General features: G+C 43.8%; 1 protein-coding gene across 1 annotated transcript; it reads left to right on the forward strand.

The window, feature by feature from the left end:
- The first annotated feature begins 43,624 nt into the window (after positions 1-43,624).
- Positions 43,625-103,931, forward strand: BPIFB2 (BPI fold containing family B member 2). Its single transcript, XM_085619258.1, has 16 exons — positions 43,625-43,720; positions 43,838-43,967; positions 45,226-45,391; positions 48,699-48,803; positions 57,826-57,975; positions 61,809-61,869; positions 62,718-62,778; positions 64,330-64,421; positions 69,482-69,670; positions 73,304-73,363; positions 80,364-80,534; positions 81,080-81,147; positions 84,472-84,517; positions 93,059-93,122; positions 97,386-97,462; positions 103,576-103,931. The coding sequence occupies exons 2-16, from the start codon at positions 43,853-43,855 to the stop codon at positions 103,615-103,617; spliced, it is 1,467 nt and encodes a 488-aa protein (XP_085475384.1). The 5' UTR covers positions 43,625-43,720; positions 43,838-43,852; the 3' UTR covers positions 103,618-103,931.
- Positions 103,932-144,179: the final 40,248 nt, after the last annotated feature.

Raw genomic sequence — 144,179 nt, forward strand, 5'->3', positions numbered from 1 at the left:
TCGTGCTGGGGGTGGTGTTTCAGGGTTTAGGGCAGTGCAGTGGTGTTTGGGCAGTGTAGGGGTCATGCTAGGGCATGTGTTTCAGGGTTTAGGGAAGTGCAGTGGTGTTCAGGCAGTGTGGGGGGTCATGCTGGCTGGAGTTTCAGAGTTTAGGTCAGTGCAGTGGTGTTCGGGCAGTGTAAGGCGTTGTGCTGGGGGTGGTGTTTCAGGGTTTAGGGCAGCGGTGTTCGGGCAGTGTAGGGGTTCTTGCTGGGGGTGGTGTTTCAGGGGTTAGGGCACTGGTGTTCAGGCAGTGTAGGTGGTCGTTCTGGGGCTGGTGTTTCAGGGTTTAGGGCAGTGTGGTGGTGTTCGGGCAGTGTAGGGGTCATGCTGGGGCTGGTGTTTCATGGTTTAGGGCAGTGCAGTGGTGTTCGGGCAGTGCAGGGGGTCGTGCTGGCTGGTGTTTCAGGGATTAGGGTAGTACAGTAGTGTTCGGGCAGTGTAGGAGGTCATGCTGGGTCTGGTGTTTCAGGGTTTAGGGCAGTGCAGTGTTGTTCAGGCAGTGTAGGGGGTCTTGCTGGGGGTAGGGTTTCAGGGTTTAGGGAAGGGCAGTGATGTTCAGACAGTGTAGGGCGTCATGTTGGGTGTGGTGTTTCAGGGTTTAGGGCAGTGCAGTGGTGTTCAGGCAGTGTAGAGGGTCATGCAGGGAGTGGTGTTTCAGGGTTTAGGACAGTGCAGTGGTGTTTGAAGTATGTAGGGGGTCTTAAAGGGGGTGCTGTTTCAGGGGTTAGGGCAGTTGTGTTCGGGCAGTGTAGGGGGTCACAATGGGGTGGTGTTTCAGGCTTTAGGGCAGTGCAGTAGTGTTCATATAGTGTAGGGGGTCTTGCTGGGGGTAGTGTTTCAGGGTTTAGGGAAGTGCAGTGGTGTTCAGGCAGTATAGAGGGTCGTGAAGGGGGTGGTGTTTCAGGGTTTAGGGCAGTGCAGTGGTGTTCGGGCAGTGTAGGGGATCTTAAAGGGGGTGGTGTTTCGGGGTTTAGGGCAGTGGTGTTCAGGCAGTATACGGGGTCTTGCTGGTGTTGGTGTTTCAGGGTTTAGGGCAGTTATGTTCGGGCAGTGTAGGGGGTCATGCTGGGGGTGGTGTTTCAGGGTTTAGGGCAGTGCAGTGGTGTTCGCACAGTGTAGGGGGTCGTGCTGGGGGTTGTGTTTCAGGGTTTAGGGCAGTGGTGTTCAGGCAGTGTAGGGGTTCTTGCTGGGGGTGGTGTTTCAAGATTTAGGGCACTGGCGTTCAGGCAGTGTAGGGGTCGTTCTGGGGCTGGTGTTTCAGGGTTTAAGGCAGTGCAGTGGTGTTCGGGCAGTATAGGGGGTCGTGCTGGCTGGTGTTTCAGAGTTTAGGTCAGTGCAGTGGTGTTCGGGCAGTGTAGGGGGTCGTGCTGGGGTTGGAGTTTCAGGGTTTAGGGCAGTACAGTGGTGTTCGGGCAGCATAGAGGGTCATGCTGGGGCTTGTGTTTCAGGGTTTAGGGAAGTGCAGTGGTGTTCAGGCAGTCTAGGGCGTCATGTTGGGTGTGGTGTTTCAGGGTTTAGGGCAGTGCAGTGGTGTTCAGGCAGTGTAGAGGGCCGTGCAGGGGGTGATGTTTCAGGGTTTAGGGCAGTGCAGTGGTGTTCGGGCAGTTTAGGGGGTCATGCTGGCTGGTTTTTCAAGGTTTAGGGCAGTGCATTGGTGTTCGGGCAGTGTAGGGGGTCATGCTGGGGCTGGTGTTTCAGGGTTTAGTGCAGTGCAGTGGTGTTGGTTTTTGGGCAGTGTAGGAGGTCATGATGGACTTGGTGTTTCAGGGTTTTGGACAGAGCAGTGGTGTTCCGGCAGTGTAGGGGGTCATGCTGGGGGTGGTGTTTCAGGGTTTAGGGTTGTGCAGTGGTGTTCGGGCAGTGTAGGGTTCATGCTGGGGCTAGTGTTTCAGGGTTTAAGGCAGTGCAGTGGTGTTCGGGCAGTGTAGGGGGTCGTGCTGGCTGGTGTTTCAGAGTTTAGGTCAGTGCAGTGGTGTTTGGGCAGTGTAGGGGGTTGTGCTGGGGTTGGTGTTTCAGGGTTTAGGGCAGTACAGTGGTGTTCGGGCAGTGTAGGGGGTCATGCTGGGGCTGGTGTTTCAGGGTTTAGGGCAGTGCAGTGGTGTTCAGGCAGTTTAGGGGTCATGCCGGCTGGTTTTTCAAGGTTTAGGGCACTGCAGTGGTTTTCGGGCAGTGTAGGGGGTCATGCAGGGGCTGGTGTTTCAGGGTTTAGTGCAGTGCAGTGGTGTTGGTTTTTGGGCAGTGCAGGAGGTCATGCTGGACTTGGTGTTTCAGGGTTTTGGGCAGAGCAGTGGTGTACCGGCAGTGTAGGGGGTCGTGCTGGGTGTGGTGTTTCAGGGTTTAGGACAGCACAGTGGTGTTCAGGCAGTGTAGGGGGTCTTGCTGGGGTGGTGTTTCAGGGTTTAGGGCAGTGGTGTTCGGGCAGTGTAGGATGTCTTGCTGGAGGTGATGTTTTAGGGTTTAGGGAAGTGCAGTGGTGTTCAGACAGTGTAGGGTGCCGTGCTGGGGGTGGTGTTTCAGGGTTTAGGGCAGTGCAGTGGTGTTCAGGCAGTGTAGAGGGTCGTGCAGGGGGTGGTGTTTCAGGGTTTAGGGCAGAGCAGTGGTGTTCGATCAGTGTAAGGGGTCTTAAAGGGTGTGGTGTTTCAGGGTTTAGGGCAGTGGTGTTCGGGCAGTATAGGGGGACTTGCAGGTGGTGGTGTTTCAGGGTTTAGGACAGTGGTGTTCGGGCAGTGTAGGGGGTCTTGCTGGTGGTGGTGTTTCAGGGGTTAGGGCAGTTGTGTTCGGGCAGTGTAGGGTGTTGTGCTGGGGGTGGTGTTTCAGGGTTTAGGGCAGTGCAGTGGTGTTCAGGCAGTGTAGGGGTTGGTGCTGGGGCTGGAGTTTCAGGGTTTAGGGCAGTGCAGTGGTGTTCGGGCAGTGTAGGGGTTCATGCGGGGGCTGGTGTTTCAGGGTTTAAGCAGTGTAGTTGTGTTTGGGCATTGTAGGGGGTTGTGCTGGGGCTGATGTTTTTGGGTTTTGGGCAGTGCACTGGTGTTCGGGCAGTGTAAGGGGACGTACTGTTGTGGTGGTTTAGGGCAGAGCAGTGTTGTTCGGGCAGAGTAGGGGGTTGTGCTGGGGGGTGTTTTAGGGTTTAGGGCAGTGCAGTGGTGTTCGGGCAGTGTAGGGGGTCGTGCTGGGGGTGGTGTTTCAGGATTGAGGGCAGTGGTGTTCAGACAGTGTAGGGGGTTGTGCTTGGGCTGGTATTTCAGGGTTTAGGGCAGTGCAGTGGTGTTTGGGCAGTGTAGGGGTCATTCTGGGGCTGGTGTTTCAGGGTTTAGGGCCGTGCAGTGGTGTTCAGGCAGGGTAGGGATTTATGCTGGCTGGTGTTTCAGAGTTTAGGTCAGTGCAGTGGTGTTCGGGCAGTGTAGGGGGTCGTGCTGGGGGTGGTGTTTCAGGGTTTAGGGCAGTGGTGTTCGGGCAGTGAAGGGGTTCTTGCTGGGGGTTGTGTTTCAGGGTTTAGGGCACTGGTGTTCAGGCAGTGTAGGGGGTCGTTCTGGGGCTGGTATTTCAGGGTTTAGGGTAGTGCAGTGGTGTTCAGGCAGTGTAGGGGTCATGCTGGGGCTGGTGTTTCAGGGTTTAGGGCAGTGCAGTGGTGTTCGGGCAGTGTAGGGGGTAGTGCTGGCTGGTGTTTTAGGGTTTAGGGCAGTAAAGTAGTGTTCGGGCAGTGTAGGGGGTCATGCTGGGGCTGGTGTTTCAGGGTTTAGGGCAGTGCAGTGTTGTTCAGGCAGTGTAGGTGGTCTTGCTGGGGGTAGTGTTTCAGGGTCTAGGGAAGTGCAGTGGTGTTCAGGCAGTGTAGGGCGTCATGTTGGGTGTGGTGTTTCAGGGTTTAGGGCAGTGCTGTGGTGTTCAGGCAGTGTAGATGGTCGTGCAGGGGGGTGGTGTTTCAGGGTTTAGGGCAGTGCAGTGGTGTTCGAGGTATGTAGGGGGTCTTAAAGTGGGTGGTGTTTCAGGGTTTAGGACAGTGGTGTTCGGGCAGTATAGGGGTCTTAAAGGGGGTGTTGTTTCAGGGTTTAGGGCAGTGGTGTTCGGGCAGTGTAGGTGGTCTTGCTGGGGGTGGTGTTTCAGGGGTTAGGGCATTTGTGTTCGGGCAGTGTAGGGGGTCATGATGGGGTGGTGTTTCAGGCTTTAGGGCAGTGCAGTAGTGCTTGTGCAGTGTAGGTGGTCTTGCTGGGGGTAGTGTTTCAGGGTTTAGGGAAGTGCAGTGGTGTTCAGGCAGTGTAGAGGGTCATGAAGGGGGTGGTGTTTCAGGGTTTAGGGCGGTGCAGTGGTGTTCGGGCAGTGTATGGGGTCTTAAAGGTTGTGGTGTTTCAGGGTTTAGCGCATTGGTGTTCAGGCAGTATAGGGGATCTTGCTGGGGGTGGAGTTTCAGGGGTTAGGGCAGTTATGTTCGGGCAGTTTAGGGGTCATGCTGGGGGTGGTGTTTCAGGGTTTAGGGCAGTGCAGTGGTGTTCGCGCAGTGTAGGGGGTTGTGCTGGGGGTTGTGTTTCAGGGTTTAGGGCAGTGGTGTTCAGGCAGTGTAGGGGGTCGTTCAGGGGCTGGTGTTTCAGGGTTTAGGGTAGTGCAGTGGTGTTCGGGCAGTGTAGGGGTCATGCTCGGGCTGGTGTTTCAGGGTTTAATGCAGTGCAGTGGTGTTCGGGCAGTGTAGGGGGTCGTACTGACTGGTGTTTCAGAGTTTAGGTCAGTGCAGTGGTGTTCGGGCAGTGTAGGGGGTCATGCTGGGGTTGGTGTTTCAGGGTTTAGGGCAGTACAGTGGTGTTCGGGCAGTGTATGGGGTCATGCTGGGGCCGGTGTTTTAGGATTTAGGGCAGTGCAGTGGTGTTCGGGCAGTGTAGGGGGTCTTGCTGGGGGTAGTGTTTCAGGGTTTAGGGAAGTGCAATGGTGTTCAGGATGTGTAGAGCGTCATGTTGGGTGTGTTGTTTCAGGGTTTAGGGCAGTGCAGTGGTGTTCAGGCAGTGTAGAGGGTTGTGCAGTGGGTGGTGTTTCAGGGTATAGGGCAGTGCAGTGGTGTTCGAGCAGTGTAGGGGGGTCTTAAAGGTGGTGGTGTTTCAGGGTTTTGGGCTGTGGTGTACAGGTAGTATAGGGGGTCTTGCAGGGGGTGGTGTTTCAGGGTTTAGGGCAGTGGTGTTCGGGCAGTGTAGGGGGTCTTGCTGGGGGTGGTGTTTCAGGGGTTAGGGCAGTTGTGTCACTGTTCGGGCAGTGTAGGGGGTCATGATGGGGTGGTGTTTCAGGCTTTAGGGCAGTGCAGTAGTGTTCGGGCAGTGTAGGGGGTCTTGCTGGGAGTAGTGTTTCAGGGTTTAGAGAAGTGCAGTGATGTTCAGGCAGTGTAGGGCGTCGTGCTGGGGGTGGTGTTTCAGGGTTTAAGGCAGTGCAGTGGTGTTCAGGCAGTGTAGAGGGTCGTGAAGGGGGTGGTGTTTCAGGGTTTAGGGCAGCGCAGTGGTGTTCAGGCAGTGTAGGGGGTCTTAAAGGGGGTGGTGTTTCAGGGTTTAGGGCAGTACAGTGGTGTTCAGGCAGTGTAGAGGGTCGTGAAGGGGGTGGTGTTTCAGGGTTTAGGGCAGTGCAGTGGTGTTCGGGCAGTGTAGGGGGTCGTGCTGGCTGGTGTTTTAGGGTTTAGGGCAGTACAGTAGTGTTCGGGCAGTGTAGGGGGTCATGCTGGGGCTGGTGTTTCAGGGTTTAGGGCAGTGCAGTGTTGTTCAGGCAGTGTAGGTGGTCATGTTGGGTGTGGTGTTTCAGGGTTTAGGGCAGTGCTGTGGTGTTCAGGCAGTGTAGATGGTCGTGCAGGGGGGTGGTGTTTCAGGGTTTAGGGCAGTGCAGTGGTGTTCGAGGTATGTAGGGGGTCTTAAAGTGGGTGGTGTTTCAGGGTTTAGGGCAGTGGTGTTCGGGCAGTGTAGGGGGTCATGATGGGGTGGTGTTTCAGGCTTTAGGGCAGTGCAGTAGTGCTTGTGCAGTGTAGGTGGTCTTGCTGGGGGTAGTGTTTCAGGGTTTAGGGAAGTGCAGTGGTGTTCAGGCACTGTAGGGCGTCGTGCTGGGGCTGGTGTTTCAGGGTTTAGGGCAGTACAGTGGTGTTCAGGCAGTGTAGAGGGTCATGAAGGGGGTGGTGTTTCAGGGTTTAGGGCAGTGCAGTGGTGTTCGGGCAGTGTAGGGGGTCTTAAAGGTTGTGGTGTTTCAGGGTTTAGCGCATTGGTGTTCAGGCAGTATAGGGGATCTTGCTGGGGGTGGAGTTTCAGGGGTTAGGGCAGTTATGTTCGGGCAGTTTAGGGGGTCATGCTGGGGGTGGTGTTTCAGGGTTTAGGGCAGTGCAGTGGTGTTCGCGCATTGTAGGGGGTTGTGCTGGGGGTTGTGTTTCAGGGTTTAGGGCAGTGGTGTTCAGGCAGTGTAGGGGGTCGTTCAGGGGCTGGTGTTTCAGGGTTTAGGGTAGTGCAGTGGTGTTCGGGCAGTGTAGGGGTCATGCTCGGGCTGGTGTTTCAGGGTTTAATGCAGTGCAGTGGTGTTCGGGCAGTGTAGGGGGTCGTACTGACTGGTGTTTCAGAGTTTAGGTCAGTGCAGTGGTGTTCGGGCAAAGTAGGGGGTCGTGCTGGGGTTGGTGTTTCAGGGTTTAGGGCAGTACAGTGGTGTTTGGGCAGTGTATGGGGTCATGCTGGGGCCGGTGTTTTAGGATTTAGGGCAGTGCAGTGGTGTTCGGGCAGTGTAGGGGGTCTTGCTGGGGGTAGTGTTTCAGGGTTTAGGGAAGTGCAATGGTGTTCAGGATGTGTAGAGCGTCATGTTGGGTGTGTTGTTTCAGGGTTTAGGGCAGTGCAGTGGTGTTCAGGCAGTGTAGAGGGTCGTGCAGTGGGTGGTGTTTCAGGGTATAGGGCAGTGCAGTGGTGTTCGAGCAGTGTAGGGGGGTCTTAAAGGTGGTGGTGTTTCAGGGTTTTGGGCTGTGGTGTACAGGTAGTATAGGGGGTCTTGCAGGGGGTGGTGTTTCAGGGTTTAGGGCAGTGGTGTTCGGGCAGTGTAGGGGGTCTTGCTGGGGGTGGTGTTTCAGGGGTTAGGGCAGTTGTGTCACTGTTCGGGCAGTGTAGGGGGTCATGATGGGGTGGTGTTTCAGGCTTTAGGGCAGTGCAGTAGTGTTCGGGCAGTGTAGGGGGTCTTGCTGGGAGTAGTGTTTCAGGGTTTAGAGAAGTGCAGTGATGTTCAGGCAGTGTAGGGCGTCGTGCTGGGGGTGGTGTTTCAGGGTTTAAGGCAGTGCAGTGGTGTTCAGGCAGTGTAGAGGGTCGTGAAGGGGGTGGTGTTTCAGGGTTTAGGGCAGCGCAGTGGTGTTCAGGCAGTGTAGGGGGTCTTAAAGGGGGTGGTGTTTCAGGGTTTAGGGCAGTACAGTGGTGTTCAGGCAGTGTAGAGGGTCGTGAAGGGGGTGGTGTTTCAGGGTTTAGGGCAGTGCAGTGCAGTGGTGTTCGGGCAGTGTAGGGGGTCTTGCTGGGGGTGGTGTTTCAGGGGTTAGGGCAGTTATGTTCGGGCAGTGTAGGGGGTCTTGCTGGGGTGGTGTTTCAGGGTTTAGGGCAGTGCAGTGGTGTTCGCACAGTGCAGGGGGTCATGCTGGGGGTTGAGTTTCAGGGTTTAGGGCATTGCAGTGGTGTTCGGGCAGTGTAGAGGATCATGCTGGGGCTGGTGTTTCAGGGTTTAGGGCAGTGCAGTGGTGTTCTGGCAGTGTAGGGGGTCGTTCTGGGGCTGGTGTTTCAGGGTTTAGGGTAGTGCAGTGGTGTTTGGGCAGTGTAAGGGGATGTGCTGGGGTGGTGGTTTAGGGCAGAGCAGTGTTGTGCAGGCAGTGTAGGGGGTTGTGCTCGGGGTGGTGTTTCAGGGTTTAGGGCAGTGCAGTGGTCTTCAGGCAGTGTAGGCGTTCTTGCTGGAGGTGATGTTTCAGGGATTAGGCCAGTGCAGTAGTGTTCGGGCAGTGTAGGGCATCTTGCTGGGGGTAGTGTTTCAGGGTTTTGGGCAGTGCAGTACTGTTTGGGCTGTGTAGGGGGTCATGCTGTGGGTGGTGTTTCATGGTTTAGGGCAGTGCAGTGTTTGATGGGCAATGTAGGGGGTCGTCCTGGGGCTGGTGTTTCAGGATTTAGGACAGTGCAGTGGTGTTCGGTCAGTGTAGGGGGTCATGATGGGGCTGGTGTTTCAGAGTTCTGGGCAGAGCAGTGGTGTTTGGGCAGTATAGGGGGTCATGCTGAGGGTGGTGTTTCAAGCTTGTGTGGTCATTGCATAAGTCATATCATATAGATAACAGTGATTGTGCTCATTTGTACTGTAGCTTAAATTCTTTCCTGTCAGGTCACACATCTAACTCTTATTGTGGAGACACCAAGGTAATAGACATAGCTATGGTGAAAGTTACGTGGCCCACAGTCTTGTGTCATGTTTGTACAGTGTTAGGATGATGAATCAGAATGTTGTGCACATTGGAAACATCTCACCAGTTTCACATGTGAACAATGCTCAACACACTGCCAAGTCCAATGACTGCATCTTCACAATGATTCATATGGATCACTATGCCACTGGGGCGTCTGGGTGCATCATCTGTATAGACTATTAGTATTGAACATCTTTTCTTTAAACGTTTAGTCAAAACTATGTACCATTCTGTCCTGACTGCAAAAGTGCACATTTGTAGAGGCCAAGTCTGAATGTCCCTCACTTTTCTCGCCATTATGCACACTTTCTACAGCTTAAATTGCTCTTGTTTACCATCTCATTTTGGTTTAATCACTTCCAAATGATGCACATGTGACATCTCTGAATCTAACAGTGAAGTATCGAACACATTATTTAAGAACGCATCATGCACATGTGACATCTCTGAATCTAACAGTGAAATATCGAACACATTATTTAAGAACGCATCAAGTATGAATAGTCAAGAGCATTTACACACATGGGAACCATTGTGAATGTGTATCTAAGTTCATACTTTACAATTCCAGCACTGTTTCCACCAGTGACCACCTTTATTTGCCACAGAATGGCATGTGTCGTCACCATTAAAGAGTCAGACACATGGACTCATTCTTTGGAATAGAGAGAATGGAATCTTACATCCAATCATGTGAAAGGCCAGTGTGGCAGGTGACCTGAGTTAGCAAACCTGTAATTAGCCAGTGGGATACATTGGAATACACTGAGCACCATGGCTGGGACCTAATATTTGCACACTGACCAATCAAAACTCACCAAGGCATCAATATAAACATCACGTGCTACCGGGATGTATCACATGGGCTTTTTACACTTAAGTGCTCCATCAACAACATACTTCACAGATTTAGTGTGAACACACAGAGAAAAGTTTAGACATTGGTCAATGTGCTGCCACATGTTGAGCAATCGCAGTATTCCTCAATGTTATCTCCATGCACATTTTGTTGTAATGCGTTCAGATCACATGAGCCTGGCACTACTGTCACTATCCCTTAACATATTTTCTTCACATGTTCCAGATGAAAGGGGCATAACCAGGCAGCTACTCATCCTAGTGGACACGCATCTTTTAACACAGAACAGTGGTTTTGTGTGTTTTACAACATGTACAAAGGCCAGCAGGCTAAGATACTTCAACATGCATAGTTAAAGATGTTGTGCTAAAAAGCACATACTGACCACCTCCTTGCGGTTGTATGACTTTCAACTTCGCATCCAGGCCAGGGAAGACCACCGCTAGGATGCAGAGCATGTGGAGGGGTCAGTATTCGGCAAGTGTGCCTCTTGCCTGGAGGTGAGAGGCCCAGCTGGACCTCTGCAATCTTCTTCGTCCAGCCTCTTAGATCCTGCCACTATTTGCCACTAATGGGTGCGCCAATTGGCGACCCCCAACACGTACATCTTCCAGGCGATGGTCCTCTACAGCTTGTCCTTCTGATGGGAGTTGACCTGTAAGAATAAAATGGTGACAGACCCTTAGTTCACATGCAACATGTTTCTGAGTCAAAAACTGATAACATAGGTCATGGTCAGATTGACAACAATGTCCAAGGGGTAGGAAATTGGCATTATGTTCAGTTTTCCTGTGTTCAATGATGACTCCATCCCAAGAGAACAGTGATAAGATGTTTACACCGGTATATACACTTCTACCCCAGTGTACTTGCCCAGAACAGTTATCTAGGCACTTTGAAACTTTCTAATAAACTATTTCCATGTTTGTCTGTGAGATTCCTAATGCCAGTAGTGCATCGTTATTGTACATGTCAAATGACAATGCAGTGTGAGCATCACTCATCTGCTACTCTGGTTTGCCATTCAGCTGCCTGTACAGAGTCAGGAGGGTGTCCAGCAGCATTTGGTTTTCCACATGGCTGAAGGCTGTGGCCCTTCCCTCTGTACTTGCCATAGTAGCTCCCAGAGGATGTGGACAGCAGCAGTGAGATTGGAAGTTGCAGGAAAAATACAGGTAGTGCAGGCAAGTGAAGTCTCTAGGGAACAGACAAACCACAGAGGTGGTCTTAAGTCCATGCAGCCAAAGCAATAGGTTTGTTTAGGTCACAATTTCCCGCATCGGTCATGTGCATTGCATTGCTTGCAGATGACATGCCTACCACGTGGTTCAAAACAATATAATTGAACCGCGAGTGCCTTTGATACATTATCAATAGGAGTTAACCATGTCGGTTTCCATGCGATGCGGACACAAACCAAAACCTGCATCTGTCACCATAACAACTAACAGCCTATGGCTGTATCCTAATCAGTAATGATGTGCCTACTGCGTCCTTTGAATAATCGGTTGGCAGGGCAGGCACTTGTGTAAATGTTATAATTTTGTAAAACTCCCTGGCTGGATGCAGCTTTTTCCTGGTGAAAAGGACATGTAACTGAAACGCTCACACTCCCATGATGACCTAACCTTGAGGAGCACATGAGACACTGTTTGGGAGACTAATACCAACTGGAAAACAAACATCTCCATTTATCCTCTTAGGCTTGGTCACAGTCATAATGCATTTTTTGGGCAATACAACTACAGTCTTTACCTAGTCACTGCTGTATGGGACAGTGCGATCCAGTGTGCAATCTGTGTGATGTGAGACTGGAAAGACGGTGTGCTTTTCAAATCCTGGATGATGCATTTAAAAGGAATGACTAAACCGTGACATTAAGCAGCCACATACGCTTTGGTTTGATATGTGATTTTCTGGTGTATCTTTGTGTCACACACTTAACTGGACAACCACATAATATGGGACTCCTACATAGGTAATGGTTTGTGTATGTGATTGTATGTATAATGCAGACATGACAAAATACAAGATTACCATTGTGAGACGCTGTGGGTGTGTGGTGTACCACATATCAGGCATTACATGATCCTATTATGGGTACATTTGAACCATGTGACTGTTCTCACAAACCTGTATCTAGGCTTATTTGGGTGTGAGTTGTGGAGTATGTCATGTTAGCTCTACATGAACAGTGACAGACACTAGTGAAGTTTACACTACTGCAATGTAATTGCTTGGTCACCATACCTTGGATATATGTCCAGCAAGGGTCAGTATGCGCTAATATGTATGTGAGGACAATCTCATTCATTGAAATGTTTATTTTCATTGATATGCAGTTTTAGGTGTGGTCCTTTTGATTTGCTAATTGTCAATGTGCATGTTGCCTGGGACATTGTGAACTAACACCAACTGTGTTTACACTCAACACATAGGTATCGCAGACAGGCTCCAGTGTACAGGCCCTTTCCAGACCTACAAACAATAGAAGAACGGGACATAACCAAGAAATATCGTTTCACAGGGGTACCAATTGATGAGTTGTGCCAACAGTTGTCACCTAATTTGCAGGCTGGTCGCACTTATCCTACAGAAGTGACCTCCAAGGTGAAGGTGAGGGTAGCATTGCATTTCTTTGCCACAGGAACATTCCAGTACACAGTGGCAACATCAAGTGCCCATGTGTTGTAGGCATTGCTCTGTTACCTGGACCACTGCATCAAGTTTCCTAAACCTGGAGAGTTGTCTGACATCAAGGGTGACTTCTATGCTTGGATAAGTTTGGTTTTCCGACACAATCGATACATATGTAAAAAGAATTATATAGTCAGGCGGAAGCCAAACTTATCATCAATGAAACAGAGGCAGGGAGGGTAAATATTGAACGTGGTACGCGACAGGGTTGCCCGTTATCCCCTCTTTTGTTTTCACTGTTTATCGAACCCTTAGCAGTTAAGATTCGTAATAATTTAATGATTTTGCCCCCCATGGAGGAAATGGCAAAAATTAAGCTATATGCAGACGATATAATTTTATATATTAAGGCTGGTGGGTCTAATACACAGAATGCATTGGACTAAATTCAGAAATTTACGCAGGTAGGGGGATATAAAGTGAACCAAGCTAAAACGGAAATCCTCACATTTAATTTTGCACCTTCCGACGTCCTGGCTTCCCTACAATTACAATCACCACATCCAGTCAGATACCTAGGTATTTTTGTCACAACCGATTATGGCCAAGTATTTCCATTGAATTACAGCGGCATGCTTGCGAAAGTGAAAAAAGTACTAGATAAGTGGTCTTTGCTCCATCTATCATTGATAGTACGAATATCCATGGTTAAAATGTTGGTGCTCCCATTGTTTTTGTTTCTTTTTAGTAATCTTCCCTTAAAAATCCCTAGTTCTTATTTTAAAGAACTGGATGAAATGATCCGGAAGTTTGTGTGGAATAATAAACACCCCTGGGTTAAGCTAACCACACTACAACTGGGTGTAGCACGGAGGGGTTAGCACTCCCACATTTTCCAACCTATTATCAGGCCCCCTTGATCAACTTGTTATCACAATTAGGAGAGGAAAATTTGGTTTTAGATAACTTCTTTTTAATACATATGCTGAAGGAAAGTGTCATAAAACTTCTTACAATCAGCAAAACTTCCTAATAAAAACAGAGACAAGGTGATATTGGCATTAGCAGCAAGAACTCAGCTTTTTTTATAAATCACGAGATATTCCAGCATATCATGCTTATACCCCCCATTCAAAATTGTGCAGTAGGAGGTTTGACGTTGCCTGGGGGGGTCTACCAAGTATTGCAAGGAATAGGTTTCAAACAGCTTGGGGATTTGTACAACTACGAGACATAAATTACTTGGGAAATGGTTCGATTACAATCTTGTAATTTAAACACTGCTTTTTTTATGGGTTTTCTTCAGCTCGTGAGTTTTCTCAAGAATAACTATACCATGCTGAGTGAGGCTGCACGTCAAATTACCAGGCAGATGGCAAATAAAATTGTGGGGGTCGGACTTTGGTATCCTCTATTGCATCAGATGGCTCATAGTGAAGAGATTATTAGGAAAGAGCTACACAAAATTCATTTAGAAACAGGCTGCACGTTTAATACAAAAGAGTGGCAGCAGCTCAATGAGATATCAAACAAAGCACTTCGAGGCGCTAATTTTAAGAGGATTCATTTTTTATCCAGATGGTTGGCATATTACACCCCTCTGAGACTGCATAAGATGTTTCCAACTAATCCAAACCATTGTTTCAGATGCAACAAACAGGATGATGGGGGCTGGGTACACATATTTAATGAGTGTAGCAGTCTACAGCAATTCTGCAAGGACACTTTTACTCAAATTTCGTCTTTTACAATTGCCCCATCATGTATGTTGGTGCTGTTTTGTTAATCGGGGCAGGTAAAATGTTTAACGAAATACCAGCAGTATTTTATAGTAATTTCTATTGCGGTCGCTAGGTCACTTGTCCTTCAAAATTGGAAGACTAATAAACAACCTAGGATTGAACATTGGGTTAATTAAATATGCAGGACTTACACATTTGAGGAGGCCTATGCAAAACGTCTAGGAGCTACTGTAAGATTAAGAGCTGTTTGGGTAAATTTCTCTATCCATTATATAGCCGAGTAAAGTATATTTTAAGAGCCTTGTGCCTCAGGGAGTTAATCTCTGCACTTTACTAAAATATCTGCTGCTAGCTGCTAGCTGCACATGCACTTTAATAGCTTTACGATATTCGTACGTTAGTTTGATGTAGCCATTGTACAGATTTTAGTTTCCTAACTAAGTTGTAATTAGTCAGTAATGAATACAGGTATTCAGGTTTCTCGGGAATTATCTTGAGCAAAGGCCTGATAGATCAGGGGATTATGTCTTAGTGTGGGCTACTGTGAAATATATTTCATATTCACTTCCCTATTTTTTATTTCTTTCATACTATTGTTTTATAAAGTATCTCTGTAGCTGATGTTAATCCTAATTTATTTTATGTAATTTCATGTAAAATGTTTTTTCGCTGCTAGCTATTTGATATCCGCTATTACCATCCTATTTATTCATTCTGTGATGTCATGTTTTTCTGGTTTTTATTCCTGCTCTAATAAAAATATTTTTTTTTTAAATTAAAAATTGGTGACTTTCATGCCTTAGGACGGATACCCCATGTCAATGGATCTATTGATGGCATACATTTTGAGGTGATCCCACCACAGGCCAATGGACAGGTCTATTGCAACCACAAACATTACCACTCTATCAATGTCCAGGTGGTGTGTTTGGCTGACATGTGCATCTCACACATCTGTACCCATTTCCCTGGCTCGGCACATGACGCATACATCCTGCGAAACAGCGTCATCCCACATTTCATAAGTCAACTGCAACCTGGCTTGTTGGTAGGTGACGTTGTCTGTGTATGTTGCAGTGTTTGTTGGTTATATATCAGGTTGTATATATATCTGTTGTCAAACAACTGAAGTCTTTTCTTTGCTCAGTGTAGGAGACTCTGGATACCCCAACCAGTCATGGTTACTGATACTACTGCGGAACCCAGTCACTCCAGCAGAAGTGCTCTTTAATGAGGTCCATGGCCGGACCAGGCAGATAGTGGAGCGGACTTTTGACCTCCCAAAGACAAGGTTCCACTGTCTGAATAGGACAGGAGGAGCCCTCCAATATGCCGCATTAAAGGTGTGCCAGATCATTGCGGCTTGCTGCATGCTACAAAACGTGGCAATACGTAAGGGCATTCCTCTGATAGTGGATGACAAAGGCCAGCAGGTGCCAACGAAGGAGAATCCAGGACTGGGCCATGATGATAGTGGTGATGATGATGATGGCATAGATTTGAGAAGACAGCTTATCCACAACTTTTTCACATAACTAAGTATGCAATGAGAGAAGGTGACTAATCTCAAGTGTTTGTTATTGTGTTGCTGGTGGACAATGTGTATGTATTCTTGTGAGTGTCTGATAATTGTCCTGAGGTTCTTTCTAAGATGTGTCTTTGAAATGGGCAGATTAACATGTACAGTGTTACCGTGAAAACTAGCCGGTGTTCACACTGACATTTATGTGCTTCAGGTGACATAGTTTTCAAATATGTGCTACCTTATTCCTGATTTGGAGCACAAGGCCTTGATGGAAGTTGGCTTCAATTTCAACACCATGCAGCAGTGTCAGCCACCTTGCTTGACTACTTTCCCTCACTGTGAGGTAGGCATAGGCCCAGAGGAGTTATCAGGACTGGGTAGAATGAGGCGTATTTAGAATGGCTGCAACTCCCATCAGGCCCTTTACTACACACACCTTCCCACCCAGCCCAAACAGCCCAGTATGAACTATGCTTTGCTCACAGTGATAAAAAATGTACTCTTAGGATGTCTGACAGTGGTGCCTGTTGTCTTACATGACTACAACTCCCATCAATGCCTTCTGCTCCAGACACCATGCAGCAGTGTCAACCATCTTGCTGGTACATTTCCACTCACTGTCAGGAAACCAGAGTTCCAGGTAGGCTTGTTGTGCTGTGTGGGAGGAGGAGTGTTTGCTGTCACTACAACTCCTATCAGGCTTGGGCCCACATATACCTTCCCACCACTCCCAACCAGCCTGCCTGGGACTCCACTTTCCTGAGAGTGAGTGGAAATGCGCTGGCAAGATGTCTGACACTGGGGACTGGTGTTTGGGGCACAAAGCCTTGCTGTGAGTTTGGAAGAAGTCTGTACATGGTAATAGTTTTAAACCTTTTCATTCTCATTGCAGGTATGTGGTTTATCAATATGACATACACATCACATGCTCATTGACTATAGTTTTTTTAAAATCTAAAAACGGTCATTTAGTTAACTAGGTCCTTTACAGTGACTTCTGTAAAGGTGTAATTGCTAACTTTAGTGGAATGTGGATTAGCTACCTACCAGACTCTGGTCCTTCTGTGAGTCCATAGATGCTCTCCAGCAGAAGGATGGCACGCACCTTCTCCTCTCAAGAAGTGAAGTGCACAGGTAGACAGGAGGGCCATCACCAGCCCGTTGTGCGTTTGCATGTTCTAGTGCTTACAGTTTGCTGACACTCCTTCTGACTTCATACCACCTTCTCCTGATATCCTCAAGTGAGCGAAGGACAGAGGCTTCAGCATTCACCTTGCTGCCTCTCCTGTCCCACATCCTATTTTTCTGGGTGAGGGGGGTCTGTTGGGCTAGGGTCCCAAATAATTGTGGCTCTACTCTGATTATTTTATCTACAAGCACTATCAACTCATTCTCTGTGAAACAGGGCTCCTTCCTCTGGTGCATGGTGAGGGTGAAGGTGTGGGTGAATATTAAATTGAGGGTGTGTTTTAACCCTTCACGTGCGTGCATCGGCCAACGGCCGTTGCAAGCACTACCTTGGTAGTGCTGCGCACGTCCGTTGGCCGACGTAGCCCGGCCCGCGCAGTAAATCGTCCCCACCGCGGCAGAATTTACCCCGCGGTTAACGGGTTAAAGAGGGCATTTTTACAAAAAAAGAGATCAGTACAAGTTTTGTAGTGGATGAAGTGTGTGAGTGTGTGCAAGGCATAGAGCAGGGAATGAAAACAGACTCCTCTATAGGCTGGCAACGGTAGTGTGTGAGCAGGGGATCATGGTAATTGTTTTGGTCTTTTTATAGGTGGATTGGTGGGCGTGCCTAATATTTGATTTTTTTTTTATTTGGCACTGCCTATGCTTGTTGTTGAGACCGATTTTGTCATTTTTTCACTTGCCATATGAAATACAAACCAACACGGTTCCGATATGCGTCAGATGCATCGTAATCTGTTCGGCGGGTCAACCGAGTCCTGTTTGTAAGTGGAATGCCTATGTGTTTGCATTTCTGATAGACTCGGTCACTTCTGACTTGTTTCCGACCGATGCGGTCAAGCGGAATAGTTTCTGACCAACTCGGTCAGAATTTTACATGCTATGTATCATAACACAGCGGTCAGAGAGATTGAGGTTGAGTCGGTCGGAATGTTTCAGAGGACGAGCTGGTCGGACGGTCTCTCTGGCCAACATCGTAATGAGGCCGTAAGTTGTTGCTCATGTACAGGACCAGTTCTTTGACCCCTGTATACTAGGAGTGGGTTGCAGTGATCTCACCTGTGCGAAGTGAGCTGTAACAATAAGCACCAGTCATGCATCACTGTGGTGTCCCCGTATGCCAGAAGAGGCCACCAGTGAACTCAATTAGGCCAGAGCATGAGAATTTTGTCCGCCAAATTAAGGGTGAGTGCACCGAAGAGCCTGCGCCTGAAAGTGAGCAATGAAGTAACTCTGTATGCCACAAGGGGCTGCGGGTATCACTGTGGCTAAATGTTTGGGTTGTGGCCCGGACAAGAGGATTACTGCTGTGACTAGCCCTCCAACTGCACCTGACTGTTTCCATGGGGATAGCCAGACACAACTGAGGACATCACACCCTCCCTTGAGCTCCAGTTGGGAGCTGGAGCATTCTCACCCCCTTTGTTAGGGGAAAAGCAACTTAACTTTTGTGTCCACTGAGAGGGAGCTGCAGCATCATCAACACTTTTGACTCAAATCCTGAAGAATCAAAAGGTAAATCTTTGCATTCCCTAATACGGCCACCAATGAATGGGGAATATCTCTGGGTTGGGCCCAGCAGTCCCTGCATGCCTCATGGCCCTCTAAAAGAGGTTCTGACATGTGTTCTCTCAGCCTCTTTCAGTTCTTCCTCAAATGGCTGTCTCACCAGAGATCGTTCTCACTGACTGAATACAATGAGATTATCCAGCCCCAAACTACAACCTCCACTGTAAGCTAAACTGGGTGTGTGTGTCTATCTTCATCGTCCCCATTAATTTCTATATAGTTAATAATGCATTTAGTACTCTAAACTCTGTTGCACACACTTTCAGTAGGCGTTTCCACAGCCTTCACTGCCTGTCATGGGTCACAGGATTTATCAGTTCTTGGGTGACTGAGACTGAGGCTTTATCAATTTGAGGAATCATGTCTAGTTCTACATCCCTCATCTGATACCATAAAATAGTATGTTTGTCTTAATATCCCATCCTCAAGAAACATGACACTATATAATGGTGTCATTATAGTTGGTGCTGCAGTACCCCCTGATGTGTGAGTATATGATATACAACTAAATTAAAACCCCACAGCAAGTAGTAGCCACTTTCCCATATTCCAAGCATGGATCTGATATGTGTATTTGCAAAGTGCACTTTCACCTATGAGGGTATACTGGCACTGTGCAGGTGTGAGAACCAATCCCGAGGGCGAATATATGACGTTGCAATGCATTCATTTACAATGCATGCTTTTACAATGCAGTTTTTACATCGCAACTACCATGATTTTACAAAGCATGCCATTACAATGCATTTTTAAAAACTCCCATTCCAACACATTCCATTACAACGCATACCATTCCAACGCTTAATACTTTTAGGGCAATAGTAGGGTAAGTGTTGGATAGTGTAGGGGTACAAATTGCTATTCCCACTCCAGTGAGTGCAACAGTAGGGAAAGTGTTGGATAGTGTAGGGGTAAAAATTACTATTCCCATGGACCCAAAAACCCATACCCACCCTAAAAGTAAAAAATCTGTATTACTTACCTTATAATGCGTTGTAATGTTATGCGTTGTAATGGCATGCGTTGTAGTGACATGCGTTGTAATGGCATGCATTGTAATGGCATGCGATGTAAAGGCAGTTGCGTTGTAACAGCTGCGTTGTAAAAGCAGTACTATGTAATGACTACGTTGTAATGGATGTTTCCCCCGAGGGCAGGAAGCATAATTATTGAAGTAGCTGTGTCTTCAGCTACTTGTAGAACTCAAGAAGAGAGAAGGAGACTCTGATGTGTAGTGGGAGGTCATTCCATGCTTTCAGAACAGTCTAAGAGAAGGCTCGTCTTCTGGTTCTGTATGAATGAGATGTGTGCAAGCAAGAGTGTGACTGAGCAAAGGTTTCTGAATGGTTGATAAAAGGAGATGCAGTTGTATAGGTAGGCGAGGAAGATATTATGTAGTGCTTTGAAAATGTGAGTGAGGAGCTTAACTTGAGCGGGAACCAGTGGAGTTGTCTCCTGTGTTGTGTAATGTGTGTTCTGTATGGAAGGATGAGGCTGGCTGCTGCGTTCTGGATGATTTGCAGTTTTCTGGCGAGATGTTTTGGAGAGTCTGGCAAATGGAGAATTTCCAAAGTCCAGCTTGTCGATGACTTTACTTCTGGTGTTACTAAGGAGACATTACAACATTTGTCTCAGCATCTTGAGGGTCTGGAAGTAGGATGGGGTGACTTTATTGACCTGGGTGGACATATCCAGCTTGTTGCAAATGAAGATCCCAAGCTGGAGTAGGAGTGCGACAGAAGTCGACTGGCCACCAGGTGGAGTTCCACGGAGAGGTATTTTTATGAACATCACTACTTCTGTCTTGTTTTTGCTGATTTGGAGACAGTTGGTCCTCGTCTCTGTAGCTACTTCAGGCATGCGGGTGGAGAGCCTGTTCTTTGTGTTGGGGATTTTGTCCCAGAGTGGGGCAGTATTGGTAGTGTATTGTGACGTGGGCATGGATGATCTTGCACAGTTCATTCTCCACTGTTGTCACTCTTTTCTCTTGTATTTTTCCCTTGATCAGCACGTACCTACTCTCTTTAAATAAAATCTTATGTTTTAATCTGAAAGTGAGCATTCATTGGATTAATAATGTCACTTAACACATTTTAGAGTAAAATATGATACCACTCATGTTATTTAAAAAATACTTTAATTTAGCTTCAGTAGATGGGTCTCCTGCAAAGGCATACACCAATATCTTTTTAAAGACAGGAATGATTGTGGAGTGGGACCAAGATGACGAAAATCCCTGCTGAATAGCCACATTAAAAACGTTGGTTCAGATTTTTGCCCATAGGATCGGGTTTGGTTTGTACAAATCGGCCGGAACACCATCTGGTCCGGGGGCCTTGTTACTGGTTATTTGAATGATTACCTTCCCAACATCTCCTTCATTAAAAATCAACATGGGTTTGCTCAAATCATAATCAAGAGTAGCAGGGGATCCCAGCACAGCCGGGTCCTCGTATATATGGATTTAAAATGGGAGTACCACTGAACCTCTGTAATATTACATTCTAGGGAAGAGTTGTTGGATCCAGTAAAAAAGTGTTTATTAACTAATGCCCAGAATCTGCAGCTATCCTTAAGGACCTCAACCGCTTCTTCTTTATTTAATTTTTACGGGTATTCAAAACCCCCCCAATAGGACTTCCTTAACAGGGCTATATATAAGTATTATCTTGTGGGACCTGTTTTAAGGCGGTGATAAGCTTTTGATGTGCTTCTGAGCAATTACTGTCAAACCATCTCTCACCTATTTCAATGTGTCTTCTACTGGGCAGCGTGAGACCTATCACTACCTGGGCACAGATGCCTTCAAATGCCAAAAGAACCTCTGCCCACAAATTTGTTGGATCCAGACAAATACCGAAGTTATTTTTGGCATTTTGCAGAAGTTCCTGAAGGTAAAGGTCCAGGATTACTTAAGATATGATAAGCAAATAAGCTCCCTTACGACCTATATTTCTTTTAAGTTGAAGATTAAATCTAGTATGATGTCCAGAGCACAGTGTTGTATTTATAAGTGTATATGTTTTTTATATATTGGTTCATATGTAATAATGTATAAAAAGGAAAATCTATCAGAAACAAACATGTATCTTGTTTTTTAAAAAAAAGAGACAATTAACTAATTTTGATGTATTAGTCATGCATAACCAAGATAAATAAATAACAAAGATCAAATTCAACTAGTAATCTGTATGGATGATGTCTTTGTTTACATTTTTATTTAGCCCATACTAGATTTAGTCTTTAACTTAAAAGAAATATAGGCCGTGAGGGAGCTTATTTGCTAATCATATTTATTGTTGTTTCCCCTTTTCTCCCCGACCTCTATTCATTCTCAAAGGGGGCTCCCTTTTTTCACCAGGATTACTGTAGTCCATTTAAGCCTATGACCAAGATCAGAGGTCTTTAAACAAGAGTTAATGGAGGGTTTCCCTTGTTTGTCCTTTAGTCCAGTACCCTCACCTAACTCAATTTGGAGAGGATTGTGATCACTATAATGGGACCACTGTGCAATATAATAGACCACCTTATATGAGAATACAGGAGAGATGAATATATAATCTATTGTAGAATCCCGCCCTCTTGCCTTAAACATAGGGATCCTCACCTCACTAGTGTTTGTACTAGGCTGGTTGAGGTCTACTGCAGCCAAGAGTTCCTCCAGACATTCTCCTTGCTGTGTATGCTCGAAGTGGTAATTAAGAGAATTGGCTGGGCCTAAAAAATCTGCGACATGACAGTTCTTGATACGTACATGAACATTAAAATCACCCAAAATTATAATAGAATAAAAAGTGGTTTGCTTCATCTATAGTCCTTTAAAAAACATTTTAGGTTACATAAATGTTCATTTAAAAATGTACTCTCAAACGAGTTATAAAAATGTACTACTAACAATTTAGTTGTATTGAAAGGGGTGATTTCCACCACTAAACAGTTGCAAGATCCAGAGTCCACAATAAAATGAGTTCCTATCAGCTCGAGTGAAATTAGAGTTAATAGACCCCCCTTCGCTCTTCCTGCTAAAGAGGAACGTGCTGGCTCGCAATAGGATTTATACCCATCCACCCAAAAATTATTTTCCCTGTCCCATGTCTCTTGTAGACCCACAATATCGTGTTCTCTTAAAAAATCAAGCCATCTGGGTTCCTCGCTTTTCCTTCTTAACCCTGCTATATTCCACTTAGGATCTAACAATTTCATTTGTTTCCCTCACTAGACCCGGGGCCCCAAATTCTGACCGTACTCAACAGTGTGGGGGGGGTTTCCAGTCAATCATTTTCACCTAATTGGCTTAATGGAAGAAATCTATTTGAACACACTAAGCTACTCTCCCTTGCCTCCTCACCTGGAGGTTTATATAACAGTGTAGCTGGAGTCGGGGCTCTGAGTGGAGTCATGTTATGGCACTGATCATCCCTATAACTTAATCTTGGCGGTAAGCGCGCCTTCTTATTTGTTGGTATAATATTCCCTCAAAGACTCCTACTAGGTAACTGACTACCCTCTAAGGGTGGATAAAAGAACCCCAGGGGTAGGGCTCTTATAAAACCCCGGTGCCTCATTGAGTCCCTCCTGAAACAGCTTCCCCGCTATTCCTGCCTGCTCACAGTTAATAACGATACAATCTCGCTCTACTTGTTTTGCCTCTGTCCTACCCAGCCAACTCGTCTTGCCATTAAAATACGGGAGGAAGCATGCGCCCCATTTATTGAGTGCTGTTTGCACCAGAACATGGTTTTACATAAATGTTTGTGGGTGGATTCCAGACAACTCTCTTTAAGCAGCGGAACACTTATGAGAATTGCAACTAAGGGAGTGGCCTCTGGTGGCAGGTTAAGTCTGTAGCTATATGTTGTCCTATCATCCTTTCTATTTGTGCAATATTCATTTACCTGCTTTGTAAGGGATATCAGCATGCAAAAGAGAGAGGAATGAAAAGAAAGAGAGCAGATGTAGAGTTAGAAGAAGATCAGAGCAGATATTATGATTATGTGAAGCATCTGGAGGAGTCCAGACAAAACATGCTCAAGACCACTACATTTTGATTGATCTAATCGGATAACGATCTGATTGCAATCTGTAATGGCGTGGGTGCCATCAGAGGAGAGGGGATTGGAGTAGAATTATCTTGGCTCCATCCTTCTAAGTTTGTCTAGGACACAAATATATTTACATTTGGCCTTATGTACTCATGTGATGCAATAATACTAATGTGATATAGTGCACAGAAGGTATGGATGTGAATTTATTGTATATTTTGATATATACATGTGCACATATTACAAAATGTTTCTTTTCAGAGATATCTGTATTTCTGATATTAAATCTCCTGTTGGTTTAGATTGTAAAGTGGAGTGGTAACGTGCATTTAATGCAGTTTTTGTGCCAGGGATTAATGAGAATTAATCACGTGTGTTTAATGCTTTCTTTAAAGTGTATGACCAGTTGTCATTTTTGTTTAAATTTACATGAATGAGTTACTTTGCTACATGTAAGAGTGCCCCATGATATAGCTTGATTCATTATTAAAGCTTTAATTTATTGGATTTGATGAAGCTTGTAGAACTAAGGGCCATATTATCAAGGATGGCGTTAAAATTATCGCCGCGTTAGCGGCACGAAACTGCCGCTAAAGCGGCGATAATGGGCTTCATAATATGCCCTTGTGAATTCCCATAGAAGCCCATGTTCCGGTGTGAACATGGTTTTCTATGGGAATTCACAAGGACATATAATCAAGCCCATTATCACCGCTTTAGCGGCAGCTTCCTGACGCTAAAGAGGTGATAATTTTAACGCCGTCCTTGATAATATGGCCCCAAAAGTTTTACAGAGAAATATTATGTTAGCATGATTGTGGGCCTTAAGCTTGCCGTCGAGACATTTAACCTTAACGAGAACGTTTTTCTTTCTTCATATTTTTCTCTCATATACAGGTGCATACCAAACGCATTCCCTAGTTAGTGAAAAGAACATTGTATTACAGAGATAGAGAAACAAACAAGAGCTGGCAAGCTCAAATGATTTTAATGAAGACGAAAGGGAGTGTTACCAGTTGGTACTATTGGACGAAGGGAAGAACTAAGGATGATTTAGAAGCGGAGACTGGAAGATGGGAGTAGTGTCCAAGGAGCCAAGTTCTTGTCTTGGAACTGGAAAACATATTATGATGTGTATAAGGACATCTTTTCTCCAATGTTCTTTCTGCATTTTAATTAGTGAACCTACCTTGGGTTTAATCAGATTCATTTGAGACTTGGAGAGGTACAGAACTCTCCTGACATCTCTGATTGTGTGGCTTCAGCCTTCATGCTATACATGACTCTTTACTTTACAACTTCTATTGAGGTTCTGATGCTGACTCCTTTCTTACTATCTTGATTCAATAGAGTTTCCCCTTTCCTTAGGCTGTTTGTTTTACTAGATGCTGCAAATCTTTTCTATGTATGAGAGAAAGATCAAAATCATTTGTCTAGCCATCAATTTATTTTACTTATATTTTGCATATCTGCCATGGAGAATCTGAGATGCTCTTTGTTGTTGAGGGCCAATACTGTAAAACGCTTTGGTCTTCAATTGACAATTTTATACTTTTATTGTATGTTCTTGAGATTGATTTATATTAATCTGGCTCTACGTTTGTAATAAACCTTTTAACGTCAAGTTACTGACTGAGTCCTTTATTGTGTGGTCTAAATGGTCACACTGCGTTTTGAGATTTAAACTGATGTTAACTCCTCTTCCTCTCAGGCTACTATAAAGGTCTATTGACCAGAGTTAACTTGGAAGGAATGTCCCAGAGCGTTCTGACAATCAAAGATCAAGAGATGACCCCCAAACCTTCCTCAATCTGTCTTTATGAATTAGATCTGTTAACTGCTGTAGCTGTGGCTCAATCAGCCCAAAAACTCATCAGCTCTCATCATATCATCACCTAACCCCAGAATTGTGTGCAGAAGTGCCACAGGTGATTTTATATGTGGTGTCTTCCCAGAATTAAGCTTTTTGAATGAATAAAACGTGACCCAAATGCTGTTTCAATAAATGTTGACATTCTTCCATGTCAGGAGTGAGGTATTTATTTGGTCCTGTTTTTTTCATCCCCTGGAACTTGTTCTCCTACATTTGTTAAAGGGAAAATGCTACTTGTACTAGGATGTGAAGAAGGAAATGACACTGGATTAAGAAGTGACTCCTGACATTGAACAGTTTTAGGCCTCTTTGATTTCGCCTTCACCCAATCACTTTGCCACTGGATTCAAGGTTGCCTGGCTGATGAGGGTTATGAACCCGAAACCGGTCACAGGATGCCTTTTTCCGGTCCAGGGAAGACATGGCTTGGCAGTTCGGGCTGGACTGTTCCAATGAGGCACAGGGTCAGACTGATTTGCATATGGCCATGTCTGAACTGGGGTGGTGGAGTGAGCTAAAGAATGATGATGGATTAAACCCAGATCAGTTGACTGGAGGTGAGTGTTTGATTTGCTCAAACGCTCCGTTCATCATTCCCTTTGATATTGCTTCACCCAATTACAGCACATCAAGTTGGCCATGTATGTTTAAGCATGCTTGCTCTGGGGGGTATATGACCCAAGGCCACCTGTTGAAGATCCCCAACAATGCTTATTAAAGATTACCCGATATCACTATTCTATGTCACTTGCAAGTCTGCAATCTGCTGCATTTCATCATGTGCTTCCTGGTTCACATCGCCCAGTGCTCCCCTGATGCAAAACACTGTTGCTCCCAACTCCTCTCACATAGTGCTTCATTTGTGCAGGACACACTGTGCTCTCCTGAAGCAATAACATTCAGTGCTGCAGTGATGCAGAATACACCACGATTTCCTGATGAGCAACCCTCATTTCTGCCATCGGACACAGGAGTGGATGTATACCTCTTGTGCTATGCTGATGCACCCTATGCTCTTCTGGAACACCTCATTTCTGCCATCGGACACAGGAGTGGATGTATACCTCTTGTGCTATGCTGATGCACCCTATGCTCTTCTGGAACACCGCAATTGTGAGCCTCCTGAGCACATTACTAGGTGTTCCATTGAAATGCATCATGTGGCATATAACCAGGTACTTCAATGGTACAGATCAATTTGTTGTATTGTTCCTCACACCGACGCGTAAGCTACATGTATATATTTACTCTTACTGCCCTATTCACAATCTGCATTTTGTAGTACATTTAGTAGTACTACGATAGCAGAAATAATGTACTACTAAAGGGCCCATTCCGATGGCCGGTCGGACAGCTGTCCATAGCCTTACCGTGCGACCGGCACGTACCCAGAGCCGGTCCGTCCTGTAGAGGAAGTTCAATGCGCATAACTGCCAAAAACACGACCAACACGTAGGCTGTGAATCAAGCCCCATTCTCCGTCCGAGCCGTAACTCCTAAAGATGAACCGAGTCGCCCGGAAGCAGTATCCATAGCAGTTTCCGGCATGACAAGTACGATGCGTACTTCCTACGCGCCGGATGGGTCATCACGCACGGGACGTCACAGCATCCGGAAAACAAGCATATCAGCCACGATTCGCGCCACAACTCAATACACGGCTACGAGACGGACCAGCTTGCAGCGGGTATGAGACGGAGCAACAAGCAGCATGTACGACACGAACATATCATGAATCCCATCGCGCAGGTCATACCAGTACTCTACATCTATGACCAGATCAGGGACCGACGCCGATGGCGCAGGTGGTAAGTCAGACACCTACAACACAAACAAACGACACGTACCCGCAAACTGGCACACACATACAGGGGATCCACATCCTGGCCACTAACAACAACCCACCATAGGGGTTGCATGGCCAGCACCACAAACACCCCCACCCATAGTGGATCTGGTGCCCATCCCTACTGCCACCCCCACTCACAGGGGACCCGTTGCCCATCACCCCTGCCACCCCACTCACAGGGGACCTATTGCATATCACCCCTGCCACCCCCAGCTATAGGGCTTATGTTGTCCATCACCCCTGCCACCACCAGCCATAGGGCTGATGTTGCCCATCACCCCTGCCACCCCAGCCATAGGGTTCATGTTGCCCATCACCCCTATCACCCCCACTCACAGGGGACCTGTTGCCCATCACCCCTGCCACCCCCACTCACAGGGGACCTATTGCATATCACCCCTGCCACCCCCAGCTATAGGGCTTATGTTGCCCATCACCCCTGCCACCCCCAGCCATAGGGCTCATGTTGCCCATCACCCCTGCCACCCCCACTCACAGGAGACCTGTTGCCTATCACCCCTGCCACCCCCACTCACAGGGGACCGGTTCCCATCACCCCTGCCACTCCCAGCCATAGGGCTTATGTTGCCCATCACCCCTGCCACCCCCAGCCATAGGGCTCATGTTGCCCTTCAAACCTGCCACCCCCACTCACAGGGGACCTGTTGCCCATCACCCCTGCCACCCCCAGCCATAGGGCTTATGTTGCCCATCACCCCTGCCACCCCCAGCCATAGGGCTCATGTTGCCCATCACCCCTGTCACCCCCACTCACAGGGAACCTGTTGCCCATCACCCCTGCCACCCCCACTCACAGGGGACCTGTTGCCCATCACCCCTGCCACCCCCACTCACAGGGCTTACGTTGCCCATCACCCCTGCCACCCCCACTCACAGGGGATCTGTTGCCCATCACCCCTGCCACCCCCAGCCATAGGGCTTATGTTGCTCATCACCCCTGCCACCCCCAGCCATAGGGCTCATGTTGCCCATCACCCCTGCCACCCCCACTCACAGGGGACCTGTTGCCCATCACCCTTGCCACCCCCACTCACAGGGGACCTGTTGCCCATCACCCCTGCCACCCCAGCCATAGGGCTGATGTTGCCCATCACCCCTGCCACCCCCAGACATAGGGCTTATGTTGCCCATCACCCCTGCCACCCCTACTCACAGGGCACCTGTTGCCCATCACCACTGCCATCCCCACTCACAGGGGACCTGTTGCCCATCACCCCTGCCACCCTCACTCACAGGGGACCTGTTGCCCATCACCCCTGCCACCCCCAGCCATAGGGCTGATGTTGCCCATCACCCCTGCCACCCCCAGACATAGGGCTTATGTTGCCCATCACCCCTGCCACCCCCAGCCATAGGGCTGATGTTGCCCATCACCCCTGCCACCCCCAGACATAGGGCTTATGTTGCCCATCACCCCTACCACCCCAGCCATAGGGCTTATGTTGCCCATCACCACTGCCACCCCCACTCACAGGGGACCTGTTGCCCATCACCCCTGCCACCCCCAGCCATAGGGCTGATGTTGCCCATCACCCCTGCCACTCCCAGCCATAGGATGGGTGATGCACAACACATCCAGCATACTCCAACATCAGGTATGTCCGCAAAATTCACCCCCCACAACATCATGACAACAGTGTGTAGTCTGTGACAAATGCCCACAACAGTGATTATGGCTACAAGCATACAATGTAAGTAACAGCAAATGTGTGACCAACACATGAGTGTGACATACACAAGGCAAGCATCACCATAGCACTGTGGCAATGTTAAAAGAACACCCCCTCAATGTGTAGAACAGAAGTTAAGTGGGGCCTCAGAAAATGCAGCATATGTGGAGCATTGTGGTGATGGGGACCAAACCCCCCTCATCACAGTGACCAAAAGGTAAGTGTCATCATGGTCAAAGCTGCAAATAACAAACAGCATGTATGATCCCTGCTCCCAACACATCAAACACTTCTGGGGCAAACTAGTGGTTGTGTCCCATACACACAGAGATGTGATGAGGCTAACAGTGCTGTGAAAACATAACACACTCTCGGCCATGTGCAGACAAGCACCACACATGGGGGCTGACAATGCAAACAGCGTACAATGACACAACAGCAGAAGTGACCATCACCAAGCATGCACACATCTCAAAAATAGACACACCAATCAAAACAACATGTGTAGACTGTAGGGGTTAGCTCACAAACTCACATTCCATGCCAGCAATGGCACCCAACAACCAGGATGAATGTGCACAATGATGTGAAATGACTCACAGGGACAGCATGCAAAATCACAGAAACAGCATCCAGACAAAGGCCCACAACAGCAATACCAATGCACTGGTGCAGATGCACAAACACAAACAGGCAAACTCACACTGTACATCGGACACAACATGTGTGTGTGTGTGTGTCACAGTATCCCCAGGCAACTACACAACACATGAGGGGGGCTGGACCACAGTGACTCAGATGCGGACACAGTGCCATACAAAAGTAAACCATCATTGGGACACCCTCAGTGGGCAATCAGGCATTGGGAGATGAGAGGGAGCACAACAGACACATGTGACACAAGCTGGAATGAGCACGAACTAACACAGCAAGAGACTGAAACACAACACCACTACCCCCCAGGGACCAGGCAGTGGGGTGACACAAGCATGCATGACACCTCCACTGTGATGACAAAGGCAGATGTTGTACAAACTGGGAAACCCAGACATGTGTCCTGTGCCACAAACGTACATAACACATACACAAACACAAATCACTCAGCATGGCCCCTCATCCATGGACAAACGGGAGCTAGGGGACCATCCATGCAAACATTCACATCAGTCCATCCTCAACACCACACACCCTGAACTGCAACAATGTGTATCTGTGAAGCTAACATGGACAGGTGACATTGCACATGCACCCACGACAAACACAGGAATGTTGTAATGAACTTGGGTGCACAGACACATAACACAAGGACAGTTTACAACCCTGGGGAATGACAGACATACTGCACAGTATGCAGAACATGGCCATGACCTCAGAGGTCATGTAATCTTCAGAATACCTGCCACAGTCCCCGGACAATGCAGATGCCAAGGAGAAACACAAGGCACACATACTGACACCTGCCAGCATCGCAGCCGTGAACCCGACAAGTGGGAGCAGTCACACACACATACAAATGTCTTAATCACTGAAAACTACCACCTAGGGACAACTACATGATATTGCGAACAAACAAGTGCCTTGAGGAACCCTGACAGTGGCCCATCTGTGTCTGACAACATCATCACCACTCAGAACTGACAAATCCCAATGATGATACACCAATTAACAGTAGTGTGTCATGCACCCACACATCTGGTAGCCCATTGGAAAAGTAGTGGGAGGAACCCAGTACCACTCAGCAAGCAACAACAACAGGAACATATCAAGGGAACACTGTCTGTGTATGAACAGGTTGTGGACACACACACATGCTCATACAACACACACCATAGGCCCAGGCCATGTCACTGGACAACACACTTACTTGAGGGGATACAACTCCTGTGGGAGCCCAGCTGTGCCAAACATATTCACCGCAAGTCCCACTCATGTCTGCAGAACACTTGGTCAGTCAGCCATCAGTTACCACACAATGAAGGCTCTGGTCACAACAGCCTGGGTACGGGAGTCTCCCCTAAGTCATCTGCACACACCCAAAACATAGGTCTAGCAAGTTGCACAGAGGCCCCAGTTGCTCCTATTACAATGATGCCCACACCTGTAGGTCCAGTGTTGACGAGCACAAAGTATGTGGAAGTGACAAATTGGACAATGGGAAGCACATCATATGTGCAGGGGTGCAAGCCACAGATGTGACCATGCAAATGAAAAGCGCACAGAGAGATGTACACAAATAGTTGATCATGGCACACCCAGGTAGCTGCAAAGGATGACATGGATACCCACCAGAATAGGATACATATCTCATGAACCACAGGGAGTACCTCACATCAACACATCAGTATTCAACATTGTAAACCAAGCATTACAGGTGCAAGGGCATGTAAAACAACATCAACATAATGTACAGCTAAATCAAGTTCACAGGGATAAAGAAAAAAGCTTTATTCAGCATATTAAAAGTGAAACGTCTGTTCTAACAAAAGGCCAATGGCCAGTCCATGTCCAAATGCCAAGGAGTGAACTAGAGTGACAAATTCAGTATATGAAAATCTAAACGTCTGTGCAAACAAAAGGCCAATGGCCAGTCCATGTCCAAATGCCAAGGAGTGAACTAGAGTGACAACTGTCACACCTTGCTTGCCTGCACTGCTAAGGACCGGGGTCACCCCCTCAGAGGGGCATACATGGGGGCAGGCCAGGCACCGCAGGGACAGGATCAGAGCACAGCAGAAGGAGGCAGTGAAGAGGTGGTGGATGCAGGCGAGACACTTGCAACTGCAGTGGAGCTGACTGAAGTGGTGGGAGCTGTCACAACTGTGGGGCACAAGTCATATAGGGTGGGTGCCGGCACAACTCCAGTGGGCAGGTCAGATGTAGTGGATTGGCACACCACAGCAGTGCCCAAGTCAGACGGGGTGGTTGTGGACTCCAAAGCAGTGCCTACATCCATGGGAGTGGAATGGGGGACAGGTGAGGTCGGCAGGGCGAGGGGGACATGGTCCCCACATCAGTGGCACCAACTGTCTGACCAGGTGTGGAGGAGCAAGTGCTAGGGGGATGGCCTTAGCATTTTGGGGATGGTGTATCTGTGTGTGGGGGAACCCGGGGCAGGGAATTGGCGGGGGAAACTCAGGAGTGGTGGCCTGGGGGCTGGAGGACAGAGACATTGCCTTGGAGCTGCGTGGTGGCGGGGGGGTCTTGTTCTTCTGGCGCCGGGGGACTTGCAGGTGGGCGTCTCGGTCTGACTGTGCCTGGGGGAGGGAGTCCGGGTGTGAGGGGCACTCCCTTCTGTGTGTGGGGACTTCCTCTTCCCCTTGTAATCTGGATCTGCAAGGTCTGTGGGGAAGAGGCCAAGGTCACAGAGGAAGAGCTTCTGGGGGGATGGGGTTGCAGGTGAGGCAAGGGAAGGGGGCTGGGAGGGAGAGGTCTCGGAGGACTGTGGAGTGGTTGTGGATGACTGTCTGTGTGTCAGCAAACCAGCCCCTGTGAGTGTGGAATCAGTCCCCTGCGCTTGCTTGTGTGCACGTCTAGACCTTGGTTTTGGGGTTTCTGTGCTTGGGACAGGTAGGGTGCTAGGAATCGTGGGTGGTGCAGGGGTAGGAGGGGGGCTGGACTGTTGGAGGAGGGACACTGCTGCCATCAGGGAGGAGGCCATGGACTGATTGGTCCTCTGTAGGGCAGACATGCCCGAGGAAATGCCCTCCATGTATCACACCAGTTGTGTCAACAGACCTGTGTGTGCATGGAGGACATTCAGCATCGATGTCTGCCCTACATTGATCTGTCGAAGTAAGTCCACAGACTCCTCACTCAGGGCAGCAGGGGACACAGGGGCAGGGTGTGCGGTGCTTGGCACGAAGGAGACATGCTCACAAACAAGGGAGCCCACAGGGACCTCTGGGATCTGAGCCGATGGGAGGGGGGTGGTGGTGGTGGTGGTGGCAGTGGCGGGGGCGGGGACAGCCTCACTAGCTGGTGTTTGGTGGCTGCTGACACCTGCCTCCACAAGGGAGTCATCCTCAGAGCTGCTGTGGCCCTCAGCTGTACACACAGCACATTTCTTGCTACTGACTCAGTACAGGTGTCCGGGTGAAGGGATGGGCAGAGACTCATTCCACATGCTTGTGATGCATGCCAGCAACACACACTATGATGTACACCTGTCCTGATGGTCAATGCCACAATGTGGTGCATGGTGCACACTTGAACACAATGCAGGCTCGCTCATAGCAAGTTAAATGCCATGGCACTGGTATGCCCTGAAAGTCAGTCAACACTGTCTCCTGTCACAGGGGCAGGGCATCCAGACAACAACAATATGCACTGACTCACAATCCTAGCTCTGGGGTAAAGCAAACTCAGCAGATGACCGGTTCACTTGCCCATCCCATGCAAACAACATATCCATGACCCAGAATACCCCACATCATCTTGCAAATCAGACATATGAGTGTCAGCAAATACAAATCCCTGTACATTAACACATCACAGTCTGCCATGCATGTAACCCAGCTGCATGAAGGACACAGTTGCACACACCATTGTGCGCTGTCAGATGATCACACACCTATATGTCACACAGGTCTTGTCTCTCACAGTCACATTGCAGATGTCATGCTGACCCTCTGAATCATGGACTCCCCAGTTGTACGTAGCAACAAGCCACACCCTGATGACACAGAGGCAGACACCTGAGGGCACATGTCACTGAGCACAACCTGCAATTTCATACACAGGAGTGCGATTACAGAGTGTTTGTAAATGCCCTTGAGGGGGCATGACTGGCCAGGACTAAGTGGAACAGTGTTTGGCCCTGGACAGTAGTCAGGTGGCTAAGCAAGTGAGACATACTTGCTATACATACTCCTTAGGCCCCTAAATTGGAGTCTCCTGTTGCATGGGTTTGTTTGGAATACCCCAGCCACATGTTGCGAGTCAGACCAGCAATTGGTACACATCTCAAGGGCACACACAGCTCACATGTCAGATCTCAGGCATTGTGTAAACAATTGACCCACCCATGAAACACACAACAGATTCACGGGAACTGATGCTGACCGGTACCTGAAGCATAGCTGACTGCAGGGACACAGTGCCCTAGTGACACAAGCAACAGATTGGAGGGGCCACACCTGTAGAACAGATGAGGAGGGTGCATCACACAAATGAGGGACCTGAGTTTAGGACTACAAGAGCTACGTAACGTGGAAGTGTGAGCAGGACAAAAGACTGCTATTTGCATGTCAGACATAGTACACAGATAAGACATGGACTCACCCCCTTCCTGCTGCTGTCTGGCCTTCAGCTGCATATCCAGGTCCGGGAAGACCACTGCCAGGATCCGGAGCATGTGGGGAGTCAGGGTCCAGTGTCCACCCCTCCTGCGTGGAGGTGACAGCTTCAGCTAGACTCTAGCTATCCTCCGGGTCCAGCCCCGAAGGTCCTGCCACCTCTTCAGGCAGTTGCGGATCCAGCGCTTGTAGACCCCCACAGAACGAGCAGCCTGGGCGATGGTCAGCCAGATCTCCTGCTTCTGGTGGGCATCAACCCGTGAGGAGGACAAAGTGAAACGTACATTAACACACATGCCCCAGATTGCTGCAGCACACTTTTGGATAGACATATCACCATCACAAAGGGAAATAAATTACACTGGTAGTGCAACCATGGGGATTGAAAAAACACATGCATGGCTGACATGATAACAATGCCTGGATAGTTTGAGCTTGCAATAATGCACTTTAGCAGTAGGAAAACTATTCATTGCATGTACCTACACACTTTGGGGGATGAAAGCAGTCATTGAGACTGCTTGCCACTGGTGTACACACAGCCAGTACTGCTAGTCAGACAACATGCATACTTAGGAAGGCAGTGGACTGCACACTCACCTTCTCCTCTGGTTTCCCATAGAGCTTTCTGTACTCTGGAAGGAGCCCGCCCAGCAGGGCCTGGTTCTCCTCCTCAGTGAAGGCTGGGGCCCTCTCCAGAGTACGTGCCATAGCAGAAGCCAGAGGATGCATAGAGAGCAGCAGTGGTAGCAGGGATGTGGTCCAGTAGATGTATTGCAGGCAAGTTAGCTCCCTGGGGGCTAGCCAGCCTTATATCTGTGCTGCAGAGGCAGACTCTGTGCCATGTGTCCCAAGTGATAGGTCCAACACGGTTGCATTCTATTAATCTGGCCAATCCATTTAAAAGTACGACTCGTACACGCCTTCCGCATTGTTCAAATCTTCACCTTCATGGAACACTTGAAATTGCAACATTGTTGTAGGCATCCAACTGAATTTCCAGTGCACAACTCGTACAACTTTTGAATACGTATCCGTCTCCATGACAGTCCAGAGCCAATGGGTGCGCACGGCTCGTTCAACTGACTGTACAACGCATATTTTGAATGTACACATGCACCCGTCTCCATACACTTCGTTGGCCAAGGCTTACGCCTGTCTTGCACCATGCCTGTCTGACACGTATGCATGATAGTCACCCACGTCGGACCTCATTGCATTCAATGACAAAGCGTACGCACGGCTCGGACATGACCCGTGCAATGCATACACAGTGTCTCCTGCATCGGACCTCATTGCATTCAATGACAAAGCGTACACACAGCTCGGACATGACCCGTGCAATGCGTACGCATTGTCACCGCGTCGGACCTCATTAGTGTGACTATTATACGGATGCAACACACATATACTGGCCATGGACACCTGCGCACACCTGCCACACTAAAGCATTGGCCACACAGTGTCTCATGGCATGTAAGGCTGCATTCCTTGGGTGTTTGGGGGGCCACAGCAGTTTTTTTGGCTGGCACTTTGTGCAGACACTCCCAGGCTGTGCACGTGTACATAGGGGCAGAATCCTTTGTGTGTTGTACACATTACCACTGTGATGTGCAATTATATAGTAATGGGCATGAGTCAAGGCCACTGTGTCAGGTTGGATATGTTTAGGACATGTCACATACACCCTGAGTCTTGGGGATGATGTACGTCACAGTGAGACCTGTAGCCACAATACTGATGTGCACCCACAGTCTGTGTGCATGTTGTGTCTCAGATGTGTCTGATCACATGTTACCAATGGGTGACAGTCTCCACATCCATGTGGTATATGCATCAACCTTGATGGGGTGTGTGTCTAAGAGACATACATGTAGACCCGGCAGGAACAACAGTGGCCACTACCTGTGGGACTTATGCTTGCCTTGTGGTGTGTACATGCTACGCCATGTCCATTGCTGTGTTGATGTGGCAGTACAGGGAGCCTGGGTTTCTGCGTGGCAAAGATCTGTGATGCCTGGGAGACATGAGGCATCAATTGTCACTGAGGTGTGTTTCTTTTAACATTGCAGCAGCACATAGGTTGGGTGACACAGCCAGATGATTGGCCATTGCACTACATGGGACTCATATGGACATGTGGAATTGAGATGTGAGGTGGTGCTCTTGTAGGTGACATATGTGTCCATGCCCAACAGCACACACCCCAGTACATTGTGTAATGTCATGAACTAGCATGCGATAGTGAGCGTGGTCATGCCACATGGGTGGATGTACTGACAATCTTCCTTTGTGCATCTCTGTACTGCAGGGCACCAGCTGTCCATCTTCCGGTCCCAGACCTTGTAGCCATGCAGGAACGCGACTGCATCAGACGGTACCGCTTCACAAGGCCACTGATTGAGGAGTTGGCGGAGCAGTTGGCACCACATCTGCTACCTGGCCGGACATACCCTAGAGCACTGACCCCAGAGGTGAAGGTGATGGCAGCCCTGCACTTCTCTGCTACCTTTACCTTCCAGTACACTGTGGCTACTGCTGGTGGTATGTCGCAAACGATGTTTAGTCGGGTGCTACGCGATGTCTTGGAGGGGATGTTGCAATTCCTCGACCTGTATATCAAGTTCCCGAGCCCATATGAACTCCCTGAAATTAAGGATGCCTTTTATACAATGGGGAGGATGCCGAACGTCATCGGATCTATTGATGGGACACATGTTGCCCTGAAACCACCACAGGCACATGAGCTGGCATACTGGAACTGGAAGCACTACCATTCGATCAATGCTCTGGTGGTCTGGCTTGCTGACATGTCGATCACACGTGTGTGCACGGTTCCCTGGTTCGGCGCACCATGCCTACATTATGAGGAGTAGTCGCATTGCAACGCTGATGTCACAGATGCCAGCTCAGCGTGCCTGGCTTGTCGGTGTGTACTAACTGTTTCTCATTGTGTGTGTTTGTCACTGTTGTATTCCGCACTCCTACAAAACTCAGCTACTTGTTCATTTTTGTGTGTGTAGGTGACTCCAGATACCCCAACATGCCGTGGTTGCTGACACCCCTTAGGAACTCTGTGACACCAGCCGAGCTGTGCTACAATGAGGCACATGGAGTGTGATTGAGCAGACATTCGGCCTCCTGAAAAGCCGCTTTCGCTGCCTGGACAAGACCAGAGGTGCCCTCCCATATGAGCCTGCAAAGGTGTGCAAAATAATCCTTGTCTACTGCATGCTACACAACACGGCGGTGCGGAAAGAGGTGCCTCTCATCCAGGATGACGATGACCAACCTCTGGCACCTGTGGAGGATCCCGGCATGGGCCAAGATGCCAGTGATGATGAAGATGATGGTGACGTCCGCTCCCAGCTCATCAACAACTTCTTCACCTGAATGTGAGTTTCCAGGGTTGTTATGTGAATGTATGGAGGTAGCCTGGAATGTGTTGAGCCAGCTCTGTTGCTGTCTGAGTGTGTCTGCGTGCCACTTGACTGGATGCGTGCTGTGATGTGTCCATTCAGGTGGTGTGTACTCCACAATAGGGTAGTATTGCTAACTAGTGTTTGTGTAGGTATTTTGCAACATGTTTTGTGCATGTGTATTGCATTTCTCTCCTGTTCTTCTGTGCTTTTGGCTGTATCTTGTCTGTCCTTCCCAGGGTCCTTTGCCTGTTGTGTGGTCAACACTGACCCCCAACACCCAGAAGCCAACACCAGTGTGGAAGTTGACAATTCCCATCAACTGATGTACCACGCATCCCTGGACTTCCATTTTCGAACACATTGTGAGCGTGTGTCCACTGTTACGTAGAATTACCGTGCAACTAGTGTGGAATAAGCGTGTTGCTAATGTGTAATGAACCTGTGCTACGCCTTGTTATATGCGTTGTCTGTCTTCCCACATCTGAGTGACATCTGCTTACTTCACCTGTGGACTTGTTACCACTGACTAGGCTTAGTGTTGTGTCTGTGCATGCCAATGTGTTTCAGGTCAACATCATTGTGTGTGATGAGTAACATGGCCATGGTTAGTATGTTTTATGTTGCCATAGTGGTGTGTGTCCCTCACATGTGTCACATCCCCATGACTCACCTTACATTGGTAACATTGTTGCAGTATTTGGCATGTACTGTGTTGTGTAGCAGATCATTATCTCCCTGAACATGACAAGTTTGAATCACAACAGAGGCAAGTATGTTGTACTGGTGAGTTTATTTACAAACATGTGTGAGGGAAATGCACAGGATGGTGGGTGCTGTACAGTGGTTTGGGAATCCAAAGTTCACATTGGAGTTGGAAGTGCTGGTAGATGAAATGTCCAGAGTAAAATCCGCAGTAATCTGATACATTGGCCAAACATGAACCCTCCATGTCATGTGGGCGAGTTGTGTGCGATTGGACAAGGTGAACGGGTTGCGCACAATGAACATTGTCCAGAACAGGTTTGGAGGCCCTGGGGGATGTGCTGTGACATCTGCCTCTCACATGTCCTTCTTCGGATGACCCCTCTTCTTCCGGGGGGATCCTCGTGTGCAGGCTCTGCGGTGCTAGGGACTCTCCGCCAGAGTCCTCCTCCCTCCCTGTGGCGCTGGCAGATGGTGTTGCGACAGATGTTGTGGGCACATAGGGGGGTGTGGACAGGTTGGTGTTGATCTGGCGGAGGCATTGTAGTATGTACGGATGCACCGCAGTGATGTCAGCCCACTTGGCCTCTATGCGGGCATGGTGGGCGACCTGCTCGTGTTGCATGTCCTTGAGGATCCCCACTACCTGGCCAAATCTTCCGGTGGTATCCTGGTAAGCATCTAAGATGCGTGCCAGTTGGGGGTCATCATGCAGTCCAGACCCCTCTGCAAGGTGTGCCCTGTGCCTCCCACCCCTCCCAGCACCCCTCTCCACATGGGCAGGACCAGCGGCGGTAAGCACAGGTGACACTGGGACACCTTGGGTGGTGTTGCTGGTGGTGTTGGCTGTAGCTTCCGGGGGGTCCTGTGTCCCTGTGCTGTGGGTGTTGATTGTCCTTGGTCTGTCCGTGTTGGCGGGGGTGCCCTGTCGGTGTCCAGAGGCTGGAGGTGTGGGTACAGGGGGTGCAGATGTTGATGCTGCTGGTGCTGAATGATGGCTCACACCGGAGGGGCCAGGTTGGTCGTCGTCATCCGAAGAGGACAGTGAGAGAGTCAGACCAGAGAGCTCAGTGTCCACCAGAGTCTGGGACTGGGTATCCTCGTCATTTGGTGCTTGGTGCCCAGCACCACCTGTGTTTGGAAGAGACACACAATGTGATTTATGTTTCTACATGCATCGTTGGTTCACAAACATGACATTTTCTATTTTTCAAACAGATGCCTGCCTGCACACTGCTTGTTCCCAGCTTGTCACAGACAGAGTTTGATATTGTTGTTGGCCATTTCCCAGCATGGCCTTGTGCTTCCCACAACAGAGCCCAGTGTCAGACATCTTGTCAGTCCCTTCCCACTGCCTGTGAGGCGAGTATGGTTCAGTTTGATCTTGCTGGGCCATGTGGGTGGGTGTAGGTTGTCTGTGACTGCGACTCCCATCATACTCTTGGCTACACCCCCCTTCCCAGCATGCCCATGCTTCCTCCCTCTTGACTCTGCTTCCCTGTGAGGGGGTGTGACAGCAATGGTAAGATGGCTGACTGTGTAGTCCTGATGTGTGATGTTGGCCATTTCCCAGCATGGCCTTGTGCTCCCCACGACAGAGCCCAGTGTCAGACATCTTGTCAGTCCCTTCCCACTCCCTGTGAGGTGAGTGTGGCTCAGTTTGCTGTTGCAGGGCCATGTTGGTGGGTGTAGGTTGTCTGTGACTGCGAGTCCCATCATACTCTTGGCTACACCCCCCTTCCCAGCATGCCCATCCTTCCTCCCTCTTGACTCTGCTTCCCTGTGAGGGGGTGTGACAGCAATGGCAAGAGGGCTGACTGTGTAGTCCTGATATATGACCTTGGCCATTTCCCAGCATGGCCTTCTGCTCCCCACGACAGAGCCCAGTGTCAGACATCTTGTCAGTCCCTTCCCACTCCCTGTGAGGCGAGTATGTTTCAGTTTGATTTTGCTGGGCCATGTGGAAGGGTGTAGGTTGTCTGTGACTGCAAGTCCCATCATACTCTTGGCTACACCCCCCTTCCCAGCATGCCCATGCTTCTTCCCTCTTGACTCTGCTTCCCTGTGAGGGGGTGTGACAGCAATGGCAAGATGGCTGACTGTGTAGTCCTGATGTGTGATGTTGGCCATTTCCCAGCATGGCCTTGTGCTTCCCACGAGAGAGCCCAGTGTCAGACATCTTGTCAGTCCCTTCCCACTCCCTGTGAGGCGAGTATGGTTCAATTTGCTCTTGCAGGGCCATGTGGGTGGGTGTAGGTTGTCTGTGACTGTGTGTCCCATCATACTCTTGGCTACACCACCCTTCCCAGCATGCCCATGCTTCCTCCCTCTTGGCTCTGCTTCCCTGTGAGGGGGTGTGACAGCAATGGCAAGATGGCTGACTGTGAAATCCTGGTGTTTGTTTGGCTACAAGTCCCAGCATGACCTTGTGCTCCCCACAACAGAGTCCAGTGTCAGACATCTTGTCAATCCCTTCCCACTCCCTGTGAGGTGAGTATGGTTCAGTTTGCTCTTGCAGGGCCATGTGGGTGGGTGTAGGTTGTCTGTGACTGTGAGTCCTATCACACTCTTGGCTACACCCCCCTTCCCAGCATGCCCATCCTTCCTCCCTCTTGACTCTGCTTCGCTGTGAGGGGGTGTGACAGCAATGGCAAGATGGCTGACTGTGACATCCTGGTGTTTGTTTGGCTACAAGTCCCAGCATGGCCTTGTGCTCCCCACAACAGAGTCCAGTGTCAGACATCTTGTCAGTCCCTTCCCACTCCCTGTGAGGCGAGTATGGTTCAATTTGCTCTTGCAGGGCCATGTGGGTGGGTGTAGGTTGTCTTTGACTGCGCGTTCCATCATACTCTTGGCTACACCCCCCTTCCCAGCATGCCCATGCTTCCTACCTCTTTACTCTGCTTCCCTGTGAGGGGGTGTGACAGCAATGGCAAGACGGCTGACTGTCAAATCCTGGTGTTTGTTTGGCTACAAGTCCCAAGTGAGCTCCTGTGCTTCACACAGCAGCACCCAGTACGGGGTATCTTTTGCTGATATTTCAATGAGGTGTGTGTCAATGCATTGTACCCGGTGAGTTGTGTGGAGTTTGTGTTGAGGGGGGGTGTCTCCCCATGCTGAGTAGTCTGGTCAGGGCTGTCAGTTCTCCTTCCCATCATGAAACGTGCTTCCATTGTAGGGCATGCAAGTTGTCTTTCAGGATGTCAGTCAGTGGTGTCCTGCTTCTGATTTGCACACAAGCCCTAGCAGGGCCTTGTGCTCCCCACAGCAGGACCCAGTGTCAGCCATCTTGTCAGTCATTTTCCACTCCCTGTGATGTGGGCATGTTTCAGAGAGGTCTTGATTGGCCAACCAGGAGGGTGTGCATTATCTGTGACTACAGGCCCCATCATGCTTTTGGCTACACTCACTTCACCTGTATCCCCACTATTCCTTCCTGACAGTCAGCTGCACTGTGAGGTGGTGTGTTTGTGGTGTCAAACTGTCTGACAGGGTCTATTTGGCTTAGTGCCACTGGCTTGCTCTATTTGTTTATAGGTTGATGCATGTCATGACACAGTCCCCAGTCACTCTGAGATGGCAGGTATTGTGTGTGTCTGACTGGCATACACATCATGGTATGATTATCTATTTGTTAGTGTAGCTTTGCTTGGGGTGCAAGGTTTCACTGTCCCCTTGCCACACAATCTTGGGTATGTTGTTTGTGTACTCACCAGGCTCTGGGATGTCTGTTAGGCCATGGACGCTCTCTGGTGGTAGGATGTCCCGCACCTTCTCCTCCTAGGTCCTGAAGTAGACTGGTTTGGCAGGAGGGCCACCGCCTGTCTTCTGTGTTTGGTACGCGTCGTTCGTGGCGGTCTTTATTGCTTGTGTGCCCTGTTTTCTGTGCGTGTCGGTCGTGTGGCTTGGTCTCTGTGCAAGTTGGTCTGGTTTTACACGCATTGCATCGTACTGCGCTAATCGTACATCGCAGGTACGGGTCGGTCGGGTTCATTCCGGGTTCGTGTCGGTTGGTAAAAATTGCGTCGGTTTTCTGGCCGGATCACTATTAAACCCTACGGCTCGGTCGTACGGCTTGTATTCCGTATGTGTCGGTTGTAATTCACACGCTTTGCATCGTACTGCACGGGTCGTACTGCGCTGGTCCGTGTCGGTCAGTATTCGGTCCGGGTCCGTGTCGGTCACTTCGTTTTGTGGCCGGAATCGGAATCGGCCCCAGAATTGTTACACTATACATTTGGGCCCACCCTGGGTTTGCATTGGAAATTTAACGTAACATTAATTTTACCAAAATATAGGTGCATTGTTTTTAACTAATCGTATGCATCACTTTTAATATTTTTTAATACATTAAGATATGTTTTTCACTAGGTGAGATTTTGTTTCTAAAACAAAAAAAAGTGAAAATGTATTTAATACATTCAAAATAATTACATCTCAAATTTAAATTGAGTTAATAGTTCCGTAGCATTTTTTTAAAATGTGTTCTTTATTTGATATAACTACATCAAATGTATTTACATTATTAACAGAAAAACAGTTTTACTATTTTTTTCAAGTTTAATACACTTTTTTCTTTTTACTGTACTCTACCATAGGGAGATCTCAGCCAATGGAAATATTTATTTTAAATGGAGAACAAAATGCAAAAACAATTCTACTAAAACAAATACTTACTTGTGCAGAGACTCCACAGTCAGCGGAGAGGTCTCGGGACATATAAAGACAGGAGAGGTGGAGACATAACCTCCACAGGTGTGTTGGTGAGTAGCATTTTGTAGTACTTTAGTCAGGTCTTTAAGTGGCATGAAAAAACTGAGGGGTCTCTCAAAGGGGCGAGGCCGATATAGTTAAGGGCGTGGCTTAAAACGCCTAAGCTAAAAATCTGCTCTTAGCATAGTGTGCTGCCCGACTGGCATTTTGCTGCTTCTTTAATTGAATCGATATATATAATACAATAAGTAAGATTACTTACAACAAGCCAAGACTATTGGTTGTCAATGGTTGGTAATTTGGTAAGATAAATTAGCAACAGCTATGGCTTTGTTGCATATATTATTGACAAAACGTCTGTTCTGAAATGATGATACTATAAAAGAACTATAAGGAGTCTCTTTGAAGTTACCTCAAAGGCAGTGAAGGGTGGCACTGCTGCAGAGTTAAGATTCTTTTTTCACCCCAAGGGTGAGTGCAAGAATGGAGAGCCCGATAGAGACCTGTTTCAGGACCTGCTTTTTAGAACTGCCGGTGCTGAGCACTGGCAAGACCCGGCCCACTTAAAGCCCTGACTTTAGTAGTGGTGTTGTAGTACTACAAGCCGTATTACAAAAGGCAGTTTGTGATTAGGCCCGAATATTCTATTTAAGTGCACTGGTGCTTGTGTATCTGTTTGCGCGAGCAGACTGGCCATTCAGAAACCTCGGTATTTTCCCACTGTGCTGGAGGCTTGGAAGCTGCTTTCAGAGCTGGTGGACTTCTATAGGCAAACTTTTATAGGGTTCAAAACAGCGATCGCCAGGTTTATAGCCACGTCTGCCCATGCCTCGTGACAAAGGGAGTGTACCGGTTTGACTAGCCGCTCTGCAGAAGGCTGAGTGGAATTTGACTTCAAGTTTCTTGAGAAAATGTCCTGACATGCAGAATGTTACTTTTGCCATTATTTACAAATGAAACACTAAAACCACAGGTGAATTGGTCACCGCCCTGGGGATTATCTCTTCATCCTTTATCGACTGTGTTTGCTCTTCTCATTCCAGGCAAACCCCAGTGAGGAATATATAAAGCGCCCACCTCTGTTATTCGTTGCAGGTGGTTTCAAGGAGTAAGAAGACACTGCCTAGCTAACCCTACCACTCACTCCAAGCAGACCCAGGTACGTACACATGGAATAACTCCCCAAAGGAGTCAAGTGCTAGCAGCGAAGACTGAACATACCCAGTGGAAGATGCGATTAGAACATCTCTAGCCTAAAGAGGTCTTTTCTTTGCAGGGTCCTTCCGCAAAGATGGCAAAGCAGTGGTGCCTGGCCCTTTTCATGGCCCTCTTCGTTGCCACAGAAGCTAAAGCCTCGTGCACGTGCGGGAGCGTGCTGCGCGTCAAGAAGCATGCCATGGAATACGGTAAGTGGAGATCTCACAGAGAGTAGGAGTAAAAGACATCACACCTACCACACTCAAACTTTGCGCGTAACATCATATTTCTCGCGCACCCGGGGGCTGGGATTTGAAAACAGGTGAGTCGAGACCACAGTGCGGTGCGTTGAGGGCTATATAGAGTCATCTTTTCAGGTTATTCATTCAATCGATCAGAATCCAGAGCGTATTAACTCTGAAGTCTGAGAAAGCGTGGCCGCCAGTATCAAGATGTTGGCTACCATAAGACAGAATGATCACTTGAATGAAGAGGTAGAGAAACCCTTCTGTGAAGCATTCTGCAGTATAGCGTCGCCATATTCAGGGTTGAGAACTACTTGGAACCTGTACTCCTGTGGGCAAACTATGGGGCATATCAACAAGCAGGCGATAAAAAATTATCGCCGCTTTTGCGGCCGTTTTCGGCCGAAAAGCGGCGATAATTTTATCGCCTAATCAGCAAGGTCACGCTAGCGCGTGAAACCTTGCTTTATTGTCGGGATTCCTAACGCCCAGCTTTGCATCTCTGATGAGATGCAAAGTGGGTGTTCCTGACCTGGCATGACTGGAGACATTTCTCCTATCAGCAAGCCTAACGCTATGAAGCATAGCATCCGGAAAAGTAGCGATAACCCCTGTTATCGCTACTTTCCTTACGCTTGCTTCAGGACTGACTTAGCCATGATATCCTATGGAAGGTGGATATCATGGTTAAGTTTGTGAGTCCCTATCAACTGGCTAAGGTGAGATTATCGCTGGGTTTCCAGCGATAATCTCACGTTAGCCAGTCAGCGCTAGGATTTTTATCGCTGATGAGATAAGCGTTGCTAATAGCACGCTATCTCAGCGATAAAAATCGGCGCTAGCCGGCGATAATTATCCGAGCGCTAAGTGCGCTCAGCGATAATTATCGCCGGTTGTTGTTGATATGCCCCCTAAGGGGCATATTATCAAGAAACAACGTTAACATTATCGCCGCTTAAGCGGCAGAAAACTGCCGATAAAGCGGCGATAATGTTAACACCGTGCTTGATAATATGCCCCTAATTACTTTCAACCCACTTACGAGGGCAATGTGGTCTGTGATCTTTGGCAGGTCTTGTTGATGTGTATGCAGTAGGGATGCAGTTCCAGGCAGAGGCCTCGAAGCCGGTTTGCTTGAAAGGAGGTAGAGACATGCTTGGGGCTTCTTGCCTCTGCCGTTCAGCAGCCCACAGAGTCTCTGAAATGCCTTGTTTTCTAACAGCTGCCCAGACTCAGAGGCGCCCCCTTCAGGAGTCGCTGCAGCTGCTGACCATCCCAGGCTTCAAGCGAGAAACTCAAGGCGGAGGAGGTTTTCTCTCCGGATTGAACCCTCTGGGAATCATTCGGGGTGTGGAGAACGTTGGGAACACGATCCTGAACATCTTAGGGTAAGTAATTAATATGGCAGGAGGACAAGAGGGAGCATGAAATAAAGTAAATACTTGTTAGTAGCCAGAATCACTGCATCTTAGTACAGGAGTCTCACTATTTAGTTAGTCTACTCTCATCAAATGGACAGACTCAACAGTTTGGGACTAGGAGAACGAGAGAGGAAAAAAAAGAGTGTGAGAGAGAGAGAAAGCATGAAAGAGAAAGAGTGAGGATAAAAAGAGAGAATGAGAGAAATAGAGAGGGGGAGAAAGAGGGAAAACAAGGGAGAGAGTGACACAGAATGAAAGAGAAATAGACAGAAAGCACAGGAGAGCAAGAACAAAGAGTTAGAGAACAGAAAAAGGGAAAAGAGAGAAAGAGAGAAACAGGAAAAGAGAGAGAAAGAAAAAGGGCAAGAGATAGGAAAAGAGAGCGAGAGAAGGCGACTCGCGAGAGAAAGAGAGAGGGAAAGCCGAAAGACAGAGTGAGAGGGAGTAGAGTGAGAAAATGAAGAATTAGCTAGTAACTGATAATTGCGAGAAAAAAAATAGGATAGGTTATTGTTGGAGTGAGACAAACAGGAAATTGCGATAAAGAGGTATAAAAACAGAAACAGAATAAGTAGAAAGAGGAATTGTAAGTCAAAGTTAGGGCCCCAGAGGGAGAATACGAGAAGATGACAGCACACATGGAAGGACAGACACAAGACATATTTAAAAATAAATAAAAAGAGGAAATACGATGTTGCAAAAGTCACAGTTGGAATGGAAGCAAAGTAGAGCAAGAAATAAAAGGAGACATACCACAGAAAGTCAGAAAGGTGTGTATTTGTGCGCAATCATTTCTTAAATCAATGGAGAATAATGGCAAACTCTTGGAATTGCTCCATGGCCTAATTTGAAAACTAGACCTCCATTTGTATGGTGTGTCAAAGACTCTCTAAAAAGCGCACATAGGGCCAGATATACGACCATGACAATTTCCGACTCGCAAATTGCGCTCGATTAAGAGTCGCAATTTGCGAGTCTCAAAATGCCATGTACAACAGTGTCTGAGACACTGTTTGCGATTCCTAATGGGTTCGCAAATTGCATGCCTCATGAATATTTATGAGGCACTCCCAATTTGCAACCTTATTGGGAATGGCTGGCCATCCCAGGGATGGTGGCCTGCTGGGCTCAGCAGACCTTCATGTCTGGGACTGCTTGTAAATAAAGCATTTTTTTTTCTTTTTAAATGCACCCCGTTTTCCATAAAGGAAAACAGGATGCATTTAAAAAAATAAAATAAAACGTTTTTGTTTAATTTTTTAAGGGCAGAGAGTGGTCCATGGGACCATTGCCTGCCCCTAAAAAATATTTCCCCCCGCATTCACAAAGGGTAAGGGGTCCCCTGGGAACCCCTTCACGTTTGCGAATGGGTTGCCACCCTCTTGAAGAGGGTGGTAAATTGCGAGTGTTTTGCCACCACAATTGCGGTCGCAAAACATTCTTACATAGGGTAGCTAGTCGCAGTTAGGAAGGGACGCCCTTGGAACACCCCTTCCTAATAACTTGTCGTAAATCCTATTTAGCGAGTCGCAAAAAAAACGCGACTCGCTAAATAGGGTTTGTGTATGTATTATTGTATTTTGCATGCTCAAACGGGTCGCACACCCGCTTGAGCATGCAAAATAGGGTCGTACCTCTGGCTCCAAAAGTTCTATTTGCACAATGGTGAACAAAAATGTGGTAAAAAGTACCTACTGTAAACATTTTCTCAAAGTAAACATAGCACATAAAACATCAGACCACAAAGTAAATGTTTGAGTGGCAGGAAGCTGTAAGAAGTCTTTTTTCTCGGAAACTTCATGTGTTTCTCGGGAAAGACTATACAAATACAGGAAGGTAGCAGAGTTCCAGACTTGTTTGACTTTTGTACAAAAATCAGCTCTTTTTTGCCGATTTGGTGTGCAGCAGTAACCTTACACACCTTCTCCTCGTAAGTAGTCAATGACTCGCAAGGAGAAGCTGGGCAAGTATACACTTGAGTGCAAATTGCTTTTCAGTTGCCAACACAAATAATACGGTTTCAAAGTGCTCACGTGAAACAGCAGTTTCACGTGAAACATGCAGTTGTGTACATTTGCATTGCAAACTATTGTGGTAGTAAAACGATGCGTAGGCATTGTTGAAAGTCAATTTGGAAATTCCGCAAACTACATGAAATTCTACAATCAGGAACTAGGTGAAAATTAAATTTGCACAATAAGCAATTTACCCATCACGGTTAAAAATTGTTCATCAAATAAAGTTCACCTGTACCCAGAGGCAAATCCTTTGGCTCACTAAATCTCGGGCCTGTTCAACCTGCTGGCAGTTTTAGAAGAAAGGTGGGGGTAGGAGACATTAGTAACTTTGGAGCAAATTCCCCAAAGCGTTCATGAATACGTAAAAGAGTTATACAGGAGTAATCTTATATATATTCTTACATTCCTTTGTGAATCGGTCCCTTTTTCGTCCAATGTTTTATTAGTATAAATGCACAGAGGGCACCATCATTTCTATTTTTATCACTTGTATCTGAATATTCCAATTTTTCTTTATTTTTCAGCAACAATTCACATATGCCCATAAAAGTTAATAAAAGAGCACTAGAGGTGTACTATTTTATGTACTCCAAAATAACTTTGTGAATATGCCCCTATATTTATCTGTGAGCAGGCCCTGGTAATGCACCGTAGATCTGTTTTACACATATTAACCCCATGAAGACATACTATACTCTAAGGGAATTCAGGAGACTGAAGAGAAAGAGTGATGAGCAGCACTTTACATCTGAAAGTATGAGTTAAGGAGCAGCATTGAAGAAATTGACCCTTCAAACTGTAGAGAGTCCCAATGAAAAAACACAACAAATGCAAAAAGGTACGAGATTGGATGAGTTCAAACAGTGCAAAATTCACCAGGGTGAGGGATTACAATGTCAGGATCAAAATATCTACCTACATAAATGGCATCCACAACATTGACTACCACTATATCGTCAAGGTTAGGACATGTGAAGTCATGAATAGTAAATCGAGTATAGTAAATCGTGGATTACTTATATGTGCTAACCATGACTATATAGTGGTAACCGATATTATGGATGTGATATAGTAACACACGACAAGTCGCCAGCAGTTAAAAGGGATGGAGTCCTTCAGTTTCTAATTTCCACTTCTAACTGTGATGACTTATGTGTCTGATGCCAGTAATGGTGAGATGATCTGTATGACTTGAATTGTTCTAAACAGACATATACTTAATAACAAAATGAACTTCCCTTTTCTCATTCATTCAGGATTGACATTAAAAAGGTCCAGCTACCCGAGATGAAAGTCACACTCCGTCCTGGCGTTGGGGTTAAAGTGGATATCAATACCGCTATAGACGTCAAATTGAGAGCGTAAGTAAAGTGAACAGTGCAAATGTATTAACATTTCTTTTTGGGACATAGAACTTTAACATGACCCCCATGACATGATACTACTTCACAATGGCCCCATCCACATAGGATAAAAGGAACACAATTGAATTTAGTAATATTGGGTTGCTCCTTCATTGGAAGTTGCTCTTTTAAGTGTTTTACACATCAAGGATTCCAAGGGCTTGGATTAATGATGTGCTCGTCATTTAAGCATGTAGAATTTGCACCAGTTGAACAGTGGACCAAAATATGCAGTTGCATGTCAGATTTTCTTTCTGCACCGGCAGTATGTTTTTCCTGGGGAGAAATCCCTGTTCCTAGATCCTCAGAGAATATAGAAACAGATAGGCTCACTTTTTTATCCACCCAAGACTGGTATTATCTCCTGCCCTGGTATTCTGTGCTGCATGCACACAAATTTAAATATTTGAAGGTGGGTTCAATGTTTTGCAGTGTCATAATTCCCTAAAAAACATAGGCTCTATAACCCACACTAGATTTGCAAATGTTGGAAATCCAGAATACTGAGAGAGTTTCTAAATTCACACTAGTAATTAGAGGTGTTATAGAATTGTGTCTCTATCCAGTAAATGCCAGTGAGTTGTTTATTATACATAGTCCTGGACTAGGGCCCCACCTTTTATATCAGACCATTGAAGTCGTGTGTTTTGATTTCCACAAAAGGAATAACCTGTGGAAACTATTTGGACCAAACTTATGGAAAAAACACTACGTAATTGGCACACACTTAGGGTCTGATAAATAGGTTGGATATCCCATCCATCTTATTACATAAATGATAAAGCACCACCTGCTGTACGTTACAGAGGAGATCCATAATCAAATTGAAGAACTAGGCTGAAAGTTGAGTTCCTTTATACGGCTATTGAACTCCGAGGTGAATTGCAATTTCCTTATCATAAATGACAGGGAGGTACTTTATCCCATATAATACATGATCACACCATCACCTTTCCAATAAAACACTTAAAACCCTGATGTGTAGCTCTTCCATATGAAAGACAGAGCATGTTTGCAAACATGAACATTGAGAATAAAACCTCTAGTGCAAAATTAAACACATCAAAAATCTGTTAGATATTTGTTGCAAACAGACTTTAGAAACATTGCAATACAAGCCAGTTTTAAAAAAATGCAGCAACTTGGAACATTCAGAAGCATTCTTGGGTTTCTCTAACTAAGGAGTGCTTGTCATTGCAAACTATTAAAATAGATAAAAAGAAGTAAAAGCAACATTTAATTTGTTGCTTTAAAAAGCTGTTTTACTTATGCTCCGTGACCTGACCTGCCTTTTACCTTCACTTTTGGTTCTGACAGCAGGCATTGTGATTTCAGAACTTGACCGCGATATCCTTGTAATAGTCAAGTTCTGACATATTTTCTTTATAATCAGTGACTTGGTGCATCACAAGTCACCGATTATAAAGAATTAAGTGACTGCTGTTTGTACAGGGATTACAGAATGACATATATTGTGAGTACATTATATCATATAGCACTTGAAATAAGATGGACAGGATGTCCAGCATGTTTGCGGCAAAGTTAGTGTCTGTCATACTCTAAATCAAGGCATCAGTTTGAAACTAAGGGCTGATTTACAAATGTTCTATTCACAAAAAGTGAATGCTTATTGCCTATCGACTCTTTGTGTATGGAAAGGAATTTTGCAAACCGACCGATGTACTAATAGGTTGGTTCACAAAATTCAGAACTGTAGTTGGTCGCGTTTAAACATACCTCATTAATAGGCATGAGGCAGGTCTCAAATTGCAATGCACCACGATTGGCCACCAGTTCTGTGATTGCTTTTAAATAAAATAACTTTAATTTTTTTTTTTATTTCAGCCCCGTTTGATGAAAGGAAAACCAGACACATAAAAAATATAAGGATAAGTTTAATAAACTATTTTTAGGGGTACGCAGTGTTCCAATGGATCACTGCGTACTCCTAAAGGTCCTTTTTGTCAGCATTCTCAAAGGGAAAGTAGTCCACTGGCTGCTCATTCCCATTTGGAAATGGCTTGCCACCAATTTGAATTTGATGGTCAAATAATAATGTTTTGCGACCAGATTTCATTTGCAAAACATTATATAAATCTCTTAAGTAATCGGTATGTGGAAGGGAGACCCTGAGAATGAACCTTCCATTTAGCAATTTCTTAATATTTACTTACCTATTTAATGATTCTGAAAACCTTTTCTGAATTATTAAATGAGATTATTAAATTGCAAAAAATGGTTTAGCAGTCACAAACTCTTAGATTTACCAAATCTCAGGGTTTACTATGATTAAACCATTTTGTAAACCAGACCCTTAGATCCTTACTTCCAACATTTTTTACAGTATAAGAAACTATATCCAATATTTGGAAAGACTGTAATATTATCCTTACAGTGAAATAGTGGATTACTTCATTCACTGTATGTCATTTGGAAAGTAAACCTATAGATTCTTTAAATACATTTCAAAATTTGAAAGAATGCTCTTACCCTCTTCCTAACTATTTGTTTAAAGTTGCTCAACATAATGAAGTACAAAAATCTCTTTCAATATACTTGACTTTGCCGAGGTGAAAAGTACTTCTTCATGCGTATTAATAGCTGACTATTCATTATTGTGTTTTCTCTCTACCTCTATAAGTTCAGTGGTAGCCCATTTGCCTCAGTATATATATCTTATGTAATATTTTCCTCATATTTATGATATGAAGTCCTATCTGATTTTAGAAAGAAATTAATCTTGATAATAGGAAATGTATAATTGGCCTATTTTGACCATTCGAAAAAAAAAAAATAGCTTAAAAAGACAGAAAGTATCCTTAACGGGGTATAATTTTTGACTGACTGGTATGTCCAGTAGTATGGATAAAGGTTATGCATTTTTAGACATTATTTCTAGAACATTAAAGTGACCAGGTGGTTTGTCAGTGTTTGTAACTGGGTTATTTGTAATGGTAAATATGCATGTACCCCTGGCAATAAGGCCGTTAACACACTATAGGGCTCAGAATAGGTTCTAGAAAATTATTCCCATGCTCAACCCTTGCTAGCTTGACTGCGAGCAGACAGGCTTAACTTCAAAGCTTAACTTCAAAGACATGTGTAAAACATTTAGAAAAACAATTCAGTGAATAATTAAGACACAATAAAAAGCCAACATCAATTTATAAAAATCGGAAATATTTTTATCTTTACAATGACACCAAAACAAAGAAAATCCAATGTATGGACCGGAGATATGAATTTCTAAATATTTAGCAATATATAGCACATATAAACCTACAGTGCCAATTTGGACCACTGGCCGAGCTAGACTGGGAGAAAGTCAAAGTTTCAGGCCGACTGCGGCTACACCTCACGGTAGATCTCGATCAAAGTTTTTACCTTCTGACTTTTCTGGAGCTTTTCTTTCCAGAGTACCTCAAAGTTCTCAGACAGTCTGGATTAGGTGAAGGTGCGCATGGCTTGCCTTGCGACGAGCTCAACTTGTAGAAGTCAGACCTCCGGAGCTTTCCACCAGGACGAACCAGGGATCCAGGATTGTAGTTGAAGGTAGACGGCTTAACTCCCACTGACGTAGAAACTTTTACATAGCTTTTCTTCAGGGGTCCCTCACTGCTCTTCACCAGCCCGGCTTCAGTGAGGGTTTGCTGGTTTGGGTTCTTAGTGAACTCCCAGTCAAACTCTGGAAGTCGGACCTCCAGAGCTTTTCAGCAGGACAAACCTGGACAGCAGGCTAGCTTACTGTTGAGGGTCGCCGACTTGGCTGGTCAGGCCAAGTCGGTCCACTTATGGAGCTTTTTTTCAAAGTTGCTCCAAAGTTCTGCAAACTTCTGGAACTTCTTCCTGAAGTTCCCTGGAGGGTCCCAAAGCATCCAAAACATACTCAAATGGTCTGGAAGTTCCATGGTGGTCCTTAAAAGTTTGGGACTTCAGTTCCCACAATCCACTTGAACAAAACCCTCACAAATCCATTCTATACTGGGAATTCTTGGTGGTGATGGTCCAGGTGAGCTCTGTTAAGCTGTAGCTTGAAGGGAGTTCACTATTTAGTTCATTTAAAGCAAGTTAGGTCCACAGAGCTGAAGTTCCAGATTGTGCAGCAGGCACAGTCTTCAGAGTGCACAACCTGGTTAGTGCAAATCAAACTTCTCAGCACGGACCCTTCCTCTTCCTCCTGTTTCAAGCAGCAGATCTGAGAGGCTCTGCCCCTCTTAGATACTTATTCTAAGTTCTCTGGGTCAATCAGGAGGGCACTCCTGTCCAATGAGTTGCAGGGCAACACCCCAGAGTATGACAATAGCGACCAAATTGTGCCTCTATAGTCTCCCAGAAAGCATAATTTCTCAAAAATTCAACATGTCTGATTGTCCAGCAGAGAGACACGAGCTGGCTAAGCATGCCCTCACAATGGTTCATCTCCATATTGTCCTCCCCATTACATCTGCTCATTCCTTCCTTAATCCTACCATCTGGCTAGTTTCAAAGAGTAGATTTGTAAATGAAACGAATAGGACAGGTTACAATCCAAACTTTTACAATGCATGCCTTTACAACACAGTTGTTTAATCGCAACGTACATTACAATGCATGATTTTACAATGCATGCCATCACAACGCATTTTTTGAAACTACACTTACAACGCATTCCATTACAGTGCATACCATTACAATGCATAATACTTTTACAGCAACAGTTGTGTAAGTATAGGATAGTGTAGGGTTAAAAATTACTATTCCCACTCAAGTGAGAGCAACAGTAGGGTATGTGTTGGATAGTGTAGGGGTAAAAACTACTGTTTCCCATTACTTACCTTATAATGCGTTGTAATGGCATGCTTTGTAGTGGCATGCATTGTAATGGCGTGCGTTGTAGTGACATGCGTTTTAATGGCTGCGTTGTAATGGCATGTGATGTAAAGGTAGTACGTTGTGATGACTGCGTTGTAATGGTTGTATCCCAAATTAAATTGACCTCTCCTACATGACTCCTTCTTCTATTGAAGATTATTGTTTACAAACCCCTCACCCTACATTCCTATGTAGCAGGACTCTGCGCTCCCAGAGTGACTCTCTAACCCCAATAACTACTTATCACCTCATCAAAGCAGCCTGGGTAATCCACTTAACTCTGACCAATCAAGACAGTTCAGTGGAAGGGAAAATTGTGACTTACAGACAAGAAAGTCTTATCATTTTTTGTCTGTACATTTTATGATAAATTCAACAATAGCATGTTGTTGGATTTCTCAATACCATTCTAGGAAGTCCTTTAATTATATTTGATGACATCCTTGATGTTAGTTATTATTTAATAACTTCTTGCTATGTTAACCTATGTGGCTGGGGATTTGCAACAGGGAAAATTAATCGTAAATTTTTCCAACATCAGGGCATATTAAACATCTTTGATATAACGACCCTGCTTATGTTTACAAGACCCCACAACCCTGGGATACCTAGGGGAGACTTTAGGGGTTGCAGATCCTCAGTCCACAGTACTCCTAGCACAAATGTCGATTTTGGGAAGCAATTTGCTGCAATGTGGGGAGTGAAATGCGCAATTGTACTAACCCTAGGGCATATAAAAACCATTTTATAAGGACCTTCCTTATAAATACCTGCCCCCCCCCCACCCCTGGGTCACCTAGGAGATACCCTGGGGGTACGTAATATGACAAAATACTGTAGTTTTAAAAAAACCTTTAAGTGCCCCAAAACCTAAAGTAGTATTTGGGCACAATTTTCATTTTAAAAGCAACCCTGCAACACAGGGATGCTTTTAAACTGACCTCAGGCTTTAGCAATGCACACATGCAAGTGCAGAAAGGCTGCTGGCCTCTAAACTGCCATGCCCTATTATATACTAATGACTTAAAAGTAGCTTCAATCACCCTGCTCTATTTTGTACCAGGGCTTTATTGGGGAGGTCATTCCAATCATAGGGTTACCCTAACCCATAATGTACCTAGTGTATGTAGGTGATTTCACTGTATTCTAAGGACATATGTACAAGCCCTTATCACCACAGGACAGTCACTTTTTCTGTCATTCCTGTGGTGATAGGGTCTTCACCTTATTTACAAGGTGGTGTCAAGCCGTTTAACGCCACCTTGTAAATAAGGCACCCAATACTTATATACATATACTATTAGTGTGACAGGGGTGGGCAATGGGTGTTGCGGTGGGCGTTCCGCCGCAACACCCATTAATTTTGACGCAGCCCCCTATTTACAAGAGTGGTTTAAATAGGAGGCAGCACGAACATTAGGACCATGTAAAACGTGGTCTTAACATGGCGAAACAAGGAGACATGCTTTATTTCTCCTTGTTTTGCTGTTTCTATGTGTGCTGAATTGTGAAGCACACATAGAAACAGCAAAACGCCATGAATGAGTGTTTATGTGCAGGAAGGTGTCCCTTCCTGAACATAAACAATCATTAAAAAAAATGACAATTTGCAACTTCTATGTGTGCTGCACAATGCAGCACACATAGAAGTTTCATATTGCCATTCTGGATTTTTTTTGTGCAGGAAGGGACACCTTCTTGCATATAAACAATCATTACCTCAACCAAGACATCCTTTTACTATGGTGCAAGGGTACCTGCATTGGTGCTAGGCAGCTAAATTTAACACCAACTCAGGGAGAAACACAGGGGTGCAGCATATTGTTGTAAATGCGGTGCATCCCTGTGTTTCTAAAGTAACGGAGCACAGTGTTAGCTATTTTGAAGGTAACTCATGCTCTGCCACTTCATTGTAAATATGCCCCTAAGTGTCTTTGATTTCAAGTCAGACGGGGTCCATTGACGAAAGCAGGTCTAGGCTATTTTGAAAAGATTGGCTGAGCACAAAAAAACCTTACTACCTCAGGTTATTGCTGACACCAAGATCGCCGCGAAGCAGTCACACATACAATGTGTGCATTTTTACCGTTTAGTTTCAACTGCCCTGATGATGACCTCCTAAAAGACGTTGTACAGACCCCTACACTTCTTGAGGTCGAAACGTGTTGGCATTTGTTCATGGGGATTTGTTGGAAGTACCATCTCAAGTATAAAATTATTGTTTAGGATTCCAACAAGAATCAATCTACTCTAAAAAGCAACATTAATTTTATTTGGACACCTCTGAGTGTGGCACCACAGTACATGCTATACAACACCATACTATACACAAGGGGTAAGGTAATCATTGGAGTGAGTTAATTTGGATTTCTTTGTAACAACTCTAGTTTGTTCAGCAGATAATGTATTTTTGAATCATTTTTATGTTCTAAACTATATTGTGTTGTGATTTATCTTGACTATTGTTGATGTAGTTTGTCTAAATTATTGTTTTGATTGTACCAGATGGATATGATTATCATAAAAATGCCAACTACTTAAAAAAATATTTGAAATTAGATAAATTCTCAAACACACGAGATTGATGTGTGTGTGTTGCTCCTTGAATTAATGATTGATTAATTGCCATGTGGGGGTCTTAGAGAACTTTTGTGTCTTAAGTCTTCTTTTCTGCATAGCCCTGGACCTGGTTAAGCAGAGCCCAGAGACATTCATTTACCACCAGTACCAGTCAGCAAAAGAAAATGGGGGAGCCAGGGCCCAAGGATGACTTTGCAACAGTCAGTTACACAATACTTGTTAGATGGAGTAAGGTAGCCGACACAACTTCACATTATGAATAAGTATTTTCTTTTCATTAGATTAATTTAAACAACATTAGTTGTAGACCAATCGATTTTCTACTTTTTACTGAAAACACATCCTGTGTCAAAATTAGATGCCACTAATGCTGTGTTACTGGTTCTGACTTTAACACTGTTATAATATTCATCTTTCTCATTTTAAAACAATACAATAGGACCTTTTTGATAGCCATATCCTGACGGTATTATTAACAGGTAAAGTTTCCCTCCATTCATAAAAGGTTTGCTTCATGCTTCAAGAAGCACTATCACATAGTCTACAGTGGGACTTGAATATTTAACAAATATTCACTTTGCCACAGTACTGGGGCATTTCCATTTTATTTACATAGGTCAACATAGCACATGGAAACTGCACATTGCTATATTCATAAATAAAGAAGCAAAGCAATTGGTGTTCTATGTCTATTTACGAAAGTAGCTTTATGCATGTCATGTTATGCCTTTTATCATTAAAAGACTGGTGCAAGAGTGTTTGCCTCTTTATACAACTTTATTGAACAACCAAGTGCCAGAAGTCAAAATGCAACTTAATAAAAGCATATTTTAAAACATGAAATAAGTGAATAATTAATGGCAAATCATAAAGAAAGTAATTTTGAATAAATGAATAGTATACAAATACGAGACTTATTTTCTTTATATGCATGTCTTCACCTTCCTATCAGTTTTGCCAAATCCCAATACATTAGTGATTTGACTGTGCCTTTGCATTGGATCTGTAGAGTGTGCCATGACTATTGGGTTTGTTCACGCTATGTAAATACCACACACATGCATACCTTTTAAACTCATCTCTAAAAGTCTTGCCTTTCTGGCGAGACTCAATGTGGCCTCTGAAAGAGGAGTAATCCTAATTTGAATCGGTCTCAATGCTTTACAGTGACCAAATTCCATGAACAAATACAGTTTTTCTTTGACCTCTGATTCTCTCTAAAAGCATATTACCAGGCTTTTAGTCCACATAACATGCAGACCCTGGCCACTTTACATTCTTTTAATACATTTCCAGTTGGCATTTATGAATTGGTGCTGAGTGTGATTTGACTACTCCTAGATCCCCTCTTAATTTCCTGTTTCTATCAATGTTCTTGGATATTGGACTGAGTTCTTGAGAAGTCAGTTGTTTTTGGTTATCATTGACAAAGGATGAACTAGGGGTTGAGTGGCTCATTATGCTCGTTGTGATATTGCATTGTTGTCCTGTTGTAGATGGTCAAAATATTTACAGATCCTCACTGTGTTTATTGATCTATCATTTCTAGCATCTTGCTTGGTGGTGTTGAGATAAGAGTTGGAACTGGCGCATCTGCAGATCTTGTAATAACCAAGACGTCCAAGGGACAGCCTATTCTGACCATCAAAGCCTGCAAATCAGTAGAGGGTGATTTTAATGTGATTGTTGGAAAAACTGAGTAAGTGCCTGAACCATACCTGTTTATATACGTACAATTATTCTTATTTATTGACTTTTAACAGTTGCAAAAATAATATTTGGCTGAAAAAACTCAGGGTGTCCAACGAAGTGTAGGGCAGATGGGAACAAGATAGAAGAGATTAGAAAAATACATTAAAATTGCGATGTCGGTCACAGTTGCCTCCGACCCACACCGTTGCAGATTGGGAACCGACCAACCTCAGGTCCGCGGTTCTGACCGCCTTATTTGGATGCGACAGCACATGATGTGGTCAGAAACATAAATTTTTCAATGGGAGATTGTCGGTTTGGACGGAAACTGCCTACAGTACAAGCTCCCATTGAAAAATGGAAGCTTGTAAGCATCCCTGCACCGTGTGGCAGGCTCTGTAAGATACTTGCCAAATGGTGCAGGAATGTTGAGGGGCGCACCACTGCTGCCCCCCGGCCTAAATGTGGAGGTCGCAGAGGGACAAGGGCCCAGCTAAGGGCCCCCAATGTCACTTTCTGACAGTCTGTCCATATCGGAAAGGCCAACATGAAATAGCTGTCAGAAACCAAAATCAAAACCCTGACGGCGGAAACGCATCGGATTCTCCAGCCACATTAAACATCCTAATACGGCGGTCAGACTTTAAACCTACCATGCCGGTTGAAAATCCTCCGGCCAGCGGTGGGAGGCTAATTGACTGACATTGTAATGAGGCCCCAAGTCAGGTAAGCATTTGGAAAGCATTTTATGCAGTGCTTTGTAAAAAAACGATATGTACTTTGGGGTGTAACTATGTTTTTCAATTTAGGCCTTACACTAATCTAGTGTGTACAAGAGCAAGCTTGATTTTATCCATGTCTTAACTGAGTTCAATATTTCATCAATTGTGTGTACTGGCCTGATCAATCTTCTCGCAAATCCTGACATTTCTAGGCATTTTCTGCCTGTATGTGAATCTCCACTGGGAAACAGTGTTTACCACGCTGTCTCCACAACGCCGTACCATTACAACACGGTCAGTTACAATGACTGCGTTGTGACCACACGTCCCATTACATCGCAAGTTGTTTCTATGACTTGCTGTAGGGGGCGCACTGGTGTTGGATTTAAAATCCAACACCTTTCCTGCTGTTGCATAAACTAGAGTATTAATAGTAAATGATACAATTCCTAAGTCCAGCGAGCTCCCTACAGCAAATCGTTGAAATGACGTGCGATGTAATCGTTCACGTGGTAACAATGTGGTCGCTGTAACGACCACGTTGTAAAGGAAAGTGTAAACAATGCATTCGTTGTAAACAGCTATATTCTCCCCACTCCCACACCTGAACATCCCAGCATATTTACTTGCAGATGTTTGGACACATTTACTTTTGCTTCAGAGAATGGTTCTTGGAACAGCTCCAATATTAAAAGAAATCGGAGGGGCCAAAATGGGTGCTTCCTTTGGCTTGCATTGCTCTTTTTCATGGGTAGGATATAGACCATGTGAATGCTTGTTCTGACATATTAGCCACTTACTGGCCATGGTGTAGGAGAATAAAGCTATCAAGTTTGCCCGATGTTGCTCATAAATGTATTAGCATCAGTTGAGTAAAAACCAACGGATGAACGTGTTGCCAAGGCTTCTAAAAAGTATTTTCTATATGAGAGGCCAACACCCTGACTGTGGGTGCTTCAGAATGCAGGCAGTGTCCAAAAAAGATTACAACGAATATGTTACCAAATCACTTCATTCTTCGTATGGCTAGTGTTTCTCGAGAGAAGGAAGGAAAGGGCAGTGTATGACTAATCTCGCGAATTCTCAGTCTGATATGTTTCTGGCTGGTCAATCATGCTTTGCATTTAATAATCACTAAATGACAAAGGCAATGTTCCACCATACAATATGAAGCCCTGCTTATTCAAGTCAATAGCCATCCATGATACCACAATTCTTGATTCTGTACCATATGGAAACGTCTTGTATTTCCAGGGTTAATATACTCCTTCATCAAGACAAAGATTTTCTCTAAGTAGTCTGACCTTGAAAGGATGCAGGTGATGCAAGGTCATGCCAAAGAAACTCAGGGGGAGATTTACTAAGATTTTGCGCTGTGTTTGCATCACGAAAGTTACGCAAAACAGCGCACAATCTTATTTTCCCATTTTACTTTCCAGCATTAAACTTGTTTAGCGCTGGAAATAACGGAAAAGTAATGCAAAGCTTTGCATTACTTTGCGGCCCATGGGGGCATACCAAGGGTGGTGCTTGGGCATTCCCATGCAACCACCCAAGGTTTCTTCCGATAAACCCAATTTACTAAATAAACTAGATTGGGTTTAGTGTGAGAGAACTGCGCACTTTTCAAGTAGGCGCAAGGAAGGAGAAATGCTTTCATTTCTCCTTCTTTTTCTGACTTTGCATGTGTGCTGCACTTTACAGCACACATACAAAGTGGTAACATGATTAAAGTGAGACTGTGAATAGTATTTTGCACTGGCAGGTTTCCTTCCAGTACAACATCTATGCTAGACTCACGGAGACACCCATGCTCTGTGGTACAAAGGTGCCTTCGTGGCGCACAACAGCTGATTTTAGTGTCGGTGCTAGTGAGAGGGGAGGAGATTGCCTTATTTTAGTAATGAGAGCGCTCTCCTCCTCTCTCCTTTTCACGTAGCACAGCCACGGGGAATTTGTAAAATAAATGGGGCCAGGGCTCTCCTCAGGAGGCAGCGCTTACAGGAGAAATGTGCTGGTGCAAACTGCCTCCTGACTAGAGTCGGCACTTATTATTCTGGAGAGGACTTTGCCTAATAGCTGGAGCTACTAATTTCAGAGCTGGGGTACCGGGTTCGAGTGTCAGCGTGGCTCAACATCCTGTGATGCTGCGGAAAATCACATGCCTTCCATCTGAATGTGTCCTTAACTGGTGCTATAGGCGCTGGTGCTGAGGATTAGGTGCCAGTGCTGAGTACTGGAAAGCACAGGCTCAAATAAAGCACTGAGCTCAGCACAGCATTTGCCGCTGCTGCAGTGCGCTATGTGAAAAATAGTAAACCTGCCTCTAAAAATATTACAGTGTGGTGAGTGGCCAATCCAAAGATAATAATTTGGAAAAATGTACCCAATAAATCCTGTTTATTATTCATGCCTACTGAAACTGAATTCGGATTAGGGTTTTACACAGGGCGTATCATGCAGATTGTTAACAACCTCTGGACATTGCTGTAGAATTACCAGATTCTTGTTTATGCTACTCTTGTGACTTGTCAGTCTGTAACCCATGTCTAATTTTATTTTGCACATTCCATGCACCAAGACAACGTAACATATTTCAACATTTTAAATATGACACTTGAATTTTTGGAGCTGACTTTAACTCCTTTTCAATGAAATATGTGGTGTATAATTTGTACCACTTTGAAACCTTGGATGGCTATCAATAAAAATACTTGATTGTCTTACTGAGACTTTCATTTTAAGAGAGGTGAGAATAAAGCATTTGAATTCTGGCTACTGGAATAACTAATTCTGCGAGTAGCATTAATTCTGGCATGCAAGAATACTGCAGAATTCTGAGTGGGGCACTGAATTGCTTCTTAGAAATGGAACTTTGCATGCTTCAGTACCTCTTTTTGGCTATTGTTGCCCAACAATTGTAATGCCCAGGTGTGAAACACTGGCACAGAGATATTGCTGCATGTCATGTACAAATTAGAACCTTACTGCAATACTACAGATTATTCAACAAATGTTTGAGGCAATGGAATGCTGATTTTTATTATTGCATAAGTAAAATGAGACCATAATGTTAAAATTACACAAATATGACGCTGTCTCTTTTTTCTCTGGTCAGGTTGATTCCTGATGTTTTGAGGCTGATCCGGAACCACATTCATGCGTTTCTTGCTGAAAAGGTGGGTGTTTATTTTTGTGTGTGCTGTCTTAGGGAAAATAAAGAGAGTTGCTTGCCAGGATTCACTGCACCTATCAGTAATCTATGTACAGCAGATGACTATAAACAAACACTGCCTAAGGCCCTCATTACGATGTTGGGTGGAATCATTTCCTGCCGACACCGCATCGGTCATGGGACCGACCGACACCCGGTCGGCGGTCCCGACCGCCTTATTAGCATGTGACCGAACAGTGTTCTGTCGCATTCCTATATTTTAGTATACGAGAATGCATTCCGGCCATAAAGCAGCCGTAAGGCATGCTCCCATAGTAAAATGTGAGGTGCGGTTCATCCCTGAACCTCAAGGTGCCTGCCAAAAGGTGCAGGGATCAACATAGGGGCACCATTGGTGCCTCCTCAGTCTCTAACTGGAGGCTGTGCACCCAATGGGGCCCTGCTGGTCCTCCAAAGACACTTTCTGACACGGTTTCCATGCCAGACAAACCAGAATGGAAACCATGTCGGAAACCTTCATTGTACTCTCAAGGACAGAAAGGCCCTTCCTTGAGATTTCTTGCCACCTTCCGACTGGCAGACGGGCTCAGCCGGATTGACTGGTCAGATTCCTCTCCGACCACCTCCATCAAAATGAGGCGGTCGGAAAGAAATCCGACCGGCCCTTTACGATGAGGCTTGGAAGACTCCGACCGTTGGTCAGAGCCTTCCAAGCCAAATGGTACTCAGCCTCTTAGTTGTGATTGAGAGCAAGTCTGACAATAATTATGTGTTTGTGTATTTCTTTATTTAGCAACCTACTAAGGCTAGGACTATTTCAGCACAATGATGTTTTTTCTTTTTCTGATACAGATGTGCCTGATAGTGTCCAGCACATTCCTTAAGCTAAATGTACGCCTTGAAAGCTTTGGTGGTGAGTAGACTCAATAAATGGCTTTCGATACAGCTACTAATTCCATCTCACACCCAGAGAATAGTGATCGTTGTCTTAGATTGTCCTTCATAGATGTATCAAGGAAGACTTTCTTTAACCTTTCCAGTCACTGTTTTCTTTTTTCTGTTTCATACTGAACTCCATTGATACACACCTGCCCACTTCTTGTATATAGTCCCTGCTTCTCCCTGGTGCTCTCATGTATTCACCCCCGCTGCTCACATTCCTATTTCAAACATGATATCTACTCTCAACACCATGGTATCCATTATCGGTGCCCAAGCCTTTAAGACTTTCAGTACATTTGCCTTCACTATTCATGTTATTATTAAATAGACCCATGACTGTAGTGTAATCATGTTCTTCACTCCTTTCATTACTGTCTTCATTATATTGTCATTCCATCTTTGTCACTATTCGCTCAATTTCTTTTTTTAAACATAAACTTACACTGTGTCGTTATGTTTATAGTATCTATGACTGAATTTTCTTTGGTCCAATCATAATTGCCCCATTTTCTCAGTCCATACATTTGTTGCCACCGCTTTTATAATCGGTATCTCATTACCTCTGTTTACTTTCTTCTTACTTAATTTATTTCTTGACCTTAGATTGCCATGTTAATCTCAACTCTTACATCACAAGGCCCTTTTTCCTTGCTAATTAATTCAAGATTTCATGATCTCTGCTCATACCTTTATTGACTCCATGTCCTCCATCCATTTCCTCGTTCTCAACAACACATGTGATTATATCCATGCTCTCTCCAAAATTATGTGTATTTTCTCCATGTTTTAAACCCACACCCTTTACTGTTTCCATTTTCGATGTTCAAACTGGCATTGCCATTAGCAGTTCCATCAATGTCGGCATTGCATCCATATCTCATCTTAACATTACATCGCCTCACCTACCTCTTCTCCTCCAGGCATTGTTGGCAATAATTTGGGCTTTAGCTTTGCTGCTGCCATTATCACGTTTTATACCGTCTGCCATCTGTCTATGGCAGCATTGCCTTCATAGCTCAAGGCTCACTCGACTGCATGTGTTATATAGCATGACACAAATTACATACATCGCTAATAATTGCTACATCGACCTAAACACTACATGTCATAGTAAGTATAGATAAAGTAAAATTACAAATATTAAACATACGGTTAACATACCAGTGAATTGGTAGACAATGTAGTGGATGTAATATATTTGCAGGTCAAAACTATTGACCTAACGACATAGACATACAACCTCTTCATACTTTCCTTGGTTGTATGGTTGTCTGAAATCAAGGAACAATGGCAGTATTGGCCAAAGAGACACAATATTGATTTTGTTGTCTTCCTTTTTTCTTAACTTCCATGGACAATGTGGGGTGCAAGCTCCTTTTAATGTCCATGAAGCATACCAATGAGCACCCCACCCTTAATCAGCCTTTTATGTTTAGAATGGTTCAGAAGGGTCATCACCCTGCAACCAGAATGGTACTTTAGCTAACTTTTTCTTGATTGTAGGACACTTTTTGTCTTACAGTTTCAGTCCATACAGATGAGCAAGTTGGTCTTCAGTACACAATGCCAAGCCCGCCTGTTGTAACTGAACAGTACATGGACATGAGTATGAATGTAAGTATTCTCAACTTTCACAGATGGAGGTCATTGGGTGTCATATAATGCCATTAAGTTATCAAACCTGAGCAATTACTTTCTATAGTTCTGATCTCTTCTACCTGAAATTCTTAGATAGCCTTTGAGTGTGACTCTTTTTAACTTCACATAGAATATTGCTTTATAATGTGATCTTTGGTTCATTTGTGTGAATAGACTGATAATAAACTTGTAGTCGGTTATATGTTTGGTCCTGTTACTCCGTGGGCTAAAGAGCACTAGACAGACTGTACTTATTTGTTGTATCTAATGAGTTTGAATATGCTATAGTAATAGCCCCTTAGATAGACCGCGCAGGCTGCAAAGTAGTGTTGTGTGAAATTGTTTAATTTTGTAAAAGTTTATAAAAATATGGGGAAATTAAATGCAATTACTTTTTTAGAGCAAAGTGTGTGTTTTTTCAGTGTGTCACATGCCTTGTAAACGTCTTATGCAGGCGAAAAGTAGGCAGAAATGGAAATGGGAAATTTTGAGCAATATCATATATTTCACGTAACCCAAACTTGAGAATTTCATGAATTTCCCCAGTGTAATTTATATTTTGCCTATGTCCATGAAAACGATGGCAATGGAATATGATAATTGTATGGCTGCAGTCCTTGACATGAAGTGTCATGCTAGAAACAGCATATGTAGAGGGCCATGTTCATCTTGTGAAGACTCACTTGAGGGAACCTTGAATTTCTACAGAATTAACACCTCGAATAGTTGAATCGATGTGTGATATAGGGGGAGGCAGCTCGAAGTGTTTTTACCTAAATTGATGACATTGATAGCATTGCATTACTGGCCATATGTATGTGTGAATGTATAATAAATTGATTAGAGGTTGAGAGAGAAAGCTACAGTGGATAGTATTCTTCTAAAATACAGACATGATACTGGTAAGGGACTCAAGATGTCTTCTTGCCTGATAATATTTCCAATTCAATACCATGGAACATATGATGTTACTTAGCATACTGTTACTCCGCAGGTATTTACTTCGATGTTTTTACTTCGCAAATACCTTTACTCCGCATGATTTTAGTGTGCATGCTTTTACTTCGCAAATATATACAAATGCATTAAAAATGATTTTACTTCACAGTTAAATATTACGCATACCGTTACAGCGTGTTATTTGTACATTAAAACAAACAATTAATCATAATAGTAACCTATCCCCTGGCAGGCACCCTGAACCCTAAAAATACCCCCTACACCCCAAAACCTTGTCTCACCCTGACCCTTAAAAATATCCCAGTGCCTCAAAACCTAAATGCACCCTGAACCCTAAAATTACCCCCTACACCCCAAGACCCAAACCCACCCTGACACCTAAAATTACCTCAGCACCCCAAAACCTAAATGCACCATGAACCCCAAAAATACCCCAAAACCTTAAACGCACCCTGAACCCTCAAAATACCCCATGCACCCCAAAACCCTAACCAACCTTGACCCCTAAAATTACCCCAGCACCCCAAAACCTAAACCCACCCTAAACCCCAAAAATACACCATCACCCCAAAAGCCTAAATGCACCTTGAACCCTAAAAATACCAGCTACTCCCCAAAACCCTAACCCACCCTGACCCCTAAAAATACCCCTGTACCCCAAAACTTTAATTTGCACAGTAACTCCATTATGCGCAGTTAGTGCATGCTAAGTAATGGAACATGCGTAGTAAATGCATGCTAAGTAATGGCATCTGCGAACTAAAATAATGGTAATACGAAGTAATGACCGCATAGTAAGGCTAGAAAACCCTATGTTGTGCTGTGCACTCGCAACAAACTTTTGAAATATAGTGCATGATATGGACATTATCTAATGTTTATTTAACTGTTTTTCTAAGGCAGATAAGCATACACACCTGCTTTAATACTCCCCTCTTCAATAAAGTAACACATTAGATACTTATAAGTTCAACCTGGGTATAAGGAAATAGAATGAAGCAACTTGCTGGTATTAAAGCCAGCACCTTCACTCAGAAACTCAAATCAATTACTTCACCAATACTATGAAATGTATGTCAGTAATGGAGGATGTGTATTGACCTGCTAATAGGTGGGACCAAGACAAGTAGTAATGAATCAGGTAGAGAGCAATGGGGTCCATAGTAATCTATGTATAATTCCATTAATTTATTTTCATTGTTCCCTTGTTCCTACACCTGACAATCATTAGCTCCCGCAGAATAAAACTCTTAAGACTTTTAGGGCTTTTGCCAACTAATGTTTTTTTTACACAGAGGTTCTTGGTTCGGGTATTTCCAAGCTCTTCAGTTTCACCCTCTGTTTAATTAAAACGTTTTGGCTTCCAATGAACTGGTCATATCTTGTGGATAGGTTGTATATTTAGCACCAGTGCTAGGACAATTTTGCACTGACATTTCTGGATTACACAGAATGCAGTGGTGGAAAACTACTTTTACAAGTACAGGCCAATGTGAAGACTGGCCAAAACAAATGTAAAGCTTTGGACCCAGTTGAACAGTTAAATATTGGTGCATATGTCAGAGCAAAATGACACCATCACCATTATTTTACAGTGGTGTTAGCTGTTGTGTAGTTATGGTTGATACTGCGTTTCCATTGAAGAGGCACTTTTTGATTTTTCTATAACTTTTGGCCTCACGGATGGATTTATGCAAAACTTGGCAATCTACTTACTCAGCTAACTCTTTCAACATAACAAGTGAACATCCTTCCAGAGCAAAATAATTTAAGGGAGGGGTGTAAAAACAATTAATTTCAAATGTTAGCTCTCACTGGAAATGTTTCGATAGATACAGCAAATGATTAACAGATTTACACCAAATTTGGGAAAAAAGGGAACTTTACTCAGAAAGTCTGTTTTTTTAAAAATTTAAACCTGGTCAATAGTTATTGTGATATTAACACTTAAAGAAGTTGTTGAGTGAAATTTAAGTGGTTAATACTTTTGTATATTTCTGCTCTTTTAACTCCCTAGTCATGACTTGTGAATCCTGCCAATTACTTTTTGATTTATTTGCTCAGTATGATTGCCTGGACTACAACTGAATTTCTTTTATCGCCATCCTTCCTAGTTTTGGGCAGTGTAAAAAAGCAAAGTACAAGTACATGTCAGTTAAAATGAGTGTATGGCTTTGCTTGGAAGCAAGAAGATAGAATGTAACGCCTGTCCAAAGAATAAGCCCGGGATTTAACCCCCACTGAGAATCGCTCTCTCAGGTTGGGCACCAGGCCTGGCAACAAGACAGTCCTTGCTGACCCCCACTTGCCATGAGCAGTGGGATTTGGGAACTCATCACCCACTGTGCATTGCCAACGGTCATGTGCACCGGGGGATGCATCGCCACAGTGTGCTGGGCACAAAGCCTGGGTGGAGAAAGGTTTGGAAATTAAGTACAGAATAAATCAACCAATGAAATTCAATGGAAAAAGCTCTACTACAAACTGTGTTATTGTCCTTGCTCAAATACATAAAACCACAGAAATTAGCCAATAATGATCATCAACAAACACACAAAAAACACATGCCATAACTTACTGTGTTTCCCATGCTCATAATTCAAATTTGCCAGTGGTACAGAAACAATAAAACATGGTTGTTTCCAAATTGGAATTTTAAAATTTGAGACCAATGCCTTCGAAGTTGACCACTGCATCTGCTTTATGCAAAAGATAGGGGTCTGTCAATCACAGTTGTTTTTCAATATTTAAAACCTTGTGTCTCAAAATGCAGCGCGCGCAATGAAATTAGTTTTATTTATTTATTTGTATACTTACCTCCGTTCGACCATAATCCGGAGTTTACTGCCCCATCCTGCCCTTCCCCCGCCCTGCGTCACCGCCCGGCAGTACTCCCTCTAGGAGCCGCTACTGGTGACTGGGCTTAAACACTACCTTTTTTCTGGTTGTAGAGAAATCAGTTGCCGCGGTTGGTCTTTGCATCACTATTTTTATTTAAAATTGTTAAAATTCATATCTACGGTTCCCTTTTTTGGAATTTTGTCATTCTGGTGTTATTTTGTTCATTAAAACGTTTTCTATTGTCATAAATCGAAATGGTATTTGCATTTTTACTTTTTAACTGTTTTGGGTACTTCTAAATACTTTACACAATTCTGAATGTTAAGCCTGTCAGCTATGTGCCATAACTACCAAGGGTTGAGCACAAGGTTCGATTTTAAACCTTTACTGGACCTAACAAGCAACGGCCATTATTATATGTGGTGGACTGCTATCCACCCCAATTTATAATCTACTTAATCTCACACTGGAATCATTCAGAATGTTGTAAGAGCACTTTACAGAATCAGTAAAAATTAGGCCACTTGAGGGGCACAACAATCACAAATGTTGAAGCTAGATCTGGGTGCTATTTTTATTATATCAGCAAAATTGCATACACAAAACATGTCTTCAATACAGTCTTCTTAATTTGTCTCTTGCGGCATTATTTTATGGAAATTCCTTTCCTTTGACATTCATGACATTTTTCAAAATAAAGTGTGCAAACTTGCAATTTCACGCGCACCTACTCGATGAATGTTAATGGATGGAGGGCTAACACTATTTTAGAGTTGGATGTGATCATGCGATTACATGTTGCAACCTTTGCTTTCAAAGCAGTTTGATGTTGACTATGTGTCTGCATCATCACACCAAAAAGCATGAACCATTGACACATTATTGTCCAAGAACTGCAGAAGACACACATATTCTTCCCAAAGAGTGTAGTTACTGAAGACTGTCAATTTTTCATCTTCTGGAGAGAAAAGAGAATCAACATTATTTCCATATTTGTTCACTTTACCTTAAGTAGTTTTTTACTATTTGTAAGTCTATGTGATAATATTTTCCAGTTATCAGTATCAATTTCACAGATGATAAAAGGCAGCTGGTCTGTGAGACTGTCCAAACGTGTGTAGAGGAGGAAAAATATTTTAAGTGCAAGTATTTTTTTGAGAGTTTAATTTACATGTTTTGGACAAAATTGTTGATGCATCCAATTGTACTTTTAAACAATAACCTTTATTTTTCAGGTGGATTATCAAGTGAAAGAGGAGAATTATGACCACTTGACTATGACTTCCCATACGCTTGTATTGCCACCAGATGCAGGCTCCAGTACAGCCATGGTCAACATGGGATTTTCCGTTGATTATTTCAGCAATCTCTTTGCGGCTCTGCATAGCGCTGGGATGTTCAACATGGAAGTTTCGAGTCAAACGGTGAGAGACAGGTTAATAATGGTTAAATGACACGAGGATGTCATTTAATTGTAGGGTATCATGTAATTTATGTTTCCATATTCTGAATGATCTAGACAGGAACTTTGTGAACTAAAAGATGATCAGAGGCATTTGGAACTTGGCATGTGGCTCTCCAGCCTGCTGTCAGGTCAACAGAGACTCTGGCCTCCCCTGTCCTAGTGGAGCTCCTCTCACTGCATGAAGACATAGGTGTCTCTCGGATTTAAATACATATTTTAGCAGAGCTAAATGGCATTATTTGGCAGTTTCAGCCACAACAATCCAGTGGCAGTTGCTCAACCCTTTACAGTGAGTGTCATGTGGCAGACAGATTTCAGCATCAAGGGTTTCTGCTGTCGGGAGAGGATCCACTGGCATGAAAGAGGTTGGCAGGACTGTCATCTATCCATCTATCTATCTATCTATCTATCTATCTATCTATCTATCTATCTATCTATCTATCTATCTATCTATCTATCTATCTATCTATCTATCTATCTATCTATCTATCTATCTATCTATCTATCTATCTATCTATCTATCTATCTATCTATCTATCTATCTATCTATCTATCTATCTATCTATCTAGCCATAGAAAATACATTTTTGATTTGTCTATAGCTATTGTCCCCGGGTGCATATTTGCACGAGGTATGAAAGATCACTATCTTAGTCCACTAAGCTCCAGCATGTGCTCAAAATAATAATACCCTCAGCTCAAGTTGCTTGTAAATATCAGTGGTAAAACTGCCTGGGAGAAGTACCATTACCCTGCCTTGAAGTTTCCCCCTGCAATATACACCTGTCAACTTCGAGTACTGCAAGTCGGTTTAAGGGATAAGCTGCAGTTTCAGTTTAATTGTATGGCCAAAATGCATAGTTTCTCTTTTTTCAGCCGGGAGGGATATGCACAGTGAAATAGTGCATGGAAGATTTATTAAATTTTAGCGCAACCAAGCATGACTATGAAAATGGCTGTGTTGCGCAAGAGGGAGGAAGCATTGTAGATCAGTATTTACTAAAGGTATCCAGCTGCTTCTCTCTTCCCCTGCCTGTCGCCATGCGCGCACCTTTGCTCCATGGAACAATGTTGTGTGTTTATGGCTTGCACAGAATTTGTACAAAAGTATTCCTTTGCAGCAGGGACATCTTAAAGATGTTGGGGGCCCTGGGCCAAACGTATTTTGGGGGTCCCTGTTTGGAACAGCTTTGAGTTTATGATCTAATTTCAGCTTTTTCACGTTGTCTTTGGCTAGGTCACTGACAGTTCACAGGCACACTATTCCAAATTCTATATGTAATTTCCATCTAATATTCAGGGATGGTGATGTGTGTTTTCAATATTCTAATATAGCGGCAGCGCACTAATATAGTTGTAAATAATCATTTCTGTGAGGTCCTGTTTCGAACCTCAAAGAATTTGTTTTATCAATGTGGCATGGTGTTGAAAAACATAAAGACAACATTTCTCTAAATAATGTCTGTAAAAGACTCTCACACATCACCTCTATTAAAATAAACTAAAAGAAGGTGGTATTTAAACAATCTGGGCCTCATTAATGAAAAGTGAAGCATCGCTGTGTGAAAACAGCAGTGCGTCACTTTTCATTGCTCCCTTCTTGTGACATGATGAATGCGTCATGATTACGGTATGGCGCATCATGTCGCAAGGAATGACAGATACGTCAGTTTTACTCACGTATCTGTTGGTGAAAAAATGACGCTTTGCTGGAGTTGTGTCGGAAGCGTGACGCAACCTCAGCAATGCAGAGGGGAGGGCTATGGATATAGCACTGCGTCACCCTTACGGTTTTGACGCATTGCCGTCCTAGAAGTGGCGCAGTGAAATCTCATAGATTTCACTGCATCACTTCTACAAGGCTTACTTGCGTGGAAACGCCTTCTCTGCATACATTATACCTGACGCAGGTATAATGTAGTGCAAGGGTTTACAAAGTGACACATCTGCTTAGAAGCGTCACTTTGTAAATAGAGCGCAATAGGGGGCATGTTTTATGCCGCCGATGCGTCACAAAAAGTGACATAACGGCAGTGCGAAACTGTCGCAAGGCATCATAAATAAGGCCCTCTATGTATGAGAATCATTTAGGGTCATCAGGGCAATACTGTGTGGAGAACAGAGCCAGATCTATCATGGAGCCCACTTAAGAAAATGGGGCCCTGGGTCAGAGCCCACTCTGCCCATGCCTTAAAACGTCTCTGCTTTGCAGCATAAAAGCCTAGGCCTTTTGAAAAATATTTCACACATTGGAAGTGTGTTGTACTGTGCAGCACACAATTAATGTGTAAAATGTTTGGAGGAATAATAACATTGGCCCAACTTTATGTCTGCTTCAGGTGGCGTTATTTTTGACACAATCCCGGTATAACATTTTTGGCAGATTAGTCTGTGTCACAAGCTTGGATGATTGTGCTGTAAAGCCCAAGTACTATCGATGCAACACACCCTTGATGCACAGTGGCAAAAAAAGAGCTACATCCGGTAGGAAAATGACACCTTTCTAACGAAAAATACCCTTTTTGCTCGAAAGTAAGTCCTTTTCACATACTTTGTGAGGCTTTGAACCACTTTCCATGACTGCAAAGATTTAGTAAATCTGCCCTCGCCTGCTAGTGCAAAGTTTCTATCAATTTCGGAATTGAATATTTGACACAAACTATGATCCAGTGTGTAACAATTTTCACCAGGGCCGGCTTTTGGGCGGTGCGACCGGTGCCACCGCACCGGGTGCTGGCTTCCTGGGGGCGCTGTGTTTGAAAGTTTATTAAGCTTTTGAAGCACCTGCTGCAGCGTTTCTTTTCGCCGGCAATTACCAGGCCTCACAGAAATGTCAAGAAAACTCGTGTGATTAATTATCTTCCTGGAGAGAGATCCGTGTTTTGTAAAATTGAGGTTTTGTTGTCTTAGGTGAAGTTAGTGCAGAGGGTTAATGTGCCTGCTGCAAACAACGTGTACTAAATAGATTACAGAGTGCATATGATGTAAACAGATCAGTAGATTATTACTGCTTTCAAAAGAGACATCCTTTTGTTACTTGCAATTTATAACTTAAAAGTCCTAATATAGAATAGTGACCTATTAACTTTCATCCCATAACTGCATACACACTGCAAAGTATACATTATTAGAACATTGATTAATGTTGCAAAAAGGGTTAATTTGGCTAGAAATCGATTCTTATTATTAAAGAAAACTCCCAACTATGAGGTTTCTTTTTCGACTCTTAAGTTTGTGCTTCTCCACACCAAGCACTCTTAAACTATACTGCCTGCCAGTATGGCTGACATGTGACTGCTACACTTTCAGTCCTTTGGCTTATGTAACATTTCCTATACACTGATTTACACATGTATGATTGATTGTCTCTGTGTAATGTGTGTGTGATGCAAAGTGCTCGGACACCCTACACTGGTATGAGTGGCGCTATATAACTAATTCAATGCATCTGAGAGAGTGTGGTTATGGAGACTTGGTCACTGTTAAAGGGGGCTGGGGGGGGGAGCGCCAACAAACATTGTCGCACAGGGCGCCACCAGCACTAAAGCCGGCCCTGATTTTCACACTCTCTATAAATGCTTCTCACACACAGGTTTCTGCTGAAGATGCTCGCCGTCTCTCCACAGACACCTTGGCGTTCATGATTCCTCAGGTAGGTCTGTATGAACACTTGTTCATTGTTTCCCTAGGCATTACAAATGTACCTTGTACTGTGGTTCACAACTAATAAACGTATGAAAATACTCAAGTTGTTACATACAGTAAGTAAATCATTCCTAATCACATAGGGGCAGATTTACATGCCCCATGCGACACTTTTGCGTCAATTTTCCCTTGTTAAAAGTGACGCAAAAGTGGCACAAGGGGCTTGTAAATCTGACCCTTATTGTTTAGCATTGATAAAAGCGCAACTTTTTTGCTTTTGATTTCAAACTTGGAAGCCCAATCAGTGAAATACTAATTTAGCAAATTCATTTTTGCTAAGAAAATGAATGTTTTGTAACAAAAAAGGTCTAACTAAATGAAATCACATCATAACTGAAAGTGGTCTGACAGAAGCTAGAGGTTTTCTTTTTTTACAGAAACAAATCGATTGGTGACAAGAAAGGCGTGCCTCTGTGAATAAAATACACTATGTTAACATAGAAGTTAAGAATCAGGTGGAAGAAAACCTCCCTACTAACAAAGAACACGATTCAGTTTATCTATTTTCCGAATTTACTTTGATGTGGCCCTGGTGAATAGACTGTTTCACTGAAAGTAATCAAAAATGATCCAGGGACCCTGTCTAGTAATATCATAAAAGCAGTTAAAAGCTGTTCGTAAGATCTTTCGTGTATACTTAGTCTCTCTCCAGCTACGAACCACATATAATATAATTATATGTTGAAATAAGCCTGTTTAATGCCGTTCATTTTCTAAAGTAAAAAATAGATTTTCTTAGACAGGTCTGCAATGCGAATATGAGGTGTGGCCTTTAGGAGTGAGAGCCTTGACTCGTCACGTGCCTAACACATGTATGGTGATCTGGTTCTCAGGTAGAATGCTCTATACCCTTGGAACGAGTTCACGCTTTATAAAACTGTAAACAAAAATCTAAATATGGCCATTCTGAATGGTCTAAGTCAAAATGACGCTCCTCCCCTACAGAATGATAGGAAACCTCACCCAGTCTTTCTCACACATATTCATTGGCCTTGTGCTGAATGGGGAGGGTCCCTAGTGGCGTGTCCCTCTCCCCCCCCATTGCACTTCCGGGACCCACGTTATGCCCCTGCTATTATGAAAGAAGTAGGTGAGTAGGCTTGTCGGAGTTGACTTCCAGACTAATCTGAAGTCAGGCATGGCTGCAAGGTAAACAGTCTTCTCGCAAGCCCTTGGTGTATGTCTGTTTATTCTGCAATTTCTCTTAACCAGGATATTTACATAAGCATGTCTTCAAATGGAGATTTGCTGTCTATGCAAAATGATCCACAAATGTGCAATTCATAGTTCGTAATTGTGTAGTATTTATTAGAACTGGCCTCACTTTTTGCATAGGCAGACGACATGTGGGGTTATTTTGACTACTGCGAGTGCCTGTCAGCCTAGCAGGTTGATAAAGTCCCTGGCCTCCGCTAACCAAGTGACACGGCCATCCACTGCATTTAGGGGTCCTTCTTACCTGACAGAGCTATTCATGGCAAATCACATAGATAGATATATTTATGTACCTGGCTATCGTGGAAAAATTTGCAATTGAACATAGTTCTAATGTCATTTTGGGTTGATATTTTTTTTAAATTGTGGCTGGACTGTTCAGAAACCTTTACGTTACCACCAGGTCCTCATCTCATTCATTACTTATACTTATAGAGATCTATCATCTCCCTGACAGAAAAAAGAACACAAGGAATGTTGGTTCCCCCCAACCCCACCCCCTCCCACAGGGAATAAATAAACCGTACTTATCCAGCGTTCGTCCTGTTCTTTTTTCTGTCTGCTGACAGAATTGGACGAGGGTTTGCTCAGCTGCCCCTGCTGGGCGGAAGCAGCGGCCGTTGGCTCCTGGTTGCGACCATCTTCTTTGGGGAATGCATCTCCCAGTCTGCTGGGCTTGCCGGGAGATGAGATGAGGCTCAAGTCCAGCCCTTGGTGGCTGGGGTTTTTCTGGGCCGCGGTCGCTCCGGCAGTGCCTGGTTTCCGAGGAATTCGCAGAGGGAAGAAGGGCAGGGTCCAGGCGTGCCAGCCACGAACGGCATGCCTGGGCTGACCTGGGGGCATGTTACTCATCATTTGTTGGTGGTAGGAGAAGTAGTTATGCCTCCAGTAAGTACCTCACAGGGGTTCTGTGTATTGCTCTGCTATGGTCTGTTTCTTTCTCCTGATACATTTTGTGGATCATGCAGAAGAATACAAGGAAAAGGAAGCATGGATCTGAGTCTTCCCCTTCTTCCAATAGTGCCTCCAGCTCTTCTCCTTCCCCTCCAAATGCCACACGGAGTGTGGGGATGCTAAGTTGAAAAGATTGATATGGGAGACATTGTTGGAGAGGAGGGACTCCTCTAAGCCTAAGGGTATGGGTCTAGTTCTGTCTCCTTCTTCTTCAGGGCCAGAGGAGGAGGGTCAAGGGCCTGAGGATTGGAAGGGGAAATATGTTTCTAAGGATTTGCTGCCGAACTTGAACTTGAAAGCTAATATGGGTTTACCGAATGAGGAAATGCCTTCAACGTCATCTGGGGACTTGCTTCGGTACTTTTGGAGTTCGGCGCCCCTGGATGTGCCAGTTCATCAGTACATTTCTGAGATCCTCAAGAGGGAAAGTAGGGGTCTGGGTAAGATCATGTTGCCCGCTACGTGGCAAAATTGTACCACTTTCCAGATCATGCAGAAGGACCTACCGGATTCCATTTCCATTGATTCATTTGTGGCCAGTCTGGTGGGGTGGACCTCCTTGGTGGAAGATGCGGTCATAAAGGTTGTGGTGGATAAGAAGGTGGATGCCTCCCTTCGTAATGTCTATTCCGGTTCCCATCTCACTCTTCGGGCTGAAATCTATGGTATCTATGTAGCTCAATAATTGCTGACTAATCTCAAAGCGCTGTTCAGATTCTTGGACGATGCCTCTGACTGTGCTGGTCTGCTGGATCAGATTGAAAACAAAGCAGAATATCTTTCAGATAGTTCGATTGATGTGGTCTGGGCTTTGGCCCTTTCGGGCAAGTTTATGTGGCAGGCTGTAGGAATATTGGGGCACATGCATCATTCTAAATACTGGTCACAATTGCGATTCTCTACATGCAATGCATGATGCAATTTTAAATTGCGATTTCACAATTAGGGATCGCAAATTACCATCAATTTAAAGTTGATGGTAATTTGCGAAAACTTTGAAAAATGCACTAAAGTGCATTTTTCAAAGTTCCATGTTACACACACACATGCCCTTGGGGCATATGTGTGCGCAACATGTGGTCACATGGCAATTTCAGGGGTGCATCAGGGAGTCCTCTTGGCACCCTTGCACCCTCGAAATTGCATGCTCAATTTTCGAGTACCTATTTAGTACTCGCAAATTGCACATGGAATTCCCATTCATTCCTATGGGCCTATAGGCCATAGGAATAAATGAGAAACTGTTCCTTAATTGCGATTTGCAATTCGCAATTAAGGAATATGTAGGAATCACAATTTTTTTAGCGATTCCTACATTCATAAGGAATTGCGATTCCTTTATAGCGATTTCTAAAAAATCACTATAAAGGAATCGCAATTCCGTATGTTGATGCATGTGCCCCATTGTTCTTAAGGACTAAAGGACTGATTCTGCCCAGAAGTTGTCCCTGTTGAGGTTGCTTTTTCAGGGGTCTTTGTTGTTTGGAGTAGAATAGGAGGAAAAGCTGCATAAGTTATTCAAGGAGAAGAAACATTCCTCCTCCCTCAAAGGCGCAGCAAGTAAGAGACCGTCATTTAAGCCTAAATCTCCCTTTCTCTCCACTTCCAGGAAGCAGCTCCCCAGGTCTTAAGACCAGTTCACTGCAGGACAGGGTTGGGTTTCAGGAGGTAAAATCCCCCTGCCTAAGTCTTGCTCCTGACTGCATGATGTTGCAGGAATTTGTGTTAGGCTGTCGCCTCTGGTACTTCCTCCAGGCTTGAGAGCAATCCACTTGTGACCCGTGGGTGTTGGACATGTGAGGCACAGATACACGATCAAGTTTTGGGAGGTCCCTTTGGCATCCGGTATCCGTCGGACTTCTTGACCTTCCAGGAAGATTAATCAAGTGGCTCTGGTGTAGGGAAGTCATTCTCTGTTGCAGAAAGGAGCCATTCAGATGGTCCCCCTCTTGGATGTGGGGTAGATTTATTCCATCATCTTTCTGGTGGCAAAGGCTATGGGGGGCCTCCAGCTGGCTATAGAATTGAAGGATCTGAACCAGTTTGTGTTGCATCTCCCTTTCAAGATGAAGACCCTGCAGCGGATTATCCCATTGGTGCTGAAGGACCATCTGGACTTGCAGGATTTTCATATACCCATTTACCCCCTCTTTCAAAAGTTTCTGAGGTTCTGCATTAGGGGGGCATTACCAGTTTCTGGTCCTTCCCATTGGACTGCAATCAGCCCTGGGTGTTTACCAAGGTAGTGGCTCTTCTTGTGGCCTTCATCTCCAGGGCATCCTTTTGTACACTTATCAGGACGATTGGCTCCTCCATGCTCCCTCAGAGGAGCTGATCCTGGGACATCTGGAGATAGTGTGTGCCTCAATCAAGGCGCATGGGTTTCTCCTGAACTGGGAGAAGATTCAACTAGTGCCCTCTCAGGACATGGTGCATTTGGTTTGGGTGCAATTCTGGGGGACAGGTCCTTGCAGGCCTGCTTGTCTCTGAGAAAGGGACAGAGGTCCTTCAATTATAGGGAGCTGATGGCTGTTTCCTGGGCTGTTGGGGGGTTTCAGGACTTGCTGGAGGGGCGCTCCGACAACCAGGTCATTGTGGCCTATTTGAACAATCGGGGGGATTCGGTCCGAGTCAATCAATGCGGAGGCTCAGCCAATATTCCTTTGGGTGGAACAGCACATTCTGTCCCTGCTATCTGTGTATGTTTGGGTGTTGGACAATGGGGTGGCAGATGTCCTCAGCCAGTTCTTCCCTTTCTCTCATGAGCTGTGTCTTACCAGGGAGGTTTTTTAGGAGGTGTGTAGGAGGTTTGGTAAACCCTTACTGGATCTTTTTGCTACCCGGCACAATGCTCAAGTATCTCGGTTTTGGTGGAGGCCTGGATGCTCTGATGGTACTTTAGCCCAACCACCTGTTGCATGCCTTTGCACTGATTGCTATGCTTCTCCAGTTTCTGGAGCGTCTCCAGAGAGAGTCCTGGATGATGATTGTGGTGGTGCTTTTTTGGCCCCATCTGTAATGGTTCCCCAGTCTCAGGCTGACTGCTGTTCAGGGTCCATGGATGGTGCCATGCTTTCTTCTCCTCTGGGGGCTGTCCCATCTCTGGCCCTTTCACTGCTCTGTCTCTCGGTCTGGAAGTTGAGAGGCGGGGGTTGCAGCACCAGTGATTGCCTTGACACCTAGGGCTGGCTATTCAGCAGTCCTGTTGTCCTTCCACTCTGATGTCGTATGAGAGGCACTGTGGGAAGTTTGGCCATTGGTGTGGTTCCCTCTATCTGTCTCCATTGGAGTGTTCCCTAATGGATGTATTACAATTTTTGGTGGAGGGCTTTGAAAAGCGCTTGGTGGTTTCTACCTTTCAAGCCTAGTGGTCTGCCATTAAGGCTTTTCGGGCTCCATGGGGTAATCTGGATGATGTGGATGATCTTGTGATCAGGTTGCTTTGCAACCTCTCACTTGCCCATCCTGTGGTGAAGCCGCTTCTTCCCTTGTGGGATTTGCCGTTGGTTTTGAAGGCTCTGGTATCGGCTCCCTTCGAACTGTTGCTGTTGATTGATATTAAGTTTGTCACCTTCCATGTGATTTTCTTAGTGGTGATCACTTCTACTCGGTGGATTAGGGAACTGGGTGCTCTCATGCCCAGGGAACCCTACTTGTCGTTTTCTGATGATGATGTGGTTTTTAGGTTGGTTGCCTCTTTTGTATCTAAGGTGCTGTCTCAATTCCATAAGTCCCAGGAGCTGCTTCTGCTGTCTTTGGTGTAGGTTTCTGTCTCTTCTGGGGACTTGGATTGGTCTCTGTTGGACGTGAAGCAGGCTTTCTTAATGTATCTGGATTGCACAAAGTCTTTTCGGAAATCAGAGGCCTTGTTTGTTTCTTTCCATTCAGCTTTGAAGGTGGAGAAGGCCACCTCATTATCCATTAGCCGGTAGCTGAAGTAGGTGATTGAGCTGGCTCATTCCCTGGCAGGTGCTCCTCCGCGAAGAGAGTTGCGGCCTTGTGGACTGAAGTGCTTGGGGTGTTCATTCCTTAGATTTGTCAGGTGGCTACGTGGGCTTCCTCCAGTACTTTTATTCACCATCATCGTCTCCAGAATGTTTCAGGAGAGGATGCCAATTTTGGGGTAGGTGTATTGCAAACTGTGTGCGCCTAAATCTCTTTTTCTTTTTTGTACCTTGTTTGAATAAATTCACTTGGGTGCTACTTTAAGTGTGGTGTCCTTGGTGTGTTTTGTTTCGGTACGGTTAACTGGGTGTCTGGTTTTGGTATTCTCCATAAGTAATGAATAGAGCGAGGACCTAGGGACCTGGGGGTAATGTCCTATTAAGTACCACTAATCTTCATTACTCCTGGGCCCATTGACTTTGTCCTATTCATTACGCATCTCCCTCGCTCCCAAACAGCTTGCCTTTCTTCGGAGGATAATCAGACCAAATGCAGCGTAAGTACGGTTTATGTACTCCCAGTAAGAAGGAGTGAGGTAGGGGGAACCAGCGTTCCTTGTGTATTTTCTGCTAGGTAGATGATAGATCTTCATAAGGAATGAATGGGATGAGGACCACAGAACCAGGAGTAACGATTATTACCGGTAAGCAATAGAAACTTAACTCTGCACTGGATGTGGCAGTGACCAACATTTTCCAGATTTTAAGCAGAAAGATTGCTATGGTCTAATGTGTTGTAATTTTATTTTATGTAAAACAAGAGTCTTTTGATACTGTTTATAAGTAATATCTTTTTAGTCACTGAACTACATACATTTTTGCTCCTATACACAGATAAAAAATATGTATCCCAAGAATGAACCAATCAAAATACTCATCACATTAAGCAGGGCTCCAGTGCTCTCACTTGAGCCTGGCAAGATTATTTTGCGTCTCACCCCTTCCATGGAAATCCTCGCTGCAATTCCAGGCACTCAACTGAAGTCACTCCTTGTACTGAATGTGGTAAGTATAGCCGTGCATGATTACATTTTCATGGTATCCAGCATTGATGTACATAACAACACGATGTATGTCACAATGAGGTATATTAATTTGACACCAAATGATTGTGTTGGACCGATCACTGACAGCATTACAATAACCTTTCATTAGTTGTCCTACAAATCAGTGCACTGTGAAGAAAGCAAATAGTATCTATGAGAATGTGGAAGGTGTACATTCATCATACAATGGAATATTGGTGATGTGCTGCCAAATTATGTGTGGTTCCAGAAGATGTGATGCCAACATGTGTTGCTTTGTGGGTTGGGGAGCACAATCCAATAGCCAACTAGCAGCCATGTTTATCTAACTGAATATGTGAGGTGTCCTGTCAGTAAGCATTTACCTACCAGAAGGTCAGAGCTAAAAATGCAACTATCATACAAAAGATGAGGTAGAGGTGTTTTGTTATGTGTGATCCAATGCCACCCATATGTTCTGGACTGTGTGACATGGAATGGCAGGTATTGGTATCATCTCTGACAATGTTGTTACCTCAATTACAGGACCTCCTTCTGGCAGCCTCAATGGATATATCGGGAGGAAAACTGATGCTGTCTCTGGCAATGGAAAAGTAAGCCATTTCTAATAGCACCTGCAGCTTACTACTGGAGTTGCTTTTTTAAATTTATTTTTATATTGATGTGGCAGGGACATTTCATCAAGAAATTCTGTACATAGCAACAGGTCTTGTGATACATACCTTAGACATGAAGAGTTTGATTGATAATGCAAACAACATGGTGTTTTGATTTGGGTAGTGAGCCGCAATGCAGGACCATGCAAGTATTACAGACATTAAAAACATAAATATAACCTATGATATGCATATTATTTATGTTGGGACACGGTTGACATAAGGAAAAACCTTCAAGGACATGCCAAGTGAAAAAAGGTTTAAGAAGGTGTGATGAAGGATTAGTTTATCTATGGTTCTTTTAATCTGTAAGTTTTAAGAACTACCGTAAAAATTGAGAGAGAGAAAATGAAGTGTAGGTCAAGTAATGTACAGAAATGTGATACAAGCAGGTGAAATGATTGAAAATTTGAGATCATAAATGAAGTTCAGGTGAAGCTAGAAGATTTTGACTTGCAGAACAAAAGTTGACTGCAGTCCTGTGGAGGGCTGGCTATGTGACATTTAACAAGGAAGCAGCAAAAGCTTCCAATTAATTGTGCTCAGCAATCCATTGTGCTTCCAACAAGTCCCCCCTTTTCAAAACCACAATGGACTCCTGAAGGAGTAATTTAACATAAACTTCAATAATATGTAGTGGTAGGCATCAAAATAATCCAACCAGTTTAATTAAACAATTTAGGAAAGTGAGAAATGTTACATATAAGATGTATCAAGGTCAACTCCTTAAGAGATTACACTAATTTGGAAAAGCATTTATTCTGAAGAGTTTTTTTTTCAATACTAAATCATTTATCTCATTATTGGGTCACAAAATAAGCACTCAGACTGACAGGTAATGTTATTTTCTTTACCTATACAATCATCAATTCTGTAGTTTCTTGATAGTTTTTATGATGGAACCCTTTTGCCTCCAAATGGACTCCCTAGCACTGTGACGTAAGTGTTAGCGTGAAATACAATGGAAGCCTGGTTTAAAATGTTGAGTTCACAGTTACAAGCAGACAAATAAATACGTGTAGTTCTAAGCTCATTGAATGGTGTAGTCATTGGCGGGTACCCAGGCTGGGGAAGATGCTACAGCTGGTAACGAGACAGGATAAAATAACCCAAAGATCAACAGTGCTCTCCGAGAGAGTTTGCCAATGACCAAGCAAACTGCTCGTGCATGCCATGTGTGTGTTGTTGTCGAAGTACGGAATTGATCCTTAATGCACATGGTGTCAAAGCACAGCTCCAGCTACTGTGAAGCAGTTGAAGACATCAAAGCATTGCAAAGAATTTGCAAGTCTTTGGCAGAGAACCTGCTGGTCAGGTCCTGCATCAAGGCTCAGCGCTGCCACGCAAGATTAAATTATATGTCACACAGAGCATTTATGCTGAAGGCAGATGCGACCAGGTTTACAAAGCTCAACCACTGATAATCATAAACATAACAAAATAATGCTGTAAACAAAAGTGATGCAAGGCAGAAATCAGCCAGGTGTCAGAAAGTGCAAATTGACATTTAGAAAAGAAGAGATAAATGACTTACTGAATCAATTGAAGAGCTGTCCATACCAGAAACAGTTCGCTAACAAAGTTGCTGAGTGAGGCTCAGAACAACTTCATAGGTCTTCAAAGAATAAAGAGCTGAAAGGGACTTTCGCAATAGGGACATTTTTGAGAAAGAAGCCTCAGTTCCAGGTAATGTTAAAGACAACAATGAGGCCAACATGCCAAAAGGCCTCAGAGAAGTTTTGCATAAACATGATCACCAAACAGCATCAGAGAGCACACTACCTTCAATGTCAGTAAATGCCACACTGGTCTACGATGCTGCACATTCCCGAAAATAATACCACCTTTCGATACCGCAAAAAAAATATTATATTTATTTTTTTGCAAGATGCACTTTTGATCTTCAATGTACTTTTTTTTGTAGATTAGTTGACGCCATTGGGTATGCTGATTTGTTCTCAGGAGGAATACATGTATATTTCATAAATCTTTTTCTATTTGCGTGCACTTTATTATTTACTTTCATACGGTTTTTACGGATTGTATTTATTGAAAACACTTAGTGCCTCATTCTGATGGTGGCCAGGCAAGCATCCAGCTGAGATAGTTTGTGGCTCGAGACCAGCCGACAAGGAGTCAGTGGTCCAGACACCACAATTATGATAAGACTGCCGTGCAGGTGGTCGTATACATCCCTTTTTCCAGAAAAGGGCCGCAGCACAAGCAGCAATAGAAAAAGGGGTGTGTTTGAACATCCATGCACCGTGTGCCAGGCACCATGTGGTGCCTGGCACATGGTGCATGGATGTTTGGGGGCGCCACATCGCGGAGGCCTACTGGGGCCCTAGTAGGGGCCCACAAAATGTCTGACAGCCTTTTCATGACGATGGGACCACCATGAAAAGCCTGTTGGAAAGGGGCATCGTAATCCCTATGGCGGTGCCTGCAAAGACTCCTCCGCCATTGTTTGATTACAGTCTGCCCAACGCCCCAACGGACTCTTTGAGCCTGTCGGAGGTGTCAGTTTGTCCCTCCGACCGCTGCGGTCCAACCAACCACATCATAATGCGGGGGTCGGGATGCTATCCTGGCTGTCGGGCAAACCGTCAGTGGCGGTCCCACTCACATCCTAATCAGGCCCTTACTCTCAGTTCAAATCTTAGGTTAAATATTCCTTGTATAGAAATGAAATAAATATATGTAATCTCATTTTTGCAATGAGGAAAGTCTGTTTTGGTATATTAGGACTGCCTTCTTTGATTATTATGATGACTCTGCCCAGTGGATAAATACATTTCTTTAAAAAAAAAAAAAACTTTTTATGATCACATTGACATCATGGTACATATGCTGAATTTTGCAGTGGGAACGCCTTTGAATTTGGCGTTGCAACTTTTGTAACTTCAGGAAGCATATCCATATTTGCAATCGCCACTTAGTTAACAACGTTCAAGTGGTGATACACTCAGTTGGTTTTACTGGTGACAAAACTTCCAAAATCCTAACTCAAAAAACGTTTTGGGAAAAATGTCCTAATATTATTTAACGTTTAAGTGGTGTTTCAGAAGCTTTGCAATTTAAGTTGTGTCACCTACATGTTTCTTGCATCCTCTAGTTTCATTATAGAAGTCATATTAAAATGTTGTACTATATGCGTATTCAAAACTGAAGAGATTACACAGTGATGAAAATAGTTTCTACTGCCTAAATCTGGGTGTCAAAGAATGCATTTTTCTAATTCCTGACAATTTCTTTCTTCAGGGACATCCAACTAATGGTGGCCACTAGCAATGTTGGACCATGTCAGGTATGATCCCTCTTACTGTGTTTTGCAAATGTTCTAATTAGTCAAAAAAGAAAGTAAAGAACTGCACATACTGCTACGTGAAAGTAATCACTCTTAGGTATTAATCGGCATCAGAGATGTACGCATTACATGGGGCAATTATTTCTGTAATCCCAGTAAACAAACAAACTCAGAAAAGAAGGGAGTAGTAGGTCTTTACTTTTCTAGTGGAAAAAGATAGGGGGGGCATATTATCAAGAACGGCGTTAAAATTATTGCCGCTTTAGCGGCAGGAATCTGCCGCTAAAGCGGCGATAATGGGCTTGATAATATGCCCTTGAGAATTCCAATAGAAGCCCAGGTTCACACCAGAACATGGGCTTCTATTGGAATTCTCTTGGGCATATTATGAAGCCCTTTATCGCCGCTTTAGCGGCAGCTCCCTGCCGCTAAAGCGGCAATACTTTTAACACCATTCTTGATAATATGCCCCGTGACTCTTACCAACTGGTTTGAAAATGCTGTGAAATATCACCTGCTTGGTATCTTCCAGTGACTCATCACTGTTTACTACACCAGTCTCTCTGTTCGGAAAAATAGCAGAGCCTCAATCTTTTAGCAGCATTTCCTCGATGAAGCTTAATGTCTCATTTAGACATGCAATGAATACAAATTAAGTAAGCATTGGCAAAGCCAATAGGCCTTGCATATTTTAGGTGAATGTTTTATTTTTGTGATAGCTGGTTGTTGGGTGTGTGGATGCAAAAACACACCACACACAGTGACAGCAGTCGATGCAGTAACTGAGGTAACTCAGATCAGACAGTAGACTATCTCCGTGGCACACAGACCAACAAACTGTCCCTCATGTGAAAATCTAACATGATTGTTGTTTGAGGCCTCACAAAACCAATCAATGTTTAGTTTAAGCAGATCTTGTGCGAGTCAACTGTAACATAGCAGAGTTACTTTACAGGCTTATCAAACATTACAAGGTAAGGTTGCACACACCACAGCCAACCACCAAGCAGGATAGGATACACAGGCTCAACCTCAAGGAAATGGTGATTTTTTGCCTGTCGGTGGCTGACTCATGCTGTGGGAGTCAAAATTATGTGGATCATGGCTGATTGGGTGAATGTGTAGTTTTGCAAGTGCGGAGATTGATGTTTGACATTAGCCTTGAGAGTGGGCAGTATACAAAAGCTGATGGTGAATGAATAGTGTGAGCAGCTAGTTTTATAATCAGTTAGTTATGATGTGGGTATATGGGTGGGTAGCACTGCTGAATAGTGTATATAGCTATGGTACATGTAGCTCATAGTGATAAATCAGTGGTAAATATTGAGTGCATACATATGCAGGATCACTGATGCAACATTGAGGTAAATAACATGCCAAAAATATTGTTTACCAAAATATTGTGTCCCTATACTTATAATGGTAAGTACAAAATATCGGAAAATATCGGAAAAAAACAGTTAACACTAATACCATAAACAAATATACAAAAATGTTGATTTCTTTAAATGCAAATAGAGTTTAAAGTAGTAAATGTTAAATATTTGATATATACATTTAACATAATGTAAATGAAATGTATTCCACTAATAGTTAATACTATCTATAAATATATAATTAAACAAAAACACAAACACATATGTATCCAGATATATGTGTTTGTATTTATATGAATATATATATATTTATCTCTCTCTCTATATAAATGTACTGTAACATATGTATTAAAATGATGTATTTTACATTTTAGATTTATTTTAATATTTATAATTAATTTCTGTGGAAATAAAACACACACACACATATATATATCTATAAATATATATGTAGATATATATATATAAAATGCATACACAATAAAACCATAACAAATAAACAATTCAATAAAAAAGGTATTTTTATTAATGTAGATAGCAAATCTAATATTACAAATTTAAAACTCCAAAAAACCAATCAATCAATCAATCAAGCTTTATTCAACGGTTGAGTCATAAAAGCACATTACAATCATAACATAAAAACAATATAAATTACCTAAAAAAATTTTTAAGACTAGAATTAAATTCCTATACAGCCGTCGGAAAGCTAAAGAATCAGTTTAAAACCAATACATTTATTCCCAGGATAAAACAGCGCAGTTTAGTAGGATTGCTATTTGTGTTTCCAGCCTAAAGTTAGCTATAAATAAAACTAGTGCAATTACAGATGTTTACGCAGAATTACCATCATGTCTCAAGGCTTTTGACCGTAAGCCCCAGGCCCACCCTAGGAACTTAGCCATTGCTATACAAATAAAAGGAGCAGTATCAGTGCTTAGGATACGAAGAGCTGTAACATAGCTCCTGATACCCAAAATTCTGCAAACGGGTTTTATCCAAGTTTTCCTGGGGGCCGCGTACATAGGGCAAAAAAATAACAAGTGTCCTACGGATTCACGTTCCTCTGTGCATCTATAGCATTTGTCACATTTGTTTTGATGACCCCTCCATCCAGAAGTAAATTCAGCAACTGGTAGAGTACCCACCCGTAGCTGAAAATACAACTTACGATCAGAAGACCTCTCGATTATATCCTAGTACCTCTGAAGGGATGAGCTAACTTTTAGATCGAGAAAACGACCTGTTAGAGGAGAGGAAAGACCTTGCGTAGTTTCAACCATGAAAACCCATTCCCAATATATAACTTTCAGCTTATCCTTAGAAGGGAATCTAGCGTTTAGTGGGTCATTCCATTAGTCAATCAATCCTATATTGCCCAAAAGAATCTTAATACTGCGCAACCAGTGTATGTTGTGTGATAGATCAGATTTTAATATATCACTAAAGCCGTTCTTGTAATGTGCAAGTTTGTCTGTGCTCCAAAAAACACATTCACTAAAAATTATATAAAGAGTAGGGAAATCGTTGGACTTCGAAGGAATTACATTTACTATTCTCACTCCCATCTGTGCAACAGTAGGGAAAGTATTTAACTTCAAACACATTACATATTTGAATAAACCTAATCATTCATAAAACAATATACAGCTCTTAATATAAACAATATTAATTTACATAAACATATATAAACATTATACAATTTACATAAATAATAGGCAATCTACAAACCTAGCAACCCACTATAACACTATAAATTGCTATTAGTAATTACATAACTAAATATCACCTAAAATTACAAACTATATTTAAAAACATTAAAAACAATTATACAAACAATAACGCAATAAAATAATATATGCACTAAAATACATTCAAATTATCCCAAAAATATTTTTTAACTAACTATATTATTGACATCGATAGTTAAAACAACAATATTTCTAACAATGATATTACTTACCTAAAATAATGATATTAAATACAACAATATTTCTGCATCACTCTATATTGTAATCACTATATTTTCCCTGTATATTTCTATCTCCCGATATTAAAAACTCAATAATTTGTCCAAATACCCATATGCTACACACACAATTGAAAAGGATACTTTTCGGATTTGTATTTCTGTCTTGGTTCTTGAAAAGATACAGCTGGTATTGCTTGCATCATTTTCCATCCAATTTTCAACCTTTCTGCTCAATTCTCACCCAACCCTTGTTTCGCACCTTAGTAACTGCCACTCTTGGGACATTTCTAAGGCTTAATTTATATCAGATTAACTCTGTTTTAGTAATTTAATGGGCAATTCTCACGTTGATGTAGTCTCACAATCCCCTATGTAAATTGCACACTGAGGACACTGACCATTCACACTATATCATGGACTTAGGAGATGGACCAGCACTGCACTGACTTTATCAAGACAACTTCCACATGAGTATTGTTTGTTAAAGTACTAAAACTGAATCATGCTGGATTATGCCAATTTGAATTTGGGGCAGTATATGGAATGGAATGTTCACTCTTTGACTAAACTTTATGTAACTGGTGCTATATACAGACCTAAAGTGGAAGATAATAGAAATAACAGAGGCATGCCTACCCACATGAAGGCCAGGTTCAGACTGAACCAAAACTTAATTAATGTGAACTTGCTCTTGCAGTGGGCCCATGGGTTGGCAAGTACCCCCTGGTCAGCAAGGTTCTTCTTGCATGGGCCGTCCTGAAGTGGGGTAGGGGGCATGCTGATGGTCAGCTTTCAGAAGATAAGTGGGCCCCCGTGTGGAGGAGATCTTTGCCTAGGAAGCTGATGTGGCTGGAGTGCATGGGCTGTGACAGGGTGAAGTTGGATTGGTGCAGGTTCAGGTAGATGACTAGAAGCTGCAGGAAACTGAAGAACATCTATCTAGCTGAGGGATCTGTTGCTCAGAGGAGATCATCTGTGTCAGCCTTCTCCATAGTTGAAAATCCTCCTGCAAACAACAGCAAAAAAAAAAATATATCCTGCACACTGTTCTCACTGCCTAGAGCTTCTACACAGTAGTCTAACAACTTCAGTTTTCCTTTTGCACAGGGGGTTAAATGGTGTCTCTGGCAGTGAATAGCTGCCCAAATATACCACACATCTAACGAATACTGACTCCTTCCATAGAGAGATAAATCCTGAGAGTACAGGACAGGTGACCCTGAGAGAAAGGAGAGAGGAGTTATTGGGGGTGCTCATCAGAATCGCCCACTGCCCCCAAACACAATGGTAAATCAGTGACTGAGGATGCCCTGGTTGCTATTTTGACATAACGTTGTACACTTGTCAAGCCACCCTGACAGAGCATAGAAGGATACAAGATTGTTACCATTTGCAGTCTTGGGATCTGTCATTGTCCTTCTGATGCTCTATGAAGTCAGGAGGGGTCAGCCTTGTCTCTCACCCTGCATACGGGGAGGGAACAGAGGATCAGCATGCTTAACCCATCCACACATCATACTAAGCAAATGCAGCATCACTCATAGCTACAACCCCACCTATATGTTCTGTGAAACATAATGATTCAGGTCCAAAATAAAAATTGTAAAGTCCATTTTCATTAAAAAAAATATCAAAATGCCATTCCTAGCAGTTCATGGGTGCTTCAATCTCCATACATTGTAAAAGAATCCTTATACGGACTGTTTCTACTGACATGTGGGTTGCTGAACGCAACAGACAGCAACCAATGCAGAGGGGGGTTGATCATTAATCCCTTTTGTGTTTGTCTGTAGATAGATTACCTCTAGGAAAGAGAGAGTGAGATATTTGAAGCTCTCTATAGCTCAGACCAAAATAGGATTTGCAGATATGAAGTGAAAAAGTGAAAACCTATTTTTACCACACCATTTAAAATACAGATAGCCAGACAAATCTTATTTGGAGCGAGTGCACAAATAAACGTTCATTCACTAATTAATATATTCCTAATTATCACAATAGAACGGTCTGTCTAACTTGAGTAATCCCAACTTTGAATGTCATTACACAGATGTAACCTGGTGCCCTCTCTGTATGTACATGCTATGGTAAAACCCCATGGCTTATACCATTAATGCAAAATGTAACATGCTGTGCTAATCATGGGCCCTTCCCACACTCAAAGGTAGTAAATAACATATCACACTTTATGCGTCTGTATATAAACTATATATTGATATTCCTATTTAGTCTGTAATGCAGAAAATCTAATGTCACCAGGCAGTGAAAGAGGGACAGTTGCACTTCTAATCCATCGGTTTCCTAAACTAACAGGAGCACAGGCTACACCTGAAATATAGCAGATTTGCATGGAAGAAGTGCAAAGAAGATACGTTTTAATATTAAATAAGACGCTGGTGTACAACATTTTATATAGTGAACTCCATGATAGAATGCAAGGCAGATGTACTCTAACTAATGACGAGCCTCTTCAGACTACAAAGCCATTTAAGGAGAGCTATAAATGAAGCAGAGATCATAGAGAAAAGTGAAACAGACATGATGTAACTGGGGAGTAAGAGGTTTTGTACCAGGTAAATGAAGTTCACGATCTAGTAATATAGTTCTTTTAGGGCTTTGGCACCTACCTGTGTGACCTCAGTACAGGAACAAGAAGGGCTGACTAATGACTCTACTTGTGTCCATGTCATTTCTGCATGCTTGCAATAAATAAGGCATTTAGGGCCAGATGTACGACCCTATTTTGCATGCGCATATGGGTTTGCGACCTGTTTGCGCAAGCAAAATGTCACAGGGCTATGTACAATTCGTAAATAGCGAGTTACAATTTATTTGCAACTCGCTATTTAGGAATTGCGAGTCACTGTTAGGAAGGGGTGTTCCGTTCCTAATAGTGAGCCCAAAGCTATGTATGATTTTTTTGCGACCGCATTTGCGGTCTCAAAACACTCGCAAATTACCTCCCTCTTCAAGAGGGTGGTAATGCACTCTCAAAAGGGAAGGGGTCCCCAGGGGACCCCTTACCCTTTGCAAATGCAGGGGGAAATATTTTTAAGGGGCAGGCAGTGCACAAAAATGCATCCTGTTTTCCTTTAAGGAAAAGAGGCTGCATTTCTTTTTGTAAAACTACTTTATTGAAAAGCAATCCCAGACATGGTGGTCTGCTGAGCCCAGCAGGCAACCATCCCTGGGAGGTCCATCCATTCCCAATAGGGTCGCAAATTGCAAGTAGCTCATTAATATGCAAGAGCCTCGCATTTTGCGACCCCCAACCTCACCTTATCCATGAAAGACCAGGTGGCGGTCGTTTCAGGCACATGCGTTTTCATGCTGAAGATCCTTCGAAGAATGTTCTATCTTCTCCCTTTATCTGTCCATAAGACCCTACTCAAAGATTTAGTAGACAGTCGTCTGGACTACTGTAATGCACTCTTGAGTGCAGCAAATGAGATGGTGCTAAATAGGTTGCAAGTAGTCCAGAATACAGCAGTCCGGTTGGCTCTGAATCTGCCTTCCAGGGCATCCTCTGTGCTGTTACTGAAAGGTCTTCACTGACTCTCTATCCGTGACAGAATCAAGTTTAAAATCTGCTGTCTGGTCCATAAAACTATCAATGATAGCGGGCCCAGGTATCTGGTGGAAAAACTTGTCCCTTATAAACCTAGCAGATCCCTGTGTTCTGGTGAGAAGTCTCTGTTAGTAGTCCCTCAGGTTAACAAACTACGAACTCGGGGCAAATCTTTTGCCTATGGTGCCCCGCATCTCTGGAACTCTCTCCCCATCGCCTTACGTATGTGCCCTAATTTGCTTAAATTTAGGAAACTGCTGAAACGGAACTCTTCAAAGATTGAGCGCTTTTTCTACCCCCTACCTTCTTAGCCGTGGTCAACGCAGAGATACCCATACCGAGGTGATTCCAGAGCTTTCTAAATTTTGCACTCATTCATTTAATAAGTATCTCTAACACTATAGTACATTATAAATTGCACCTCGCAAGTTGCGACTCGCAATCGGGCGCAAATTGCGAGGCGCAATTTACAAGGGTCGTACAGCTGTCCCTGTATGACTGTTAATCAATTGTGAGTCAATGCAAGTAAAACTGTGATTTTGCGCTCTGGTGCCACCCAATCATCCCTCATCTTTAATTTATCTTCAGAACATGCTGATCCTCCATTGACAGTGCAGTCTGTAAGGAATCTCTGGCTTATATTTATCACTCGTTTTTGACTATAGGGTAGCTACTGCAACCAAAGCAAAGCAGCTCACGACAATCTCTACAATCACCCTGGGGATAAACTGTGGTTCAGTGTCTCATATCTTAATTTATTGATTGAGTTAGTGTTTTTCCTTAAATCACTTTGTTGTTCGGCAAAATATCTGCATGTGCCCTAAAGCAACGTGGACAAGTTACAAGTAAAACAAAATAGAACTGTTCATTCTGTGTTGGTTCTTAAAAAGTTTGTTCTCTTGTTCAAGAGGCCCTTGGTATGGCTCACTTTCAGTCGAGAATCTTATTAAGTTCAACACAATGGTCTGATCCTACCTATCTGAAGGGATGCTTCCCATCCCAGAAACATACTAGAGATATGCACTCTACCAGGAACTTCAAATGTTTTGGGCCCAAAAGGCAGCTATTGCAGTCAATGTTTTGACCTGCAACATCTTCAGTATTGATTATCCCTATATCATGAAGGTAAAGTAGATTTGCAGTTAGGAATAAGAACTATAAACTGCCCTGCATGCTCACCTTGACAATATATTGGTAGCCAATATTGTGGATTCACTTTTGTTGCAGTTTGATATTGCTGACCTTGATATTGTGACATACAGCCTTATCAGATGAAAGTAGGTCACTTAGAGTGACCAAAGATAAGATCTGGAATGTACTGCCCTCATACCATGTCAGTGTTTTTAATTGTCTAAAGTTTAAGCTGAAACAATATGTATGTCTCTCTGAATTATTGCATCTAGTTACATGCTTTACCTGCTTAATCTTCAGTGCCTAACCTGTAATGTTTACAGTTTCTGAGGAGCCGCTCGAAGCTTGATCTGTATTTGCATTGTATACAGTACAGCAACATAAATATGAGTATCTCAGGAGGACCCATGAAGTAGGCATGGTACAATTTCAGTGAAAAAGTGAGGCTTGTGAACTAAAATAAGCTGAATTAACTAATTTCCTTTGTTTTCTAGGCCTCTAACCTCCAGGGATACATTTCCTCATACTTTAATCAGGTGTTCATGGTTAATGTCAATTGTAAGTCTCATTCTTATATTGGTGCCTACAGGGCTGTGGCTGAATATCTAGTTAATTGCAGTATATTTGTTTTAATTGAAGGTTAATTAGACCTTGATTTGGAGTTTGGTGGATGGATTACACCCGCACAAACATGACGGATATCTCGCATTCCTTATTACAAGTGGATTATAATATAATATACTTGTTAAAAGTTGGAAAACTATCCGTCACAGTTGTGATGGATTATCCATTTTCAAAAGTCAAAATAAGACATAATAAAGTGTCCTAAATAGAAGTGGTGATTCTTTTCTGTCCAGAGTATGCCGAAGGGATTCACCAAGTAAGTTCCTCATTTGCGGTACTAGTTATATCACAAGTGGACAGGATCATGACAGGTACTCACAGTGGACCCTTTTTGCTGCAAGATTGGCATTACTCCCATTCAATCTTGGAAAGTCCATGACAGGCTGGACAGGTCACTATAGCTTTATTCTGAATGTGCCAGCACGGTATTAGACCAGTTTAACCAGGGACAGTACTCTGTGGTTAGATTGTATATGCTTGCTGATAAAATCAATTCAGAATAGTCATGGGGAGCTGTGTTGATGTAGGCTGCCAAACATAGGTGGTTTCCCTGTGTTTGAGCATAGAATAACCTGATTTTTCAAGTCTGCCTCTCCGGTGGATATTTGCAGTTTGTCTAATCACAATTTACAAGCTAGTGAATTAAGAAAAAGAGGAAGACTTAACCACATTCACATCCTATTTTAAATGTTTACATGCCCTTATTCTTAATGTGTTCATTTCTGCTATAATTATTCTTCACCGTGGGGTTCTCTCTAACAGTAATATAAGATAGAGGGGCCGATTTTTTAATATTTGATGCAATGGAACGTAGCAGGGAAACTTGTTATCTTTTGTGAAAGGGGGAGAGCAGAAGTGCACTCTATCTTTTAACATGGGCTGTACTTCTACTCACTATAGACAGTAGTGGTCCCAGATATAATACATCAAAGGAGGTGTATAAGCAAATGGAAAAAATATATATACAAAATCAAGAGAAATTGAATAAGTGTTGGAGTGTTATTTAATCACACTCTACACATAATGCAATTTTTTAAGAACAATTTTTACAAAAACATCATAAAAGCCTAGTTGATGTGTCCAACTAAGTGCAAGGGGAGGGGGGTGATTTGATTGAGGTAGTGAAATAAGTGACAAATAAATCTATTTAGTAAAACAATCCAATCGGAGAGGCATATTATTCAATGCCACATATTCTCAAGCACAATCAAAGAGAGGTAAATTACAATCAATTGCATAACCATGTACAAAAGTCACAATGTAACATGCACTGTTGGCAATACTGGTAGCAGTAGTATGTCGATGTTTCGACCCCTGAAGCTAAGTAGGTTTTTCAATCCTTACTGGCGGGGTTTTCCTCAGGACAAAGGTGAAAGTGAAAAGGGCAGGGGCACTTAGGGGTACAATAAGATAAGGACTCATCAGGTCAATGAAATTAAATAGACCAGAAAGTAAGCTAAATAAATACTCAAAATTACCGTGTAAGGAAAAAATGAACAAGCCTAGTAGGCGCACAAGGCCGTCACAGGCGATAGGGCCTCCGAAGGCTCCAAATTGAAAGAGAGAGTGATGAACACCTGAAAAATAAGGTGTCAGTTGAAACCCATTGTGGGAACTATAATTACTGAATAAAAAAGGGAACCCATGAAAGGTTTTGGACGTAAACTTACTCAACAGCTGGCGAAAAGATCCGTAATATTACTTCAGTTCAGTGTAAATACTGCTGGAAACACCATGGTCAAAACCATTGGTCGCGGAGTGATGTTAATCATAATTGCTTATAGCGGGTAAGTTCAAAAATTTCTTCAAATCCCAGGGCGGGAGGGGAAAAAAGGAGAAACACAATCAGTGCCTGAACCTTGAAATCATGAGAAAAGCCATCAGGTAGCAACTAACCAGTATATTGACAGAGAAAACAACTTAAGAAGCAGTGTCCTGTAAGCAAATTAAAAAGCAGTGTTCTGTGATCTATAGTCATGCTAACGATCTCATAATCCAAAGAAAAACGCCTTTTCCATTAAATAAAACGAAGAGCGCGTGACGCACTGATGTGATCTAAAGTGTGCTATCGCTCGTTACCATTACATGTATAAAACTACTCAAAGACAGAGCGCATACCCAGAAGCTGCTTCACGCTCATGTGAGGAGAATGTTTGTTATTTTGTAAATCGTACTGGTAGTGAATTTAAACACGGGGGAATTTAGCCATTCTATCGGGGTTAGACATAACAGTTAGCCATGTAGTGAACGGCTCACAGAACGTGAATAAATCGCACCAGGCCGAATATTAAAAGACACACAGGGTCGCTTTGAGAACATTTTTGACTCATGTTGCGGTTTACTAAAACACATAAGACGCGTCGTCAGGGACAACATGAAGGAAATATAACCCTCTCCAAATGACTCACCCTCCTTAGTTAGGAATGCTTCTTCACTCGCAGAGAGCGCGCCGCTAGTGAATGCACTGACTTTAACGGGAGACGCCGGGCACCGCGTGACTTTCTGTAAGGTGCAGCCGCTAAGTGTCGGTTGTGAATGCGTAAGAAAGGAAAACAGACTATGAATCGTCTATCGTTAGGAAACAATGGATTGATGTACCGGCCAGAATTGATTGTGTGTTAATGCCGTGAATTAAAACAAATTATCATGTTGGAAAAATCTAATATTCCTGCATGGATAAAAATGACTGCTTAGACATACAGCCCATAACATAGATATTACAACAGATGAATATGCTTTCTTCAATCTGAACATTATACAAAATAAACAGCATATATGGAATTTGAAGTGGAGTACATTACCACAGAATTTCTTGAAAGCAGTAGCGACATTTGTTTACTTTGTTGAAAAAAATATATAGCTAAACTCACAAAATATCGATATGATTGAGAAGCTTATACAGCGCACATAAAGCAAATAAATGTGCCATAACATAAATAGTGCATTCAAAAACCGTACAAATATATCATGACAAATTTTGTATCACACCTTAAATGAGATTCTTGGAATGTACATTCAAATCACCCCCCCTCCCCTTGCACTTAGTTGGACACATCAACTAGGCTTTTATGATGTTTTTGTAAAAATTGTTCTTAAAAAATTGCATTATGTGTAGAGTGTGATCAAATAACACTCCAACACTTATTCAATTTCTCTTGATTTTGTATATATATTTTGTCCATTTGCTTATACACCTCGTTTGATGTATTATAACTGGGACCACTACTGTCTATGCTGTTCTACACCCAGGTCCCAGTGATTTTGGGTTTACCCTTCATTATAACGAGTACTTCTACTCACTAGCGCAGGTGCACTGTATGCTGACTAGCACCAATGCAGGCATCCTTGCGCCATGTTCCAAGGGTGCCTGTCTTACAGACAGAATAGATTTTGTGCAGGAAGGGATACCTGTAATTGTACATTGCATAGAGGACACTTGGTTTCCATTTTGGGAAGCCCAGGCCCGCTTGCTGAAGACAGAGTGAACAGAACCTGATCATTTTTACCGATCACAACATGGTATGTTGCCACCACCTCGCTCATGCTGATTCACTCTTGGTGAAGGAAGTAGATTTCCACTACTATGAGGGTAGTGCTTTGGGTGCCTCAACTGGCATAACAAGATTGCAATCCATGAGACAGGCCTATGTCTTGCACGCATGATTGATCCATTTTTGTCTATGGCAACAAAAATCAGTATTGGAGATCCAGACAACAGTACAGTTGGGCACTCAGTGCATGGGTACACATCCTTTACCATAAACAACTATTCTGTCCAACAACATGTCTCCTACATTCCAAATACTAAAAGGCTTACTGAGGGTATAGTGTACACAATGCTATCACTATGCTATCCCATCTGCATTCATCAGTCCTGTTCAAATATTAAATATCAGGGGGTTTGGAGCCAGATGTTCTGTGCTATGTTAAAATGTGGTTGACTGGTAAAAAAAATGAAGTGTACTTTGCCCATGTGGATATGTTTTCTAACTTGGGACCTTATATGTGAAAATATGATACTTAAATAAAAAATGGTGAGATCGTCCATAACAATGTTGTACCTTTTAAAAATGAAACAATAATTCATCTGATAATGTAGTATTATATGTAAGTATCATTTCCATCTAATGCTAACTGCAATAGTCACTTCAGCTACATCAGCTTTACTGATTTAGTGCTGCCTTGCTAACTTTTCAGTGCAACTGAAAAAGGGACTGGATCTGCCTTCTCTTCCCAATGTGGATCTCATCAACCCAGTGGCAGAGATACAGAAGGTAAGAAATGCTGGATATTACACTGTGTTATATTAAACAATGTTTTTTCAATTGACAACATGCTCAGAAAGAGAGTACTGTTCCACATAAGTGCACATACTATCACAGATCGCTTTCAGGCAAAACTGCACTCCATCACTCCAAATCCAAAGTTTTATCTTGCTTTGTATTTCCTTACCAGGTTTGTTCAAATAATTCCCAAGTCATGCACATAGCTTAGGTTTGTAAACATTACCAGAAAAACTTTGGGGCATATGTACAAGCCCCTATCGCCACCACAACATCACTTTTACCGACTTAGTGGTGGCGATAGGGGCTGCGCCTTATGTACAAGGCAGCGTTAAGCGTGAAAGAGGCCTTATTCTCGAAGCAGCGTTAAGCCACTTAACGTGGGTTAAAGCTACGTTAAGTGGGTTAATGCTGCCTTGAGAATAAGGCGCTGACCCTATCGCCACGGGAATGTCAGAAAAAGTGACGTTCATGTGGGGATAGGAGCTTGAGAATATGCCCCTTAGATTTTAATTCTTATTCAGCCAAACGCTTCCAGTGATACTACAATCCAGTCATCTGCAACAACTCAAAACTTCATAAAGTTAGCTTTCCTAGAAATCACTATAAATGAATTTGAAAAGCTCATCTATAATTCAAAATCAGGCTTCTGTCCTTATGTTGCAGTAGGCCCTACAGAACTACATGAGAGTTTGAAGTTAAAGATTATGGGTGAATGTATTAAAGACAAAATTTTGGGAAAGTGTATTCATGCTCTGCATAGAACCAAGGATTGTTTAGTCTTGTCACACGTATAGCTCCTTTTTCAAAATGCCAGGAATTATGTGCGACTCTACAGAAAGCACACATAATAGTGACAGCTCCTCCCAGGGCCGGACTGGCCATAGCGGACACCGGGCATTTCCCTGGTGGGCCGCCAGGTTTGATGGACGGTTTTGGGCCCCTAGGGGCCGATTTTGTTACAGGGCCTTTATTGCATCTTTGCTGCAATATCGGCCGCTGTAACGAAATTGTCCGAAACCGGCCATGGCAAACAGATCAGCCGCACCTCCAACCCTTGGGGAGGGGGGTAGCCGAGCACTTTGCCAGGGCCGGTTTTGGTTCCCAATCCAGCCCTGGCTCCTCCCACCAGAGTATCACCCATTGAATGGGGCAAGAAAAATGCTCTCAAACCTTTGAAAGAGAATGTAATGAGTTCCGTGATCAAGCATAAGGGGCGTGTTGGCCATCTTGCAGAGCTGTATGATCCAATTGGTAAATTAAAGAAAAGCAGCAATAACACAAACACTTTTCAATAATATTTTTGCGCAGATGTACTATATATTTGGGCAAGCATTTCTGCGATACAAGAAGGAGCTTCCCAGCGAAAGCAGCCCGTTGTACCGCAAATAGCAACTGTTGTGCACAACAAACATTTTGTAACAAAAGTTGACATGAGCACAGCACCAAAATTGCTATCACGTAGCACCAAACCCAATGTATTCTATGCAAAGGGGAACTAACAAGAACATTGAGATCTGCCTTTGCATGAAATTCGTATGCCAAATTAAACCAGCTGTAAACAAGGGACAAGCATATTATTGTGATATGCCTACACGAAAAGTGATGATTTTATGAAACCAGAAAATAGCATTTTCTGATGTACCAAACCCTATTTGTGTGTCAGTAATCTATTATCGAATCGCAAATAGAGTTTGCGAGTCGCTATTGGGAATGGGCGTGTTAAGGGCGTCCCTTCCTAATAGCAAGTCGCATACATATGTAGGAATGTTTTGCAAAACATTTGCAGTTACCACCAACTTCAATTTGGTGGCAACCCTTTCGCAAATGGGAAGGGGTCAGTAAGGGATCCCTTTCCCTTTGTGAATGTGGGCACCGACTTTTTGCAAGAGCAGGCAATAGTCAGACGGACCACTGCCTACTCTTAAAAAATGAAAAAGTAGCTTTTCATTTTTATTTTGGAAATGCATCCTGTTTTCCTTCAAGGGAACCAGGTTGCATTACAAAAAAAAATGTTTTATTTAGAAAGCAATCACAGACATGGTGGTTTGCTGACCCCAGCAGGCTGTCACCACTGTGAGTGCAGGACATTCCCAATGGGTCTCAAAGTGAGACCTACCACATGAATGTGAATGAAGTAGGTCTTATTGCAACCCACTGGGAATTGAAAAATGTGTCTAAGACACATTTGTACATGAGTGTTTGCTATCTCCTCATTGCAAATCACAAACATTTGCAATCAAGAAATCGCAAATTGACTTAAGACATCTGGCCTGCAATAACCAAGAAAGGCAATCCATGCAAATGCAGAATGTACTTACAGATAGTGCACTGATTAAAAGCAAATAGTTAATCTGAAAGTTTCATGCCCAATTATTATGCCATAATGGCTGTCCAACTCCACCATTACCTCTAACAGTGTGTTTATATTTCGGTTTACACTGTATGGACTCTTTTTGTCACTGCCCTTTTGCTATCATGATACAGGGCTTTTCAGGACTTTGACATCATTAAGGGACAGTCCCACATGCTCAAACCTTCAACTTGCAGGCAAGAACGCAGCATGTGGCAAACCTTCTTTGACTGTGCAACAAGGCTTAAGAACTCCCTTCTATTTGCCCTTTGCACAATCCCGTCTGTTCACATTCAGAAGGGAATTTAACATCAGGAGTTGCTCATGTCAGGGAAAAGAGGCTAGCGGAGGGTGGATGGGAGTGAAAGAAAAAAAAATAAAAAAATAACAAAGAACTTACCTGCCGCCATCCAGCATTGCGCCATTGCGCTCTTCTGTCTCCACTGCCGGCAGGCACAGGCTCCCAGACTGCCCTGGTGCAAATCCTGAAGCTGCTCTCATGCATGAGAGCAGCTTCAGGATTGGCCTGAGCGCCGCAAATGTGTGCTCCAAGACAGACTGGGAGCCTGAGTCTGCTCTCTCCAACCTGGCAATGCAGGCTGGCGGGCAGGCAGGCTGGCGAGAGCTTCACTGCACATGACCGTTTTGCTGGCCTGAGACGGGTGGTCAAACGATCATGAGCAGTGAAGGCAGTGCACCTATCACTCCCCCTCAGTGCCTGTCACCCCCCAGCCCCTGCCCTCACAACTTGGCACACTGTTCAAAAATAAACAATAATAATACAGGTTTTATTATCGTTTTATTTTTCATGTGTTTGAAGGAGCTGACAAGGGGAGCGATGCTCGCTCACCATAGGGAAGGATCTGCAGCTTTTCAAAATACTCTTATTTGAGAGACTGCCTGGTTACAATGGGGATTGTTGCTTGCATCTCCTACGCTGGCTTAACCTGTTGTTCCTGGTACAAAATGGTTGTTCTCTCCTCTCTCTTGGTAAACCACTGCAGGTTTAGTATGAAGGTTAGCTAAATACTAACGTATCCTGTAACTTCCCAACTGGTATAAACTGTTTGGGCCAGATGTACAAAGCTTTTTGCAGCTCGCAAATGGCTGTTTGCGACCTGAAAAGAAAATCTTTAAATGTACAAATCCCTATTTGCGATTCAGTAAGCTATTACACAATCGCAATTTGGGTTTGCGAGTCGCTATTAGGAAGAGGCGTGCCAAGGGAGTACTTTCCTAATAACGAGTCACAGTGGCATGTATGAATATTTTGCGACCGTAAGGTGGTTGCAAAACAGTCATATTTTACCGACTCCGTGAAGGAGGTGGTAACCCATTTGCAGATGGAAAGGGGTCCCTAAGGGTCCCCTTCCCTTTGTGAATGTAGGCACCAACATTTTTTAAGAGCAGGCACTAGTCCCACATACCACTGCCTACTCTTAAAAATTAAAAGGAAACTTTTCATTTTTCTTTTTTTAAATGCATCCTATTTTCTTTAAGGAAAACAGGCTGCATTTCAAAATAAAAAACTGCTTTATTTAAAAAAAAAAAAAAGTCACAGACCAGGTGGTCTGCCCCTCAGAGTGTTGCCTATTCCCAATGGGTGGCAAATATTGATGAGGTAGGTCCAATGCGACCCATTGGGAATCGCAAACAGTGTAAAACACTGGTGTACTTAGCTGTTTGCAAGTTCCTAATAGTGAATGGCAAGAATTCACTATTAGGAAATCGGAAACAGAAGTCTATGTACATCTGGCTCTTTGTTCCTTGTGCTAATTTGTTGTTTTATGATGCTTGTTAACCAGAACATGCTTCCTGTTCTCTTGTAAAGCGCTCTAAGGGGCATATTATCAAGCAAGGCGTTACAATTATCGCCGCTTTAGCGGCAGAAAACTGCCGCTAAAGCGGCGATAATGGGCTTGATCATATGCCCTGGAGAATTCCAATAGAAGCCCATGTTGACACCAGAACGTGGGCTTCTATTGGAATTCTCCAGAGCATATTATCAAGTCCATTATCGCCGCTTTAGCGATAATTGTAACGCCGTTTCTTGATAATATGCCCCTAATATCTTTGGTCCAAGTGTACACTACAAAGAACGCAAAAATAAATAAATAAATTGCTTTCCAAATTTGTCACAGTTTCTCTGCACGTATCTAGGAAAGGTTCACCGTTTTACGGGAAGAAAATAGGAGCAGGCGTGGAGACTTGTTAGTCCCGGTGTGGAGTATCATCGCATTTAGGAAATTTTTATCCACTCTCTGAAATATCTGTACTGTTTAAGGCCATAGCTCCAGTGGTCAGGATAGTTTGGATCAAGAATACAGTTCTAACCAATGAGGCTGTGGTCCCTGGTTACTGCTTCACTTCGGTTGGTTTAAGTATCAACAACACCATAAAAGAAGTTGCTGAGGGAGGATATTTTGTGCCCCCATACTGAGCAGCAAGATTGGGGTTTACCCATGAAAGAAATTGTTTTTCGCAAAAGGAGGGATATGCTGTCCTCCATCATTTCGAATATCGGATAAATGATCTGGGAGAGGTGTTAAAATCAATTGGAAGCCTGAAGAAGGTGGTGAATAATAACGATACCACCAAAACGCGTCGCTTTTTTAGGAAACACTGTAACAACACCTGGCCTTAACAGAACAGTTTTTGATCGAAGAAAGCACTTAAAAACAACATCTGCTTTAAGGAGAAGAAACGGAATGGTATCAATACATTAAATTGGGAAGAACAATATTTAATTCCATGTACTTGCAGTGCTTTGATAGATAGCAGGTTGTTGTTAGTTTGTCTTTTCTGAACATTATAAGGTTCTCCCGCTGTACCATTAATGAAATGTTTTTAATATATGTGTATGAATGAGATATATGTGTTACATTTTTTATATATTTTATGATATTTGTTTACTAATAAAAGATACAGGATATTTTTTATATATTATGCTCTTGGGGGCAGATCTATATTGGAGATGCGCCACTTTTACGCCGCCGTTGCGTCACTTTTGTGATGCAGCGGTGGTGTAAACCCTGCGCCACGTTGCGCCATATTTACATCGTGACGCATCTATGGAGATGCGTCACGATGTAAAGCCCTGCGCCACGTAAAACCTGCGTCAGGTTTCACGTGGGCGTGTCGACAGAGGGGGGGGCGTTCCCTCGCAGGAACGCCCCTGAAAAGTGACTCAGTCAAATCTTTAAGATTTGACTGAGTCACTTTCCCAACGCTGATGCGTCAAAACCCTGCGCCTGCTTGAAGCAGGCGTAAGGCTTGACGCACCATGTTAGGGATAGGGTAGGTTGGAACAGTGCTGGAGTTGCGTCGCGCTTGCGACGCAACTGAAGCACTGCGCCAACCTTACGCCATCGGATGCGTCACGCATCTGTTTATTCCTGCGCCATGATGCGCCGCATTGTAAATGCAGCGCATCATGTGTAGCGCAAGGGTAAACTTGCGTGACGCATCATTCCTGGCGCATCCTTGCTGATTTGCAGGGATGCGCCAGGAAACATAAATCTGCCCCTTGGTTTCTATTTGGTGCGTGTGAGTGTTTTTTGATTGTATGTGAGCTGGTTGGAGCAGGTTTGTACTGTATGCTATATAAAGAACCCAAAGGGATCTTTTTGTTTGACGTATCTAGGAAAGCGCATTCCTTAAGTGTAAAATAAAATGTTATCTGGGTATGTACTGCCACCCTGTGGATTTATGCGAGTGCATCTGTAATCAGAGTTGTTTCTCCTTCCTGCAGGAGTATGCAGTCGTGTCCTGTGATCTGCAGTACCAGGAATAAACTGGGCAAGGGCTTCCCCACAGGTCAAGACATATGAACTTCGTGGTTATGCTTCAGTCAGGATGTACCTGAAAGCGAAATCTGAGATGCAGTGGTGACATATGAAGGAATATACAGCTGCTTCTAATCCATACAATGTACATATCATATTGAAACGTGCCGCAATGAATGATTCTTTGGAGCCAGGGAAGGGAGCATGGAAGGACTGATTCTGAATACATCTTTAAGGGGCTGGTTTCGAGATCCTGTGAATCACCTGCTTAGACTGTAAAGCAGTTTCACTCTGTTATTAAATGATCCTGCTTGTACTTAGTCTCACGTCTTGCTATGTTTTTGATCTTTTAATGTTGATTATTTCTAACTCTTCATGCTCAGTGAAGTGGGCACATGTATGCCGTATTTGACTCTGTGTGATACTTTATCAGTGTACTCCACGCGTTATTTCTATGACAATAATAGCGTAGCAATTAATGCATACACCTTACCACTACATCACAAGGTAGGTAGAAGTAAGCAGATAGGTACTTAAGGAGAGTAATATCCTGAGCTCTATTGGTCAAACAGAATGCCCTGTTGCTAAGGTTACAATATGACTCCATTTAATGAAGGAGGTAATGCCTCAGTCCTGGCCTTTATTTTTTTATAAAGTATTATTTTCAGATGTGTTAATTCAATTCTATCCACTGCAATGAATCAGTACCGAAATACACATCAACGATTTGTCAGATGAATTTCTACACCTCGAGCACTGCGTTTCGGTAACATGGTGTTACCTGGTAACCTCGCCTAATACACTCTCCTTCTAAAATAAACAAATACTAGAGGGCAGATTTACAAGCCCCTGGCGCCACTTTTGAGTCATTTTTAATATGGGATAAGTGACGTAAGAGTGGTGCAAGGGGCTTGTAAATAAGCTTCTAGGGGGCTTATTTACAAGCCTCTTGCGCAAACGGTACGTCACTTCTTCCCATTTTAAAACTGACGCACCGACAGTGAATATCAGCTGTTGCTACATCATAGCTAAGTCTCTAAGGGGCATATCAGCAACAACCGGCGATAATTATCGCTAAGCGCACTTAGCGCTAGGATAATTATCGCCGGCTATCGTGGATTTTTATCGCTGAGATAACGTGCTATTAGCAACGCTTATCTCAAAAGCGATAAAAATCCTAGCGCTAACTGCCTAACGTGAGATTATCGCTGGAAACCCAGCGATAATCTCACGAAATGTGGCGTTAGCTTGTTGATAGAGCCTCACAAACTTAGCCATGATATCCATCTTCCATAGGATATCATGGCTAAGTCAGTCCTGAAGCAGGCGTAAGGAAAGTAGCGATAACAGGGGTTATCACTACTTTTCCTGCGGCTATGCTTCATAGCGTGGGGCTTGATGATAGGAGAAATGTCGCTTAGCGACATTTCTCCTGTCATGTCAGGTCAGGAACGCCCACTTTGCATCTCATTAGAGATGCAAAGCTGGGCGTTCAGAATTAAGGCGCTAATGCAAGGTTTCACGCGTTAGCATGACCTTGCTAATTAGGCGATAAAATTATCATAACATAGGATTATAAATGGGTAACAGTGAATTACGGAAATGTCTCACTGAGGGGTTCTAAGTGACATCAAATTGACAACGAGAGCAAAGGTCGAGTTGTCTATGATGTCATTCATAACAGAGAGGTGAAAAACATCCATGTAATTCACTTTTTACCCATCTATAATTTATGAACCCCAAAATCATTTGCCCCTGCTTTCAAGTGCTATGCAGTGACAGAGGAGTAATGGGGGAGCCACACATAACATAGCCCTTGTTATACATCCATGTCCTAAAGGTTAAAAAAGAAAAAACGCACTCACCACCCTTAACTAACATTCCAACACCTTCCTCACCTTCCTTCCCCCTCCTGCAGCTGTGATTTCTGCTTTCAGTCAAAGCAGTGAAGCAGAGCTGCTATCACAGACTCTCGGGAGGCCTCTAACCCGGCCCTGGAAGGCCCTTATGACTAGCTACAGTGGGTAACCAGTTTTATCACCTGTTGTGATGTCATATGTGTGGGTTATGAGTTTCAGAAACTGAAATAAACAATAGACAGTCTGTATGAGAGCCACACATAAAGCGATGCATATGTGACGTTACAACGCGATTATTTACATCGCAGTACGTTACATCGCAGTTATTACAATGCAAGTCGTTGCAACGACTTGCGCTGGAGGGCGCTGGACTTAGGAATAGTATGATTTACTATTCCAACTCCAGCCTATTTAACAGTAGGGAAGGTGTTGGAATAGTAAATCATACTATTCTTTAGAGTATAGCGACATCCAGCGCAAGTCTTTGTAACGACTTGCGTTGTAATGACCGCGATGTAAACGTACTGCGGTGTAACGACTGCTTTGTAAAGGTTGTTCGCTCAAAGTGACTATTCACTTTCTATTTATTTTTCGACGAACCACAAATGCAAAGCAAATAGGCGCTGCTGCTCATGAACCAAACAACACAACACCTTCTAGGTAGTGTTGAACTGAAGGGCAAAATGTTCATTGATTTAGCAGTATTAACACTTCTGCAAGAAAGGCAGTGTCACGAAGGTCAATACAGGTTACAATGGATATAAATAGATTTAATTTGATTTGGAAGTTTTCATCAACATCAATGCACTAAGCACCTTAAAATAATTACGAATCCTATGTTTCTCTGACGCTTGATTGCAGAGGATTCATCCCGTTCCATATGAATAGAGAGATGGACTTACATACATGGTATTCACGAGCTAAAGAAGAGAATGGGATTTGACAAACTGTGCCATTGCTGGAGACAGAGGTGGGAGCAGCAGAAGTTAATCTTTAGCACCAGAAGAACTACTGGCTGCTGATTTGAAACATTAGATGTAAGTTCCCATTACAGGAGACTGATCAAGGGGAGTGGGCAGACAGGAGAACACAGCAGGTAAGTACAAAGGTCAACAGTTGTGGAGCGGATTTGCTCAGATGTTGCACATGATATGTTTGCTACTTTGAAGACAAAGATTAATTATTTTGGAGAAGAAAGTGGGAAGGCAGAGAATTGGGCAGACAGGAAGTGAGGTGACATGGGAGAGTAAGAGATAGGAGGGGCAGCTTGAAAGATTGAATAAAGGATAGTTCAGAAATAAGTGGTCTTAGATGAAGCATAGAAAGAAAGTTTAGAGATGTTACAGGATGAATGATGACAGCTCAGCTCTAAGTTTAGATTAAGGTGTTAATCTGTCCGCCAAGGCGTTGCAAGTAAGAAAGCAATGCAGCAATAAAGTCTTCAATATAGGGTATTTGTATTGCCCAGTGTCGTGGTGAGGACATGTTTGTAGGATTAAGAGCTTCAGAGAAACAACATTGGTGTTAATTAGTGATGAGTGTTTTCATTTCAACTTTCAATAAATGAGTAGACAGAGACATTTAGGACTTTGTATGGGGCAATGGACCTGTAGGGGAGCTGGTGGCCCAGAGAGGATTATTGGGCCCGCCTGCTTTTAACATGCCCATGTCTGAAGGAAGCAGCACATAGAAAAAACAGCCTGCAGCTACTGTTTGGGATATACACTACCAGCTTGTGTGCCAGCACATTAAGCTGTGTGTCGAGCCAGCTGAATTGTGAGGCTTGGACTCACTAGAGGCCCTTGGGTTGATACATTCCCGAGTGCTCCAAAGGAGGAGCATCCAGAATCAGATGTTAAGGTTCACCCTATAAGACTGCAAGGCAGGCCAAAAATTTGGATTTGATATTTGGTGGTGCACTCTGAAGGTAGGGACACCACCAGGAAAGTAATGAATAACTCAAGGAGGCTGCCAAGAGTTCGGTGGCCGCCAGAAGAACCTTATGTATCCATTTTAAATTACCACCCTATGTCTCCTAGGCAAACAATATGAATTAATGACCTTGGGAGACAATATACTGATTTCCTAACTTTTTGGCATTATGATTTTTCATCTTCTGGCTATGTGTAGAAGGATACAGGGAAAGTTGTTTCTCAGTTTCAAGTTGGTTGCTTTGCATTAAGTGTAAAAGTAGAAGAAAATCTCACACAGGGCATTTTTTTGAATATTGAGTTGTTTATTGATGGCTACAGTCTTAACAGTAAATCACCACACATAGGTCCTTATTACGATGTCGGTCGGACGGAACCATAGCGGAAAAAGGAAGTGCCCAACCATGGGTCAACGATTCCACAATCCCAATCCGACAGCCTTTTCATGTCGGAAACCGACATCATAATCCTGACGGCAAAAATGCTGTCCTTAAGGGATTATGCTGCCTTTCTGACTGATTAGAGCCCATCGGAACCATGCCAAATCTCTCCGTAGGTTTAAATTCTGACCACCATCATCCAAATACAGCGATCGGACTTTAAACCTTCCATGTCTGGTGGAAAGACTCCAGCCAGCTGTTGGAGACTTTCGCCCGACATCGTAATCGGACCCATAGTGTTATGTTTTAAGTTTGGTTGCAATGTGTTTTTTAATCTTATTGTTCTTTGTTTTAATTGTTGGGGAGAGACACTGGCAGGCTTGACATTTGTTACTGCACCCACAATGTTTGGTTAAACACATGTGGAGGCATTGTGGGATTAGGATTCAGAGCTTGCTGGTGCACAGACCGTTCATTAGAGTTGCCCCCAGAGCATGAGCAGAGGGTACATTTAAGGGCTTACCTGATCGATCAGACTTGTATTTATGTGTTTGCCTGCTGTTGGCTGTGTGAAAACTGTGTGGAGGCTGGCACCATAGGAATGTCACCTTCTATTCTATACATATTTGTAAATGTATGTGTATTATTTAGCAGTGTGCGTTTTAAAGTACTTTTCTTTTTTTAATCGAAAAGAGCACTGACTCATCTGCAATGTAGCTGTTTGTTGAATTTCTGAGGGCTGTCTATAGCCCACAGAACCCCCCATGAGTAAACCTTGGACTACTCTGCTTCACTATTCTGTGAGTCAAATGCTAAACAGGGGTACTTGGGGGCATATCAACAAGGGCTTTATCTCTGCTTTTTTGGCTTTAAAAGCCAAAGAAGCAGAGATAAAACTAGCACCCTATCAACAACAGGGTGCTAACATGCAAATTTGCATGTTAGCACCCTTTTACTCTACGCTTCCCCTTGCATCTCTAATGAGATGCAAAGGGGGCGTTCCAGAGTAAAATAATAGAAGAAATGTCGCTAAGCGACATTTCTCCTATTATCAAGAATATCGCTAAGCCTGTTAGAGACAAAAAAAGCAGCGCTAACCGCGGTTAACGCTGCTTTTTTACGTCTGGTATTTTTCTGACTTAGCCATGATATCCTATGGAAGGAGGATATCATGGCTTAGTTTGCCTGTCCCTCTCAACAAGGTAACGTGAGATTATCGCTGGGTTTCCAGCGATAATCTCACGTTAGCCTGTTAGCGTGAGGATTTTTATCGCTATTGAGATAAGCGTTGCTAATAGCACGCTATCTCAGCAATAAAATTCCACGCTAGCCGGCGATAATTATCCTCACGCTAAGAGCGCTGAGCAATAATTATCGCCGGGTGTTGTTGATATGCCCCTTAGATCCTAGTAGGGACTTACTGTGGGTGTGGAGTGAAATATAAAGCTATAACTAGCAGGTCCAGAGAATGAGTGTGTCTGTGCATGCATATGTGTGTGTGTTTGAGGTGTAGTGGGTGTTGTGCAGTGAATTGTTACAGAGTAACTGGTCACACAGGGTGTGCTTTGCTGCAGGTTGTCAATTTAAAATCCCAAAGACAAATATAAGGGGTTCTGAAGCCTCTGCAGGCATCCCCTCTCCTCGGTGTGAAATACCCTTCTTGGGCATTTCTTCACTCTCACCAAAGATGATTAATTACCTGCATGAGTCGTGGTTATGTACCCCCCTCTTTCAAGTCGGGAACCTAGGGTAACCCCAGCCCTCCCTCCTAGGAGGCACGCGGTGATCCCCTTCACGCCTGTCGCGATCTCTACGCTCCGGTGCTTGACATCCCTCATCAGATTCTGCTATACCTGTCATCACATCTCCAGCACTACCTCGGTCCAAGAACCTTCCCCGCCCCCGGTTTGTCTTCCGTTTCTTCCAAGCTAGAGCAATCTTTGTATTGCGGGCAAATGTTATTATTCCACTGTGCAACACATGAAACTAAGAATGCCCGCCATTATCTGTTGCTGAACCCAATAAAAATACTTGTTAAAAAAAAGATGAACATAATAAGTTGATTTTTATTAAGTCGGGATTACAAGCCTAAATAAAATCCTCAAAAAATGATACAATATGGTTACTTGTAGTGATAAACACAAGAGGAGAAACCTGTAAACCCAAGTGGGACCTAAGTAAAGTATTGTGCATGCAGCAATGTCTCATAAGGTATCAATAAAAAGTGATCTTGTACAAGTAACGTAACTACGTCAACAAAGAACACTTTGTCACCAGAGTTCATAAACACATATATTTGACAATATTGTAGAGGAAGAGAGTAGTTCAAAGCACCAGCAAATGTAAATCAAGGTTGTGTTCTAAGTGCTTGGTGAACACATGATGCCTGTGAAAGAATGACGAACGGCGCAAAGTGGAACACTAGAAAATACTAAACAGCGGGGAACAACCTTTACAACGAAACTTTGACAACGCGTGCAGTTACATCGCAGATTTTACAACGAACGCGATGTAACCACGTGATGCCATTTCAACGCAAGTCTTTACATCGACTTGCGCTAGATGGCGTGCTAACATTACAAATAGTGTAGTTTACTATCTCAACACCTTCCCTACTGTTAAGTGGACTGGAGTTGGAATAGTAAATTACGCTTTTCTAATGTTAGCACGCCATCTAGCGCAAGTCGATGTAAAGGCTTGCGTTGTAATGGCATCGCGTGGTTACATCGGTTCGTTGTAAAAACCGCGATGTAACTGCACGCGTTGTAAACACACACGTTGTTACGTCATACATCCCTAAACAGCAGCCAGATTTCAGTTGATAGATATTATGCATGAATAACAATCAGTCAAACGCTTCATTTGAGGTATCATGACATAATACAGATCCCTATTTCTGCTGAAGTGTGTCGACAGCATTTTGACCTTCATCAGTTTAAGCTCATTATCAGGACAATATAACACATAATGGATATGATTGCTGCCTGAGGGATAAATAAATAGGAATGTTTTTACTGAAGTTATTTAAAGAACGGACAGAATAAGGCTAAAAATTCAAGATATAGTAAACACATATTGAGGACCATATTGCAGGTATCTGAGGAGTTTCCAAGAAAGCTTCAAAATAGTGGAAGAAACCGAGAAGGGAAGGCAAGAATCAAAATGAATCATGCCAAAGTGGGCAGAGGCTTCTAAGTGCACCGTGAAAGTGCTAGGTTCAGTTCAAAATCAACGTTTATTTGGACTAGGTAGTCCTTAAACATTTAAAATCTACATAAATACAACTCCTAAATTCACAGTTCTTAAATTAAAATATCATAAAATTCATATAGCAAAATCATTTGTCCTTCCATCGATCTGTAAAACGTACACCATATTATATGGTAAAACAAACATTTCTGTTCTATTCACAACTAAGATTTCTTTAACTTTTTGAATGAATTTCCCCATAGCACAAGCTATATCTAAATTACTCATTTCTGTTAAAAGATCTACTGCTTGTACCCTATTGTTAATAACATACATTTTGAAAATTGGACGTAAGATCTCTTTCCATATATCTAAAAACTTCTGACAATCAAAAAATATATGTAAAGTATCACACGTTGTTCCCAGGGTACAGGCACGATTCCTATTACGATCAATGATTTCTCTTTTTACCCCGTTTTTAGCATAGCAAGGGTTGACACCAATTCTTAGCCTTAGTAATTCTCTTCTTAACCAACAACAGGGTAACCTATCTATATAAGGGAAGTGTTGTTCATTTTGTCACGAGTTAGCCATAAAAAGTACCGATTTTTTCCACAAGAGGTAATCTTGGTCCTGGGCTCGAGAGATTTCTTTCCCCAGTGTCCTAAATTCCCTCTTGTCAACCTCGATTTGTAAAGTCAGGGGGCACAGCTTGAGCCGCATCATTCTACACTCTTTAATAATGGTCTCTCTTATCCGTTTTGCCCAAATTAGCTCACTCTTCAATATCTCGTTTCTGCACCATTGCGAGATTTTGTATTCTTCTCCCCTTCCCAGGAGCTACCAGAATCTTAATAGGGCCATGCAAGCCGTTATACCCCAAGAGGTGCTTCCTATTTCTATTCTCACTGCCTGGACCATTGAGGACATAGATAATGCTAATAGGTTTTTCAGGGTTTTTCCCTCCAAGGCATCCCATCCGTTTTTACCACTCAGGTATAGCAGTTCAGCTCCATATAAGAATTGTGGTAGTACCATGGCAAAGTAAGCTTTTAAAACCAGTCTATCCGACTTTTCACCATAGACTCCTTTGAATTTTTTTAGTCCACTAACCGAGGCTGATGTCCTCAGTTTTAATGCATTGAGATGGGTATGCCAGTTCAGACTTTTCTCAAACCACTTCCCCAGGTACCTATATTTTTCTACCTTTTCCAACTTCGTGGAGCCTATAAACCAGTTAAACCTAATTGTCCTTCTACTAAAACGTAAAATCTTTGTCTTATCCATGTTGACTACGAGTTTTTTTTTAAGGCCGCAGTATTCATTGAACCCATCCATCTTTCTTTGCAGGCCGATCTCTGTTTGATCAATTATTACAAGATCATTCACACATAGTAAACATGAAATTTGTTTTCCATCTAGCTTTGGACTAGCCTCCGTTTCAATGCCTAAGACTGAAGGTAAGTCTGCAATAAATAAGGAAAAAGTAGGGGGGCCAATACGCACCCATGTCTCAACCCATTTCCTATTTGGATTTCAGTTATAGGTACCCCTCTATGTCCAAAATTATCTGCGCCCAATTGTTGATGTGTAGTGCTTGTATTAGCCTTAGCAGATCTCTTGGGATGTTATATCCAATCAGCGTCTCCCACAGCGTCTCACGGTTCACTAGATCAAATGCTGCATGGAAGTCCACGAAGCAGCAGAACAGACTTCCTCTCTGCTCGATAGACTTCCGAGCAATGGACCAGAGTGCAAAACAGTGGTCTACCTTTGAGTGCCTCTCTTTAAACCCCTACTGCTCTGGGGGTACAACCTGATTTACTTCTGCCCAGTCCTTAAGTCTTTCCAAAACTATTTTGGCAAATACTTTTTCTCCTATGTCTAGAAGATTAATTAATCTGAAGTTCTTTGGGGCTTTTGTGTCTCCTTTTTTGTAAATGGGTCTTATGATTGCCCCTCTCCAGTTTTCTGGTATAATGCCTGAATTAAGTATCCCCAAGAACATTTTTGAAAAACCTCTGGCCATGCAATGCAAGGACCCTGATGTTTTGCCTGAGCTTTCTTGGACCAATATCCAAAAGCCTTTCAAATCTTTGAATTCTATTGCAGCTAACAATTTTGCCCAGCAATTCTCTTTTTAGCTTTGTTAATCATAATCATAATTATAATCATTTTATATTTTAACCTTCATTTCTGGAGGTTGTGGAACGATTCTACAGTAACTTTACCCTAAGTCTTCTTTCCCTTTGTCTAATACTTGCTTTTACCTTGCGACATTCTTCATTAAACCATGTCCTCACTTTGCTTTGGGTTCTGTTTTTCCTACCATCCCCAGGTTTACTAGCTTTTATTTTAACCCTTAGGCATTCCACCAGTTGTGTGATTGTATTTTCATACCAGGCATTATCATTCATAAACGGGATATTTTCTAGCGAAAGGGTCTGCTGTACTGCAGTTAACTTTTTGATGTATTCCTCCGCTATACGGGTTGTGAGCCGCCTAGGGTAGTCAACATGTACCTGAAGGACTATATCTCTTTGTTTTTTCCTTAATCCATGTATCATCAGGAGAGAGTGGTCACTACCTTCCACTCTTACCACCTCAAAGTGCTCAATTAATTCAAAGTTCCAAGCATGTATAAACACATAATCAATTGGGCAGGGTTGCTGGCCTATCTTGAAAGTACGATTTGTCAGTTGATCTGCGTCCATTCTACCATTCACGCATACTAGGCCCGTAGAGCCAAAAATCTGTCCTGGAGCCATATCTTGTGCTGACATATCCCCTCATGGAAATATGGCATCCTTTATATTATAGGAACTCAGCAAATCCTTACACCATGGATCAATCCTACAGGGGTCCAATTTGTGATTGAAGTCATCCAGCACAAATAGTACATCTTTCTGGTAATTATCGGTTAAAGTTAACATATCTTCTTTTAGTTTTTCCAATTCTGACTTATAATCATTCTCTTTCCCCTTCTGTGTATATACATTGACAATAACTATACCTTCATATCGTGGGACAGGGTTCAACAACAGACCTCTACATCCTATTGCCCATTTGCATTTTATTTCCAAAAGTTCTACCTTTCTGGCAATTTTTGTAGAGATCAACGTAATTTGCCCTCCTGATGGCCTACCAAACAGTTTCTTACTCGCTACTGTTGTCTGTTGGACAAACCCTTCGATTGCTACGGTTTCATCGCACAGCCAGGTCTCCTGCAGACACACAATCTTGTTGATCGCAATAACATCTTTGAAGCTTTTCTGATTCTGTATCCTATTGTATCCATTTATGTTCCAGGATAATAATGCCAGGCTGTGCGAAGACCCTAACTCCTAATCAATCTTACTTAAGAACCTGTCTAGATATAGAGCCCTAGCATCACTATATCTATTTCCAGCTAGTATATCTTCTTCACCTTTCTCTATTTTCTTGCATCTTATAGTAATTTCGAGTTCTTCCTTATTGTCTCAATAGGTAGGTGCTAGGTAAAAATGTACGCTCACAATTGGATGTTGGTAAATCTATCTTGAATGAGGTGGAGAATGCATCATAAGTAAAAGGGAAGAGGACACTGAATGGGTAGGGATAAGGAAAAGAGAGGGAGCAATCCCAAAAATTTGAAATATTCAGCGTGAAGAAGGGACAATGCATTGGATGGCCTAAGCAGATACAAGCCCACTGAATGGAGTCGATAAGAGGGAAAGCAATTATCAAGGGAGATGAGGTATCAGTGAGTGAAACCAATGTGTTGATGATCAGATGTCTTGTCAAGAGCGTGTGGTGTGCCAACTGGTCAAATAGCTGCTGCGAAAATCGTTGATGCAGAGAAAAAGGGTAGCGTATTGTTAAAGTTATGCCAAAGGGGTGAGAACAAGGATGGTAGTTGAAAATGGAGCTAACCTGTATTTAGTGAATCCTCTTACAGGCAAGTGTGCTGTGTACGAACGGTCCGGCAATCTATTTGTGTCTGGGAGACTCTATGGGGAATTTGCACACAGATCCGAATGGTGTGAGGGGCATCAAAAATGCTAGACTGCTAACCCATGGTCTGCACTAGCGAAAGGGTATGGTGAGTGCCCGGGGACTGGAATCATGTGCTGCTGTGGGGGGCAATGGTCATGCAAACAGAAATTAGAGAGAGAAGCAAAGTCTATTAGTTAAAATAGAGGCATAAAGAACAAGAAATGTACGAAAGTTCCTGTCCCTCCTGGGGACCGTACAATCTAATTGGATTAACAGAGTACAAGTTTTTCATTTATCCCCCAGACAGCAAACACATTCATTGTGCTTATATTGTCCTGATGATGACCTTAAACTGATGAAGGTCGAAACGCCATAGACAAACTTCGTCAGACGTACGGCTTTGTGTTATGTCATGATTCCTGAAATGAAGCATTGTACTGATTGTTATTTATGCATAATATCTACCAACTGATATTCAGTGGCTGTTTAGTATTTTCACGTTTCACTTTGCACTGTTCACCGTTCTTTCACAAGCACCATGTCCTCACCATGCACTTAGAACACAGTCTTAATTTACATTTGATGCTGCGTCTAACTATTCCCCTTCTCTACAGAATTGTCAAATATACTTGTTTATGAACTCAAATATATGTGTTTATGATCTCTGGTTCCTTATTGCTCTTTGCTGCCGTAATTAAGTTACTTGTACAAAATCACTTGATACCTTATGAGACATTATCGCATGATACAATGGTTACTTTTTAATCGCACAACTCAGCCGGGAGTGTTGTACCTGTTCCTCTCTGCAAGGTAACCCAAAATCGCTTTGCCCTCCCTCCTGCTATTTTTGCTGAATTAGTTTTTGTTGGCTTTAGGACTCTGTGCACTTTACCACTGCTATGATTGCATGTGCTCCCTCTTTTAAACATGGAAAAATGGGTTAAACCTGTTTGGTATATTACATTTAATTATAAGACCCTTGTTGAGTGGTATGCCATATATCCAGGGCCTGTAAATTAAATGTTGCTGGTGAGCCTGCAGCATGTATTGTGCCACCCGCGTGAGTAGCCCCTTAAAAAAACGTCCCTCATCTGCCTATCCAGCATGAACACAGTTTTAAACTGGCAATTCAACTTGCCAATATAACCACCTTGCCAAGCCTTAACCTCATGTAATCCACCTATAGGGTAGACCCTAAGTAGCCTATAGGTCAGGGACCTGTGTCATTAAAATGTTGGTACTATTACTTTTAAGCGTTACAAGTCATGGTAGTGAAAAACTCCTAAATACATTTTCCAATGCTGAGAGACTTACCTGTCCCATAGAATAACATTGGGTTGCCTTTATACATTTATTAAGTGCTAACCTTTAATTGGGGCTAGGTGAGCATTTCATGCTTGGTATCTATGAAATTGTGAAAATCCTCTTTAATGGCAAGGTCAGGTTTTACATTACAATTTTGAAAATGCCACTTTTAGAAAGTTGGCATTTTCCTTCTCTTTGCCTTTTGGTGCCTGTACCCTGTCTTACATCACATGACTCGGTGTAACTGGCAGTTAAACTTTCTAAATCCCTCCCAGTCACACAACAGAGGGATTAGGTGTGCCTGAATGGGCCATCAGCTGGCACGACTGAGGGTGGAGTTGGGCACAGCCCACTTAATACTAAATAGGCTGTGCTCTGTCTTCACACAAAGGGCTTTTTACCACTGCATTGTTCCTGTATCCAGCTTGGAGCTAGGGAGGGGAATCAGAAAATTATAAGCACTCCAAAGAGAAACCTATAGAAACTTCGTCCAAACTTCAAAGAAGACATCAGGTATAAAAATGGGAACCCCAGACTCACTCTTCAGTTCGCTCCTAGACCTGCATAAGGACTCTCAGAGGACTGCCTGCTGCTGTGACCTGCTAAACGCTCTGCAGTACTGCTTTGCTGTATCTGCAAGGGCTGCTCTGGAGCCTGCCTTGACCTCTTAGAGGCCAACCCTCTGTTTCAGTCCTGCTTCTTCTTCTGAACCCAGGACTACCAGAGTGACTCCAAGAGCTAGTTTGCTGGCCTTCTGTTTAGAGACACAGGGACATACCAGGCTCCCACCATCTTGAACCCGCACCTGGCCCCAGTCTAAGTGAGTCCTGAACCCCCAAGTGGTGTCCCACTTGTCCTAGACTCTTGGCTGTGGTGCTAAAGGTGCCCGATATCCAAAATACATAACTTAGGATGTAGAATATTTTTGGCTAAAAGGTCAAAACTGATCTGTGAACCGAGGAAAGTCCAGGACCAACCTGCTCGTCGATCCGCCCAAGGTGCTTCGACAGTCGGCCTGACTTCGCTGCTGGTCCTGCTATGTTCTTTTCCACAGCAGCTGTTCAGTGGTTCTCCTGCAAAATTTCATCTGACCTCTCACAACTATGTTTACCTATAGCTTCCTGCCTCATCTCGCTGGAAATGTTCGACTTCCATAAAAGCGACTAAGTTAGACTGTAGAACTCTTCACCCTGACTTTATTCCAGTCGCTCTCTGATGACCATAACCCCTGTTATCGCTACTTTCCTTTCGTCTGCTTCAGGACTGACTTAGCCATGATATCCTATGGAAGGTGGATATCATGGCTAAGTTTGTGAGTCCCTATCATCAAGCTAACGCCACATTGCGTGAGATTATCGCTGGGTTTCCAGTGATAATCTCACATTAGGCAATTAGCGCTAGAATTTTTATCGCTTTTGAGATAAGCGTTGCTAATAGCACGCTATCTCAGCGATAAAAATCCACGCTAGCCGGTAATAATTATCCTAGCGCTAAGTGCGCTTAGCAATAATTATCGCCGTTTTTTGTTGATATGCCCCTGAGTTGACTTGGCTGGTCTTTGAGAGTTGGGTGTTAACCACTATTCTGAGGTTTTTGGCTTGGGGACTCAGCCAGGATTTAGGGCCGAGGTCCTCTGGCCAACTGGTGTAATTCCATGTAGACGTGTTTCTGCTGAGGAATACTACTTCCCTTTTGTTTGTGTTGACATTTAAACAGTCAGTCTTCATCCATCTGACTACGTTGTACCTGTAGGTGGTAAAATTGCTCTGGGTGCTAGGAGTTTCATCATAGAGTGAGAGGATGTTCTGGATGTCATCAGTATAGGAGATGATGTTGTATTTGTGAGCAACATGATATTTGTGAGCGGGGCAATGTAAGCATTGAAAACTGTGGCGCTTAGAGATGTGCCATGGGGTACCCCGCAATTGAATTTGGTGGCAGATGAAATATAGGGAGCCAGCCTGGGTACAGTCTGTGAGGGAGAAGCAGATCCAGGAGAGCACAAGTCCTTGTATGCCTGCTTCATGGAAACATAGGATAAGGATGGGGTGAGAGATGATGTTGAAGGCAGCGGATAAGTCAAGTAGGAAGAGGAATGATGTGTCTCCTCTGTCCATGACCATGATCAGTCAGATGTCAACTGTGGTGAAGCGCAGGGATGTCTTGGTGCTGTTGTTTGGCCTGAATCTGGATTGGGTTGGGTCAAGGAAGAGGTCGTCTCTAAGGTGGTATGCTAGTCACGTGATGATCTTCTCCTGGACTTTTGCAGGATAGGGCAGCAAAGAGATTGAGCGGTAGTTAGCCAGCGTCTTTGGTTCTGTTGAGGGTATCTTAAGGAGTGGTAGCATTGTGGCATGATTCCAGGTGTCCAGGATCATGGCTGTGTAGATGTAGTTGTTCAGCATTGGAGTTAGAGCTGAGCTGATGGTTCTTGCCCTTTGTTGAAAATGTTTTTGTGGCAGTGGTCTAATGGTGCTACAGAATGGATGGACTACATAGATGCTGCAGTTTACAAAGTGGTAATATGTGACAAGTGGTCATGGTGGGTTTCTGCGGGTGAGTCTCAATGGTTAGGATGGAAGCAAGGGTGGAATGTTCCAGATCCAGATATGAGGCAGAAAGCCAGAATGAAAGAGCTGATTAAGATAACAGTGGTAGTGTGGTACTCAATGATGATGAAGAGCTGTTAGATCCAGTGTAGGGGAAGGTGTGGTCATGAGCAATGCACTGAAGAAGTGTCTTACTCCATCTTTGAGATTACTATGTGTAGTGGGTCAGAGTCTGTCAGAAAGTGATCATATTCATTGAAGGGTGCTGGTGTGGCTGTGTCCTTCGAAAACCATGTCTTTATAAAGGCTGCACACAAACAAGCACGAAGGCTGGAATCAAATATGTTAGTCATTTGAGAAGTTTCAGTTATTAAGAATTTTTCAGAGTTATGGTCCTTAAATGCAAAGGTTTGTTTGTCATTGTGATGAGGAACATGGATAATGTATATATGGGGAATGGAAGGACAGGAGAGAATTGGTGGTGGCTGAGGGGCGCGGTAATAGGTACCATGTAAAATCCACAAAGGCTTATGGTTTTATTAGGTATTAAAGAGAAAAGAAGGATAGCTGTGGTGATAGCATTTACCATGGTGAAGTGCTGTGCAAGTGTTAGGTAAAGTCATAGATCACTTAGGTTGTGAGAAAGGTTTACGTTGATGACTCAGAATGGAAGCGTAACAGTGCAGGCAAAGAAAAATACATAGGCTAAGGTATCAATCACTAGAAAATGGCAGGACAATAGGCAATGAAGTCACAGGACAGTCTATGAATGTGGAGCACCATTCATCCAAATGGGCTAATTGCAATGTTGCCATAGAATAGAACATACGTACAGGGAGACCCAATGTAAACTGATAATGGTTAAAATGGAGTCACAAAACATTGGATGGGGGGATGTCTACAATGTAGTCACAGCATGATACATGGCCAAATTGGAGATTGGGATGTTGCAATGTAGATGCATAACAGTAAGCATATGCGTGCAAGGCCATCAGTCACTCGCAAAGGACAGAGGAGTTTACATTCAACATCAAGAAATATATATGGGCACATGGGCTAAAATCACTAGAATTATAGGAGGGCATTGTAATGCAGTCATGAATGCAGTTTTGTTCCAACTAACTTATATCTGGATCTGTGGATGACCATGAGGGTGTCCTGGCCTTACAATACACGGTTGAATTACCTTATAGTAACACAAATTACATTTGTTCTATACGATGTTTGTGCAGTGTGCCATGTCACACTGATCCACAATGCTTAGATGTGTTCTGGCTGTTGAGTGTGTGAATCAAGCAAAGAAGGTGTATCAGTGATAATGCATCTAAGATGGTAGCTTTCTGGCAGAGTAGCAGGCATCTAACAAAAGCAGTAATGGTTGTTGCCCCATAGAAGAACTCACAGGTAAGTGTGAATGATGAGGCAAAGCAAAAATTAACAGCCTGTGTGTGCCTTAGGATGGCTAAGTTTTGCCAGTCTGCATTGGAATCAGCATATAGGACCACTTTTGAAATACAGTGGGTAGCACAGTGGACAATCATACTGGAAGTTGAACATTTTATAGTGCAGTTGGGGGTAAAGGCCATCCTCAAATTTTGAGTGAGACGCTTGTGGTGATTAAGGTGAGGTGTGTCCAGAACCGGTGTCTCCAATAGCAGGAGCAAGCCGGAGGAGTTCCAACACACTGGAAAATTGACCAGAGTCTCTTTGTATACTGGTTGAACAGGAACCACATTACACTAAGGAACAGGTCTCTTAAAGGAAACACCTGACAGGAAGAGGAAGTACCCATAACACAAATAACATGGCAGAAATAAGTTGGCCTGGATATACTGAAGTGGTGTTCCTGATTAGTTTACATCTGAGAATGGAGTTCTACTAAAATTAAGTTGACTATAAGCTTCCCACTTACAGCTGTACCATTGCTGGCCTGGGACCATAGCATTTATCATACTGCAAAGTTCTCTTGTCTCCGCTTCAGACTGGATTTCATTCTGCATATATTATAGGAAGCACACTTCTTTCTGTAATCAATTCATAATTTATCACTGCTGACCACCCTCTATTATAAATTACTGGATTTGTAAAGTAGATTTGACTTGGTTGATCTCTTTATTGTGGTTTCGACTCTTTTTTCCTTTAGCATGGTTGGTCTGCACTCTCAGAATAGCCAAACTCCTCTATCTCTCTGGCTGTTCTACTGCGTTATATGACCGGGTCATTCCTCTGACTTGTTTTGTTTTTGCTTTGGTGTTCCACAACACTACATATTAGTCCCTCTTATTCTCTTTTTATATGTCCTTAGATTATTTCTTCATTTGCTACTACGTGTTAGTTCTACACAGTAGGGGGCAGATTTACAAGCCCCTTGCACCGACTTTACACCGCCGTTGCATCACTTCTGTGACACAGCGCCGTCGTAAACAATGTGCCACGTTGCGACATATTTACAACGTGATGCATCTAGGGAGATGTATCACGTTGTAAAGCCCTGCACTACATTATACCTGCGTCAGGTATAATGTATGCAGGGTGGGCGTTCCATCGTAAAATTGACGCAGGGAAATCTACAAAATTTTACTGAGTCACTTTTACGGCACCACAGAATCAAAATCTTGCGCCTGCTTGAAGCAGGCATAAGGAGTTACGCAGCATGTTAGGAATAGGCAATCCTAACCATTGCTGGACTTGCGACACGACTCCAGCAATGCGCCGCCCTTACGTCGACAAGATGCATCACGCATCTGTCTATTCTTGTGCCACGGTGCGCCGCTTTGTAAATGCGGCGCATCTATGGTGGCGCAAGGCTATTTTTCCATCACGCAAGTTAACTGGCGCATCCCTGCTAATATGCAGGGATGCGCCAGGTTTTGTAAATCTGCCCCTAGATTTCCATATCTGGGTTTTTTTAACCTCACTTGACTGTGCTATTATGACACCATACCTAACTGCCTCTTAAATGTTCAACCACCTCTCACATTAGTCATCATTAAATGTTTATTTTGGATCCAAATAAAAAAAATAAAGAGAACAAAATAAAATAAACACATTATAAATCTAAAAAAGACATATAGTTGGTCACATCAATTTACATTTGCAGAAGCTCCGTCCACAATTACTTTTCATGCAACCAAGCAATATTTAAGAACTTACACACATTATAAACAATAAAATTAGATTAATCACTTTTAAATATCCTATGAGCAGTACTGCCGTACATCCAGAGGCTCACAGACCTGGTCTGTTGTGCTTCCTGGTAGATTGGACGAAAGAGCAGGACCTGCTGTTGAGTTTTCAAGGAAGCAGAACATGTAGGGCAAAGGCCTTGGTTCTGAGGTCTCTTAACCCAGTTATAGGTAAAGCTATTTAAGGATAACGTCCCTAGCCTGAGTTTGACATAAAACGTTCTTATCATATGAGAAAATATGTTGTTTAAAAAGCCTCAACTTTAGGTGCAGGCTTAAAATACAAAAAGTGGCTGTCCAGCTCCCACTTTGTGAACTGCTACACTAGCTATCACTGAGAAATTGCCAACAATCAGACTTCAGTTGTGCTACCGACTTTCTAAAAAATAGAGCTGGGGTTAACCCATAGCTCTTTTAAACCTAGTTTATGGAACCAGTAGCATACATGTTTAAGTTATGGGGTCTTGCAGGTCTGGTCCGTGGCAGGCAATTCCATATGAATCTTATAGCTCTCAAGAGATGTAAGATTGCAGCCGCTCTGTGCTGGATAATCAGTCTTCTCTTCCCAGTTTGAGGGCCCCAGGCTATGTTGTCAGCAATCTTAATGCCTAGGCAATCAAAATTAATAACTTGTTATGTTATTTTAATTTGTAACATGAACAAATCACTCCGGGAGGGGTATATCCATGTAGCCACTGGACATAAGCAGTGAGGCAACTGAATTACAACAGAGTTGTCTTAAGTGCTTTTCTGAATAGAAAGTAATCTGAAGAAATTTGAATATGGTGTGGCAGTTTGTTCCAATAAAACAGGGCTAGGTAAGAAAAAGACCTGCCCCTCCCCCCCAAGAGCGGGACTTTTTGACGCAGTTAGCAGAGCCTTATCCTTAGATATAAGAAGACTGGGAGTGCAATAGTAAGCAGGTTTTGAAGCTAGATAGCTGGAGACAGCTTGGGTCTTTTCCTATGAAGGCTTTGTGTGTAAGGCAGCCCATTTGAAAATTCTTCTCTTCAGGAACGGTAGCCAATGTAAGGAGCACAAGATGGGAGCAGATGTGGCCCCTGTTGGAAGGTTGCAATTGAGGCGAGTGGTTGTGTTCTTCACGACTTGCAGTTTTGATAGCAATGTCTCATTTGCAGATGCCAATAATGCATTAGCATAGTCCAGTTGACTAATCACGAGTGCCTGAACCACCGTTTCTTCGATGTAGGTGGGAGAAATGGACAGGCTTTTCTGGACAGGCACATGATTTGAAAACAGGAGCCTGAGATGGCCATCACCTGCTCTTTCATCGTAACAAGTTAGTCAAGATGGACTCTCAAATTCCTAACCACCTGCTTGGGCGCGGGAACAGTGCCAAGTTCAGTGGGCCCCAGTCAGCTGCCCAGAGCTGTTGGGCCTTGCCAAAGAGCATAATCTCTGTTTTTCTGCCATTCAACTGTAGACAGTCCTCTGTCATCCAGGTAGCAAATGCTGTCATCCCAGACGAAAACCTTTTGTTTGCTTTGAGCAAGCCATTGTCAAGGGAGACTATAAGCTGTGTATCAGCCACGCACAGTATTATTGCAAAGCCAAAGGAATTTACAATCTTGGCGAGGGGCGCAACATAACAGCAAGGGGATAAGAGAAGAGCCCTGGGGTACCCCCTTGTCCAGCATCATAATACGGGATTTAAAAGAGCCCAAGATGATAGTTTGAGTTCTGTTGAAAAGAAAGTCGCCAAGCCTTTCTAGCACTGCCCCGTGAATTCAAATCTCCTGCAGCCTGCAAAGTAAACTAGAATGAGACAGAGTATTAAATGCTGCAGTCAAGTCCAGCAGCACTAGCATAGATAGTATGTTGGCATTTAAAAAACATCTAATGTGGTCAGTGACCACTACCAATGCTGTCTCAGTACTGTGTGAAAGTCTGAAACCAAATTGAGATGGGTCTAAGATCTTGTTAGCCTCTAGGTACTCTGAGAGTTCTTTATGTATTAATACTTCCAGAAGATTACCCAATAGAGGAATGTAGGAGAGTGGCATCGACTGCATAGTTGCCCCCAACCTTTTGCTGATGTTTTGACTGTTTTATGACTCTAGCCAGGCTGTGGCCCTGCTATCCAGGACCCCAGCCTATCTGCTTCCTCTCTAAACTGATGTGAGTACCCTAGGTACAACCCAATTGGATACTGAGGCTACCCTGTCAGCCCTTGTGGATGGTACCCTAGGTACCCAGGGCATGGGTCCCTCAGAGGCCTACCAGGGCTGCAGTACTTATTGTGCCACCCTGGGACAGCCATATCAAATGACACCACCAGACCACTACTGTAGTCTGGGTAAGGTGGTGCTTGCACCCCCTTTCAGGGATACAGGTACCCTGTATCCCACCTATGTACAAAACATGTATTCTCATTGGTCGCCCCTCAAGCAGGCCTTGCTAATCCTCCAAGGCAGGTTGCTGAGATATGTGTGAGGGGGGACCCCTACCTAAGTAGGGCCCCCCTGCAACCCTCGTAAAACCATTGCTGGGTTGTTTGTAGTGTAGCCATACCATAAACTCTTAACCGCATTATAAGTATATCGCGATAGCTACACAGAACCATATTGTGTTTGGTGTCAAACATGTAGGAATCATACCCCCAGTCCAGTCATGGGCATGAGGGCATGATTCCCCCCTGCTAGAGGGGCGATATGGGAAAAGCGGCAGAATTTAGACATCAATTTAAAAGTGCACACGTATCACAAAATGGATGCTACTCGCCCCCCACACGACTCTGGCTGCCTGTTGCTGGGGAAAACCCCAGCCTCGGCAGCTGGACAATAGGGATCCTGTTGCAGGGAGGTGCCAGGACCTTCCCAGACAGGCTATGTGGATTGGAACTGGGTGGGTGCACCATAGGATACCTTTCAGAGTTGCACGTAGGCTGCTACAGCGCCTACATTCTGCATACACCGCCTGGAACTGGTGGGAAACACACAAAGGGGAGAGGGTGTAGCCACTCTTTCCCGCCTCAACTACCATTGGTGGACACTGATCTGGACACTCCCTAATCTTGTGGATAAAGGTGAATAACGTGTCCCCGGAGAAACAGATTAATCTTGGACTTCACAGACTTGACCTTCGACGAGCTGCTGCCCAGCTGACTTGAAGAAATCTCCCTTGGAGTAAAGGAGTTACCCCCCTGCTTGGCAGGCATCTGAAACACTGCAAGTGACCCGGTTGGGACTTCGCTGCTCCTTCAGACATCGACAACTCCTCTCAACCTTGAGGTGGGTTTTCTAGCATCCCAGAGGCCAGTGAGCATGCCCAGCAAGTCTGAGCACCGTGGACCATGTGGGTGCTGAGATCCCCGATACCCCAGGACACCGGCTACCTCTTGCATAGCACACGACCCTGACCAGTGGGGAAGTTGTGCTTTGGCTCAGCAACTGTGCCAAAGATCAGCGCCCTAGCTCACCCCGGTGGCCCATGGGCACCCTTTTACGCACTCCACATTGCTGCCTTCCGTGGTCCCTTGTCTCTCGACTTGTGGGCCCTGGCAGACGACAATCCTTACTTTTAAGAGTTCTCCTGGTTGCTCCAGGCCTGCTCCACAGTCTCCTTGAAGGAGACCTCTCACAGACCTAATGGGTCTGCACCAGTAGCTGATTTGTTCATCTTGCGTGGGTTGCAGTTGCCAAGGCTTAGTGGATCCAATCCGGACACTAACACTGCAGCGACCCTCATCCTTTGTGGGACAGTCACCTTCCAGAAGCTGGCCTTCCTTGAAGCCTCCCGGAGCCCGTGGCTGCAGATCCAAGCTACACCTTTTCCACTTGAAGCACCCGACATGGAAGTGCTCTTTTCCTTGATCTCCCTGGTCACTGTGCCATGACCCAGACTCTGTCCCCTCTGCTTTCAGGTTCTTCTCTACAAGATCTACAACTTCAATATTCACGGCATCTTCGACGCTTTTGGCTAGCAGCAGTTTTGCACATTTTCCCATTAAAAATCAGCCCGCGACCCGACATCGAAAACAACCTATGCACCCGGCTTCCCTGGGGCAGGTAACAGTGGTACCTCGGTACTCCCGTGGTAGTGGGCTCCCCAAAAGCTTAACTCTAAGTTTTTAACTTTGAACTCCTGCTAGAAGTGTCTTTAATCTGTTTAAATCAAACTGCGACATTCTCCATAGGCTTTCATTGAGATCCCGATAGCAGCTATTTCCACTGCACGCGCCTCCCGTGGGTCCCCTTCCTCATAACCTGGGGTGGATTCTAAAGGAGCCAGCGATCCTGAATGCCCTAGGCATTGTCTGTAGAATTGTCGTGGTTCTTATACCACTTTGTTAATATATGGTTTGGTCCCCCCCTGGGGCCCTGTGATTCCAGTGTTATTTATAGTATCTATAAATGCTTGTTTGAATTGTAACTTTACCTCTAGCCTCATAAAGAGACTTGTGGGATTCTGTTTAGAATAAATATATATATTTTATATATATACCTGTGTGGACTACTCTTTCATTTGGTCATTCAACAGGTTATCTATGGTAAAACAATAAGCTTAACACTCCTTCAAGACTTAGCCTGAAGGCTGCTCTCCACAGCTACCACTAGGATAGCTTTCTTTAAAGGTTGTCTTTTAAACCTATCACCTTAAGAGTCGAATTGGACTGGTGCAAGGTGGCCACTATAACTAGTGACCAGCATATGCCAGGCCAACTTCTCACAAGGAAGCAACCAGATCAGGTGATTGTTGGTAAGGTTGGATGGCACCAGGTTATTCTTTTTTGGATTGACCTAACATGAGCCACCTTCCAACTGGCTGGGATTTTTCCAGTATTGACAGACAGATGGAATAAGGTACGGATAGCACGGGCCTTGTTGTAACACATGGCTGCCCGCAGTCAATTTACTCTTATGATCCTTATGAGCTTGAAGCACAATATATCTGTTTTTAAAAGTTTTCAGCTTGAAACCTCTTTGAGAACAAAGAGTTAAAAACGTATTTAATAGGTATTGCAAGCCAATACAAGTTTAAAATATCAGAAGAGTGTCATCTGTGGATAAAAGGGCTGGAATTTTGCTACCAGGGGTTCATTGATATAATCCATCAGAGCGGCAATCATATCATTTATATATAATGAGAAAAGGGCGGGTGCTAACACACACCCCTGCCACACACCCTTGCCTTCCTCGTCTGTGTTATAGGATTCTCTCTGTTAGTTCTCCCTTAGCTCCCCAAAGTACCTGAGCATAGGTCTCTTGGTGTAATCTGTCAATGACAGATACTAGATCTTCTGATAACCGCATACTCCTGAGTGCTTTCCAGACTAGGGGGCAGATTTACAAGCCCCTTGTGACAACTTTGCGCCGCCGTTGCGTCACTTCTGTGACGCAGTGGGGTCGTAAACAATGCGCCACGTTGTAACAGATTTACAATGTGACGCATCTAGGGAGATGCGTCATGTTGTGAAGCCCTGCGCTACATTATACCTGTGTCAGGTATAATGTATGCAGGGTGGGCATTCCCGCACAGGAAAGCCTCATAAACATGACGCAGTGAGTCACTTTTATGACGCTACTGATTCAAACCCTTGTGCCTGCTTGAAGCAGGTGTAAGGTGTGATGCAGCATGTTAGGAATAGGCATTCATAACCATTGCTGGAGTTGCGTTGTACTTGCGACACGACTCCAGCAATGCGCTGCCCTTACGCCGAATAGATGTGTCACGCATCTGTCTATCCTTGTAAATGCGGCGCATCCATGGTTGCGCAAGTTTTTTTTACGGGTTGCAATTTAACTGGCGCAGCCCTGCTAATATGCTGGGATGTGCCAGTTCTTGTAAATCTGCCCCTTGGTTCCAACGGGCCAAGTCAAAAGCGGCTATTAGGTCCACAAATGCCGCATACAAGTCAGCTTTCCAAATGGACACATACTTCCAACATAATAGGGCAAATCGAAAGACCCGATCAACAGTACTAACTTTGGAACAAATCATCCCCTTTCCCTTTCTACAAGATTGGGATAATCTCTGCCCCCTTCCAAAGAAAAGGATTTGGGCCTCCGGCAAGAACTACATTAGATAAAAATTAATATATGGTACCCAGATGTCCAGTTCAAGACAGTACAGATTGCCTGGTGTTTTGTCTAGCCAAGAAGCCTTCTCCTTCTTGACAATTTAATGGCCTTTGTCATGTTCTGGAGGGAGGAGGACATTCCTCTACTCTCCTACCTGTAGCTTTATCATTATCATCATCCATCCATCTTGTAAAAGGATGTTCCAACAAGTGAGGAGAGTATAAAGATTGGAAAAATGCTATACCCATTTTTGCAGATTAATATAATATACTGCACTAGTAGTGGTGTATTTGCTTCCGTGAGCAATATTATACCAAAAATATTTTTTATATTTGTTCTTGGTCACTGTCAGAAGTTCTCCCTAGTTTCCATCATCCCATGTACTCCTATTCATTTTTAGTGTATTTTTTATGCTTGGCCCTTACTCAACAAATGGGCACTTGTGTATGCTTTTTAAGTCCCCCCAATAATTCTCTTTTGGCATTCCTGCAGTCCTTGTTATCACAGTATGAAATCTTGGGCTACATTTGATTTTGAAAGTTAGCAACACTGAGAAAAAGGCTTCTCAGTGAATTAAACAGGTAATTATGCACTTCAATCATAGGTATATTGCAGACAGGAATATTTGGATATACTTCTCACGTGGCTACAAAATTGCTATATAGTCTTGGCAGTATTACATTCAAAGTGCTGCCATTTAACCAATCTAAAGTTATTTGTAACAGCTGACATAGGTATAGCAGTACTACATTGCCCCCCCCCCCCCCGTTTCTCACAGATTGGTCTCCTTCAAAGTGAAAAAAGGAATAGTGTTCTCTGTCTGCTCGAGGTACAACTGCTATAACATCACTGTAGGGCCATGATTTTACGTCTAATAGAATATAATCAGTCTTGGTCTTATAACCTTCCATCTTAAAAGTATATTCTCCATTCGTGTTTGACTTTGTACATCCATTACATGTCCTCAAGCCCAGGTCAATATTTTGATTGGTTAAAAGCAAAAATGTCCTTCTAACCTGATGCCTTCCTTTATGCTTGACCTCTACTTGTATATTTAGCACCCATCTCCAGGCTTTCGGAATCTTGGGGTCACTTTGTAGGCTCCATTTCCTTTTCTAATCATATATCCTCTGTCCATTCATGATTTCAGTGTTATACCCTGCTTATTGGTCCTATTTTCCACTTGGTCATTCTGCCAACTTTCAGGTTTCTCATCAATCTATTGTTAACTTTACTACTTCTGTCTTTTTGTCTCCTTGTTACTTCTTGCTCAATTTGGTTCATCTTGGCTCCGTGTTCAATCCCTTCTTTTACTTTTTCATTTTAATTTTCTTTGAATTTCTTTTAAAATTAAAATTTTAGATATGTTTGCGATCGTGCCCCTACTCCCCCAAATTTGTCCCTAGAAATAACCTATGTTCCACAGCTCAAATTCACCTTCTGATTTAAGATCCTCCATGGGCTTAGTCTTGTTTGTTCCCAATTTCACTTATCTTTCCCAAAGACTGAAACTCTCTACTTTACCCTATCCTGTTCCCTCATTTCACAAAGTTTTACCCTATTGAGGAAACACATTCTAGTCTGGTTTACTTGCCCCTAAATGTTATGATGTAGCTTTTATTGTTGATATGCAAATATTTTGTAATCTTCTATTCTGTACCTGGGTGAAAGCACTGTATAACTTCAATATAATAAATGAAGTACAAGTATTCTGATATATCCAATCATTAAAAAAACAGATTTCCAACATCCATATGCACAGATAGTGACATCACTGAACGTTCCATCATCCATATTACAGGAGTTGACATCACTGAATTTCCAATCATTCATCTGCACAGGAAGTGCCATCACTTCCCTTCTCTCCCAGGGCCTACATAACGGCTGTCACAGCATGGATGTGAACCGACCGAATGTGAGCAGCGGATAGCCCTGTTGCACCCGTTCTTACCTAGGCATCTACCAGCACCAGAAAACCTGGTACTTTCCTGTCCCGCCGCTACCACATTACGACTCTCCGCATCCTCAACTTTGACTGCTGCTCCACATGCTGTTGCCTTGCTGCACCACAAAATACTGCGTGAGCACTCTCCTGCACTTCCTGCAAGTTTTCATGCACTTACCCACACCCAAAACTCACAGCAACAACTGCACCAAATACTCCAATCCCTCCCACTCATACACTCCTGCAAACACTCACAAAATACCCCACACTCGCTTGCATGCTGCTTAACACCTGCTCACTCATTGAACACATCTGGGACCTGCTGCATGACAATGGCCCTGACCTACTTTTACAAACCTGGGTGAAACCTGCATTAGCACATGGCATCACCCAACCATCCCCTGGCTTCAAGATTGCCAGGAAAGCCAGACTTCACAAGACTGGAGGCGGAATCAGTTTCATTGACAAAAACACCATCAGCTGCACCGCATTCACAGACACAGCATTCTTCAGTATGGAACACCTCTTGTTCAAGCTCTACGTGACACCTGACTTCACCCTAAGTGATACTCTGATCTATAGACCACCAGGACCACACATCAACTTCACTGACACCATCACAGACTTTGTTGCACCTCTCACAGTCAATTACATCCTACTTGGGGATCTGAAATTCCACCTGGAAGATCACGCTGACCCAAACTCAGGCCCACTGTCTTGGAAGCCTGGGCCTCACCCAATGAGAAAAGGGACCTACCCTCATCACCGGACACCTCCTGGACCCTATTTTCCCCAACTTCAACAATATCCAATTTACCAAGCCCCTACCAGTCCTCTGGACAGACTACAACCTTATTAAGTTCAGGATCCCTGTCCGGGTACTATGAGAAGAGACACCACCACAAGACCAGTCTGCCAAAACTGTCCGGGTACAGAACACCACTCTCAACACCCACTGACCCGAACACAGCAACAGCCATTTCACCTCCTGAGCTTAATGCCCGAACCTGAGAAAAACAAAGATGCAAATCAATTCAGACTCAAGGCATGTTGCTACATGGAGGAACTCAGAATGAAGAAAAGCCTCTGCAAACTACCGGAGCACAAATGGAGAATAAGCCAGGACAATGTAGACAAGAGCATGTTCAAATCTGCCCTTAGATGCTACCACCAAATGATCCGGATCACCAAACACGCTGCTCTAGCAGACCTCATCAATGTCAGCACCAACAGAAGCAAAGAAATCTTCTCTATTGTGAGAGATTTCACCTCTCCATTAACCACCTCCATCTTGATCACCCCTCACAGGAACTCTGCAACTATCTATCTCAATATTTCAGCAACATAATCACCGTGTTTCCAAAAACGTGGGCAGCAACCTGACCCGAAAGGCCTTGCCAAACACCTCCCGATCTTGTCCAAGAAACCAATACTAACCACATGACCTGTCATCACACAAGAGTAAACCGCTGAAACCATGAGGTCCATCTGCTCAGGGGCCCCATCAGTCCGCTGCCCCACCATGCCTACTCCAGGGGATTGCAACCCATCAGCGTCATGCTCACACCTATTCTGAATGCCTCCACTTCCTCCGTAACCTTCCCAGATGCTTGGAAATACCCAACTGTCCTCCCATTGCTAATGAAACCCCCTGTGTATCCTTCAATGTTCTTCAATCATTCACCGATCTCCCTGTTACCATTCCCGGCCAAGGTCTATGAGAAAATCATTACCAAGCACCTCACCAAACACCTCAATGACCATCAACTCCCCAACAGCACTTAGTCTATTTTCAGGCCCAACCACAGCACGTGAACTGCCCTCATCACTGCTACAAATTGCACCTGCCTAAGTCTGGATGGAGAAGACATGGCGGCCCTCATCCACCGAGAATTCCCTGCAGCAATTGACACAGACTCCCACCCAATCCTCATTAAATACCTACACAGTGTTTGAATCCAAAGATACTCACTCCAGTGGATCTGATCCTCCTTAACTGGAAGAACCTAGTAAGTCTGTCTGGAACTATACACCTCAGTCTCTAGTGGACTCCTCTTCAGGGTTCCGTAAAGAACCTCCCTGACCCCAACCATCTTCAACACTTACATGATGCCATTAGCTGGCATCATCATTCCTCTCACTACATTAATGTCCTCTCCTATGCCCACAACACGTATTCTCTCCCTCACAGACAAGACACCCAGATCAAGTTCAATGCCTGCATGACTGAAAACATGCACTGGATCAAGCCCAACTGTCTAAAGCTGATCTTCGGGAAGAGCAAATCACAGTAAGACTCTACCTTGGGGCCAAAATAGCAAGGAACGACAACACCAAAAACATTGGGATCATCATCCACAGCAAACTCGAGATGACTGCTCAAGTCAATGCTGTGGCTGCCCTGAACATGCTGAGGAAACGTTTCAAATGGCTCAAAATCAGCACCCAGAAAACTGGAATGCATGCTCTGGTAACAAGCAACCTTGACTATGGGTACACCTCCTATGCTGGTATCAACAAAAACTCACAAGAAGGCTGCAGACTATTCATAACAAGGTGGGCAGAATCACTCTCAACCTCCCATGCCTCACTCACATCACACTACAAATGAAGGAGCTCCTCTGGCTCCCAATTTACAAACTAGCACAATTCAAACGCCTCACCCACACATTCAAAGCACTACATAAAACTGACACAGCATACCATAATAACCGCATTTGTTTTCACAAATATATGATGTTACAACGCAAACAACTACAGCGCATGCTTTTACAACATGGTTTTTACATCGTAACTACCATCACATTGCATGATTTTACAACGCATGCCATTTCAACACATATTTAAAAACTACCATTACAACGCATGCCATTACAACGCATACCATTACAATGCATACCATTACAATGCATAATACTTTTAGGGCAACAGTAGGGTAAGTGTTGGATAGTGTAGGGGTAAAAATTATTATTCCCATTCCTGTGAGTGCAACAGTAGGGTAAGTGTTGGATAGTGTAGGGGTAAAAATTACTATTTCCATTCCAGCAAGTGCAACAGTAGGGAAAGTGTTGGATAGTGTAGGGGTAAAAAATTACCACTCCCATCTACCCCAAAACCCATACCCACCTTAAAAGTAAAAAATCTCTATTAATTACCTTATAAAGCGTTGTAAAGGCATTTGTTGTAATGGTATGCGTTGTAATGGCATGCGTTGTAGTGCCATGTGTTGTAATGGCATGCGTTGTAATAGCATGCGATGTAAAGGCATTTGCATTGTAATAGCTGCGTTGTAAAAGCAGTGCGATGTAATGACTGTGTTGTAATGGATGTTTCCCGTTTTGACAAACCTTCCAGACACTTCAGCTTGTCCGCACTCCTCCTTCCTCGAATCCAACGCATACGAAAATCCAGATCCGGCAGTTGAGCCTTCTTCTACCTTTTCAAGCCCTGTGCGGTACCAGAACGTCACTTTTTTGGACGTTCCAGTGGCACACAAGGCTGAACCAAATCTATGAGGGCATGGAAAAGCCGCCTTGTGTTACTTTTCATGGCCTCGTACATATAGTGTAAGTCAACGCAGCGCAAGTCACTGCGTTGCTTCACGCTGCCACCGGGCGGCGTGCCATGAACGTTACAGTGGGTGTTCTCACATATCACCCATGGCATTTGACACATTCACAGATATACACCATGCTGTAAACCTGGGAATGTGTCAAATGCCTACGGCTCCCCGGGGGCTGTATATAGGAAGTGCAACAAGGAGAAATAGCATTATTTCTCCTCATGTATTCCTCTTTCTATGTGTGCTGCTATGCAGCACACAAAGAAATAGTAAATCGCCTATATTGATTGCTTTTGTGCAAGAAGGTGTCCCTTACTGCAAACAAAACAATCATCCCTACAACACAGGTACCGCCTGCATTACTGCATGGCAGCCTTTTTAGCCACAGCACTGTGAAAGAGGGCAAGAATGAACCATATCTCATGGCAATGGTGCCTTGTGGCACTGCCTTGCTCCAAATATTGTAAAAGAGGCCCTAGTTGTGGCTAGAGTTACACTTGCTAAGTGCCAGAATATCCTTCCTTGTGATAGTGTGTCTACAAATCTGTATAACATAACAAAGCAATGAGAGAAAGCTCCCTTTTAAAAGTGTGATGTGAGAAATAATAAAGACATGCTTGACCACTCACCTTGAGAAAATAATTAAATAATCTCCCCCGCTATATTCTAAAGACTTAACATAATGGCCCAGATTTACAAAAACTTCAAGCTGAGTCTGTGTCACAAAAGTAGGCAAACCGGGCACAAAGAGTTGTGTTGGGATTTACTCTCCAATGCAAATCATGACTTGGGTTGGAAAGTTGCCCAAAATATTGCAAGGTAGTGCTATGCGCTACTTTGGACTACTTTCTGTACCATGGGTGGTAATTGAGCATCCCCATGCCACCACCGAGATGTTTTAATGAAATTCTCTCTAACTCTATCTACAAATGTTTGCAGAGAGGGATTTGCACCAGAATACTATACCTGCTTGAGACTGAAGTAACAGTAGAGTACCTTTTAAAAGTACCCACGCTTTCCAACTTTACATTTTTGTTGCACTGTAATACATATACAATGCGGGAAAAGTAATAAAGCATAGTTTTTGTGCTGGAAGGGTTCACTTATAGTGCAAAAACTATGCTTGACAGAATGCACACACCCTTGTAAAATGCTGCATAAGTGCATGGCAGCCTATAGTGCACCATCACTAAGGAGGGGAGAAACAGCACAATATCTTCGTAGAGATTATGCTGTTTTTTTACGCTCTTTCATTCAACGCAACAGAGCAAATTTGGTTACTATGCTGCTCCAAAATATGGTATATCAGCCCCAAATGTGTAGCATATTGGTGCTACGATAACAGATGTTTATGTTTATCCAACATTACTCATTTTATGACCCTTTGAAGGATTAGAGGATGAGTAGGCCCATTGGTATTCAAACCTGTGACCATGATGTCAAGCATAGGGCACTGGATTTGATTCATTAGTCCACTGACCCACCAGAGTACATAGAGATCATTCTTTCCCAAGCAAAGAGGATCAATTTATAAACTGAGTTGTTTTTCAAATTTCAGATAATAAGGACCAAATCATGCTTTTGAACTGTATGCTAACATTAAAAAAACACATGCAGATGCAGGGAATAGTCAGAAAGAAGACAACATGCAGAGAGGTAATCTACAGAGGCCAAAGTCCCCTTTGCTTTGCAATGCCTGTATGCGTTAATTTTGTTATATATGCATGAATATATATTGACAGAAGTGCAAACCTAGCCGAAAGGCAGTCCAGAGCAATACAGGGTCAAAGACAACAATACAATCATTCAGTAGTTGGAGGAACAGCTACAGTCTGAAAGTGAATTGGACTATTACTTTGTTGCAACATGTTTTTGGAGAAGAGTGTCTTCAGCTACTTCATAATCTGGAGCAGAATAGAAGCAGTCCTAATGGACATGCCAACCAATAAGAAGTACTGTTGTGAGGGGTCATTACCTCAAAAACCATCGCCCGGTCTAGGAAGGCGCGCCTGGTCTAATCCACCCTTTCCAGGGATATTAAAGATTTGAAGCGTGAGGACCATGCACATTCATCCCTTAGTAACGAGGGATGCCTTGCAGAACTCCGCGGCCAGCTACGCTTGCAGCGAACCAATAAGGCGGAGCGGCTCCTAGTCACTCTCAAACAAAAATATTATGCTGGTGGAGACAAGGTCGGGGCTTGCCTGGCAAGGAGCCTCTGGGCCCAGACTACTCGATCTCACATTGCTAGGCTCAAGAGACCAGATGGCCCCTGGGCCATCTCGGAAGCTGACAAGAGCCTTGCGCTGGAGGACATCTACAGGGATCTCTATGCACCTGCCCCTTGCCCCCCGGACTATGTTACAACTTTTCTTGACCCGTGTCCCTGGGATCCTATTGATCCCTACTTTACGAAGTTGCTTGATGCTCCGATCTCCCATGAAGAAATAGCCAAAGCTCTAAAACAGCTCACCGTAGGCAAAACCCCGGGCCCTGACGGTCTACTGGTCACTTTTTATCGGGTCTTTTACCCACAATTGCGGGATCATTTGCTTCACCTCTTTAATAGCTTTACCGATCACTTGAGCCTCTCCCCCACGATGAACGAGGCGCAAATAGTGCTTATCCCAAAGCTCAGTAAGGATCCAACCCTGCCCGCCTCCTTCTGCCCTATTACCCTGTTCAACACTGACACCAAAATATTCCCGAAAATCCTGGTGAATTGTCTGGAGCCCCATCTGCCGGGTTTCATATACCCCAATCAGGTAAGGTTCATCCTCCGCCATCAGGGCCCGGACAATATTCGCCGGATTGCCCACCTAGTGGAGAAAGTGCACATCAGAGATATCCCGGCCTGTCTGGTGTCCCTGGACGCCGAGGAGGCATTTGACCGTGTTGACTGGGGCTTCCTTAGGGCAGTCCTCTGGAGGGTGGGCCTGGGACCTGGGATGATCTCTAAACTGATGGTCCCATATGCGAAACCTATCAATCGCATTCGGTTTAATGGATCCCTAACGGCCCCCATCCCCATACCTCGCGGTACCAGACAGGGGTGACCACTTTCCCCCCTACTTTTCGCCCTTGCAGTTGAGCCCGTAGCTAATGCTATACGTTGCAACCAAGATATACGGGGCATACCCATGGGTGGCATAGAGCATAAAGCCTCTCTCTTCGCTGATGACCTTTTTCTGTCTTTATCATCCCCATCGACCTCCCTCCCTGCGGGGGCTACGCTTCTGGGGTCCTTTGAAACTGCTTCTGGCTATCAAATCAATTTCGCTAAATCCCATGCTCTCAATCTTACGCTCCCGGCTCTGGAGGTCCAGGGATTGAGGGACCTGCTTCTGGTGCCGTGGACCGACGTTTCGATTCGCCACCTGGGTCTGGATTTAACCTCTACACTGGCATCTTGGACCTCGTCTAACTGGCCCAGATATAGGAGGTCCATTCGAGAGGAGATGTGTAGGTGGGAGGGCCTTCCCCTGGCGTGGTTAGGGTGAATCAACACTATTAAAATGTCTCTTCTTCCCAAAATTATTTACCTTTCTCAATCTCTTCCTACTCCCATACTACAAACAAACATCCTGGCCCTACAGCGCGACTTAACTAAATTCATCTGGTGGTGATCGCGCCCGCTCTTTTCTTACAAGATTCTTATGATCTCTAGATCCCCGGGGAGTCTTTCTTGCCCTAATTTGCTGGAATACTACTGGGCCTGAAATCTCCAGTTTATATCTGAACGGATTGCCCCTGAGAATGAGAAGCATTGGTTTCACTTGGACTGGGCGGTGTCCTGTAGGCCCTTGTGGGGCCTAGCCTGGATCCCGCGAGAGGCCCACCCCGCAGTGCTTACATAGCTACTCCAACGAGAACGGTCATGGAGATCTGGGATAGGCTGGCGGTGCCCCAGGGTTTTACGACGTTTCCTTCTCCGAATATGCCTTTTACGCGCAACCCTATGTTCCCCCCTGCCCTAGCGCCTCAGGCTTTTGATTCCTAGACTGTGGGGTGTCACCGAGTCATCCAGGATTTCTTCCAGGGCACTACCCTTTGTACTTTTGAACAGTGCAAACCAGCTTTTCCCCTCTCAGAAAACGCGTGCATGCAGTTCTGTCAATTGAGACACTGGCTTAGTTCTCCGGCTTACGCTCGGGAGGCCACCCGAAAGCTCATCCCCTTCGAATCCTTGGTCCACAGATTTGATGGTTCAAGGGGTCTGATCTCCCAAACCTATTGGTCCTGCAGCATTCCCAACAACTCCCACCTCATGGTTACCATACACAATGGGCTTCTGACCTGGCCCCTAATATCTCTACGGAGGAGTGAGCTCCCTTGTGGAGGGACATCGCTAAGGTGTATCGCAGTACGCCTCAGCGCGAATCAGCGTACAAATTGATGACATGTGGTACTATTCCCCCACTCGCCTCCATCGGATGTTCCTCAACCCCCCTCCTCTCTGCTGAAGATGTCAGGTGACAGGGAAGACTTTCTACACATCTGGTGGTCCTGCCGGGCCTTGCACTGTTTTGGAAGGAGGTCCTCAGCCACATCAAAGAAGTAGTGGGCTTCCCGATCCCTTCTGCTTCGTCACTAACCATTTTGGGCATTAAACCCAACACGCTAAGGGCTATGACCTCTGCGGAATGACACCTGATCCTTCACCTACTGGGGCAGTGAGACAGTCCATTGCTGCCTGTTGGAAGAGGCCCCATCCCCCTCCCGTTGCTGCTTGGTTCCTGCGGCTGCGGGACATCCTGGCCTTAGAATTACTTACGGCACACCTTGACCACATGGACACATGATTTGGGCGTATCTGGCAGCCACTTATACAACACTTTACTAAAACTGAGCACTCTCGCCTGATGCCCCCCAGGCTACGAGGCCTGCAACTGTTTGAGGACTCCGAGGAGCCCTTTTCCCGGGGTCGGAGGCCGGAGTCCCTGGACTGATCCACTTGAGCTAGCAGGCGGGTTCCCCTACACCAGGATCCACTGGCTCCCACTCTAAATGCCGGCTCCCATGGTGCATTTGGCTTTGACCCCCCTCCCTTCCTTTGAAAGAGGGCTCTCTTTTTCTTCTGCTGACTTACTCCCCTTCTTTCCGTACTTCTCTCTTTTCTGATTCTTGTCTTTCCTTCTCTCTTGTTATGGGATCTTTTTTGTTTTATATAAGGCAAAGTCTATTCAATAATGTCGCGATGTGAGGTAATTACCCCCTGAATGGGGAAGATATTAATGATACTGGAGCTACGTCTAATTCAACTCTATTGCATTCCCGGCTACTTTGCTATGTCTGCCTTCTAATGGAGGTTATGACTCTGGACTGGCAGCTAAACCCCGGCTCCACCCACAAGCTCTTCTTGGACTTGGGCTCTTTGCTTTGCTGTCTGAGACTCAGGAGGGCTCCACACCATGCCTTATATTTACTCACCGTGTTTTGTTGGGAGGGGGGCCACCCTGATGGGGAGAGTTTTGCTCTTCCAACTCATTGTTCTGCTTAGTGCGTGATTCTACCTCATTGTTCTCTCTAAAGCGACATGTATGTACTATTTGGTGGCTCTCAATAAACAGACTTTAAATAAAAGAAGTATTGTTGAAACACATCACTGCACACTGTCAGTCAGTCAGTCAAATTCACTTTATTTGGTTAATTAAAACCATAAAAGCATACTACGAAATACACAGTAAAATTATTTACAAGAATATTTCAAAATCTCATTCATCACAAAATACCCAAATCAAGATCTAATTCATCAACATGCACATAAAAAAAAAAATCATGAGATTTCTAACAGGGATGCTCATTATTAACAAATCTTCCTTTCCTCCTTAATCTGACAGCTGCGGTTAGAAAGCTAGATATGTTAAAAATTTCCCAAACGTTATTTAACATTTGTAAATAAATGAAAGCCGGTCTAGCCCGGGTAAAGCCTTTTCCTTTTAAAATGGGTAATATGAACCGGTCTCGGATGTGCAAAAAGTGGTCACAAAATAATACAAAGTGCATTGAGTCCTGAATGGAGAAATTATCGCAAGTACATACTTTCAAATCCTCCAGCTTTTTCCATCCCATAGGTTCAGCAAGGAGCAAATGTAATTTATTCAATCTGAATCGTACCAGAAAAAAACGATGATGCTGATTTGTCACTATAGTTAAATATGTCTCAATCGTTTGTGATGTACATAACAACTGGTGTGCCCGCACAAGGGGTTTGCTTAATTCCTTCTACTCTCTATAAATTTGGGAAATTCGAACGTACGTGCTTTTAACCCAGAGCATGTCCGCCTTTAGGCATTTCTCTGGGGAGCTAAATAGCTCAGGTCTCCCCAAATAGGATGTGATCCTTTTTACATAATTTAACCACGGGATACTGCTAGATAAATCAAGAGTTAAACAATCGCGAATAATAACGCGGATCATCTCAAGCTCCGGGTTTGTCCAAATACCTATCCATTTAAGTAAAGGAGCCATTCCTATAATGTCTGATATAAAACCTATATCCATTTCTTGGTGTATGATATAAGTAGAAGTCGATGGCAGCACGGAGAGCAAATTTCTTACAAATTTGTTTTCCACTATTTGGACATCCCCGGCATCCCTGTATCCCCAGAGATCAGAACCATAACTTGCAATAGCAAAGCATTTAGCCCTGTAGATATTTAACATGGTATGTATAGCTTTCGATCCCAACCTGCGGGCAAAATCTAGAACTGTAATAGTTGATCTGGCCATTACATTTCTTTTGGCTCTCATTTGTGGGATCCATGTGCCTCTTTCATCAAATAACACTCCTAAATATAAAAACGACGCCACCCGTGTGAGTTCATTCCCCTCACAATAATGGGTCTTACATTTCTTCGGCTTAACCCCCATGATCATAATATGGGACTTAGAAAAATTAACATCTAAGTCCAAGGACTTCATAAAAGTGGCAAAAGTTATTAAAAGATGCTGTAGGCCATTCTCCGTTCTGGCTAATAAAGCAGTGTCATCCGCATATAGGAGAGCCGGAATTAATCTCTCTCATATACGGGGAATGTCCAAACTAGCACCCAATAAAACTGATTCAAGGTTATTAATGTATAGGGTGAATAAAACTGGGCTAAATACAACCTTGTCTTACTCCTTTAATACTACAGATGCTACGTGTTAGGTTGCCTTTTTGGTCAAATCTTACTGTTGCTCCAAGATCTTGATGCAGATCCGCCAAAAGGTTTACAATATTTTTATCCAATCCTAGCTTCAGTAGTAGATGCCATAACTTGGATCTATTGACACGGCCGAAAGCCGAAGAAAGGTCCATGAATGCCAGATGGAGTGAGCCCTTCTTCACGATCGTGTATTTCCTGAATAACAGAAGCAAATTTAGGCACTGGTCCGTAGTACCTCTCCCTTTCCCAAATCCATACTGAAGATTTGAGAGCATGTTAGCGGCATTCAGCCACTGTAAGTTTGACCAAAACCACTCTGCCTAAAACCTTTACCGTTGAATCAATCAAAGAAATTAGCCTATAGCAGCTCAGGGCACCTTGAATTCCCTTTTTACAAACTGGTACTATTACTGATCGTGACCAGGATTGTGGTAAACCCACTTTACAGGCATTATTAAAAACATTGGCTAGCAATTTAGACCAGAGGGGCGTATTAGTTATGAAGAGGTCAACAGGAACCCCGTTCGGGCCGGGGGCTTTATTTCTTGACATTTGGGCTATGGCAATCGCTATTTCCTTATCTGTAAAAGTTAGGCAATATTTCTTGCCCACGTAGGTGGGGCTCCTGGGTTCGATATCTCCCTGATCCCCATATATGACTTTAAAATGATTGACCCAATCCTCTTCAGGTATGTTACACTCCAATAAACTACCCTTATTATCAGAGAAGAAAGGTCTGTTCACAACATTCCAGAATTTGTCGCTGTTCTTTAACACATCAGCTGACATTAGTTCATTAAAAACATCATTTTTAATCTCCGACTTACGGGCATTTATTGCCAATCTATACTCTTTCCTACGGGCAGCAATCAAGATCTTATCTTGTGGTCCATTTTTTAGAGCATCCATTAATTTTTGATGCGCCACTGAACATCTATGCTCAAACCACCTTTCTCCTTTATTTGCATATTCTTTACGGGAATACAAAAGATCTTGTTCTACCTGCATACACATTTTACCATAGGCAGTTAAAACCCCGTTATCTCTAGCCCCACTGTCACAGCACACAGCTCCATTTCTGGCCCTACTTTGTTGACTAATTCATTACAGAAATCCTCTGGGATAACCATACACCATTTCAATCTGCGACCCTGATCTGTATTCTTAAGTACTGCTGTGGGCGCCCATTTGTTGACTTCCGAGTTAAGTCTCCCCCAATATCAAATGTATGGGATTGTGGTCACTAAATTGTGACCACATTGCTGTATAGTCTTTATCATATAATTCAAGGGCACTGCACACTGAAAAACAATCTCTTGTCGCTGAACAGAACAACTTTGTTTCGTTAATCTTTCAAAACTCAGACTCCACTTTTAGTTTGAAGTTGTAAGATTAAGACCCCAACTACACATGGTCTGTTGTGTATCAGTATGTGTTTTAACTCCAGTTAATGCCCACATTGGAATTTTGAGTGTCACAGTAATTAACACACATTCAGGAATATTGCCCAGAAAATACTGGTACATACTGAATTTGATATGATAACTATTCCCAATTATCCAAGTTAAAACTAGAGATAGGACGTATGTACCATACCCGGTAAATACTTCATGCTGCGGTCTTGGTATTTACCAGGTACAGTAAACAAGACGTCCTGATCAGCACCTGGTATCAGTATTTATAGAGTGTGGAAAATGCCTCATCCAAATCCTCCCCACTCAAAATCAAGGCCTAAAAGCAGTTATTTCCATGTGCCAAATGCCAGATGCCAAGTACTAAGAACTCTGAAGACATTGCCACATTAAAGACACCAACAATGTACCAGAGGCAAAGCAGATTCTCTATTACTGGCAAGGATTGCAGGGCCCCAGCCAAAGAGATGGAAATCTGGAAGATTCAGGATAGGAATTACCTTATGTTTTCTACTGGGTTTTATAGAGGGCCTGATTATGAGCTTAGTGGTATTTACTGCATGCAGGGTAAACGGCACGTGAATGTACCAATTCATATGAGTTAGAAATTGCTTGTTATAGTTATTACATGTGCTAAATACCACATGTCTGTGGTGCACATGTACTATTTACCACACAATATTTACTACAAGCAAAAAATAATGCATGAGCCTAAGTAACACCCCATTACATGTATGATGTTATTGAAAACCAGTGGAAAATATCACCTTAAAATACCTTCCGTAAAAAGCAGGTGCTACAAATTCATGAGAGTGCAGGGAATGAAATATATGCTGTAAAACAATAGGAAATATCTAAAACCAACATAATATTGCAAAACACATAGTACATGCACAGTTTGAGCATACAGGGCCAGACCTACATAAACAGCCATGGACAGAAGGAGCAGTCACAGGTTGATTGCAGCAGCTCACACTTCAATTCTGCAGTACACCCCCATAAATGCAACACTGCCTGACCACATTCTCATAATATGCCAGATTGATCTTCTGTAATAATAAAACATGCAAATAGCTCAGCTATGCAGGATGAAAGCCATCATTGGCAGAGGAAGGCTAGAACCCATAACCGAGTCAGCTTTAGTTCCAGAGGTTATACAATCAATCAATCAATCAATCAGAACATTTGTAAAGTGCACGACTCACCCGTGAGGGTCTCAAGGCACTGAGGGGGGAGGGGTGCTGCTACTGCTCAAATAGCCAGGTTGTGAGTAGCCTCCTGAAGGTTAGTAGGTCCTGGGTCTGCCGTAGGAGGATGGGGAGGGTGTTCCAGGTGTTGGCGGAGAGGTGGGAGAACGGTCTGCCGCCGGTGGTCGCTCTTCGGATACAGGGGACGGTGGCGAAGGCGAGGTCGGCGGAGTGGAGCTGGCGGTTTGGGGTGTAGAAGGTGAGTCGTCTGTTGAGGTATGCCGGTCCGGTGTTGTGGAATGCCTTGTCTGCGTGGGTGAGGAGCTTGAAGGAGATCCTCTTGTTGACGGGAAGCCAGTGCATGTCTCTCAGGTGGGGTGTGAGGTGGCTGAACCCTAAAGCGCATTGAATACTTTATTAACTCTTAACCTCATGATATTCCCCTCATTTGGTGATGAATCAGTTATTTGTAGATATGATTTAGTGATGCAATTCATTTATCTTTATCTTATTCTAATTTCTTCAAATAATCGACACAACACGGTTTTCAATTAATCAAATATCGTTTATCTAATTAAATTGCAAATTGTTGGAAAATCATCGTCCAAACCGCAGAACATCATATTTACCTAATCTGGCTAATAGTCGTCCACTAAGTCAGTCAAGTCGTGGTAAATCTTTAAATTCATCAAAGTCAGGCCGCAATTCAGTCTCTCAAAGATTCAGGATAACAGCTGTCCAGCAGTGTCACCGTCCTCTCCGTCAGCATAACGTCAGGAAATCAAAGTTCGCTCAAAGAAGGACTCCTTAGTAAGCAAGCCAGCAAGCCCCGAGCTCACTATTCTACTGTCTTTTTATAATGATTTTAATGTCAAAATGTATAAAGATTCAGTTTTAGA

The sequence above is a fragment of the Triturus cristatus genome, chromosome 7, assembly GCF_964204655.1.
Source record: "Triturus cristatus chromosome 7, aTriCri1.1, whole genome shotgun sequence".
Taxonomy (NCBI): Eukaryota; Metazoa; Chordata; class Amphibia; order Caudata; family Salamandridae; genus Triturus; species Triturus cristatus.

Coding starts and splice junctions, on each gene's coding strand:
- BPIFB2 (XM_085619258.1), top strand. CDS start 43,853: ATGGCAAAGCAGTGGTGCCTGGCCCTTTTCATGGCCCTCTTCGTTGCC. Junction 48,804..57,825: donor ATAGACGTCAAATTGAGAGC/GTAAGTAAAGTG, acceptor TATCATTTCTAG/CATCTTGCTTGGTGGTGTTG. Junction 69,671..73,303: donor TGGAAGTTTCGAGTCAAACG/GTGAGAGACAGG, acceptor TCTCACACACAG/GTTTCTGCTGAAGATGCTCG.